Raw genomic sequence first — 144179 nt, 5'->3', positions numbered from 1 at the left:
AAAAAATAAAGAAAAAAAAAGGAAAATATTTGTATAGCCTTGGAGTAGTAAAAGTATTCCTAATTAAAAAAAAAAAACTCAAGTCATAGTGAGAAAGATATTTGAGGATTGAAATTATAAGTTTCCACGTGCCAAAGACTCCACTGTTAAGAAATAATTATAAATTGGGGGGAAAATTTGTAGCATACTTGCAAATGTTGGTACATTTAATATTCAAAATTCTTTTACAGAATTTTGAAAGAGTGAAAGTCACTCAGTCGTGTCTGACTGTTTGTGACCCCATGGACTATACAGTCTATGGAATTCTCCAGGCCAGAATACTAGAGTGGGTAGCCTTTCCCTTCTCCAAGGGATCTTCCCAACTCAGGGATCGAACCCAGGTCTCCCACACTGCAGACAGGTTCTTTATCAACTGAGCCACATAAGAATGACAAAATAGCCTAGTATTAAAAGGGTCAAAAGATGGAAGCAGAAAGCTCAGGAGTCAATCCCAAATGACTGATAAACATATGAAAATATGCCCAATTTCACTAGTCAGGAAAATGGAAATTAAATCTATAATAAGATGCCATTTGTCATCCATAAATTTGGTACAACTTTAAGAGGGATATCATCTAGTTCTGGTGAGAATGTAGGGAAATATTTCTTCCATTTATTGCTGATGGAAATAAAGTTATAGTCATATTTTGGGAAAGAAATCTGGTGGTAGTTTCTGGAATTTGAAATGCACATGTACTTTGATTTGATAATACCACTTTTTGGAATTAATTCCATAGAGAAAAAAATCTTCCAGGATGTAAACAAATGTGTACAAGGATGTTTACTGAAGCTCTGTTTACAGTGGCAAAGAACAGCAGAATGGTCAACTAAACTGTCCCAAGCATTCACTTGAATATCACCCAGTTACTCAAAGGAGGGGGTTAGCGCTGCATTGACCGACCCTAAGGGATGTCCATGCTAAGTCAGAGCAAATGAAAATCATGAAACAAGGGGCACCCCTCTATGTATTGGTATAACAAGGACACTAGTCATCTCAACGGCAGGGGCAAGGAGAGGGAGAGGAGGGAAGGAGCGAGATCGTTAACTTTTTAAAGAAAACATTGGGTCATTCTACTTGTATAATCAGTATATACTATCTTTGTGACTAAAAATGGACAAAGAAAACCGTTTACACCTTGTTTAGATAAATTTTCCTGCATCTCACCCCTGAAGGTTCTTATTCATTATATCTGGGGAAGACTTTAGGACCTGTGGTTTAAATTATCTTTCCACTGGACTTGGGTGCAGGATGAACCTTCTATTGTTCAATTGAAAGAACTGAAGCTCAGTAGAAAGACTGTGCCTTCCCAAGATCAGCTGGTGAGTGGTCAAGATAATCATAAGGACTAGTCCAGTGTTAGCTCTGCTCTTCCTAGATACTGTTCCAAAGCTGTGAGGAAGTTAACAGACTTTTCGGTTCTTTAAATTTAAAAAAAAATTCTTTTTTTACATTTTGTATTGGAAAATATGTTACATCAAAGTAGAAAAATATAATAACTCCTCAATGTGCCCATGACTCAGCTTCAACAATTATCAAATATGACCAATCTTGTTTCCTCTGTATCATCACATTTTTACTAATGGACTGTTTCATCTTTAAATACTTCAGTTTGCAACAGAATGTTGACATTCTTTTGGATGACATCCCTACGGTTTGTGGGACACCGAAATTTGGGTAGTGTCTGAGTAGTTTCTATACATAAATTAGTTTCTATATGTAAATTCTATATGTAAAGTAGTTTCTATATGAATTTTTGTAACACCACAGAGTAATGTGGAATTTGGTCACACAAAGGAAGATGATCCAACTTCAGAATACATTTTGGGTCAAGACTTAGGGTAAGAGGTGATAACAGCAGTGTAGTTCAAGTGATTTCTATGTGTCCTATACTTTGAAAAAAAAATCAAAGACTATATAAAAGTTGATTTGGTTTTAAAAAATTGGTTGAAAGACTCTGATGAAAAGCCCACCAGTGCCTCAAAGTTGACATGGTCAACAGGGCCATGCCCTTGAAGGAGGACCACATCCGTGACAGGACTGATGAGCTGTGTCTTCAGAACATGCTGATGGGAATGAAGTCCCCAGCAGGCGGGTGGAATATAAGAACTCACAGGTGTCCTCCTGATAACGATCAGTCTCTGTCCACTAACTGGGCGCCTGCTGCTGCTGCTGCTAAGTCGCTTCAGTTGTGTCTGACTCTGTGCGACCCCATAGGCGGCAGCCCACCAGGCTCCCCATCCCCGGGATTCTCCAGGCAAGAACACTGGAGTGGGTTGCCATTTCCTTCTCCAGTGCATGAAAGTGAAAAGTCAAAGTGAAGTCGCTCAGTCGTGTGCGACCCTCAGCGACCCCACGGACTGCAGCCCACCAGGCTCCTCCGTCCATGGGATTTTCCAGGCAAGAAGTACTGGAGTCGGCTGCCATTGCCTTCTCCTGTCCAAAGCTAACCAGCTATAAAGTGGCAGACTTGGAGTCTATGCCCATTCAGTCTGGCTCTCAGAGTTCCGCCCTTGGCCCCTGCCCTCCACTGCCTCTCCAAGTGACTGGCAAAGCCTACCAGCTGGGCCCAGGGGCCTCCTCCTGACAAGAAGCCGCAGTCTTAGGTATGACTCCCCCTCTGCCCTCTTTAAAACAAAAGCATGGAGCATCGTTGCTTTCCAGTGTGGTGTTGGTTTCTACTGGACTGCCAGTGAACCCTGCATGCACACATGTCCCCCCGCACTGCATTTCCTTTCCGTGCAGGCCGCCGCTGAGCCTGAGTAAAGCTCCCTGTGCTGTACGGCAGGTGCTCGCTGGTCACCTGTTCTGTGCACAGTATCAGCAGTGCACATGTGTCGACCCCAGCCTCCAAGCCCGTCCCAGCTCCATCTTCTCCCCTCGGTGTCCATTCATTTGTTCTCTGCCTCTGCGTCTCTATTTCTGTTTCGCAAAAAAAGATCATGTACATAATTTTCCAGATTCTGCATATATGCATTCATATACAATATTTCTTTTTATCTTTCTGACTTAATTAGCTCTGCGTGCCGGTTTCTAAGTCCATCTCTGTCTCTACAAATGACCCAGTTTTGTTCCTTTTTATGGTTGAGTAACACTGCAATAGCCAGGACATGGAAGCAACCTAAATGTCCGTCAACAGAGGAGTGGATAAAGACGATGTGATGCATATATACAGTGGAATATTGTTTCGTGCTCTTTTGCAGCTCCAGCCCTCTGCCAAGAGTCAGGGACCAAAAAGACCAGAATTCAGAGGCTGCTCTTTTCTCGTCCTTGGTGCTCCACTCCACGCCACAGTCTGCCACTCCGCACCTTGAGAGACCCAGAGATGCTTCTAGAGAAGGATTTGTATAAGGTCAGCAGCTTCTGGGAGTCACAGAGCAGAAGGATTTCATGGGATGCTCCAGTCTTTGAACTCTTCAAGGAGAAATTCTGAAAAGATGAGAGGTAAAGGGAGTATGTTCCGGGACCAAAGAAATTCAAAAATGCACTTTAAACATGTCCACTAAGTAATTTTCATGAGGCTGTTATGATCACCATCACTTTGAAGACATCAGAGCTCACCAAGACTAAGTAACTTCCTCAAGTTTGTCCAGAAATGAAAGGCAGACTTAGATTTTCAAACCATGTATGCATGACTCCAAAATTCACGCTCTTTCTCCCTAATGGAATGGATATTAAACATTCTGTGAGATTTCCAAATGCCCACAACAGAACCCCTCACCACCATGAGACACTTTTCCTGTGTCTTAGTTATCTGATGCCTGGCAAGTCTTCCTTTACTTGGAATAGAGACTATCACCCCTTCCATGGCTGTTAAAAAATGAAAACTTCATGCTGGAGTTGATAAACCTATTCTTGAAGGCCCATCTAGTCCTCCCTGGTGGCTCAAATGGTAAAGAATCTACCTGCAATGCAGGAGACCTAGGTTTGATCCCTGGGTCAGGAAGATCCCCTGGAGAAGGGAATGGCTGTAAGGTATAGTTCAGGCCGAGGCAGAAAGAGGAAAGATGACCTCAACAGAAGTAGGTTACCTTTATTCAGGCAAGGAGGGGCGACAGTCGGCCTAACGACCAGGCTGAGCGCGGAGAGGGGTCAGGGAGGCTCTATATTTATAGGGAGGTTTGTAGAAACGATAAGGAAAACGTTAATCAGGCGGGATGTTTGGGGTATTCTTTAGTTGAGATGGCATTTGTACTTGGGCCGGGGGTGATAAGTCTTCTGTGCAGGTGTAGGTGTTGGAAGGTTTCCGGACAGGGGGTGATAAGTCTTCTGGGCAGGAGTAGGGGGTGGAAGGTTTCTGGACAGAGGGTGATAAGTCCCAGATAGATGCAACCGGCCTGGATCATCAGGGAAGGACCTAAAGTTCTGTTTTGTTTTCTCCAAAGTTAGACGATTCAGCAAGGGCCTTTGAGACTGTTGTTTTCTTTTCTAGGACCAAAAGGCTCCTTCAATGGCTACCCACTCCAGTATTCTTGCCTGGAGATTTTCATGGATTGGGGAGCCTGGTGGGCTACAGTCCATGGGGTCACAAGAGTCGGACACAACTGAGCAACTAACACACACACACACACACACACACACACACACACAGGTCCACCTACAGTTCATTTCAGAAGTTGTCTTAGTTTCATTACAATATTTGAAAAATAAAGTTTTGAACACATGCCCAGGGACTTCCCTGATGGCTCAGATGGTAAAGCGTCTCTCTACAATGCAGGAGACCTGGGCTCCATCCTTGGGTTGGGAAGATTCCCTGGAGAAGGAAATGGCAACCCACTCGAGGACTCTTGCCTGGAAAATCCCATGGATGGAGGAGCCTGGTGCAGACTACTGTCCATGGGATCACAAAGAGTCGGGCAGGACTGAGCGGCTTTACTTTCCATGGAATTCACACCATTCACAGTTCCCTCAGGTGAGGCAGAGCTTTAGTGACTTGAGACGGCCACTGGCATAGCAGACAGCCGTCCAAAGCTCAAGCTGGGTTCAAACTGTAGCTTTGCCTCTTGCTTCTTTGTAAGTTGTTTAATCAATCAGCGTTCCAAAGTGTTTTCTAATTAGTACATTGGAAGGTAGAATGCATTATTTTCAGAGCTATAGTATAAGATGGTATCATGCGTATAAAATACTTAGCATTAGACCTAGCACAATTAACAGATGCTGGGTTTTTGTGTTGATTACATTCTCAGCATGCCATTTTTCAGATTTAGCAATTATACCCAGTGATGTGAAATATGAGAGAAAAAAATCTATGGATTGGACAGTGGAAGCAGTCATTAGCCAATTAGCTAACCTAGATGTTTGAGTTTTTTGGCTTTTGGTGGGACAAATTGAGACAGTAGCATTCACATCTATACACTATCGTGTGTAAAAGAAATGGCTAGTTGGACGCAGCTATGCAACACAGGGAGCTCTGCTCCATCCTCTGTGACCGCTGAGAGCGGTGGCAAGGTGGGGAGTGACAGGGAGGCCCACGGGGAGGGAGAGCTATGTGTATTTACTTATGGATGATTTGAGCCGTCCGTGCGGCCGAAACCAACGCAGCAGTGTAAAGTAATTGTCTTCCAATCAAATATTTTAAAAAATGTTTTTGGAGCAAAGTTTAAAAATTAAAAACTATTTTTTAATATCTAACATGTTTAATATAAAATTTCGTGTCTATTTTTGTAGATTAAAAAGATTTTTGGAGTATAGTTGATTTACAATGTTGTGTTAGTTTCAAGCGTACAGTAAAGTGATTTAGTTATATATATACACACACATATAGGAAGGATGCTGAAGCTGAAACTCCAGGACTTTGGCCACCTCATGCAAAGAGCTGACTCATTGGAAAAGACTCTGATGCTGGGAGGGATGGGGGCAGGAGGAGAAGGGGACGACAGAGGATGAGATGGCTGGATGGCATCACTGACTCGATGGACGTGAGTTTGAGTGAACTCTGGGACTTGGTGATGGACAGGGAGGCCTCGCGTGCTGCGATTAGTGGGGTTGCAAAGAGTCGGACACGACTGAACGACTGAACTGAACTGAAAGTTATAAAATAGTTTGCAGAAAAAACCCAGTCATCTTTAGATTAGTTGTTAGTGTTTAGCATTAGTGTTTCCAACACAGAGATGGGTGTAAACAATTTTCTTAAGAAGTTTATAGTCCTCTGAAGAATAAGCATGAATTTGTAAAAGGCAGTTAATAGACATGACTATCACGCAGGCAGTAGTCACTGAGAAGACTATATTTAAAAGCAACTATCATGATTATATTAGTAAAAAGCAGCATATATGATAGCTTGTACATGATATGTATGCAAGAAATATAAACATGTGGACCAGGGCTTGAAGGGAACAAATGAGCATGAAAATTATTTTGGGGTCCTGTGGCATGGATGATTTACTTCTTATTTCAGAATTTCTTTAATACAATGGATATATTTTTAAATTTCCATACAAATTAGAAAAACATGTAAGATACCGTAACAATAAGGATTGTGAAAAAAGGTCCTATTTTCCTCTTCATTATTATAACTTTGTACAGCTAAATCTCCTTTCTCCTAAAAAATTATCAAAATTCTAGACTGGATGCACTGTGTGCGTGTGATAAGTCGTGTCCGACTCTTTGTGACTTCAAGGATGGTAGCCCGCCAGGCTTCTCTGTCCATGGTATTTCCCAGGCAAGAATACGGAGTGGGTCACCATTTCCTACTCCAGGAGATCTTCCTCACCCAGAGATCAAACCCACACCTCCTGAGTCTCCTGCATTGGCAGGCGGGCTTTTCACCACCAGAGCCACTTGGGAAGCCCTCGAGGCTACAGAGTGGTTGGCAACTTGTTAGAGTGGGGCCAGGTCCGCTGTAAATGCAGCATAATGGGGAGAAACTCAGACTCGGGAAGATGACCCTCTAGGCTCAGAATCCAGTCCCAACAGTTCCTCCCCACCATGGGAACTCTCAAGTGTCAAGTGCCTCCTAGACCCTTTGGTTGCAGGTAACAGAAACTGGTTCTGGCTCATCGCGAAGCAAGCAAGAAAAATAGATTATCGAAATAGTGGGCAGCTGTCAGAACCCAAGGAAAACTTAATTCCCATACCTTGCTGAGGAGAGTAGCCAGGCAGGCCTTGCCTATCTGGGGACTTCTCTGGGACATTCTTACAGGGGTGAGTCAATTCCATTCTCTCCATCCATGTGCCTTAGCCCTCAAGACTCAGCTTCCAAAGATCTGTCTAGACTAGTGTGGGACTCACGCCCACCCCCACTGGGCTAGGGAAGAGAAGGGAACTGTGGCTGAGAGGCCCACTAAAACTATAGGCAATGGAGATGACTAGCTACGGGAAATGAGGTGTTAGCAGAAAAGTGGAAAAACCTGACAAGGGCAAGCAAAAAAAAAAAAAATTTACTATACCCTCCCTTACAGGGTTGTTTTGAGCATTAAACGATATAATGTATATAAACAACTAACACAAAAATGATTTGTAATTGAAAATGAACAACAAATGTCACCACCATTAATTATTAGTAATAAAGATAATTATTACACCCTAGAAAGGACTTTTGATAGCTTTATGAATAATTACATCTTTTCTAGAAAGAATGTATCAAAAAATCTCAGCATTACTCCTCTCCTTTAACCCAGAAATCTCACTTCCAGAAACTTATCCTAAATAAATTATAGCCACAAAAACACAATGAGATACAAAGATGTCCTGAAGCACTTATTGTTTAATAAGAGCAAAATTTTGGAAGCACCCTACATTTCCAAAGTAGAGAAATGGTTAAGTAAATTGTGGCATGTTTACATTATAAGATAGCTCATTATGTGGGCTTTAAAGGTAGGCTTAAGAATACGTCCTGTGTGTGTGTGCATGTGTGCTAAGTTGCTTCAGTCATGGTTGACTCTTTGCAACCCTGTGCACTAGAGCCTGCCACACTTCTCTGTCCACGGGATTCTCCAGGCAAGAACACTGGAGTGGCTTGCCATGCCCTCTCCAGGGGATCTTCCCAACCCAGGGATCCAACCCAGGTCTTTGTCTTCAGCATTGGCAGGTGGGTTCTTTATTTACCACTAGCACCACCTGGGAAGCCCTAAAAATACTTCTTGCTACTGCTAAGTCACTTCAGTCATGTTCGACTCTGTGCGACACCATAGACGGCAGCCCAGCAGGCTCCCCCGTCCCTGGGATTCTCCAGGCAAGAACACTGGAGTGGGTTGCCATTTCCTTCTCCAGTGCATGAAAGTGGAAAGTGAAAGTGAAGTCGCTCAGTCATGCCCAACTCTTAGCAACCCCATGGACTGCAGCCTACCAGGCTCCTCCATCCTTGGGATTTTCCAGGCACAAGTACTGGAGTGGGGTGCCATTAATGAAGCTTACTATGATACAATGTTAAGAGAAGACGGTAGTAAATAGAACTACAGACTCAATATAAATGAGTTGCATATGATTATATACCTGTATAGATATAAAAAGATGTTAATAGTACTTCAGAAGGGTAGTAGAATTAAGGCTAGTTTTAGTTTTATACTTTTTTGAGTTTCCACTTTTGACAATAATCTTGCATTACTTTTATAATTAGGAAAAAAAAAACACCCTGTTTAAAAAAAAATTTGTTGACTGTGTATTCTGTGAGCAAGCCACTGGTTAAATACAAAAAGGATATTTCATAAAATATTCTATGGTAGTGTTTGTCCTTAAAAAAAAAATCAGCCTATCCTTCAACAAGAAATTTTTTATATCTATAAGTCATGCAGTTTTTTTTCTTGTAATGAGCTTCCCCAAACTCTCCATGATTACTGTCCGAATCCATGGCTCTGGGCAAGGTTAACTGGGTTTGGGGCCATTGTCCTTCACTTTGGACTTGAAACTGTCTCAACTCTAGAGAAAACCAAATCTCTCAGCCTTTCTTCCCTCTTCCCTATGTAAATACCATCGAAAAGAATATACTCATGCGCCAGTTGTACACCCAGAAAACTGAGCAGCACGGACAGGAGAGGCGATAAGTCGCAGCGACTGTGCTCGCCAAACACCTGAGCTACTTGGACTTGTGAAGGGCACAAAACACAGGCCCAACTGAGTCTGCGCCTCTGAGGACTACCTGTGTGCCTGAGCCTGAGCGGCTTAGACCGGGGAGGTGCGTGCAGCCCAGGGCCAGCCTCAGACGATTCCCGGTGGAGCAACCAGGAGCCTGAGCTGTGTGTGCCACGAGCCGGGGCAGGCCCAGTGTGGCTGAGACACTGCGAGCACATGCCTGTGTTATTTGTTTGCAGCATCCCTCCCTCCCCACAGCGCGACTGAACAAGTGAGCCTAAAAAAAGTGCCCACCGCTGCTGGGAGCCGCCATGGGAGATCCCCCCCAGGACAAGGTCATGTGGAAGAGGACTGTTAAGCAAGGCTTCAGAACTCAAGGGGCTCCCTAGGCTTTCTCGAGCATCTACCCCAACACCAGAATCTGTCTGTTTTACTGTTTCATGACTTTCCCCATCTCCTCTGACATTAACAGGGGGCTAACCCTGACCACCTTTCTCTGGAGAAAATCAACTTAGGGCTATAGCTAATAAGTCTCCTGGACATGAGAGTAATATTTCAAATCAAACCCCCTCTGTTAGCATTCTAGCTTGCTCAGCAGGTATATCCAGACTCTTACAGCTATGCATGTGATTATTTACAGCCTCCCAACTGTGAGAGGCACGGAAAGCGTAAAACATAGAGTCTTTGAAAGAGTTAAAAGTTATTAGAGTAGTGCTAGTGCTGATGTAGGATTTCATTATTGGGCCAATGTTTGTTGCTAAGTTCCCATATCTCTTATCCACTGTGCACCTGGGAATGCATTAGTTAACATAGTGAGAATGCTAGAAAAACAAGTGTAGCCTTGGATTTAACCACATCAGACTTTTGAGCTAATTGGTTCTTTCTTGTAACTCACTGCACCTTTGCTCTGTGAAAAACATAATTCTGTTTGGCATTTTCTGAGGCTGACATAGATAAAAATATAAAGAAAAAACACTTTGAGGGAAAATAAGTTTTCTGGGTGAGCAGCCTTTATCAAAAGAGGGTCATAAAGTGTTCACAGGCCTCCAAGGCCAGAAGATACTGTACACAACACCATTTGTGGGAAAGTTATGCAGAAAAATCCTGGTTTCGATAAGGGCAAAACTGCTGGAATGTTTGGGCTGACTCTGTATGACCTTGCATCTTTCATTTCCCTCTATGTATAAGGCAAGGTATAAAAGCACCTTTTAAAAAATAAAGCTTTTGGGCCTCGCAGAAGCTTGGTCACCCCATGTTTTTTCTTCTCTCTCTCTCTCTCTCTCTCTCTCTCTCTCTCTCTCTCTCTCTCTCTCTCTCTCTCCCCTCTCCCTCTCTTTTTCAGGCTGATCCCTTGGAGCATGGGGGCTCCCTGCTTTCACTTATCTGCCCAGGTTTCTAAGACCTGAACAGGAAGACATTTTGCGTCTTCACTCCCTCAGGAGAGCGGGAGGGCACCTGTGGCCTCTGTGAACAGGGCAAACTTGTCTTGAAGTTTTATTGGTTCTCTATGTAAACCAAGTTTTATTGGTTCTCTATTTTCTTATCTTCAACTTTCTTTCCTTCTCTCTCCAAATCAGTTGCCGACGCCGTTTCTCCTTCGGGTTTCCCTGGATCCTGCGGGGGCTGGACCCCGGCGCACCACTGCCCCCCTTGCGTCAGGGCAGAAATCAGACACTGAAGAGACCAGCAAACAGAAGAAGCTAAAACAGAGGGAACCGCCTTGGAAGTGACAGGTGCAATAGATTAAAACCCTGTTGTTAGTACCAACTACATAGGAAGGGGCCTATAGATCTTGAGAAATATAAGCCGGACCAAGGAACTATCCAAAAATGAACTGACCCCACACTGCCCACAACAACACCAGAGAAAGTCCTAGATTTATCTTTACTATTTGTACGATCATTCTTTTTTTTCTTTTCTTTTTCTTCTTTTTTTTTAACTTTTTAAAATTTTTAAGTCCTCTATTACTCCTTTAATTTTCATTTTTATAACCTATTATTACTTTTCAAAAAAAGACCCTATTTTTAAAGCAAACTTCATATATATATATATTTTTAAATGATTCTTGTGACCTTGTTTTTTTTTCTTCTTCTTCTTCTTTTCTTTAATATTGTATTTTTGAAAATCCAACCTCTATGCTAGATTTTTAATCTTTGTTTTTTGGTATTTGTTATCAAGTTTATACCTTCAAAAACCCAAACTTTAGTATCCATTTTTACTTGAAAGTGAGATTACTGGCTTGACTGCTCTCACTTCCTTTGGACTCTCCTTTTTCTCCACCAGGTCCCCTCTGTCTCCTCCCTTCCCCTTCTCTTCTCTACCCAACTCTGTGAATCTCTGTGTGTTCCTGACAGTGGAAAACACTTAGGGAACTGATTACTGGCTGGATCTGTCTCTCTCCTTTTCATTCCCCTCTTTTATCCTCCTGGCCACCTGTGTCTCCTTCCTCCCTCTCCTCTTCTCTGTATAACTCTGTGAACATCTCTGAGCAGTCCAGACAGTGGAGCACACATAAGGAAGTGATTACTGGCTAGCTTGCTCTCTCCTCTTTTGATTCCACCTCATCTCATCTGAGTCACCTCTAACTCACCCCTCCCTCTTCTCTTCTCCATGTAACTCTGTGAACCTCTCCGGGTGTCCCTCAATGTGGAGAAACTTTTCATCTTTAACCTAGATGTTTTATCATCAGTGCTGTATCAGGAGGCTTAAGTCCAAATCATGAGAACATCAGAGAACTCCTGAATTCAGGGAACATTAATGATAGGAGCTCATCAAACACCTCCATACTTACAACTGAAACCAAGCACCACCCAAGGGCCAACAAGTTCCAGAGCAAGACATACCACACAAATTCTCCAGCAACACAGGAACACAGCCCTGAGCTTCAATATACAGGCAGCTCAAAACTACTCCAAAACCACTGACATCTCATAACTCATTACTGGACACTTCACTGCACTCCAGAGAGAAGAAATCCAGCTCCACTGACCAGAACACTGACACAAGCTTCCCTAACCAGGAAACCTTGACAAGCCACTGATACAACCCCACCCACAGTGAGGACACCCCATAATAAAGAGAAATCCACAAATTCCCAGAATATATAAAGGCCACCCCAAACGCAACAATATAACCAAGATGAAGAGACAGAGGAATACCCAGCCGGTAAAGGAACAGGAGAAATGCCCACCAAGCCAAACAAAGGAGGAAGAGATAGGGAATCTACCTGAGAAACAATTCCGAATATTGATAGTGAAAATGATCCAAAATCTTGAAATCAAAATGGAATCACAGATAAATAGCCTGGAGACAAGGATTGAGAAGATGCAAGAAAGGTTTAACAAGGCCCTAGAAGAAATAAAAAAGAGTCAATATATAATGAATAATGCAATAAATGAGATCAGAAACACTCTGGAGGCAACAAATAGTAGAATAACGGAGGTAGAAGATAGGATTAGCAAAATAGAAGACAGAATGGTAGAAATAAATGAATCAGAGAGGAAAAAAGAAAAATGAATTAAAAGAAATGAGGCCAATCTCAGAGACCTCCAAGACAATATGAAACGCTCCAACATTCAAATTATAAGAGTTGCAGAAGAAGAAGACAAAAAGAAAGACCATGAGAAAATACTTGAGGAGATAATAGTTGAAAACTTCCCTGAAATGGGGAAGGAAATAATCACCCAAGTCCAAGAAACCCAGAGAGTCCCAAACAGGATAAATCCAAGGCGAAACACCCCAAGACACATACTAATCAAATTAACAAAGATCAAACACAAAGAACAAATATTAAAAGCAGCAAGGGAAAAACAACAAATAATACACAAGGAAATTCTCATTAGGATAACAGCTGATCTTTCAATAGAAACTCTTCAGGCCAGGAGGGAATGGCAAGACATACTTAAAGTGATGAAAGAAAATAACCTACAGCTCAGATTACTGTACCCAGCAAGAATCTCATTCAAATACGAAGGAGAAATCAACAGCTTTACAGACAAGCAAAAGCTGAGAGAATTCAGCACCACCAAACCAGCTCTCCAACAAATGCTAAAAGATATTCTCTACACAGGAAACACAAAAAGGGCATAAAAACCCGAACCCAAAGCAATAAAGTAAATGGCAACGGGATCATACTTATCAATAATTACCTTAAACGTAAATGGGTTGAATGCCCCAACCAAAAGACAAAGACTGGCTGAATGGATACAAGAAAAAAGACCGTTATATATGTTGCCTACAAGAGACCCACCTCAAAGCAAGGGACACATACAGACTGAAAGTGAAGGGCTGGAAAAAGATACGCCATGCAAATAGAGACCAAAAGAAAGCAGGAGTAAAAATACTCATATCAGATAAAATAGACTTTAAAACAAAGGCTGTGAAAAGAGACAGAGAAGGATACTACATAATGATCAAAGGATCAATCCAAGAAGAAGATATAACAACTATAAATATATATGCACCCAACATAGGAGCACCACCATATGTAAGACAAATGCTAACAAGCATGAAAGGGGAAATTAACAATAACACAATAATAATGGGAGACTTTAATACCCCACTCACACCTATGGATAGATCAACTAAACAGAAAATTAACAAAGAAATGCAAACTTTAAATGATACAATCGACAGTTAGACCTAATTGATATCTATAGGACATTTCACCCCAAAACAATGAATTTCACCTTTTTCTCAAGTGCTCACAGAACCTCCAGGATAGATCACATCCTGGGCCATAAATCTAGCCTTGATAAATTCAAAAAGAATGAAATCATTCCAAGCATCTTTTCTGACCATAGTGCAGTAAGATTAGATCTCAATTACAGGAGAAAAACTATTAAAAATTCCAACATATGGAGGATGAACAACATGCTTCTGAATAACCAACAAGTCACAGAAGAAATCAAAATATGCATAGAAATGAATGAAAATGAAAACACAACAACCCAAAACCTGTGGGACACTATAAAAGCAGTGCTAAGGGGAAAGTTCATAGCAATACATGGCATACCTCAAGAAACAAAAAAGTCAAATAAATAACCTAACTTTACACCTAAAGCAACTAGAAAAGGAAGAAATGGAGAACCCCAGGGTTAGTAGAAGGAAAGAAATCTTTAAAATTAGGGCAGAAATAAATGCAAAAGAAACAAAAGAGACCATAGCAAAAATCAACAAAGCCAAAAGCTGGTTCTTTGAAAGGATAAATAAAATTGACAAACCATTAGCCAGACTCATCAAGAAACAAAGGGAGAAAAATCAAATCAATAAAATTAGAAATGAAAATGGAGAGATCACAACAGACAACACAGAAATACAAAGGATCATAAGAGACTACTATCAGCAATTATATGCCAATAAAACGGACAACGTGGAAGAAATGGACAAATTCTTAAAAAAGTGCAACTTTCCAAAACAGAACCAGGGAGAAATAGAAAATCTTAACAGACCCATCATAAGCATGGAAATTGAAACTGTAATCAGAAATCTTCCAGCAAACAAAAGCCCAGGTCCAGATGGCTTCACAGCTGAATTCTACCAAAAATTTAGAGAAGAGCTAACACCTATCCTGCTCAAACTCTTCCAGAAAATTGCAGACAAAAGTAAACTTCCAAACTCATTCTATGAGGCCAACATTACCCTAATACCAAAACCTGACAAAGATGCCACAAAAAAGAAAATTACAGGCCAATATCACTGATGAACATAGATGCAAAAAATCCTCAACAAAATTCTAGCAATCAGAATCCAACAACACATTAATAAGATTATGCACCATGACCAAGTGGGCTTTATCCCAGGGATGCAAAGGTTCTCCAATATCTGCAAATCAATCAATGTAATTCACCACATTAACAAATTGAGAAATAAAAGCCTTATGGTTATCTCAGACACAGAGAAAGCCTTTGAGAAAATTCAACATCCATTTATGATAAAAAAAACTCTCCAGAAAGCAGGAATAGAAGGAATATACCTCAACATAATAAAAGCTGTATATGACAAACCCACAGCAAACATTATCCTCAATGGTGAAAAATGGAAAGCATTTCCTCTAAAGTCAGGAAGAAAACAAGGGTGCCCACTTTCACCGCTACTATTCAACATAGTTCTGGAAGTTCTGGCCACAGCAATCAGAGCAGAAAAAGAAATAAAAGGAATCCAGATTGGAAAAGAAGAAGTAAAACTCTCACTGTTTGCAGATGACATGATCCTCTACATAGAAAACCCTAAAGACTCCACCACAAAATTACTAGAGCTAATCAATGAATAGAGTAAAGTTTCAGGATATAAAATCAACACACAGAAATCCCTTGCATTCCTATACACTAATAATGAGAAAGCAGAAAAAGAAATTAAGGAAATAATTCCATTCACCATTGCAACGAAAAGAATAAAATACTTAGGAATATATCTACCTAAAGAAACTAAAGACCTATATATAGAAAACTATAAAACACTGGTGAAAGAAATCAAAGAGGACACTAATAGATGGAGAAATATACCATGTTCATGGATCGGAAGAATCAATATAGTGAAAATGAGTATACTACCCAAAGCAATCTACAGATTCAATGCAATCCCTATCAAGCTACCAGCAGTATTTTTCACAGAACTAGAACAAATAATTTCAAGATTTGTATGGAAATACAAAAAGCCTCGAATAGCCAAAGCAATCTTGAGAAAGAAGAATGGAACTGGGGGAATCAACCTCCCTGACTTCAGGCTCTACTACAAAGCCACAGTCATCAAGACAGTATGGTACTGGCACAGAGACAGAAATATAGATCAATGGAACAAAATAGAAAGCCCAGAGATAAATCCATGCACCTACAGACACCTTATCTTCGACAAAGGAGGCAAGAATATACAATGGAGTAAAGACAATCTCTTTAACAAGTGGTGCTGGGAAAACTGGTCAACCACTTGTAAAAGAATGAAACTAGATCACTTTCTAACACCGCACACAAAACTAAACTCAAAATGGATTAAAGATCTAAGCGTAAGACCAGAAAGTATAAAACTCCTAGAGGAGAACATAGGCAAAACACTCTCTGACATAAATCACAGCAGGATCCTCTATGATCCACCTCCCAGAATACTGGAAATAAAAGCAAAAATAAACAAGTGGGATCTAATTAAAATTAAAAGCTTCTGCACAACAAAGAAAACTATAAGCAAGGTGAAAAGACAGCCTTTGGAATGGGAGAAGATAATAGCAAATGAAGCAACTGACAAACAACTAATCTCAAAAATGTACAAGCAACTCATGCAGCTCAATTCCAGTAAAATAATCGACCCAATCAAAAAATGGGCCAAAGAACTAAATAGACATTTCTCCAGAGAAGACATACAGATGGCTAACAAACACATGAAAAGATGCTCAATATCACTCGTTATCAGAGTAATGCAAACCAAGACCACAATGAGGTACCATTTCACACCAGTCAGAATGGCAGCGATCCAAAAGTCTACAAGCAATAAATGCTGGAGAGGGTGTGGAGAAAGGGAACCCTCCTACACTGTTGGTGGGAATGCAAACTAGTACAGCCACTAGGGAGAACAGTGTGGAGATTCCTTAAAAAACTGGAAATAGAACTGCCTTATGACCCAGCAATCCCACTGCTGGGCATACACACTGAGAAAACCAGAATTGAAAGAGACACATGTACCCCAATGTTCATCGCAGCACTGTTTATAATAGCCAGGACATGGAAGCAACCTAGATGTCCATCAGCAGACGAATGGATAAGAAAGCTGTGGTACATATACACAATGGAGTATTACTCAGCCATTAAAAAGAATACATTTGAATCCGTTCTAATGAAGTGGATGAAACTGGAGCCGATTATACAGAGTGAAGTAAGCCAGAAAGAAAAACACCAATACAGTATACTAACACATATATATGGAATTTAGAAAGATGGTAATGATAACGCTGTATGTGAGACAGCAAAAGAGACACAGTTGTATAGAACAGACTTTTGGACTCTGTGGGAGAGGGAAAGGGTGGGATGATTTGGGAGAATGGCATTGAAACATGTATGATATCATGTAAGAAATGAAGCGCCAGTCTAGGTTAAATGTAGGATACAGGATGCTTGGGGCTGGTGCACTGGGTTGACCCAGAGAGATGGTATGGGGAGGGATGTGGGAGCGGGGTTCAGGATTGGGAACATGTGTACACCTATGGTGGATTCATGTTGATGTATGGCAAAACCAATACAGCATTGTAAAGTAAAATTTAAAAAAAGAATATACTCATAAGAGCTCTTCAGCTTACATCTAAACTTCATGTCGTTTCGAAGACATTTTTGACCAAAGTGCCAAAGAAGACAACAAACAAACAAACAAAAATAGTCATATTCACAGTGTTAGTCACTCAGTCATGTCCAGCTCTTTGCAATCCTGTGGACTGGAGCCCTCCAGGCTCCTCTGTCCATGGGAGTCTCCAGGCAAGAATACTGGAGTGGGTTGCCATTTCCTTCTCTAGGGGATCTTCCTGACCCAGGTATTGAACCTGGGTCTCCATTGCTGGTGGATTCTTTACTATCTGAGCCACCAGGGAAGCCCATATACCTTAAATACACCGAAACTAATCTCATGAAACCCTTCATACTGTTTCGTGTTAGTCAGTTCAAGGAGTCCAGACTCTCAGAACATTTGCCATCTCTCTATTCTAATCTCTGTAAGGCTCCACTCTCCTTCCCATCTTTCTCCAGCTCCAAAACACCTTCCACCGAGGCTCCTGTAATGCATGGTCAACTGTCAGTAGCCTCTCCGAAACCCGCACCTCTTCTGTGAATAGCCTGCGTCCCCTTTGAGCTCCCAGCTGTCCCCTGAGGGCATTGCTTCCCTTCCAGCGCCTTTAAATGGGAAGTGACTTTTCCTCCATGGCCCTCCAACCATTGGTCAGGAGGTGGGGTACTCGTCCTTCTATTCTCTGTTGTTGCTTTCTCGCCATTCTCTCTAGTGACTCCCTAAAATTTTCTAGTTTTGAATCTCATGGAATCAGCTTGCATAACCCATGATCCTCTCTGTTGCTTTCATCTACCCATCCCAAGTGTGTTACCCCTCATTTCTCAGGGATTTTAGGTCCTGGTTTATGGACACTTGCCCTAGGACATTCACTGTTTTAACTCTTGGTGATTCCAACAAATGTGGGAAGGGTATATCTAACAGCTGGCCTCTCAGGTCCTTGAAACTATCTTTTTTCAATAATCTTTTTTCTCCATCTTCCTTCAACTACCTATTTGTGGTCATATGCAAAACCTTGTCATTACCAGTAAGGACACACTTCCACAATCATGACTTTGTATTTTCCATTCTTTAGCAGCTACTTCCTTTTCAGCTCATTTCTCGAAGATCCCAGACTCTAATATCATGGCAGCCCTGCCAGGCCCTCCAGACCCTCACCTTTGCCCTCTCCTACACCCACTTTCCGGAGAAGGCAATGGCACCCCACTCCAGTACTCTTGCCTGGAAAATCCCATGGACGGAGGAGCCTGGTGAGCTGCAGTCCATGGGGTCGCTGGGAGTCGGACACGACTGAGTGACTTCACTTTCACTTTTCACTTTCATGCATTGGAGAAGGAAATGGCAACCGACTCCACTGTTCTTGCCTGGAGAATCCCAGGGACAGGGGAGCCTGTGGGGCTGCCGTCTATGAGGTCACAGAGTCGGACACGACTGAAGCGACTTAGCAGCAGTAGCAGCAGCAGCAGCAGCAGCAACACCCACTTTGGGCTTCCCTCATAGCTCAGCTGGTAAAGAATCCGCCGGCACTGCAGGAGACCCCGGTTCAATCCCTGGGTCAGGAAGATCCCCTGGCAAAGGGACGCTGCTATCTGCTCCAGTGTTCTTGGTCTTCCCTTGTGGCTCAGCTGGTAAGGAATCTTTCTGCACTACAGGAGACCCGGGGTCAATCCCTGGGTTGGGAAGATCCCTTGGAGAAGGGAAAGGCTACCCGCTCCAGTATTCTGGCCTGGAGAATTCCAGGGACTATAGTCCATGGGGTCCCAAAGAGTCGGACACAATGGGGCGTCTTTCACTCTCACATCCGCTCTCACATCACATTGCTTCCTGCTCATAAGCATAAGTTATGATCACTCCCCGCCATCTGCCATCAATCACCTCACCCCTCTCCACACCATTTTCACACTCAACGGGCAAAACTGCAAGCCTGATGGAAGGCCACCTTCCTCCTATCCTGAGCCTAGACTTGTACAGCTGAATGCGGCTGGGAAGCCACAGGTTCACACTGAATAGTCTTATTTCAAATTCATGACCACACACCTTCAAGTGAGTTCTTGCGACTGCCAGGCGCTCATATTACCCTTGTTTCATTCACTCATCCATACATTCATGCAATACCTACTTAGATAGCTGTTTCCTAACTCCTTTCTGCTCAGCCCCACACCTCTTCCCCCTATTCCCTCTTGGGAAATGACCTTACTTCTGAGCCCGCTAAAAAAATTTAAACTCTCAGAAGAGAACTACCATCGGCTGCTTCTGCCACGAATCCCTACTTTTCATTCACGCAATGTCCATTCTCTGGGTACCACTGATGGACAAGCCACGCAGTTGTCTGGAGCCAGTCCACTCCTTGAATGTCATATTTTACTCCATTTGTCTAACTAAGCATATTGCTTCAAGAAGGTTTACATCTTTCTTCTGCGTCATTTTTTCTCCTCTACTGGATATTCCTGTCAGCATAGTTACGTGATGTATTCTTCTGATTGTAAAAAATAAAACCTTCTCTTGGTACCCATTCTCTCTTCCAGTTACTTCCCCAATTTTTTTTTTGGTTCCCTTTGAAAAAAAAATTCACTGGAAATATGGTTTACACACACTCTCCCCAGTCCCTCTCCTGAACCTTATCTAATTGGGTTTTACTGCTATGGTTTCACTGAAAGTCTTTTGTCAAGATCATGCAATCTCTGTGTTATTAAATCCAATGATCCATTTTTGCATTTCATCTTAATCTCTTAACAACTCCTGACATGATGGACATCCTGGGATGACTTTTCTTCATTTGGCTTTCAAGACAATATGCTATCTTGGTTTTCCTCTAACCTCACTGGATATTCCTATTTATTTATTGTTTCACTTTATTTTATTATTAGTTTTTAATTGAAGTATAATTGATTGACAATACTATGTTGGTTACGTGCACAAGATTGTTTTCACTCAGTCACCCATTCATGTCCCACTTTTTGCAACCACATGAACTGCAGCACACGAGGCCTCCCTGTCCACCACCAATTCCCAGAGCTTGCTCAAACTCATGTGCATTGAGTCGGTGATGCCATCCAGCCATCTCATCCTCTGTCATCCTGTTCTCCTCCTGCCCTCACTCTTTCCCAGCATCAGGGTCTTTTCCAATATGCACAAAATAGCGATTTGATATTTCTCTTGAGTTAAAAATGGTCACCACAACAAGTCTAGATACCATCTATCACCATACAGAATTATTACATTTTGACTATATTCCCCATGCTGCACATTGCTAGGACTCACTTTTTTTTTGTTCGCAACTGGCAGTTTGTACTTCTTAATCTCCCTCATCTACTTCACTCATTCTCCGCCCGTCTCCCAACTCTGGCAAACCGCCAGAGTTCCCTGCATCTATGATTCTGTTTCTGTGTTTTTATGTTTGTTCATTCGTTTAGTTTTTTAGATTTCACAAATGAGTAAAATCATACAATATTTTCTTTCTATTTCTGACTTATTCCACTTAGCATAACACCTTGTAGGTCCATCAATGCTTTCACAGATGGTGAGAATTCACTCTTTTCTGGTGGCTGGTTTATGTATATATGTGTATATATATATATATATATATATATGCCACATTTTCTTTATCCATTCATCTATTGATAGACACTTAGGTTGCTTCCATATATTGTTGTTCAGTCGCTCAGTCGTGTCCAACTCTTTGCAACCCCATGGACTGTAGCTCGCCAGGTTTCACTGTCCTTCACCATCTCCCAGAGCTTACTCAGACTCATGACCATTGAGTCGATGATGCCATCCAACCATCTCATCCATATCTTGGCTATATTGTAAATAATGCTACAATGAGCATAGGAGTGCATATATGTTTTTGGTTTAGTATTTTTATTTTCTTCAGAAAAATCCCAAAAGTGGCATTGCTGGATTATATGATAGTTCCATTTTAAAATTTTTGAGGAAGTTTCATACCATTTTCCAAAATGGCTATACCAATTTGCATTTCTACTAACAATGTTTGAGGACTCGCTTTTCCCCGCACGCTTGCCAACTCTTCTTATTTGTTGTCTCTTAGATGACAGCCATTCTGACAGGTATAGGATATCTCACTGTGGTTTTGATTTGCATTTCCTTAATGATTTGTGATTTTGAGCATTTTATCTGCTAGCCCTCTGTATTTTTTCTTTGGAAAAATATCTATTTCTTCTGCCCATTTTAAAATCAGATTGTTTGTCAAGCAACGGAAGTTCACTGTATAGCACAGAGACCTGTAATCATATCTTGTGATAACCTACAATGGAAAATAGTCTGAAAAATAATATAGGTGTGTATGTATTACTGAATCACCTTGCTAGGCACTCGAAACATTGTAAGTTAACTATACTTCCATAATATATGTGTAAAGAAAATTCAGTTTTTAAAATTTATTTATTTTTCATTGAAGGATAATTGTTTTACAGTATTGCGTTGGTTTCTACCAGCCGCCCATCAGCGTGGAATCCATGGCTGACTCATACTGACATTTGTGTTCTCACGTTGAGTTGCATGCGTTCTTTATATATCCTGGACGCTAACACTTTATCAGATATATCATCAGAAAATATTTTTTCCCACTCAGTCGGCTGCCTTTACATTTTATTGATAGTTTCCTTTACTGTGCAAAAGCTTTTTAGTTTGATATAGTCCTATTTATTTATTTTTGAGTTTGTTTTTCTTGCCTGATTGTTGAGACCAGTGTCAAACAGTGTACCGCCTATGTTTTCTACTAGGAATTTTTATGGTTTCACATCCTATGTTTAAGTCTTTGATCCATTTTGAGATTTTTAAAATATGGATGAGAAAGTAGTCCACTTTGATTCTTTTGCTTGTAGCTGTCCAGTTTCCACAATGCTACTCACCGAAGGGGTGTATTTCCCTTTTGTATATTCTTGCCTCTTTTGTCATAGATTAATTGACCATATGCTTCTCAGGTGTCTCAGCGGTAAAGAATCTGCCTGACAATGCAGGAGACCCAGGTTCGATCCTTGGGTCAGGAATATCCCCTAGAGGAGGGCATGGCCATCCACTCTGGTATTCTTGCCTGGAGAATCCCATGGACAGAGAAGCCTGGTGGGCTACAGTCCAGGGGGTGGCAAAAGAATTGGACATGATATGGCAACAGCAACAACAAGAACAAAATCCCCGATACAACGGGTTTTTCTGTGGCCAGACTATTTAGTGCGTGCTATGTGGACTTATATTTTTGCCCTGAGCTCCGCACATGTTGAGGTGGTCCTGTCCTTCAGCGGGAGGGAGACGTTTGCCCTCAGATTTCTTCCATAGAGCTGAGGTATGCTCAGGACCTGTGTGTATATGTGGGGTCCAGTCATGTGTAGGCAGCTGCCTAATCTTGGGGGAGGGGCAATGTGTTGATCATGGAACAAGATCCAGAGGGAAGTCCTTGATGAGAAGTAAAAATCATATAGGCAACATTTCTACAAGACTGATACACTCTCCATATTATTTTGCAACCTGCTTCCTTCATTTAACAACATATTTGTGACCATAGTCTCTTGGCGTGGGACAGGTTTGCTAACACCACTGACAGGGTACACCATAACTTATGTAACCACTTTCCAATGGCTGGACATTTAAATGGTTTTCTGACTTTGCGTTTTTCCTAATCTTTCTGTGATGAAGCTCCCCTGCTTTCACATCTTTGTAACAGCCAGTTATCTCCTTAGATTGCATGCTTGTGTGCATGCTCAGTCACCTCAGTTGCGTCTGATTCTTTGTGACCCCATGGACTGTAGCCCGCCAGGCTCCTCTGTCCATAGGATTCTCCAGGCTAAAATGAGTGGGTTGCCATGCCTTCCTCCAGGGGATATTCCCAAGCCGGGGATCGAAACTACGTCTCCCACATCTCTGGCACTGCAGGGGGATGTTTAAAACCACGGAACCACCTGGAGATTTCATCTCAAGAATTAAAACTGAGAATCACAAATGGCTAAAAGTTTCTTCTAGAAACATGTAAGAACCAGCTTTTTATCAAGCCTCTCTTATTTGTTAGCTACCGTCATATACAACATCTTATTTAGTACTCCCAAGAGCCCAAGCCACCCTTATTTTATAGATGGGGAAACTAAGGCTCTAAAGATGATTTATTGTAGGTGAGGCGGGGGCTGACACAGGATCTGCCCTTCCCTGTCTGCCCGCAGTGCCAGTGCTACTTTGAATCTGCCTCCAGGCCTGGACTTCTTCCACACGCCGTCTCGGGGTCTTGGCCAGGAGTGCAGCTTCCTGCTGGACTTGCCTTCTGTTTGCAGGGCTGTTGAGCTTGCCAGGCTCTCTCATCCCCTGGCCAGAGTAGTCTTCCTTGTAGCAGCCTTCACCATCAGCTCTGGAGTCTCTCTGGAGCTCAGCCCAGGCTTACAGGGTGCAGAGGGCTAGGGTCTACCCAGACCCTAGACAGCAGGGAGGGTGTCTTAAAGGACAGTCTGTCATCTAAGAGTGGTCATTCTGAAGACACTTCAAGTCACCTTTTCTGATGCATCTAGCCTGGGGATGGGAACGAAAGGGTTTATGTATCACTGCCTCAGGGCTTTCTGGGACCAGTGTGGTTCTGATATCCATGTGTGTTAGTCGCTCAGTGGTGTGTGACTCTTCGTGACCCAATGGACTGTAGCCCACCAGGCTCCTCTATCCATGGGATTCTCCAGGCAAGGATACTGGGAATGGATTGCTATTCCCTTCTCCAGGGGATCTTCCCGACACAGAGGTTGAATTTGGGTCTCCTGCGTTGCGGGTGGGTTCCTTACTGACTGAGCCACCAGGGAAACCCACTCATCACATTATATTAGTTCTTTGCTCTTAGTCACAGGATAACTTCTTGAAATGATTATGGTAGCCTGGTCTCTAGAGGAAAGGCGGGCTGTCTGGAGGGTGGCAGTGAGCTGTCCTTTCACAGGCACGACATCCACACTACTCAGCTTCGACAACTTCAGGCTGCATTTCCAGTGACCTCTCTCCCTTCCAATCTGTGGCCCCTCCCGGCTGTCTAGCCTGAACTTCCCCCCTCGGGGGCTCTGCAGGTCCATCATGAATGGATAGTGGGATGGGGTGGGGGGCTCATGGGATTGGCCCCACTTTCACAAAGAGTCCCAAACTCAGTCTTCAGGTGTGACTTCCCAATGAGGTGATATACACAGGAATGCTGACAGAACTGAAACAAAATATTCACTATCACAATGCCCTGTCTAGAGTCCACTCTGAATTAACATTCCACAAGTCCTGTGCTGGTCTTGTGAGCCAAAACACTCACAAGCGTTCCATGGTAGTAACCCTTGCTCTTTTTTGTTGCCAAAGGCATAAATATATGGAATGTACAGGTGGACAGCAAGGAGATCAAGCCCAGTAAATCCTAGAGGAAATTATCCCTGAATATTCATTGGAAGGACTGATGCTGAAGCTCCAATACTTTTGGCCACCTGATGCAAAGAGCCAACTCATTGGAAAAGACTCTGATGCTGAGAAATATTGAAGGTGGGAGGAGAAGGGGATGACAGAGGATGAGATGGTTGGATGGCATCACCGACTCAATGGACATGAGTCTGAGCAAGCTCTGGGAGATGGTGATGGACAGGGAGGCCTGGCATGCTGCAGTCCATGGGGTTGCAAAGAGTCAGACACGACTGAGCGCCTGAACAACAAAACAACACATTTAAAGCTATATAATAAAGCTGCTATAATTTAAAAATTGTTTGTATCTGTCTTACTTTTAATATGCCTAATATCGCATCTTTAATATGCCTAATATCATGATGAAAGGCAGTGAACTGGGCTTCTCTGAACCTCTGGGAGGCTCCGACTCTCTCGGAGCTTGGGGACTGTAAGGCAGGGTGGCTGTGGAAGGCTGGTGCAGACTCACCCCCCGCATTCTCTCATAGTGTCTCAGGGGTCTCTGGGACTCTGCTTACACACTGATGTCCTGGCCTTAACCCTTGGCAATGTGACACTGAGATGCGGCAGCTGCCTCAAGAAGGAGTGCACATCTGAGCGGCAGTCAGCACTCGTCTATAAAAACCCCTAAGATCCGGAGGAGACTTGACTTTACAAGATCTCCTCGAGTACTTTGGAGGGACTTAAAGGTCAAAGGTGGACTTCCCTGGTGGCTCAGACGGTAAAGCGTCTGCCTATACTGCGGGAGACCCAGGTTCAATCCCGGAGTTTGGGAGATCTCCTGGAGAAGGAAATGGCAGCCCACTCCAGTACTCTTGCCTGGAGAATCCCATGGACGGAGGAGCCTGGTGGGCTACAGTCCACGGGGTCGCAAAGACTTGGACATGACACAGTGACTTCACATTCACTTTCTTTTAACTTTTCAAAGGTCAAAGGGTCACTCAACCCAGACATATATTAGAGTGGACTCCTTCAAGGTCACCTTGAGATGGTGATGGCTGGTTTGCACACTGCTTTGGGCTGGCACTAAATTCCTGGTTTCTTAGAGAATTCACCTGGAGCTCCTCTTGCTTTCAAACCTTAGGACAGTTTTTTTTTACGGTCTTTCAAGGATCAGGGTCTTCTCTGATAGTGATGGTTTCATCCCTAAGTTGTGTTGGACTCTTTGTGACCCCGTGGACTGTAGCCCGCTTGGCTCCTCTGTCCATGGGATTTTCCAGGCGAGAACACTGGAGTGGGTGCCGTTTCCTTCTCCAGAGTCTTCCCTGCCAGCTTCTAAAAAGACAGTAGGACACTTGGGCTGGGAGACCTCTTGATAAATCTGTTCTCTATCAGAATTTCTAAAGAAGTTCCTCTTGCTGATTCAAGAGAAGAGCCAGATTCTCAATTCATAAGTTCGGGTCAGGCAGCAGACTCTGTACCTCTGAACTCTTAGCAAAAGTTGTTCAACCGGAGGAGCTTGAACTGCTGGTGACTTTAAATGTGATTGTACCTTTTTGAAAATACTTAGTGTGATATTCAAAAGAGAGCAAACCTCAGCTATCCACAGTGCGATCTTAACATAAAAAATTATGCATTTCCTGGCATGAAGTAGACAATTTTTTAATAGAGGATGAATTAATACATTGTGTAACTATGAGCAACTTTGTTAACAAGTTAACCACACAAAATTGCAAATATGTAAAAATTCTTTCATAGGTTGTGTGAACAATTTTTGATTAAAAAATGGAATTACTGAAATAGGCAAGAGGAAAAAAAAAGAAATGGTGCCTTCCTTAGCAAGCACATAGATCACTTCAGTTCAGTTCAGTTCAGTCATTCAGTCATGTCCGACTCTTTGAAACCCCATGAATCGCAGCATACCACGCCTCCCTGTCCATCACCAACTCCCAGAGTTCACTCAGACTCACATCCATCGAGTCAGTGATGCCATCCAGTCATCTCATCCTCTGTCATCCCCTTCTCCTCCTGCCCCCAATCCCTCCCAGCATCAAAGTCTTTTCCAACGAGTCAACTCTTCGCATGAGGTGGCCAAAGTACTGGAGTTTCAGCTTTAGCATCATTCCTTTCAAAGAACACCCAGGACTGATCTCCTTCAGAATGGACTGGTTGGATCTCCTCGCAGTCCAAGGGACTCTCAAGAGTCTTCTTCAACACCACAGTTCAAAAGCATCAATTCTTCGGCGCTCAGCCTTCTTCACAGTCCAACTCTCACATCCATACATGACTACCGGAAAAACCATAGCCTTGACTAGACGGACCTTAGTTGGCAAAGTAATGTCTCTGCTTTTGAATATGCTATCTAGGTTGGTCATAACTTTTCTTCCAAGGAGTAAGCGTCTTTTAATTTCATGGCTGCTGTCACCATCTGCAGGGATTTTGGAGCCCCAAAAAATAAAGTCTGACACTGTTTCCACTCTTTCCCCATCTCTTTCCCATGAAGTGATGGGACCAGATGCCATGATCTTCGTTTTCTGAATGTTGAGCTTTAAGACAACTTTTTCACTCTCCACTTTCAATTTCATTAAGAGGCTTTTTAGTTCCTCTTCACTTTCTGCCATAAGGGTGGTGTCATCTGCATATCTGAGGTGACTGATATTTCTCCCAGCAATCTTGATTCCAGGTTGTGTTTCTTCCAGTCCAGCCTTTCTCATGATATACTCTGCATAGAAGTTAAATAAGCAGGGTGACAATATACAGCCTTGACATACTCCTTTTCCTATTTGGAACCAGTCTGTTGTTCCATGTCCAGTTCTAACTGTTGCTTCCTGATCTGCATACAGGTTTCTCAAGAGGCAGGTCAGGTGGTCTGGTATTCCCATCTCTCTCAGAATTTTCCACACTTTATTGTGATCCACACAGTCAAAGGCTTTGGCATAGTAAGTAATGCAGAAATCGATGTTTTTCTGGAACTCTCTTGCTTTTTCCATGATCCAGCAGATGTTGGCAATTTGATCTCTGGTTCCTCTGCCTTTTCTAAAACCAGCTTGAACATCTGGAAGTTCTCGGTTCACGTATTGCTGAAGCCTGGCTTGGAGAATTTTGAGCATTACTTTACTAGCATGTGAGATGAGTGCAACTGTGCGGTAGTTTGAGCATTCTTTGGCATTCCCTTTCTTTGGGATTGGAATGAAAATTGACCTTTTCCAATCCTGTGGCCACTGCTGAGTTTTCCAAATTTGCTGGCCTATTGAGTGCAGCACTTTCACAGCATCATCTTTCAGTATTTGAAATAGCTCAACTGGAATGCCATCACCTCCACTAGCTTTGTTCGTAGTGATGCTTTCTAAAGGCCCACTTGACTTCACATTCCAGGATGTCTGGCTCTAGATGAGTGATCACACCATTGTGATTATCCGGGTCATGAAGCTCTTTTTTGTACAATTCTTCTGTGTATTCTTGCCACCTCTTCTTAATCTCTTCTGCTTGTGTTAGGTCCAGACCATTTCTGTCCTGTATCGAGCCCATCTTTGCATGAAATGTTCCTTGGTATCTCTAATTTTCTTGAAGAGATCTCTAGTCTCTCCCATTCTGTTGTTTTCCTCTATTGCTTTGCATTAATCATGAGTTCTAAATCCTCATTAGTGGTTTTTAATATGTTACCTGAAGTGAATGAGGTAGGTTTGTAAGGAGACATGACCTAGCCAGGGGTGAGGGATCACTTACTGAAGAATCATAGTTTCGTAACAGATCCTGGCCTTTGGCTTCAGCTCGAGGCATTAATGCTGGCTAGCTTTCTGACCTCAGGGACGATGTTGCCTTTCAACATCATCTTCCTTGTTTGTATGACAATAGAATTTACCTTTCTCATTTCCTGAATGATTAAAACTTCTCAAGTTGGTTCACAACATTCCAGAAAATGGGTAAGATTTTGACTACTTAGTATCCCTTTCCTCTATTTCAGGGTCTCCAAAATGCTAAAGTAGATCATGTTCCTTTAAGAATTTTTAAATTTTAACTTTTAAAATTAATATATATATATCTATTTATTCATCTATCTTTGGCCATGCCATGTGGCCTGCGGGATTCTAGTTCCCCAACCAAGGATCGAACCCGTGCCACCTGCACTGGAAGCAGGGAATCTCAGCCTCTGGAGGTGCTGAGGCCACAAGTGCTTCAAGTCTCGAGGCTGAGTATTTCACAAAGAAGCCGAAATTTCCATCTTTTGTTTGCCCAAATGAAGTATTTGAATATTGCTGCAGCTAGGTCAGTTTTGCATATTACCTTATTATTACTGCTTTGGATTAGCCAACTGGCTATAAGTGCCAGTGTGGGAGCTGTGGCGGGAAACTTATAAACGTGGAATCTGCTCAGTACGGGACATGTTCCCAGTCTTCCTCTGGCGCACAAAGCCACTGACTTCGTTCCTGTACACGAACAGGATCTCCAGTTTGCTCAATAAGAATCTGCAACTTGGAGCTTTATGCTAAACAGGGACAATCTGAATCAGCTGGGATTTATTGTGGGTGAGCCTATTTGTGGCCTTTAGAGAAATTTCTCCATTGTCACAGTGAGCAACTGCAGAAGGTGCTCCGCACACACGTCGACAAAGAAGCTGCAGGTAAGCAGAGCTGTTTCAGACAGCCAAACTCTTGTCTCTTCTCAACCTTTCAACTAATTAGGGTCCTATCCTAAAGAATGTGTGTTTGTTCATTCATGTTACAGTCTGTGGGATTCTCCAGGCCAGAATACTGGAGCAGGTTGCCTTTCCCTTCTTTGGGGGATCTTCCCAACCCAGGGATTGAACCCGGGTCTGCCACATTGCAGGCGGATTCTTTACCAGCTGAGCCACCAGGGAAGCCCAAGAATACTGGAGTGTGTAGCCTATCCCTTCTCCAGGGGATCTTCCCAACCCAGGAATCGAACTAGGGTCTCCTGCCTTGCAAGCGGATTCTTTACCAGCTGAGGCGCCAGGGAAGCCCGATTCTAGAGAACGTGTGTTTGTTCATTCATTTCCCCCCTGCAGACCTTGGAAGAGCACTCACCAGTGTCCCAGGGCTGAGAGCAAATTTCTCAAGGAAATTACAGGTTCCTGGAGTTAGAAAGTCCTTTGAAAATAAAGGATTTTGAGTACAAAGCCAGTGGTTTGAACTGTCAGGCTTCTGAGATCCTTTCCCTGAATTATAGACTACTCATCAACCCGCGCCTTTCCCTGCCACCCTTCAGGCACCCATAGGAATCCTGAGTAAAGATGAGAGTCTGCATGCCCCTGGTCTTCAACCCATGCTTTGAAAGTGTTACTTGCATAGCAAACATCTTCCTTTGAGTGCCGGGCCACATGGCTAAGATGAAGCTTTACTCTTTCAGGCTGCTTTCTGCCAGACCTCGCTCTGTTTATTGATATATTTGGCACTTGACCCTCAAACGCCAGCCACATTCTGGTGACGGGTCTGGCACCTGCAGCTCCCAGTCCCTTCCCGACTCCTACTCTGTCATCTTGAAGCCTGCAGCCATCTACCCAGAACTGATCTACCTCTGACAGCCTCACCTCTAACAGCCTAATTCCTCATTCCAACTCCCTATTCTATGAATATATTCCCCTGTCCATCGCCACTGCTGTTCTCTTAGCCTCATAAAGTAAATTCACCGTACACTCTGCATCTTCTCCCACTTGGTTGGACCTGTCTCCTACTTTACTTCTTTCTTTCTCTCTCCTGAAAGTAAAAGTGTTAGTTTTGCTCAGCTGTGTCCAACTCTTTGCGACCCCGTGGACGGTAGCCGGCCAAGCTCCTCTGTCCATGTAGATTCTCCGGGCAAGCATGCTGGCGTGGGTTGCCTTTCCTTTCTCTGCTCCAGGAAACCATCCCAGCCCAGGGCTTGAACCCGGATCTCCTGCATTGCAGGTGGGTTCTTTACCATCCAAGGCATCAGGGAAACCCCTTCTCTCACCTAGATCCCACAAATTCAGTTGAGTGTCATCATCTCATTCTCAAATATTTACTTTGCCACTTATCTTTTTTGCTGGTCTAAGCCTGGAAAATCTAACCCTGGTTTGTTTCAATCTGTCTCTTCTGCCTCTAGTCTCTGGGTGCTGAGCTCACCTGTGTGGATAATTACCCCTTCCAGTGAGGGTTTTCATCTGAACCTGGTCTTAAGCAATGGTGGGGAATCCCTGTGTGTATTCCCAGTCTGTATTTTCACTAACGAACACCAGAAGCCATTCAAATCCTATTTTCCCTTGCTTGAATTTGAAGATCTTCTCATTTTCCCGCAAGTATATATATATATATACACACACACACATATATACACACACACACTTACACATACTTACACACACACATACCATCTATCACTTAGCAAAACACATCACATACATTTTGTGATGACATAATCCTCAAAACAGCCTACAAAGGAGTTATTATTGTGCCTATTTTATAGACAAAGACAGTGAAGCTCAGAGACATTCAAGTAACGTGACTGCCTACTCCAGCGATTGCGTTCTTGGCCATTCCGTTTCCGTTTGTCTTGTTTCGGCTATACGCACGTATGGGCTTCCCTGGTGGCCCAGACAGTGGAGTTTGCTTGCAGTACAGGAGGCCTGGGTTTGATCCCTGGGTCGGGAAGATCCCCTGGAGAAGGGAATGACTACCCCCTCCAGTATTTCTTGCCTGGAGAATTCCATGGACAGAGGAGCTCCTGTCCATGGGGTCACAAAGAGTCAGACACAACTTAGCAACTAACACTTTCACTTTTTTCCCCCACACACATGCAAGGCTTCTCAGGGGGCACTAGTGGTAAAGAATCTGCCTGCCACTGCAGGAGATACAAGAGATATGGGTTTGATCTCTGGGTTGGGAAGATCTCCTGGAGAAGGAAATAGCAACCTGCTCCAGTATTCTTGCCTGGAAAACTCCAAGGACAGAGGAGCCCGGCAGGCTGCAGTCCATGGGGTCACAAAGAGTTGGACGTGACTGAACACACATACACAGGATGTTGGATTTTTCAGGATTGTCAAGATTTAAAAAAATTTGCTGCCTCTCCTATAAGCCATCAAAATTGCTTGGAATTTCTTGTATTTGTTAATTTTTAGAAAATATGGTTACTCTTGTATAATGTCTTTAAGTATTCTATATTCCTTGATCGAGTACATGTAATATACATATATAATATAATTATATATGCAGTCAGATGTTTGTGTGCATGAGACTGAAGAGTGTTCCTAAGTGGATCTTACTTATATACTACGTTGTTTCAGTAAATTTTCTTATGTTTACATTCTTATAGGTGTCTGCTATTATCTCCTTGGTATGAGTTCCTAGAAGTGGAATTATTGAATACAAGGTTTTCTCTGTTTTCAAGGTTGCTAACATACAGTTCCAGTTTCTGGATTTTGCCAGTTGGTACTTGGGCACAATCTTGGGTACGATACTGTACCTGGAGCAATGCGTGGCTGTCCTTGGGGACTTCTTGCTCTTCCGGGATACCTGTCTCAGATCTCCAGGTGTTCTTGTTGGTGTGTTTCTTTCCTCAGAGTGTCTTCCTCAGGGAAGGGGCTTGGGTGCTACGTAAGATGTTTGTGCTTCGTGAACCCCAGCAACTTCAGATTTTGTATGAGTCCTTGGAAGAGAGCATCCCTGAGTCCTTGAAGGTAAGGGAGTAGGGGGAGATGGGGGCAGAGAGGACTAAGGTGTGACGACAGACTCGGGCTCAGGACTTTCCAGGGCAGATGGAGGCGCAAGTCCAAGATTCCTCCTGCCTGGGACTAACTTAACACCCATGTCCAATCACCTCCTTTACTTCCCTGGGGATTCTTCAGTATCTTTTAATAAACCTTTTTATTTTGTATCGGGGTATAGCTGATTAGCGATGTCGTGGCAGTTTCAGGCGAACAGCACAGGGACTCAGCCATACATGCACAATATCGTTTTAAAATCGATTTTTGCTCATTTATCTGCACTGGGTCTTAGCTGCGGCATGCAGGGTCTAGCTCCCTGACCAGGGGTCGAGCCTGCTCCCCGCCACGCTGGGAGCTCAGGGTCTGAGCCACTAGATCACCAGGAAATACCCTACAATATCTTTTGAATCGATTCTGCTGCTATGTGTAGTGGGCTTCCTTAACTGTCCCAAGCTATTGGTCACCTGCAACTTGGTAACCAGAGTATCTATCTGACACGCATGTGATCATATCACTCCCTTGCTTTAAAATGCTAGTGGTGGCTCATGTCCAAAGCATTAAAGCCCATACTCCTTAACTGGATATACAAACGTTTATCAAAAATGTCTCTTCATTTCCCAACAGGGAAGATGTACTATGTGTTACGATCACTGACCCCTCACAGTTCAGCAGGTGGGATCAAATCTCAACACCTTCAAGCCTCCAATCACGCTCCTTCTCCTAACGGAAACTGCTTGTCTTCCTCTTCTCTTTACTTCACCAGGTTCATTTATTTTTCATGGTCCAATTTATGTATTTATTTATTTTTAAAAAATACAGAATTTTATTTAGAAACGGTTTAAAAATAGAAAAAAACCCTGTCAAGAAAGACCAGGTGGGAAATGGGTTCCCAACAAAATGGAATTTTAGGGCAACAAAAGTCTAAAAGGCCACAAAAGAGAAATAGCACCACTGTTGTTTGAACAATGGCTAGTTACTTGCATTTTTTGGCATTGTTAATCACTGAATCTGGGTTTTCCTCTGAATTCCACACAGAGCATGCACTACACAACCATTTTATCATAAAATACCTGCTTGCTACACACATTTCAGGACAAGCTACCACCAGAAACAAATCAATACACGTATATCAGGAGCCGAACAGTCTCAACAGTGGTGACACACACATCGCAGAATTCTGCCAAACAAAGGAACTGAGTCGGCTGTGAGCAAAGCAAATGAGGGGGTTAAGGAATGAAATATTTTAGATATTAATAATTAATTCAGACATGGTACTCTATTTTCTGCAAAAGAAAATTAACGTTTAGCCACACGCTAACATTTTTATCTCCGAAGAGATTGGCGCACTGGCAAAGCATTCCGGTAACAGTGGAGGGCTGTGGGCAGCGGCACCGAAAGCGCCCAGCCTCGCAGATCCCAAGGAGTGGTGGCCGTCACGGATCACTCCCTTTGCCAGAGGTCCAGAAAGAACTTGCAGTATGACCGCCTGCCTGCTGGACTTCCGCTCTAAGCAGCAAAGTTTAAGGAGCCAAAGAGGAGTCCCCAGGGGGCAAGGGGAGGAGAGAAGAGGAACATGATAAATGTAAACGTAAAAGTCAGTAAAACAGGACACAGCCCCCATTCAAATCGCAGAGATGCGGGCAAGTCCCCAAAAGTAGTTGTTAGGTTTAAAAACTGGACACACCTCATTTCGAAAAAAAAAAAAATCACCATGCACAGTACACAGAATTATCAGGGATAACTAGAAAAATCACCAGAGAAATGCTCAATGAAAATCAAGCTCTTTGACTCAGACGTCTCAGGCCTGAAACACACCGTCTATTCATCCAGGCAACAATGCCTCTTGCTTCTTAGCAGGCATGCTGTGGGTCAAGGACATCAAAATGGCTTACAAAGTAACTTTCAAATTTTGCTTTTGGGCCAACATCTGGGCTTATGAGGATCAAGCAGTCCTGCGAAGGCTGGGAACAGCAGGTCCCAAAGGCTCCAGGTTCCAGCCCTTCCTTCCCAGACACAATGTCAAACACACATCTTATATTTTGAAATATGGAAGCATCTTTTAAATACTCGTAAGGCATTTATTTATTAAAACGTTCTCTGCCAAGATTTCACATTAACTTAAAATTCAAATCAGTCTTTACATTTGTCTGCTGAGGCCTCCACCCTCTCCAGCTCTCAGTGCTACCGGCATCCACAACGTGAGCCCCATGGTCAGCCTCTTTGTCCCCTGGGTGAACCACCTAGATGTTAATACTGCTCTGCTACGAGGTAACCGCTCCTAACTCAAACTGACTGGAAAAGGAGTGAACACTCCCTTTTATTATTCTTAGAGGACTCACTGGTTTCTTTTCATAAGCAAAAGTACCTCTTCTAAAAGTGCACTTTGCAGAAGTATCATGGTCCAATTTAAATGTTAGTTTTTCTGTAAGTCTCCCACCACTTCTGGACGGGTAGTGACTTTGCCTTTTTGCGACCCCACCTGACCATGTGCACAGACCAATCAGAACACGTGTTTTTTTAAGACAGACTGTGTATTTCTTTGCCCTTGTAGACTTAACTTGAAGGCAGCGGCTACATCGTATCCACCTTTGAATTCTCCATATTTGACACAAATTTAGTATATAATAGACAGATGCTGAATCAATGGTGTGGTATTAATGTTTAAAACAGGAAAAATATCAATAGTATGGATTTTTCAAAAAATGAATGAATACATGTTAGAGAAGCCAGTTCATTTGTTGTTCACTTGGATTTGGGGGGATCCTTCCTGCACCGTTCTGCAGTATGTCTTTAGACGAATAGCCCAACGTGCCATCCTGGAAACACCAGTCCTGCCGTTTCAAGTCCTTTTAAAAGACGTTTATTTGTTTCTGTGGCTGCCCCGGGCCTGAGTTGCAGTGCATGGGATCTCTTGCCGCAGCGTGTGAGCCCTTAACTGAACCATGTGGGGTCCAGTTCCCTGACCAGGGATCGAACCTGGGTCCCCTGCACTGGGGGCCGGGGGTCATAGCCCCTGGACCATGAGGGAAGTCCCCCATCAAGTCCTTCTAACTCCTGCTTTTACTTCCGTGCCACCGGCAAGACCCTGTCTCAAAGAGAAACTTCATCCTCTCCTGCTTTGTTTCTGCTTTGTAGGTGTATGGCACCCTTTTCCACATTAGAAATAAAAACCCATTCAACCTGGAGGTGCTGGTGGACGCCTGGCCAGAGTATCAGACGGTCATCATACGGCCTCAGAAGGAGGTGAGGCCCCTGGTTCCTGAGGGCCAGGCCGCTCACCCTCAGGATGGGGACGAGGGGCTGCAGCCAGGGGCCGGCAGGGGCTGGGGGAGGATCTTGACACGCCTGATGCACGCAGATTTGGGAAGGGTTGCTTGGAGGAGAGGGCAGGATGGCGAGACGTAGCGCGGGAGTGGACCTCAGAGCCAATAGTCCGGGACCTGGAAGTTGCTCTAGAATTCCACTCAGTCAGCTCTCTCCTGTCGAGACTCCGATGAGAGGCATCCTCCTCATCCTAGATGCCTGCGGTTGCAAACGGTCAGGAAGTGTTCTGCTTTCCTTATGACTCGATAACCGCAACCCGACAGTACTTTGAGCAGTGCTGAGTGTGGGGTCTAAGACCGCTGCTTTCCTAACACAGAAGAAGTTGACAAAAATGACGATGTCAGAGGGTTGTGAAACAGTAGAGGCCAGGTTTGTTTCATAAGAGCGTCTTCATCTTTCAGGGGAGTGTGAGTCGCGAATCCCATCCTTCCCAGAGCAGCGATACCTTAACACCCCCCTTATCCATACAGGAGTGCTAAACGCAGCATCGCCTGCAGCGGCCCCCGGGGGCGAGCCGGGCTCCCCTGTCCATGGGATTCTCCAGGCCAGAATGCTGGAGTGGGGTGCACTGCCCTCCTCCAGGGGATCTTCCCAACCCAGGGACTGAACCCGCATCTCTTACGTCTCCTGCACCGGCAGGCGGGTTCTTTGCCACTAGCGCCGCCTGGGAATTCACTTTCAGAATTAGCCGAGGCGTCACCTTCTCACAGACCAGGAGCCTGGACCCCAGCCCTGTTCTGTGTGCCTCCCTCCACCCTGCAAGCCCCCATTCTTTGGGGCCTTGAACACCCCCTCTTTCTGCTGCGCTTTCCATCTCAGACGCTGGGACTGCTCGCCCGGCGCCCCAAGGGCAGCTGACTCCAGGGCACCACCAGGAAGGAGCCCCTTCCAGTGGCTTCTTCTACAGGGGAGTCCACGGAAATGTCTGCACCTCTCTCACACAACAGCACCAAAGCCCATCCAGCAAATTAGTCTCTAGCACTCGGGACACAGGCAGAGCATTTTGTGGACGACATCACTGTGTAAATGTGATTGGTATTTGTTACGTCAGGAGATGAAGGATGACCTGGATCATTACACCAACACTTACCACATCTTCACCAAAGCTCCTGACAAGTTAGAGGAAGTCCTAGCGTGCCCGCAGGTCATCAACTGGGAACAAGCCTTCCAGATCCAAGGTGACTGGTCTAAATTAAAGCCAAAGATGTCTCATTTAATTCATAGTAGATATGAAAGGGGGTGAAATGATGCTTGCTTTTCTCCTCTCCACAGGTTGTCAAGAGAGCTTGGGTGAGGCATTACAGAAAGTTGCAGCTTCAAAATCAGCACAGGTGGATTATCTGAGAACCATGCTTTTTGTGTTTGAAAAACCAACACTCGAAGCATCGAGCGGTGACAAGATGGATTTGATGAAGTTATTAAAAACTCCCAAAGTGCTTGAAGATAAAAGGTGAGATTTTTACCTTCTGCTTCTGAAATTTCTGATAGAATAGTTCAGTTGCACTATGGGCCGGACTTGTAAATGTAGGATCTGAGGCTAAATAATCATGGCGTTCAGAGCTTCGCAGGTGAGAAAGGGAACTGTGTTAGGTAATGTCTGCTGAGCTTGGGCAGGAACTTCGTTAGAGCAGGTTCTTTTCAACTTCCTTAGATCTCACAAGAGTGCTCCCAGAAGAATATTGGACATCATGGTGGAATTGAAAAACTTTTACTGAAACTATTCATTTTTTGACACACACACGGAAAAATACTTCATACTATGCAAACTCCGTGTGTGTGTGTGTGTGTGTGTGTGTGTGTGTGTGTGTAGCTGCCAAGTTGTACTTGACTCTTTTGCAACCCCAATGGACTGTAGCCTGCCAGGCTCCTCTGTCCACTGGTTTCCCAGGAAAGAAAATTAGAGTGGGTTGCCATTTCCTTCTCCAAAGGATCTTCCCAACCCAGGGATCAAACCTGCATCTCCTGCATTGCAAAGTTCTTTACCACCGATCCACCAGGGAAGCCCTATGCAAAGGATACAAATATGCAAAGTAAAAAGTGAAGGCTTGCCCACTTGGATTTCTGTCCGTGGGTAGATACTCTTAGCATTGCTTTTAGAACTCTGCATGTGAGAGTCGTCTTGTTCGTTTTTTCTCTACACCAGATGCATGACTACACTGCCATTCACCCTTTTCACCCAGCAATGTGTTACACACATCTTTCACGTAAGCTCATACAGGCACCCTTCATTTATTTTGACAGCTGCATAGATTACCACAAGAGGGAGATGTGCAATTCTGTGTGCCCATATTTACACACTTGATTTCTCTCCAGTTCTTCCTGATAACAAAAATTCTGCAATAAATGTCTTCACAAATAGATCATCACACAAGTTGTATAAGTATTACTGAAAACTGAACTCCTAGAATTGAAGTGCCTCGGTAAAACCATACATGCATTAAATGGAAGATTTTACCAAATTGGTTGGTGCGCGTGATGTATGAACATATGATAGCATAGCATATTAAAAAACCCATCCTTCAGTAGGGACATGGGTAGATTTCCTATGGTACAGTCCAAACGCTGGAATAATGTACAGCCGTTGACAAGAATGCAGCAGCCCTCTGTGAACTAAGAAGGAAACAATTCCAAAAATATATTCTGAAGCAACAGCAACAACAAAAACATATTCTTAGTAAAGCAACAACATCAGCAACAACTAAGATGGGCAGAATCGTGTAGACAGTGTGTCCTCACAGCAGAGCGCCTCTAGAGTTCCAAACAACGCCTCTGGAAAGTTACACAAATGTATCACACCACTAGTTGCCTCTGGGGAAGGCGACTGTGTGATAAGGAATCAGAGAAAAAGGAGACAATTATTTCCCACTGACATCCATTTATGCTTAACAATTGTATCACTACATCAAAAAATAAATAAAATCTAAATATACACTAAACACATAGAATCGATTTAGCCAGGGGAGTCAATAATATTTGAACCCTGCTCTGGCTCAACTGTGTTCCCGTGAGAATCATAAAAGAAATGTTTGCATGCAGAAAAATGGTAGATAGGGATTAAATAATACTTGACATTATGACTGGACATCTGGAATGAAGTGCCTGTCCTAAGGTGGTTCTTTATTTCCTCTAAACCCAATATATATTTGGATGTCTTGCCCCTCTGGGTTTAACTGTAGCACAGGAGGAAGTCATGTGAGGATGCTGGAGATCTTTGAGGAAGTAGCACCAGAGTCAGTTTGAGGATGACAGAGAGAAAGCCTCACCCATGTGTGGGCAGTTGAGAGCCCTCGTGACCCCACCCAGTGGAAAATGTGACGTGACTTTGAAACTGACAAGTCCTGGAAACCCTTCCCCCTTGAGAAGGGGTCAAACTTCTTTGAGATCTTCCTTCTGCGCCAGCCACTCCTTCCCGCAGAAGATGTTATTCTGATTTTGCAGATGAGAAAACGCAGTCTCGGGTAACTTGTCCAATAATAGAATCAGGGCTGAAATCCTGATTATTACCACACACACAAAAATCCAATATCCGTTTTTCCTATGTTGCTGCTCCTGAAACTGCATTTTTGCACTTCCCTAGTGGTATGTGCTGATGGGTTTTGGGACACATGAAGCCATAAGATCAACATGGCTCTCGTCTCCCTATGATGCACATTTTGTTGAACTATCTGTTGGAAGAAACATTATCTTGTGCATTTAGATATTTTGTGAAGTATAATTTGAAATCTAAATTTTTAAATGGAAGTTAGTTGATTTACATCATATTGGTTTCAGGTGTACAGTATAGAAGAGGCTCCATAATTCTTTAGGCTAAATTTCATTTAAAAGTCATCTCAGCATAATGAATATGTTTCCTTGCACTGTATACCCTTGTAGCCTATCCCTTTTATACATCGTAGCTTGCACCTCTCAATCCTGCATTTTTTATGCAAGAAGCTTTAAAGAAAATTCAGCCACATGGAAGGTTGCACGGCTAATAGTCCTTGTTCTTTTAGGAACATATACTGTTACTCTCCTTTGTTGGGGTGTTTGGTTGGGCTTTTTGAGATATGCTATACTATATCTAGCCGACTCTCTGCTATTAAATGTATCATAAAGGACTGAGGATTTTCTCACTTTCAATTATTTGGGAACATTTTTAAGCAGGCATATAAATAGTTGTGTGTGTGTGTGTGTGTGTGTGTGTGTGTGTGTGTGTGAAGGGTACACCTATTTCTTCCTCTGGGCTGTGGATCCTTAAGGAAAGGGAAGTGTCGTGTTTCCTGCTATCCTGATGCTTTCTAAATGTTGGCTGAATAAATGCACATTTTTTTCTTGGCAGGAAAGAAACCTTTCAGAGCATCTTCTTGGATGTCTCGCATGCAAAGCTCGTGAATGAGCACTGGGAGTTGGGAAAAAATGAGAAGAGCTTGAAATATATTGAGCGCTGTCTCCAGAATTTTGCGGGATTTGGTATTCTGAGTGCAGAAGGGAACCCCATCTCTTGGTTTCTGACAGAACAGTCCTGTGAGATAAGAATGGGTTACACTTTCCCCAAATACCGAGGCCAAGGCCACATGTGGCAAATGGGTTGCCACAGCATAGCATATTTTTTTTCCAAAAAAATGCCATTTTATATCCACGTGGCAGAAGATAAAGAAAAAACTCAACAGGTATTGCTCAGTTTTGGGTTCAGGAATGCTCTTTGTGGCTGGCACCAGTGGAAATGCACCCCAAAGAAATATTGATGGTGCTACTGTCCATTTCCAGTGTTCCTTATCAGGGGAGAAAAAGCATCAGTGCAAACAAATGTAGTCTACACGAGCAGCAAAAACCATCCACTTATCTGGGGCTCAGGCACTGCCCAGGCCACACTTCTGTAATAGTTTTCTCTTCTTTCTCTTGTATTCCAAAACATTAGAAGCTTGGCTCCTTGCTGTCATGCTTTTCCTTTACGGTGAGAAATGTCTCAGAGTTGAAATTACCCAGTGTCAATCCTTAGTGCTAACATTTCCCATTTTCTTCTTTGAAGAAGGCTTCTTTCAGGGAAGAATTTTGCTTTTTCATGCTTCTAATTTGAGAATAAAATGTCTCCTTTGAAAGTCTCTTCTCTGGTGTTCTTCTCTTCTTCCTACAAAGGTTCCCAAAGGATCTCTCAAAACGCTTCCGCATCACTGCTGTTGGTCTTGGGTGCCCTCAAAAGTCCTTTGAGGCACTATACTGAATTAAATTATGTGGCCATCAGTGAAAGTTTGGTTTTCTGACGAGCTTTTTATCACAGAAACTTGGTTCAGTTGAGTTGTATAGTCTAACTTCATATTTTCAGTAAGATTTTAGATCTATGCTGTATCAGTTTCCTACTGTTGTTGTAACAAATCACCACAAATTTAGTGACTGATGATCCAGTGACGTGATCTACCGTATGATCCACCAGTCCCACTCCTGGACATATATCCCGAGAGAACAAAAATTTAAAAGATACGCATGCATCCCAGTGTTCACTGCAGCACTATTCACAGCAGCCAAGACACGGGAGCTGCCCAAATGTCCATCAGCAGAGGAGTGGATGAAGACGATGCGGTGAGAATGCGCGCCAGCGCACTGCTCAGCCATGGAAAGGAAAACAATGCCGTTAGCAACAAACTGGGTGGATCTGAAGGCTGTCACACTGACTGAAGTAAGTCAGACACAGGAAAACAAATACCACATGATGTATGTATATGTGGTAAATCCTAAAAAGGGATACAAATGAACTTATCTAGCAAACAAATAGAGTCACAGATACAGAAAGCAAACGTATAGTCACCAGGGGATAAGGGAGGAGAAAGAGAAATTGGGAGATTGGGGCTGACATAACACACGCCTATATATCAAGTAGATGGCTAGTAAGGATCTACTGTAGAGCCAGGGAGCTCTACTTGACACTTTGTGATGGCCTGCACGGAAAAAGAATCTAAGGAGAGTGGATATACGTAAACATATAACAGAGTCACCTTGCTGTACACCTGAAACTAACCCCAAATTGTAAACCATGTAAATCAACTATACTGCAATAAAAACTATTTTTAAAACTTAGTGACTTAAAGCAACCATTATTACCTTATGTTTCTGGTAGTCAGAAACTTAAAATGGGTCTTGAAAGTGAAAGTGTGAAAACATTAGTTGCTCAGTCGTGTCCAACTCTTTGTGACCCCATGGACTGTAGCCCTCCAGGTTCCACTGTCCATAGAATCCTCCAGGCCGGAATACTGGAGTGGGTGGCCATTTCCTTCTCTGGGGATCTTCCTGACCCAGGGATCAAACCCAATCTCCTTCATTGCAGGAGGAGTCTTTGTTTTCTGAGCTACCAGGGAAGCCCTAAATGGGTCTTATGGGATAAAAATAAAAGCGTTGGCAAAGCCAGCTTCTGGAGTCTTTAGGGGAGAATCTATGTCCTTGCCTTTTGAGCCTGAAGAAGTTTCCCACATCCCTAGGCTTGTGATCCTACCTCACTTTACTTTTTCTCCGTACTTCCATCATCTTTACATAGTCTCCTCTTATGTATTCTAATCTCCTTCTGTGTCCATCTTACAAGGACGCTTGTCATTGCCCTTGCAGGGTATTTGGTCCTATCCAAGAAGTCCATAAGACATTTGGTCCATGCCAAATGCTGGGAGAAATATTAATAACCTCAAATATGCAGATGACACCACCCTTATGGCAGAAAGTGAAGAAGAACTAAAGAGCCTCTTGATGAAAGTGAAAGAGGAGAGTGAAAAAGTTGGCTTAAAGCTCAACATTCAGAAAACGAAGATCATGACATCCAGTCCCATCACTTCATGGCAAATAGACGGGCAAACAGTGCAAACAGTGGCTGACTTTATTTTTTGAGGCTCCAAAATCACTGCAGATGATGACTGCAGCCGTAAGATTAAAAGACACTTACTCCTTGAAAGAAAAGTTATGACCAACCTAGACAGCATATTAAAAAGCAGAGACATTACTTTGTCAACAAAGGGCCGTCTCATCAAGGTTATGGTTTTTCCAGTAGTCGTGTGTGGATGTGAGAGTTGGACTATAAAGAAAGCTAGGCATGGAAGAATTGATGCTTTTGAACTGTGGTGTTGGAGAAGACTCTTCAGAACCCCTTGGACTGCAAGGAGATCCAACCAGTCCATTGTAAAGGAGATCAGTCCTGGGTGTCCCCTGGAAGGACTGATGGTGAAGCTGAAACTCCAATACTTTGGCCACCTGATGCGAAGAGCTGACTCATTGGAAAAGACCCTGATGCTGGGAAAGATTGAAGGTGGGAGGAGAAGGGGATGACGGAGGATGAGATGGTTGGATGGCATTAGTGACTCAACAGACATGAGTTTGAGTAAACTCTGGGAGTTGGTGATGAACAGGGAAGCCTGGCATGCTGTAGTCCATGGGGTCGCAAAGAGCTGGCTGAGTGGCTGAACGGAACTGCAGATCAAGGAAGCTGGAAGAAAACTCAAGGAGCTGTGGGGACTGCAGACACATTTATTCTCCCCAGGAAGCAGCAGCAACAGCAGCGGCAGCGAGTCTTCAAAGACTGCTACTGCTGCTGCTAAGTCACTTCAGTCATGTCTGACTCTGTGCGACCCCATAGACAGCAGCCCATCAAGCTCCCCTGTCCCTGGGATTCTCCAGGCAAGAACAATGGAGTGGGTTGCCATTTCCTTCTCCAGTGCATGAAAGTGAAAAGCGAAAAGTGAAAGTGAAGTCGCTCAGTCATGTCTGACTCTTAGCGACCCCATGGATTGCAGCCCTCCAGGCTCCTCCATCCATGGGACTTTCCAGGCAAGAGCACTGGAGTGGGTGCCATTGCCTTCTCTGCTTCAAAGACTACTGATACACTAAGGCAGACAAGAGTGGCCTGTGGCCTGGTGCCCCCAGGGTGAGCAGTATCGCTGCTCACAGAGCATAGACACGCAGTGTGAGGCCGTGAGACAGTGGGCCAGGAGGGCCTGACTGACTTCACTTCTCCACGACAGTTTGTCTTTAATTAATGTTATCCCGTTTCGTATCGAAGGTGAAACAATTCCATTTGCCCCTTTTGTGCTATTGTTAAAGCATCATCTCCTGCGTTTACTGTAATTGCCGCACAGTTATTATGTTCTTACTGTTCAGTCTCTGAGTCGTGTCCGACCCTTTGGTGACCTCGTGGACTGTAGCCTGCTGGCTTCTCTGTTCACGTGACTCTCCAGGCAAGAGCACTGGAGTGGGTTGCCATTCCTACTCCAAGGGCTCTGCCCGACTCAGGAATCAAACCTGTGTCTTCTGCTTTGTCAGGTGGGTTCTTTTGCCTCTGAGTCACGAAGGAAGCCCCGAACAGTTACTATATTTGAATTTAAAACAGTCGATTGTTTGTAAAGAATTTAAGAAAAGAAAGAAACATAGCTTTAAACCACTTATATTGTCAATAGTCTCTCTAACTGCAGTTCCAAAATATCTTTGAATTTAATTTCCTTTTGGTTTACAGACCATTTTTTTCTTGTAGGGCAGATACGCCTTGTTTATCTGAAACTTTTTTTTTTTGTTTGTGTTTTGCAAGGATATTTCATTTGATATGAAATTTCAGGCTTTCAGCATTTTTAAAATGTCATTTTATTGTGCTAGGGAAGAACGTTTGTATTCTGCAAGTTAACCACTAAAGGGATGTTGCATGTAAGCTTGAATTATATATAATGGCCCATCTCTGGGAACCCTGCCTCCAAGATAAGGAGTGTTAAATTAAAATACCTTTGTTTAGCTCACAGGAAACATCCCGGACTAGGCCCACCTGTGAGTGGCTGCAGGAAGGAAGGAACACATCCCTTCTGAGTCTGATTGGAACCAGGAAATGGTTGACTTGACTCCCTTCCCTTTTAGCATGAAAACAGCCTGAATCCTAACTCAGGAAAGAGGATTCTTCGGGGCCTGAGTCCATCATCTTTCTGGTCTGCTGGCTTTCTGAATAAAGTCATTCTTCCTTGTCCCAACAACTTGTTTCTCGATTTGTTGGCATACAGTGCTAATGAAGGAGGAAACAGAACAGGCCTCCATCCTGAAAGCAGGACTCCATCCTGGGCCGGACTGTGGACTGTGAGTTATACACCCAGGATCTATGGAAACAACATACCAACTGGAAAACCAGGCGCCAGGAAGGAAGAGCCCCAGGGCTGGTACCTAGACTGTCCATCGCCTAAAAGAATACCCTAATGATCTGTGTGACCAAATAGAATCATACATTCTATTATGCTTATTGGGGTATGACCACAGGTCTATTGATAACTGTCCAGTGTTAACTCCCTAGGCTTAAGGTACACCGGTTAACTGATTGTATCTTTCTTTTCCTTTGTTCGGACTAGTTTCAGGGAGTTTGGGGAGGTGGGTTTGGGCATGTACACTTAGGGTATATAAGGTTTTCGCAGAAACCGGTCGGGGTCCCTGGCTAGGAGGAGACTCTGCCTCGGGCCCGCTGCTGTAATAGACCGCACTCCACTCGGCATCGTCCTGAGCGAGCGTTCCCGGAACTCACGGCTACAAGACGGCAAGCAGTGCGAGCTTGCATTAGGTAACACACCCTGCGGAGCCAACCAGGGGCCTTGCTGCCTGTGGCCAGACGCCCCGGCCCCCTCGCCACCCTGGGAGGTTTCTGGGTGAGACTCTAAGCAGCTGCGGATGCCGGTTGTTGCTTCACAGTTCCCCAAGGTGGCACTGGCTGACCCAGCGCTTGGCAGTTGGAGGAAGGAATCAACATAGGGGAGAGGACAAACGGCCTGCAGTGGGGTAGGCCGCCCCAGTGTGCGCCCCCCGAAGCTTTATTTCCTCTCTGTAGGGGCTTTTTCTCCAGAATGAGTCAGTGTTTCGTATTTGAGGAGGCGTGCCCCGGGGGGAAGAGGAAAGAGCTGCTGAACTTTACCCTGTTTGTGAACCAGTCTCTGTTTTCGTTTTTTTCTCTGAGGCTAGCATTTGTGTGCCATTTGTGTTTTGTGGTCTTGAATTTGGCTTTAAAAGAGGGGAATGTTTCCCTACCCGTGAAGAAGATTCCCCCGGGCACACTTTGGGTAAGCGATCTAATGAGGGCCATGAACCCCTGACTGAAAGGGGGATATTTTATTGTAACAAAGCACGGCCGCAGCATGTGTTAGGGTCTCCAAGAGGGGTTTTAGGTGGGGTCAGCACGGGGCCCTGTTACCACGTACTGTCCACCTGGCCGTGTTAACTACATAGTTTGTGCTCTCCGGTGTGGTTGGTATATGTAAAACCACAAGACCAGACTCGAAGATGTATCTAGGATTTTCTGTTTGTCCTTTAAGGGTTTCCGTCTCTTTTTGTTTGGTGCTGTTGCTCCAGGGCTTCTTGGGTGGCTCAGGGGTGAGGAATCCGGCTGCCAGCGCAGGAGGTGCAGGTTCAGTGCCTGGTTTGGGAAGATGCTCTGGAGGAGGCATGGCAACCCGCTCCAGTGTTCTTGCCCCTGGAGAATCCCATGGGCAGAGGAGCATGGCCGGCTACAGTTCATGGGGCTGCAAGAGACTCAGACGCGACTTAATGACTAAGCAACAGGAATTTTTTCTCCATTTACAGCCAAATCAATTTTGTGATATTCAAAACTTTTACTGATGTCAAATGGAGGAAAGGAACAGGGGGGGAAAAGCTCCTCCCGTCCAAGAGTGGCATACTCCCAGGGAAAAGAGAAAGGTTCCACTTGATTCTTAAAATCACCGAAAGCCCCCATCCTAGAATTCCGCCCGGTTGCTTGGTGCCAAAGCAAAAGTGTATCCTTTTAATGGTTAGAAAGGACCAATGGCTATTTACAGCCTTACAGAGCTTCCCCTGCGGCTCTCTTGTGAAGAAGCAAGGAAGAATGAGACCCTTTATGTGCAAGCCTGTGGGCTGTTACATCAGGGAAAGAGAGAAAACGAAGGGAATGAGACTGAGGATACGGAGCTTCAAACCTTAACTCCTGCGGCTGAACTAGATGTCTCAGCCACTCCTGCTGCTCCACTAATACACCCACCTCTTCCACCACCTTCCCTTCCTGCCCTGCCCCAGTTCCTGACACCAGGGCTAGGGACTTCCCCTCCTTCTATGGATCACTTAGAAAATCCTGTGTTAGTTTCTGGGGCACAGGACTTGGCCTGGCATTGCCATCTAAGACCCAACAGGGCAGCCAGCTTGGGCAAAAAGCCACCCCTAGGGCAGGACTGTCTCTATGGCTATCTCAGGCATGCGTGCTGCATCACTTTAGTTGGGTCTGGCTCTCTGCAGCCACACGGACCATAGCCTACCAGGCTCCTTCGACCACAGGATTCTCCAGGCAAGAATACTGGAGTGGGGTGCCATTTCCTTCTCCAAGGGCTGTGATCTTATCAGTTCAGTCGGTCAGTCGTGTCCAACTCTTTGTGACACCGTGGACTGCAGCACGCTGGGCTTCCCTGTCCATCAGCAACCCCAAGAGCTTACTCAAACTCATGTCCATTGAGTCGGTGATGCAATCCAACCATATTATCCTCTGTCGTCACCTTCTCCTGCCTTCAATCTCTCCCAGCATCAGGGTCTTTTCCAATGAGTCAGCTCTTCACATCAGGTGGCCAAAGTACTGGAATTTCAGCTTCAACGTCAGTCCTTCCAATGAACACTCAGGACTGATATCCTTTAGGATGGACTGGTTGCAACTCCTTGCAGCCCAGGGGACTCTTGAGAGTCTTCTCCAACACCACAGTTCAAAAACATCAATTCTTCGGTACTCAGCTTTCTTTATAGTCCAACTCTCACATCCATACATGACTACTGAAAAACCATAGCTTTGACTAGACAGACCTTTGTCAGTAAAGTAATGTCTCTGCTTTTTCATATGCTATCTAGGTTGGTCCACACAGTCGAAGGCTTTGGCACAGTCAATAAAGCTGAAGTAGATGATTTTCTGGAACTCTCTTGCTTTTTCCATGATCCAGCGGATGTTGGCAATTTGATCTCTGGTTCCTCTGCCTTTTCTAAAACCAGCTTGAACATCAGGGTGTTCACGGTTCACGTATTGCTGAAGCCTGGCTTGGAGAATTTTGAGCTTTACTTTACTAGCATGTGAGATGAGTGCAATTGTGCGGTAGTTTGAGCATTCTTTGGCATTGCCTTTCTTTGGGATTGCAATGAAAACTGACCTTTTCCAGTCCTGTGGCCACTGCTGAGTTTTCCAAATTTGCTGGCACATTGAGTGCAGCACTTTCACAGCATCATCTTTCAGGATTTGAAATAGCTCAACTGGAATTCCATTACCTCTACTAGCTTTGTTTTTAGTGATGCTTTCTAAGGCCCCCTTGACTTCACATTCCAGGATGTCTGGCTCTAGGTGAGTGATCACACCATCGTGATTATCTGGGTCATGAAGACCTTTTTTGTACAGTTCTTCTGTGTATTCTTGCCACCTCTTCTTAATATCTTCTGCTTCTGTTAGGTCCATACCATTTCTGTCCTTTATCGAGCCTATATTTGTATGAAATATTCCCTTGGTATCTCTAATTTTCTTGAAGAGATCTCTAGTCTTTCCCATTCTGTTGTTTTCCTCTATTTCTTTGCATTGATAGCTGAGGAAAGCTTTCATATCTCTCTTTGCTATTCTTTGGAACTCTGCATTCAGATGCTTATATCTTTCCTTTTCTCCTTTGCTTTTCACTTCTCTTGTTTTCACAGCTATTTGTAAGGCCTCCCCAGACAGCCATTTTGCTTTCTTGCATTTCTTTTCCATGGGGATGGTCTTGATCCCTGTCTCCTGTACAGTGTCACAAACCTCTGTCCATAGTTCATCAGGCACTCTGTCTATCAGATCTAGTCCCTTAAATCTATTTCTCACTTCCACTGTATAATCATAAGGTATTTGATTTAGGTCATACCTGAATGGTCTCATGGTTTTCCCCACTTTCTTCAATTTAAGTCTGTATTTGGTAATAAGGAGTTCATGAACTGAGCCACAGTCAGCTCCCAGTCTTGTTTTTGCTGACTGTATAGAGCTTCTCCATCTTTGGCAGCAAAGAATATAATCAATCTGATTTCGGTGTTGACCATCTGGTAATGTCTTCTCTTGTGTTGTTGGAAGAAGCTGTTTGCTATGACCAGTGCATTCTTTTCACAAAACTCTATTAGCCTTTTCCCTGTTTCATTCCATACTCCAAGGACAAATTTGCCTGTTACTCCAGGTATTTCTTGTGGAAATTTTTGAAAGAGATGGGAATACCAGACCACCTGACCTGCCTCTTGAGAAACCTGTATGCAGATCAGGAAGCAACAGTTAGAACTGGACATGGAACAACAGACTGGTTCCAAATAGGAAAAGGAGTACATCAAGGCTGTATATTGTCACACTGCTTATTCAACTTATATGCAGAGTACATCATGAGAAACGCTGGGCTGGAAGAAGCACAAGCTGGAATCAAGATTGCTGGGAGAAGTATCAATCACCTCAGATATGCAGATGACACCACCCTTATGGCAGAAAGTGAAGAGGAACTAAAAAGCCTCTTGATGAAAGTGAAAGTGGAGAGTGAAAAAGTTGGCTTAAAGCTCAATATTCAGAAAATTAATCATGGCATCCGGTCCCATCACTTCATGGGAAATAGATAGGGGAACAGTGGAAACAGTGACAGACTTTATTTTCTTGTGCTCCAAAATCACTGCAGATGGTGACTGCAGCCATGAAATTAAAAGACACTTGCTCCTCGGAAGAAAAGCTATGACCAACCTAGTTCAGTTCAGTTCAGTCACTCAGTCCAGTCCGACTCCTTGCGACCCCATAAATCACAGCACACCAGGCCTCCCTGTCCATCACCAAGTCTTGGAGTTCACTCAAACTCATGTCCATCGAGTCGGTGATGCCATCCAGCCATCTCATCCTCTGTCATCCCCTTCTCCTCCTGCCCCCAATCCCTCCCAGCATCAGGGTCTTTTCCAATGAGTCAACACTTCGCATGAGGTGGCCAAAGTACTGGAGTTTCAGCTTTAGCATCAGTTCTTCCAATGAACACCTCAGACTGATCTCCTTTACAATGGACTGGTTGGATCTCCTCGCAGTCCAAGGGACTCTCAAGAGTCTTCTCCAAAACCACACTTCAAAAGCATCAATTCTTCGGCGCTCAGCTTTCTTCACAGTCCAACTCTCACATCCATACATGACTACTGGAAAAACCGTAGCCTTGATTAGACAGAACTTTTTTGGCAAAGTAATGTCTCTGCTTTTCAATATGCTATCTAGGTTGGTCATAACTTTCCTTCCAAGTAGTAAGCGTCTTTTAATTTCATGGCTGCACTCACCATCTGCAGTGATTTTGGAGCCAACTTTTTCACTCTCCTGTTTCACTTTCAACGTGGTGGAGAGCTCTGACAAAACGTGGTCCACTGGAGAAGGCAATGGAAACTCACTTCAGTATTCTTGTCAACCCCGTGAATGTTATACGGGAGACTGAATGCAAATGGCCAGCCTGCTGAGTTTCTCAGGCATCTGTAAGTGGTGAGATCACAGCCATCCTTATAGGGAGGATCCTCGACACCTTGGCAGTTAATGCTTGGCAGTAATCACGGCTGTTGAAAAGGGAAACCAAAGCTAAAGAGTTTGAACAATATTGAAGAAATTCAGCAAAACAATGAAGACCTCTCTGAAATTTTAGAACGGATTTGTTAAGACTACAGGGCTTCCCTGGTGGCTCAGACAGTAAAGAATCTGCCTGCCAATGCAGGAGACACAGGTTTGATCCCTGGGTCAGGAAGATCCCCTGGAGAAAGAAGTGGCAACCCACTCCAATATTCTTACCTGGAGACGCCCGTGGACAGAGGATCCTGGTGGGCTACAGCCCACGGGTCGTAGAGAGTCAGACACGACTGAGTGACTGAGACACACAGATGCCATACTAATGCAGACCCAGAAGCCCCTGAAAATATTAGAACGGAAATCTGATCTTTTTTTGAGCAAAATACCTCGATCAGGAGAAAGTTGCAAAGATTAGGTATTACATTTAGAATGAACACTTCTCAATTGGTTGGTGTTGCTTATAAAGTGTTCAACAGGGAACACAGCAGAAGAAAGATGCAAGGCAAAATGCCGCTCTCCTGGGGGCAGCATTGAACATCTGAAAGGCAAGCAACCTGGAGACAGGCAAGGCACTATTGAGGAAGGAGTAATGCCCTTACGGCAAGAAAGACAACACGAATAAATGATTGCTCCAGGCCAAGACATAAGAAGAAAAATGAGAAAAGATGAGAGCCTCTTACATGGTAGAGATGATCATGGTGAGGAAGGTCAAGGCCCGGGGCTCCCTTGGACTTGAGGTACCTAATTCCCCATAGGAGCCCAGGATAAAATGGTGTGGGATGAACTGGTGAACTTTCTTGCGATAGAGCTCGTCCTAAAGTTTTTCACCAAGACAGCTTGGTGTCAGAGTCACACCAGACTGCACTTTAAGCCTCTACAGATGGTGCTCATGAGAACCCCAGAAAAGGAGACAGTCTTCCCCGCTTCACCAACCACACTCCCTCCTGAGTCTGTGAAAAGATAGCCACTAATATTTGTGGACATTTTTTTCAGTGTGGGTGAAAGCATATCCCACTTGGACAGAAAGTCTCTGAAGTGGATGCCTGGGTCCTGAACAAACCGGAAGCTGAACGCGAGCATAGTATCGCCATTGACATCTCCTTGTGGACACTTGAGACCAGCGAGTACCATCACTGATGCCCCAGGACACAGAGACCTTATCAAAACTGTGATCATGGGCCATCTGAGACTGATGCTGCTGGCCTGATTGCTGCCGCTGCCGGTGAATTTGAAGGAGGTGTCTCCGAGAATGGACAGACCCTTGGGCATGGCCTTCTGGCTTCCACTCTCAGTGTGATACGTCCCGTTGCTGGACGTAATGACAGACCCCACTGAACCACTTTACAGCCAGGACAGATGAGGACTTCGTTAAGAAAGTCAGCACCTGCATGAAGAAAATTGACTCCAACCGTGACACAGTAGCATCCGTGCAATTTCTGGCTAGAACAGTGACAACATGATGGAACCAAGTGCTAACATGCCTTGTTTCAAGAGTTGGAAAGTCATCCCTAGAGATGGTAACACTGGTGGGACAAAGTGCTAAAGGGTTTTATCAGATTCAAACAGCTGTAGATTAAAAAAGAGAGGATTTTTACTGCTGACTGAAGATTCTAAGAAATATTCGTCTCTCCATTTGGCAGGAAACAGCCAGAGCGGTCTTAATCCTTTTCCCCACAAGTCTGTGGAATGGACCTTGACAGCGGAGAAACCTACCAGGGAAGAATCTTTGTATTCTATTACAAGCTAATCACTAAAGCAGTACTACATTTGAGCTTAAACTGTATCTCTGCGAATGAGAGATGGGGCATTACATATGATTTGCATAATTCCCTATTATCCCTGCCTCCCAGATAATGAGCTGCGAGCTGAAATGTGTTTGTGAAGCTCACAGGAAGCATTGTGACCACATCCACCTGGGAATGACTGTCCGTTCAGGTCAGTCGCTCAGTCGTGCCTGCCTCTTTGCGCCCCATGAATCGCAGCACGCCAGGCCTCCCTGTCCATCACCAACTCCCAGAGTTCAGTCAGACTCGCGTCCATCAAGTCAGTGACGCCATCCAGCCATCTCATGCTCTGTCGTCCCCTTCTCCTCCTGCCCCCAATCCCTCCCGGCATCAGAGTCTTTTCCAGTGAGTCAACTCTTCGCATGAGGTGGCCAAAGTACTGGAGTTTCAGCTTTAGCATCATTCCTTCCAAAGAAATCCCAGGGCTGATCTCCTTTAGAATGGACTGGTTGGATCTCCTCGCAGTCCAAGGGACTCTCAAGACTCTTCTCCAAAACCACACTTCAAAAGCATCAATTCTTCTACACTCAGCCTTCTTCACAGTCCAACTCTCACATCCATACATGACCACTGGAAAAACCATAGCCTTGACTAGACGGACCTTAGTCGGCAAAGTAATGTCTCTGCTTTTGAATATGCTATCTAGGTTGGTCATAACTTTTCTTCCAAGGAGTAAGCGTCTTTTAATTTCATGGCTGAGTCACCATCTGCAGGGATTTTGGAGCCCCCCAAAATAAAGTCTGACACTTTCCACTCTTTCCCCATCTATCTCCCATGAAGTGATGGGACCAGATGCCATGATCTTCGTTTTCTGAATGTTGAGCTTTAAGCCAACTTTTTCACTCTCCTCTTTCACTTTCATCAAGAGGCTTTTAGTTCCTCTTCACTTTCTGCCATAAGGGTGGTGTCATCTGCATATCTGAGGTGATTGATATTTCTCCCGGCAATCTTGATTCCAGCTTGTGTTTCTTCCAGTCCAGCGTTTCTCATGATGTACTCTGCATAGAAGTTAAATAAGCAGGGTGACAATATACAGCCTTGACATACTCCTTTTCCTATTTGGAACCAGTCTGTTGTTCCATGTCCAGTTCTAACTGTTGCTTCCTGACCTGAATACAGATTTATCAAGAGGCAGGTCAGGTGGTCTGTATTCCCATCTCTTTCAGAATTATCCACACGTTATTGTGATCCACACAGTCAAAGGCTTTGGCATAGTCAATAAAGCAGAAATAGATGTTTTTCTGGAACTGTCTTGCTTTTTCCATGATCCAGCGGATGTTGGCAATTTGATCTCTGGTTCCTCTGCCTTTTGTAAAACCAGCTTGAACATCTGGAAGTTCACGGTTCATGTATTGCTGAAGCCTGGCTTGGAGAATTTTGAGCATTACTTTACTAGCATGTGAGATGAGTGCAATTGTGTGGTAGTTTGAGCATTCTTTGGCATTGCCTTTCTTTGGGATTGGAATGAAAACTGACCTTTTCCAGTCCTGTGGCCACTGCTGAGTTTTCCAAATTTGCTGGCACATTGAGTGCAGCACTTTCACAGCATCATCTTTCAGGATTTGAAATAGCTCAACTGGAATTCCATCACCTCCACTAGCTTTGTTCGTAGTGATGCTTTCTAAGGCCCACTTGACTTCACATTCCAGGATGTCTGGCTCTAGATGAGTGATCACACCATAGTGATTATCCGGGTCGTGAAGCTCTTTTTTGTATAGTTCTTCTGTGTATTCTTGCCACCTCTTCTTAATCTCTTCTGCTTCTGTTACATCCATACCATTTCTGTCCTTTATCAAGCCCATCTTTGAATGAAATGTTCCCTTGGTATCTCTAATTTTCTTGAAGAGATCTCTAGTCTTTCCCATTCTGTTTATTTCCTCTATTTCTTTGCACTGATCGCTGAAGAAGGCTTTCTTATCTCTTCTTGCTATTCTTTGGAACTCTGCATTCAGATGCTTATATCTTTCCTTTTCTCCTTTGCTTTTCACTTCTCTTCTTTTCACAACTATTTCTAAGGCCTCCCCAGAGAGCCATTTTGCTTTTTGCATTTCTTTTCCATGGGGATGGTCTTGATCCCTGTCTCCTGTACAATGTCACAAACCTCATTCCATAGTTCATCAGGCACTCTATCTATCAGATCTAGTCCCTTAAATCTATGTCTAACTTCCACTGTATAATCAAAAGGGATTTGATTTAGGTCATACCTGAATGGTCTAGTGGTTTTCCCTACTTTCTTCAGTTTGAGTCTGAATTTGGTAATAAGGAGTCCATGATCTGAGCCACAGTCTGTGGGGGTACTTTCTAGGCCCTTTATTCTTTCCAAGTAAGTAATTTCTTAGGTTTAAAAAAAGAGCTCTGATTCTCTACATCAAGTTCAAACAGTCGCCGTCTCTTGCTTTTGTGGCAGGTATTCATGAAAATGGAGGGAGCGCTGCAGGTGTTGCCTGTAGAGACCCTGCCTCTGGGATCTCACAGTTCAGAGTTTCTGAGGACTGGGAGAACTGCAAGGACCTGCGGGATCAGAAAGCAGCTCAGGCCTCTGGAAAAAAATGAGCCTCAGCGGGGCACTCTGCCAAACACGGGACCTGGGAGGAGGGACTCCCCACATGCAGCTGCCGAGGCGCAGCTTGGTGTGCGGGTTCAGTTAAGCATCTCAGCTCAGCAGGCTGGGGATCAGACCAATAGGCACACTTCTCAAGACCACAGTACCCAGAAGATACGTGTCATCTCTGGAATGGTCTTCTGCCTCTTGTTTTTGGGGGAGATCTCCGCAGAGACTTAGGGGGAAGACAGTGTCACAGGTGAGAGCCAAGGAGGGTCACTGCTCTGGGAGGCCTCGGCCCCTGTCTCCTCACTGAAGCAGATAAACCAAAATGCTGCTGCTGGAAGTGAATAAGAATTTCTGAGTGCTGAGAGTGATGCCAAGCGAAAAGGTAGTGGTTCCCTTTGAGAAATCTGTATCAGGCTTGTACTATGTACGGGGTAGTGTCCTGATTCTGTAAGAACTTTTCGGATAAGGACGGGCTTTTGTTCTGAATTGATACATAAATGTGGCATGATTTGGGAGCTTCCTGTTAATAGCTGGCATGCCAGAAAAGGTAACAGCTTCTGGGAAGAAGTGTGTGGGTTTGGGTGATATTTATGCAACAGTTTGTAGACATACTATGCAAACATGGTCTTATTCAATTCCCTAGTAATGTTATATGGTAGTCAGCTTTTTTTTCCCCCTTTGGGTAAATGATGGCCAGGGAAATTAAGTGCCCTTCTTAAAAGTTTCCAAAAGATGAGGTAGACTGTAGTCAACAGACTACAATCCAGATGAGATTAATGTTAATTTACAACCATAAAAAAATAAATGTAATTTTAAAAATCTCAGTTACAATGCTCCTATATAATTGGGTGTTTCCTTCTAAATTTTTATTGTCTGTGATTTATGTAAATATGCGCACAAAAAGGCCTCTAGTTATTTTTCCAGTGTCATGTCCATCCTTTCCATGTTCATCTTGAAGACTCTCTCAAATGGCAACATAGAACCTTCAGGTTAAAATGGGTTTTAGAGTAGCAAAATAATGATAGATTATATTTACATGAATTATATTTTTAGCGGGACACTGAGATTGTGTCCTGTACATCACTGTGAGTTAATATTATATTGCTTTCAAACTTTTTCAGAGTATTTTTCTTCATTTGAGCTGTTTTCTTTGGATAAATTCCAAGGACTGGAGCGGACATGTCAAAGGTTCCAAACAGTGCTTCACAGGACTTTGGCTATTGTCAAGGCTGGCAACCCCCTAAAATGAATGTCCTCAGTTTTAGTCAACTGCATTTATTGAACAGTACACTTGTGTTCATTTTGTGTGTGCGTGTGTGCATATATGCAAGTGCAAAAAGTCCCAGATGTACTTGTCAAGACTTTAGTATTCTATCCCCAGTAATCTGGCATCAAATTCAACTTTTCTTATTCTCATGCAATCTTTTTGTGAAATGCTCCTAGCTAATGTCTGAATGGGCTTCCCAGGTGGCACTAATGGTAAAGAGCCCGCTTGCTACTGCAGGAGACACAAGAGACAGGCGTTCAGTCCGTGGGTCGGACCCCCTGGAGGAGGGGCATGGCAGCCCACTCCAGTCTTCTTGCTGAGAGAATCACATGGACAGAGGAGTCCTTAAGAGTTGCAAGAGCCGGACAGGCTGAAGCAGCTTAGCACACACGCGGTGTCTGATTAACGTTTAGGAATGATGCACTTCTGCTCTCTTGATATTCTCCAAAGCATGGCAGGGGCACTTCTCTTCTGGTCTGAGCTTTTTTTTCCAAGAAACATCTGGTAGGAACACCCGAGCCCAGAATGTAGTTGGTTCTTCTGCTGACACCTGTGGAATGAAAGAACGAGTCTCTTCCCTTGGTGAGCAGAGTGACTAAAGGGATGATTGTGTTAATGCAAGCATATCATACATTAAATCAATAAACACTGAGTTCCTACCGTGTGCCCGATGGTGTAATAAGCATTGAGAATAATAGAATAATTGACTTAAGGCCCTGCCTAGAGGGTTGATAATCCAGAGGGCAAACTGTGATGTTCTGTAACAAGTCGTGATTGAAATGTGTACATAATCTTGGGGGAGTACAGGAAAGAGAGCGATCTGTTCCATTTGGATTGAGAAACTAACAGGAGTCAATAGAGAGAAAAGGGAAATTTGAGTAAGACTGAAATGGGAACAAAAGCTGGATTTTGAAGGTCTTCTGGAATTAGGGCCTAAATAAAATAAAGACAGTCCAGAGCTGTTAAATCAGATACTGAATTAAAGAAATATTCTGTGGTCCTGTGTGGAAAAGAAGGGCAACAGAGGAGACTACCACACTTCACCTTGTAGTAAAGAAAACATATATTTACAGGACTTAAGTGATTCCTACCAGCCTCAGTGACTGCCCACAGCAGCTACATCAAGATGCAAAGGCCACTTCAGAAAATTAAGCTAGAATGGATTAAAGGCTTAAATGTATCACGAAATCATAAAATTCCTAGAAGAAAACATGAGGGGGAAACCTTGACCGTGGTCTTGGCAATGATTTCTTTTGGATATGACAACAAAAGCTCAAGTATTGAAAGCAGAAAGTAAACATGTGGGGCTGTATCAAACTAAGAAGTTTCTCCACAGCAAAAGAATCAACAAAATGAACAGGCTATGGAGTAGGAGAAAGTATGTGCAAGCCATTAAGGGGTTAACATCCCCCGTCCCCGGGGACAGACAGGCTGAAGGTAGACCCAGGGGACGGAGACGCTCTTCCAGCCCAGCTACTACCTTATATCTTGAGTTACTGTGCCACGTCCAACTTTGTGCAACCTGCCAGCCTCCTCTGTCTGTGGAATTTTCCTGCAGAAATACTGGAGTGGGTTGCTATTTCCTCCTCCAAAGGATCTTCCTGACCCAGGGATCAAACCAACATCGCCTGAGTCTCCTGCATTAGCAGGTGGGTTCTTTATCACTGAGCCACCTGGGAATCCCTGAGGTTAGCTGCAAAATGCCCACTGCTTTAATTCTGCTCTCCGGGTTTTCCGCTGGGAAATATTGAGGGCAGAAGGAGAAGGAGGCAGCAGAGGATGAGATGGTTGGATGGCATCACCGACTCAATGGGCATGAGTTTGAGCAAACTCCAAGAGATGGTGATGAACAGGGAAACCTGGTGTACTGCAGTCCATTGGGTCACAAAGAGTCGGTCCCGACTGAGCAACTGAACAGCAACAACCAGGCTTTCCACAGGAATCTCTCCAAGGTGCTGTGCTTAGTCCCTCAGTCGTGTCCAGCTCTTTGTGACCCCATGGACTGTGGCCTGCCAGGCATCTCTGTCTATGGGGATTCTCCAGGCAAGAATACTAGAGTGGGTAGCCTATCCCTTCTCCAGGGGATCTTCCCAACCCAGGAATCAAACTGTGGTCGCCTATATTGCAGGCAGATTCTTTATCAGCTGAGCTACCAGAGAATCTCTGTGGTCCACCCTAAGTGGAAACATAAAGGGAAGGGAATTCTGGGAAATGTAGTTCAGCCTAGCTGAGGTGACACCTCATTTGTTGAATACATTAAGTTCTCAATAAATATTAACACTCATTGGGTGATTGAATAAGTGAATGACTGCATAGGTGAATAAATCAATACTTAGGTTTCCTGGCTAGTCACAAAAGTCTATTTAAATTATAATGAAATGATACCAAAATACCATTAAAGAAAAAATCAAAGCCAGACTTTGGTAAGGAGAGATTTTATTTGAAAGGATTATTTCAAGAGAGAAAAGGAGTGCTGAAATAGGGTATTATTTCGACAGAAGAACTCTTAGATGGTAAGATCTACAAACATCTGAAAGGTGAGGCAGAAAAGGGTTATTTCATGGAAAGGAGTCAGCAAAATTTCATGGAAGATCATTCTGATGCCAGCGTCGGCTTGGGTAAGGGTGGATCACGGTGCAGAGGACAGTGTACAGGAGAGAAGACGGATGAATGATTTGTCAAGCCAATCACCTTTGTTAAGCCGTTAGAACACTTTGTTCAGCAGGGATAAACCATCCACCTAACCATGTAGGAAGGGAGAGTAAACAGAGTCAGAAAGAATCCAGTTCTTATGCCCTTTTAATGGGGTTGTTTGGCTTTTTGTTTGAAGGTTTTTTTACGTTGACTTGTATGAGCTGTTGAAGATGGGCAGTTTGAAGGATTAGCACCTGGCCTTGTCACAGATAACGTGAGGGTCATGGTGAGTCTTAAGCCCAACAGGAGAAGGGCAGCTCCTTGCAGGAAGACACTCAGAAGCATGAAGGGAGTGGCGGGCTTTTTGTTCTGTTTTGTTTTTTAACCGTTGCTGTTTCTCAGGAAACAGGCGTCTTTGTGTGTCTTCCGGCACTTCTCACTCCTTGTCTGTCGATCCTCCCTTAGATTAAGGGACCTGCCAAGATGTTCCACTTACACGGCCCACAACTGCTGCAGATGTTAGAGAAATCCTTGAGGAAGAGTCTCCCTGAGTCCTTAAAGGTGAGAGTGGAACGTTCTTAAGGGGAAAGGGGGTAGGGACAGCTTGAGGGAAGGTGGGAAAGAGAACAAGGACTCCCTGAGCACCGACTCTGTGCCAAGCTCACCCACCTGGCTGCTCGTTTGGATTACATCACCTGTCTGCAAGGCAGCTATATCATGTCTGTAGAACCAAAGAGGAAAGGGAGGCTCGGTCATGTGACCTGACCAAGACCGTGCCAGTAGTGAGTGGCAGTGCTGTGGTTTGAACCCATCGTGATCTTTGTTGTGTGGTGATGCCAAAGCTTTCCCTTATGCCCTTTCAACTCACGTTATGTAACTCTGGAACTTTTTTTCTTCCAGAATTGCCAAAGTCAATGATTATCCTTAGCAAACAATCAAGTGCCCGATGAAAAGCTATCCATTATGTTTCTTCTTTGTAATTAATAATCTGTCAAATTCTGTTTTTTGTCAAACCCCAAGGATTATGTTTAACTTCGAATGAGACAGAAATTATGTTGAAGGAATTATCTTGTGCCATAGAGAAGTGGAAGTGTTTTTCTTGCAATAATATATATTACAAAGGGAGTAGGCTATTACTAGAGATAAAGATGCCACTGCCTTATGATAAAGGAATCAATTCACCAAGAAGATATAAGAAAACCTGAAATGTATGCACCTAGCAACCGAGGCTCTAAGTCCACGAGACAAAAACGGATAAAGCTGAAAGAAGAATCAGGGAAACACACAGGTATAGAGAGTTCAACACTTCTCTCTCAGTAATTTGTAGAATAGGCAGAAAACCTATAAATACATATAGGAACTTATTGTATATGACATACTATGAACCAACTTGAATAAAATGACATTTATAGAATACTTCCCATAACCATGCAGGAGACCTGGGTTTGATCCCTGAGTTGGGAAGATCTCCTGGAGAAGGAAACGGCAATCCACTCCAGTACTATTGCCTGGAAAATCCCATGGACGGAGGAGCCTGGTAGGCTACAGGCCATGGGGTCACACAGAGTTGGACACAACTGAGCGACTTCACTTCACTTTACTCCCACAACCATGGCAGGGTACATACTATTTTCAAGCGTACATGGAATGTTTAGCAAAATAGACCATGTTTCGAAAACTTTTAGAAGAATTGAAATATAGCAAGTATGTTCTTGAGCAATATAGAATTAAACTCAAAAAACAAACAAACAAACAAACAAAAAATCCCTGAAAGATATCTGGAAAATACTTGAATTTCTAAAAGTATACGACACACTTCTAAATAAGTCAGATTTAAAATTACAAGGAAAGTTAGGAAACATTTTAGTTGAATGAAAATAAAAATACAACGTATGAAAAGCTTTGGGATGCAACTAGAGCAGTTGATAACTGAGAAACAGATAGCATTAAGTGCTGATACTAAAAAAGAATAACAGTCGAGGGACTTCTCTGGCAGTCCAGTAGTTAAGACTTGGCACTTCCAGTGAAAATAATTTTCAATACTAAGTCCATAAGTTTTACTTTGTATATTCTGTGAAAAGCATGAATTACCGAAGGTCGCTGAAGAAGAAATATGCAACCTGAACTGCCCTGTATCTATTGGAGAAATTGATTTTGTAGTTTCAAACCTTCCAACAAAGAAAATTCCACGCTCACATATTGTCAGTGGCAATTTCTACCACACACATAAGGAAAAAATATCACTTCCACAAAAACCCTTGCAGAATAGAGCAGAGGAGAAAACACTTCCCAAATCATTTTATGAGTCCAGAATTACCCTGATACCAAAAAGAAAACTATAGAACAATATTCTTTGTGAACAGAGATATCCATTAACAAAATAATATCAAGTCAAATCCATCAGCATATCAGAAGGATAATACATCATAACCAAGGGAAGTTCATCTTGGAAAGGCAAGGCAGATTCAGCATTCAAAAATCAAGCAGTTCAATTCACTGTTATCAACAGGCTAGAGAAAAGCATAGATCTTCTCTCAATAGATGCGGAAAAATGTTTGACAGAATGTAATATTTCTGATAAAAATAAAACTCTCAGCAAACTAGAAATAGGAGGGAACTTCTTCAACCTGATAAAAAAAAAGGTTGTTTTTCCTGTACTGGAAAAATCTATACCTGGATCACAATAAACTGTGGAAAATTCTGAAAGAGATGGGAATACAAGACCACCTGACCTGCCTCTTGAGAAATCTGTATGCAGGTCAGGAAGCAGCAGTTAAAACTGGACATGGAACAACAGACTGGTTCCAAATAGGAAAAGGAGTACGTCAAGGCTGTATATTGTCCCCCTGCTTATTTAATTTCTATGCAGAGTACATCATGAGAAATGCTGGAAGAAACACAAGCTGGAATCCAGATTGCCAGGAGAAATATCAATAACTTCAGATATGCAGATGACACCACCCTTATGGCAGAAAGTGAAGAGGAACTAAAAAGCCTCTTGATGAAAGTGAAAGAGGAGAGTGAAAAAGTTGGCCTAAAGCTCAACATTCAGAACATGAAGATCATGGCATCCGGTCCCATCACTTCATGGGAAATAGATGAGCAAACAGTGCAAACAGTGTCAGACTTTATTTTGGGGGGCTCCAAAATCCCTGCAGATGGTGACTGCAGCCATGAAATTAAAAGACGCTTACTCCTTGGAAGAAAAGTTAGGACCAACCTAGATAATATATTCAAAAGCAGAGACATTACTTTGCCGACTAAGGTCTGTCTAGTCAAGGCTATGGTTTTTCCAGTGGTCATGTATGGATGTGAGAGTTGGACTGTGGAGAAGGCTGAGCGCTGAAGAATTGATGCTTTTGAACTGTGGTGTTGGAGAAGACTCTTGAGAGTCCCTTGGACTGCAAGGAGATCCAACCAGTCCATTCTAAAGGAGATCAGTCCTGGGTGTTCTTTGGAAGGAATGATGCTAAAGCTGAAACTCCAGTACTTTGGCCACCTCATGCAAAGAGTTGACTCATTGGAAAAGACTCTGTTGCTGGGAGGGATTGGGGGCAGGAGGAGAAGGGGACGACAGAGGATGAGATGGCTGGATGGCATCACTGACTCGATGGACATGAGTCTGAGTGAACTCTGGGAGTTGGTGATGGACAGGGAGGCCTGGCGTGCTGTGGTTCATGGGGTCGCAAAGAGTCAGAGACAACTAAAGACCGAACTGAACTGATACTGATCATAATGATGGGAAACCTGAAAGGAATAGCATCATATTATATCCTTTATTATATTATATTATAATAATCCATCATATTATATCTTTTTTTGGCTGGGGGGTTGTGGGGAGCTTCCCTTGTGGCTCAGCTGGTAAAGAATCCACCTGCAATGCGGGAGACCTGGGTTCCATCCCTGGGTTGGGAAGATCCTCTGGAGAAGGCAACGGCTCCCCACACCAGTGTTCTGGCCTGGATAACCCCATGGACTCTATAGTCCATGGGGTGGCAAAGCGCTGAATGCAACTTCTACTTGGTGCCCTGACACCTTGTTTAGGGGTCATGTGTAGGCTGGGCCACGGGCGCTTAGTGTAGCCCAGAGGCACGCTACACTGAGGGGTAGGGTAGGGAGCTCTTGAGAGGAACAAGTTCAGGAGTCAGAAGACTTTGATCCCACAAATTCATTGTTTTCTGGGTAACACTGCAAAAATCTCAGTGCTCTTGCATGTAAAATCAGTAAAACCAGAAAGTAAATACTCTTGGCAGACACTCCTCAACCTTGAACAGGGTTGTGTGTGTGTGAGTCACTCAGTCATGTCTGACTCTGAGACCATGGACTGTAGCCTGTCCATGGGATTTTGCAGGCAAGAATACTGGGGTGGGTTGCCATTTCCTTCTCCAAGGAATCTTCCCGACCCAGGGATCAAAGCCAGGTCTCCCACTTTGCAGGCAGATGTTTCACCATCTGAAACACCAGGAAAGCCCTAAGCAGGGTTATCATTACCTTGCAGAGATGTTTGGAGGGTTAAATAAGATATGATAAAATTAATAGCCAATGCTTCTTAAACACTTACCAAATATCAGGAACTACACCACGTATTCCACATAACCTTGAAAGTATTTTTTTAGGAAGAGGAGGAACTAAATCAGTTAGGTGCCTGAGTTATTTTTATCTTAAGTGTCTACTTTGAAAATTTTTCCAAGTTAAATCGTTTTCTTTTATGTTCTATGTCTGGGGTTTGAATTGTTATTTACTTTTTGTGTTAAGTGGATCCCAACTTTTTGGAGAAAATCCTCGGCATGACTAGCCTTAGCCCAACTCTACTGTAAGGCAAAGTAACTCTCAATATGAGATCCTTAGTTTTAATGAGGTTCTTTTCCTCTCTACTCACCTGATTCTTTGATGACATAGATTTTCCCCCATAAGCAGAAATCTAGGATATTTGTAAAATTTATTCTAGTTACAAATGTATGACCTAAAACTCATTGACTAGTTGCTAATAAGTTTCAGGTGAGAGAAAAATCTGGGTATCACAGCCTGAAAGACTGCCCACCTATCTCCCAAGCAGAGGAAACTAAGTGGGTTTTAATCTCACCTTTCAGCTTCAGTCCCTTTCATTTGTAGTGGCCGCCTGAGTCACTATTTCCGGTTAAATGACACGATCATGGGCACAGAAATTTGTATATAAATGCCACTGGTTCCAAACGTCATGTGGAAAAACATGTATTTTATTTTCCTTAAAACTGCACTTAATTTCTATATTGAGCTAAATTTCTGCTAATGGCAGAAATTTAATTTATAAAAACTCAGTAAACTCAAAGTTCAAAAAGCAAAGTCTAAGTTTGCCTCCTCCTCTTTCGCCTTAGTCTGACATTAACATTTCATGCCAAGAGCAGGGAAGCACAGGGTGAGAGGTGGTCCTTTGTCATTGAAATAGTCCCCATTCCGTCCTCTGGCCCTGGTCTTTGGCATTCTTCCACGCCTTCTGTAAGGCATCTTGTTTCAATGCATCTAGGTCCTAAGGTGCACCCTGGTGTGGATTGCTGTTTTTCCTCTCCCCACAACCACGTGGGTCATTCCAGGTTGGACAATCTCTTTCTCAGCCTCTTCAATGTTTTGAAGGCACCAATGTTTGAACAGGTGGTTGCAAAGATTTAAAAAATTGTGTAATAAGTTGCCCTTGGATGTTGGCCACCAAAGCTTGTGTTGTTAACACTATGCTGTCTCTGCTTTTTACATAGATGGGAATTCATTTAACCTTTATGGAAGGTGATTCAGAGATGTGGCAAGAACAATAAAATATTTAAACAACAGTTGATGTTTGACCCAGAAATTCCCCTTCTAGAATTTGTAATATCAGACATATTTGCAAAGATTTATGCAAAAGCAATGTTCACTGAAAAATAAACTGTTACAAATTAGAAAACGTTGAAATGGCCAGCAATAAGACGTAGTAAGACTGAAGTAGTCTTTCCATATAATGGATATTACGCCACCATTAAAAATGATTATATAGATTTGTGTTTCTTGAGGTGGAAATATGCTCATAGTATAGTGTGTGCGTGTACGTGTGTGGGGGAACATATGTTAAATTAATATGTATTAGGTAATGAATTTCATGTTTAAGAGCTGTGTGCGCGTGTGTTAGCCACTCAGCCGTGTCCGACTCTTTGTGACCTCGTGGACTGTAGCCCACCAGGCTTCTCTGTCCATGGAATTTTCTGGGCAAGAATACTGGAGTTGGTTGCCATTCTCTTCTCCAGGGGATTTTCCCGACCCAGGGATTGAACCCGGGTCTCTTGCATCACAGGCAGTTTCTTTAGTTTCCCTGACTGAGCTATCAGGGAACCCTGAAATCTATGTGTGTGTGTAAATAAATGGAATAAAATGGAAAGATATAACACTAAGTTCTACAGTGTGTTAGTAGATTATTTTAATTTATTCATTTTATTTATCTGGATTTTAAAATATACTAATATTTTTTATCTTCCCTGGTGGCTCAGACAGTAAAGAATCTGCCTTCAAGGCAGGAGATCTGGGTTCGATCCCTGGGTTGGTAAGATGCCCTGGGGAAGGAAATGGCAACCCACTCCAGTATTCTTGCCTGGAGAATCCTGCGGCCAGAGGGGCCTGGCGGGCTACAGTCCATGGGTCACAACAGTTGGACACAAGTGAGCGACTTACACACACAATATAATGTTCTCATTTTTTGACCCCAAAGTCTATTTCCATTTGGAGTCATAAAGTAGAACCTGAAGACCGAAATAAAGGCCCTATTAGGTACTTAACCTGGTTTCCTAGAAATAAGCCTTGTCCTAATCAAATACGGTGCTTCACCACCCCTTCCTGATAAGCTGACCCTCTCACTTTCTCGGGATACGGCAGGTTTACGGGACCGTCTTCCACATGAACCAGGGAAACCCATTCAATCTAAAGGCTCTGGTGGACAAGTGGCCTGATTTTAAGACTGTGGTTATCCGCCCTCACGAGCAGGTAAGGGGCCAGGGGCAGAGTGAACGTGCATCTGTGTTTGTATTCACTGTGTGCCCACTGCGTGCCTGGCAGTGTGGTAGACCCTGTGGATAGAGAAGCGAAATGCAGTGACCGTGTATATGCCCTTGTGCTCAAGAACCTCAGAGTCTGGAGGGAAACAGACAAGCAAAGCAAAGACAGTGAGGTGTGCCAAGGTACAGTGAATACCCGGGATTCCGGAGTAGCGCTGGCCAAGAGACAGTTGACTGTCGATGTCAGGACGTGGGGCAAGGGCCAGAGAGCGTTCACGGAAGACGTTTTGCCAAAAGGGAATTTTGAAGAATAGTAGGTTTTTGACAGGTTGACAAGAACAGAGGTTGCATTCTAAGCAGAGAAAGGAACACCCCAACATGTGTGAAGGTAAATATGATAATGTTGTGTGCGAAGCTGCTTCAGTCATGTCCGACTCTCTGCGACCCCTTGGACAGCAGCCCACCAGGCTCCTCTGTCCATGGGATTCTCCAGGCAAGAACGCTGGAGTGGGTTGCCATTTCCTTCTCTGATGATAACGTTAGGGAAATAAAAAAAAAACAAATTATGATCTTGTATTTGTGAATATATTTTCGGTACTGGACTTTTAAAAATCACTCAAACTAAGTTGTTAATCTGTCTCAAATATAAATATGTTATAAGCATATTGAAAATAAAGTATAAAAATTCCCACATGCAAAAATAAGTAACCGTATAGTATCATTTGATGAATTATTTGAAAGTAAAACTTAAATGTATAGTGATTTTTTTAAGTACCAAATTAAACAGAATACAAAAGTAAAGATACTTTCTTTACTAAAATCTAAAAAGGGAATAATACTCACTTTTTAATGCAATCTTTAAAAAACAGATTGTTGGTGGTACTAATGGGAAAGACATTTCTGGGCAACAATTTCCAGCTATTCTGCCCTTGTTGGGTAGTTGTTCTTTGATTTCTTCCTTCAGCTTCAAAATAATCTCATCATCTTTTATTTGTTAATTTTGAGACAATCTTTTTTAGCAAATTTTGTGTTTTAGCTTTTTTGGAAATATGAATTATTTTTTAAACAGTGCATTGCAGTTTACATTTTTAAGGCATCCTGGGTCTCCATTCTGCACAGCTTTATCACATGTGAGAATTCTAATGCAACCTTACCTGTGTCCGTTTCAATATTGTCCTCATAATCCGTTTGTTCTGAGACTCTTTGAAACAGAGTAACATTTACTCTTGCAATGAAAGATTGTCTTTAACTAAATTTCGTTCTTTCTCCTGAGGATTGTAGAATCACTGAAGAATACATTCTAAACTGGTAAGTGTTTGGTTGATTTGAAATTGTTATGCAACAGAAAAATACCTTCATCAAGTTTTTCTTACTCGTAAGTGGAATCATTCATTAAATCCCTGACTTAGTCGTATGGTGAAAATGATTCAGAAATGATGATAGCACACCAAGAACAGCAATGTATAGTTTGTAAAATAGCACTGTATCATGAAATACCACACAAGTATTCCAATCATTGGGTATCATCAGTTTGATTTATTTATATTACCCAACCACACAGGAGATGGCAGATGACTTTGATCATTACACCAATACCTACCAAATCTATTCTAAGGATCTCAACAACTGTCAAGAGTCCCTTACCACTTCAGATGTCATCAACTGGAAACAGCATTTGCAGATCCAAAGTACGTAAGGGATCTGGGATCTACCCACTGAGGGGACTGCTCATATCTACACCTGGAGCATCTCTTTATCCTGAGTACGTCCCCTACGATCAGTATTTCCTACTAGACCCCAGACACTCAGCTTGACGGTCACTCCCTGTGTCAGCTAACACCATCTCTTCAGTGGAGTTGAATTCAAACATTGCAAACTATAGGGCTCTTTTAAGAAAATGTGAGTAACGTAAGTTCTTGTTAGATGAGGATTCCTGATATATTTTGCAGACATACTGAAGATCCCTTAGGGTAATTGGGTATGAGAGCAGAGCTCCCCCTCTGGCCTTCTTGTTGAGTTCCTAAACGGTGTCCAACTCTGCAATCTCAGGGCCTGCAGCCCGCCAGGCTCCTCTGTCCATGAGATTTTCCAGGCAAGAATACTGGAGCGGGTTGCATTTCCTTCTCCAGGGGATCCTCCTGACCCAGGGATCTAACCTGCGGCTCCTGTACTGGCAGGTGGATTCTTTGCCACTGAGCCACAATTGGAATGACAAGTCCTTGTGCCGTACAGCATGTCCCCAGTCACAGGAAAACCTGTCACTGTTGGAATCAGACTCCCTTGGGTGACATCCCTGTTCTGCCTACTATTTGCTTCGTGGTCTTGAGCAAGTAGTGTAATGTATCTACTATTCAGCCCCCTCACGCATAAACAATGAAGATAATAGAAGTACCTGAAACTTGCGGCCGGGCTTCCCAGGGGGCACAGTGGTAAAGAATCCGCCTGCCGATGCGGGAGACGTGGGTTCGATCCCTGGGTTGGGAAGATCCCCCTGGAGGAGGCAACCCACTCCAGTATTCTTGCCTGGAGAATCCCATGGACAGGGGAGCCTGGCGGGCTGTGGTCCATATGGCTGCAAAGAGCTGCACATGACTGAGCATGTACACAATACATAAGGTTAATGTAAGGACTAAGTGTGGTATTAGACCAATACCAGGGCATGTCATCCGTTTACATGCAAGGTTAGCTACTGTGTGTGTTTTTTTAATTTATTTTGGCTGTGCTGGGTCTTTGTTGCTGCCCACAGGCTTTCTCTAGTTGCAGCAAGTAGGGGCTGCTCTTCATGGTGCTGCGTGGGCTTCCATTGCCGTGGCTCATCTTGCTGTGGACCACAGGTTCTAAGAGAGTGGGCTTCAGAAGCTGCAGCACACAGGCTTAGTCCCTCCGAGGCATCTGCCCGGATCAGGGACTGAACCCATGACCTCTGCATTGGTAGGCACATTTTTAACCACTGGACTACCAAGGAAGCCCAGGTTTGGCTATGATTTTTTAAATGCCACATGTCCTTGATTCCACAGTATTTCTAGTGTTATCTCTGTATTGGGTAAGTGCAAACAGGTTGAGGCAGTGATGTGGCCAAGGTCACACGGTCACTTGCAACACCAGAATCAAAGTTGCTGACTTTCAATCCTGGACGTGTCTGTTGGGAAGCTTCCGGAAGCACCTACAAGGGCACTTACTTCTCCCCTAACTACTCTCTAGGTTCACAGTCCAGTCTGAATGAGGTGATACAGAGTCTTGCAGCCACTAAATTTGTTAAGGTCGAGCACACGCAGTGCATTCTCTATGTGACGCCTGAGACAGCGAGGAAACTTCTTCCTTCCCTGCTAGAGACAAAGAACTTACCTGTTGGATACGGCGCACCCAAAGCCATGTAAGTTTGAAAAAGACGCTCTTTCACTGTTGCAGCAGCCTCCTGACTTCTCTCCCTGCAGTCACTCTTGGCTCCCCGCAATGCATTTCCAGAGTGATGCTTTTACAGTGGAACGTGGATCACATCCATTCACCTGTCGAAAAGCCGTTGAGGTTCCTCAGCTTGCTGTTGCTGTTCAGTTGCTAAATCATGTCTGACTTTTTCCAACTCCACAGACTACAGCATGCCAGGCTTCCCTGTCCTTCACCATCTCCAGGAGTTTGCTCAAACTCATGTCCATTGATGCTATCTAACCATTTCATCCTCTGTCGACCCCTTCTCCCCTTGCCCTCAATCTTTCCCATCATCAGAGTCTTTTCCAATGAGTCAGTGAGTCAGCTCCTCACATTAAGTGGTCAAAGTATTGGAGTTTCAGCATCAGTCCTACCAATGAATATTCAGGAGTGATTTCCTTTAGGATGGACTGGTTGGGATCTCCTTGCAATCTAAGGGGCTCTCAAGAGTGTTCTGCAACACCACAGTTCAAAAGCATTAATTCTTTGGCACTCAGCTTTCTTTACAGTCCAACTCTCACATCCATATATGACTACTGGAAAACCATAGCCTTGACTAGATGGACTTTTGTGAGGAAAGTGGTATCTCTGTTTTTTAATATGCTTTCTAGGTTTGTCATAGCTTTTCCTCCAATGAGAAATATTTTTTTTTGCGTGGCTGCAGTTACCATTTGTAGTGATTTTGGGGCCCATGAAAATAAAATCAAAGTCAAACTCCTTTATGAACTTCCAAGGTCTTATGAGACCTGGAACTCATCACCTCTTGGACTTTATCCTGTCGCTCTTGCTTACTGCCACCAGCAGCTCTGACCCGCTCTATGCAGCTTGATCTCACACACCCACACCTGGCTTTGGACCATTGCGTTTGCACCTTGTCTTCCCTCTGATCTCCATATACTTGCCTCTTTATTGTCATTCATACCCTCAAATGCCATTTCTTCAGAGATGCCCAGTCCTATGGTCCTCTGTGTGTTAAAATGACTGGAAAAGCTTTACTCACAGTATCATACATCACTGCCCACGGAGTTCTCCAGGCAAGAATACTGGAGTGGGTTGCCATTTCCTTCTCTAGCGGATCATGTTATATCGGAACTCTTTGCTATGGCCCATCTGTTTTGGCTGGTTCTGCACAGCATGGTTCATAGGTTCATTGAGTTACATAAGCCCCTTCGCCATGACAAGGCTGTGATTCATGAAGGGGTGTAGGGGCAGCAGAGGATGAGATGGTTAGACAGCATCGCTGACTTAATGGGCTTGAATTTGACTAAACTCCAGGAGACAGTGGAGGACAGAGGAGCCTGGCATGCTACAGTCCGTGGAGGCACGAAGGCGTTGGACATGACTTGGCAACTGAGCAACAACCCCATGGTACACCTGAAAACACCTCCACATCTACAGTCTCACTTGATTCTGTTGTCCACCCCAGAGGTACACAAGATAGGAGATATTATCCCTATTTTCCTGACAGAAACAAGCTTGGATGATGAAATAGCTTGCTCGGGTCACGTGGGTAGTTAAGGGTGTGATGCGCTTGAGTACAGATGCCCTAGTCCCCCGTCTAGAGACCCTTTCCACAGCCCCTTCACAGCCTGAAGATGACTTCAAGCTCAGTCTTTTGTGCCTCAGGGGCTGTCTGCACTCCACATGACTCCCTTTCTCTGCGCTTCAGTTCCCATAGTGGCCAAGGACCCTCTGACAGCAACATTCTATGATTCCATGATCCCTAAGCTCTGGTTTTACACACAGTTGCTAGCGTGAGCTTTGGAGCACTCATCTATTTTCTGTTTACCTAGTTTTATTATCGGTAAAACGGTGTCTTATCAATTCCCTGATTAAATACTGAGTCACTGCTTTGCCGACAGCAACCATACTTAACTTTTAGATACTTCTTACTGGAGTAACAGGCAAATTTGGCCTTGGAGCATGGAATGAAGCAGGGAAAAGGCTAATAGAGTTTTGCCAAGAGAACACAGTGGTCATAACAAACACTCTCTTCCAACAACACAAGAGAAGACTCTGCACATGGACATCACCAGTTGGTCAACACCAAAATCAGACTGATTATATTCTTTGCAGCCAAAGATGGAGAAGCTCTATACAGTCAACAAAAACAAGACTGGGAGCTGACTGTGGATCAGATCATGAACTCCTTATTGCCAAATTCAGACTGAAATTGAAGAAAGTAGGGAAAACCGCTAGACCATTCAGGTATGACCTAAATCAAGCCCCTTATGATTATACAGTGGAAGTGAGAAATAGATTTAAGGGCCTAGATCTGACAGATAGAGTGCCTGATGAACTATGGAATGAGGTTCGTGACATTGTACAGGAGACAGGGATCAAGGCCATCCCCATGGAAAAGAAATCCAAAAAAGCAAAATGGCTGTCTGGGGAGGCCTTAGAAATAGCTGTGAAAAGAAGAGAAATGAAAGGCAAAGGAGCAAAGGAAAGATATAAGCATCTGAATGCAGAGTTCCAAAGAATAGCAAAGAGATAAGAAAGCCTTCCTCAGCGATCAATGCAAAGAAATAGAGGAAAACAACAGAATGGGAAAGACTACAGATCCCTTCAAGAAAATTAGAGATACCAAGGGAACGTTTCACGCAGAGATGGGCTTGATAAAGGACAGAAATGATATGGACGTAACAGAAGCAGAAGCTATTAAGAAGAGGTGGCAAGAATACACAGAAGAACTGTACAAAAAAGAGCTTCATGACCCAGATGACCCACGATGGTGTGATCACTCACCTACAGTCAGACATCCTGGAAAGTGAAGTCAAGTGGGCCTTAGAAAGCATCACTACGAACAAAGCTAGTGGAGGTGATGGAATTCTAGTAGAGCTATTTCAGATCCTGAAAGATGATGCTGTGAAAGTGCTGCACTCAATATGCCAGCAAGTTTGGAAAACTCAGCAGTGGCCAAGGACTGGAAAAGGTCAGTTTTCATTGCAATCCCAAAGAAAGGCAATGCCAAAGAATGCTCAAACTACCACACAATTGCACTCATCTCACATGCTAGTAAAGTAATGCTCAAAATTCTCCAAGCCAGGCTTCAGCAATACGTGAACCATGAACTTCCAGATGTTCAAGCTGGTTTTAGAAAAGGCAGAGGAACCAGAGATCAAATTGCCAACATCTGCTGGATCATGGAAAAGCAAGAGAGTTCCAGAAAAACATCTATTACTGCTTTATTGACTATGCCAAAGCCTTTGACTATGTGGATCACAAGAAACTGTGGAAAATTCTGAAAGAGATGGGAATACCTGAACACCTGACCTGCCTCTTGAGAAACCTGTATGCAAGTCAGGAAGCAGCAGTTAGAACTGGACATGGAACAATAGACTGGTTCCAAATAGGAAAAAGAGTACGTCAAGGCTGTATATTGTCACCCTGCTTATTTAACTTATACACAGAGTACATCATGAGAAACACTGGACTGGAAGAAGCACATGCTGGAATCAAGATTGCCAGGAGAAATATCAGTCATCTCAGATATGCAGATGACACTACCCTTATGGCAGAAAGTGAAGAGGAACTAAAAAGCCTCTTGATGAAAGTGAAAGAGGAGAGTGAAAAAGTTGACTTAAAGCTCAACATTCAGAAAACGAAGATCATGGCATCTGGTGCCATCACTTCATGGCAGACAGATGGGGAAAGAGTGGAAACAGTGTCAGACTTTATTTTGGGGGGCTCCAAAATTCCTGCAGATGGTGATTGCAGCCATGAAATTAAAAGACGCTTACTACTTGAAAGGAAAGTTATGACCAACCTAGACAGTATATTGAAAAACAGAGACATTACTTTGCCAGCAAAGTCCATCTAGTCAAGGCTATGGTTTTCCCTGTGGTCATGTATGGATGTAAGAGTTGGACTGTGAAGAAGGCTGAGTGTAGAAGAATTGATGCTTTTGAACTGTGGTGTTGGAGAAGACTCTTGAGAGTCCCTTGGACTGCAAGGAGATCCAACCAGTCCATTCTGAAGATCAGCCCTGGGATTTCTTTGGAAGGACTGATGCTAAAGCTGAAACTCCAGCATTTTGGCCACCTCATGCGAAGAGTCGACTCATTGGAAAAGACTTTGATGCTTGGAGGGATTGGGGGCAGGAGGAGAAGGGGACGACAGAAGATGAGATGGCTGGATGGCATCACAGACTCGATGGACATGAGTTTGAGTGAACTCTGGGAGTTGGTGATGGACAGGGAGGCCTGGCGTGCTGTGATTCATGGGGTCACAAAGAGTCGGACACAACTGAGGGCTTGAACTGAACTGAACTGACTGCGGGTAGGCACAAGTCCCGGGTCCTTATGGTGTAATTGCTCTTATATACGTTTTTGGGAAGGTACGATTGATAGACTCACTTTATAAAGAAAGGAGACAGTATGTTGCCTGTTTGAAATCACACAGCTTTTGAATTACGAATCTGGGTAGCCTCTTTCCAGAATCTGTGCCTTTCCCTGCGCTCTCAAATGCATCATCTGAAGACCATTTAGGGGCAAACAATATGTGTAATACTTCACAGTATGTGTGACTTAACGGGTTTTGTTTTTTGTTTTTTCCTTCTTCTCAATAGTAACGAGGAGATGTTTAAGCTCTCCTCCATGGATCCTACCCATGCCGCTTTGGTGAATAAATTCTGGCATTTTGGTGGCAACGAGAGGAGCCAGAGGTTCATCGAGCGCTGTATCCGGACCTTCCCCACCTTCTGCCTGCTGGGGCCCGAGGGGACCCCCGCCTCCTGGTCCCTGATGGACCAGACGGGAGAGATCCGGATGGGGGCCACGCTGCCCGAGTACCGTGGCTGCGGGCTCATCTCCCACATGCTGGCTGTCCACACCCGGGCTCTGGACCAGCTTGGCATCCCCGCGTATAACCACACAGACAAAGCCAACAAGATCATTCAGAGAATCAGCCACAACCTGCATCACATCGCCATCCCCTGTGGGTGGAACCAGTGGAACTGTGAGCCGCTGTGAAGCGGACCTCCCCTCAAGGTGCTGGGTGGGCTGGACACGTGGCCAGAGAGGCAGAGGCCTAGGCGGGAAGGAAGAATGAAGCGTCATCAGCGGGGAAGCAGCGTGGGCTGTTTGGGGTGGGAGAGTGGTGAACGGTCAACAGGACCCCAGAGTCCCTGCTCACTGCTCCCCCACGGGCTTCCCTTTGGGTCCTGCACAGCTTCCTGCTGCCTCCACATTCCAAGCCTGCACCCACCACACTGTTCTGTGCTTGTATGAGTTCAACGTTTTTTTCTTTTTAAGACCCCATGTGTAAAGAGGGAGGTGATATATGTATGATTATGGCTGATTTGTGCTATTGTATGGCAGAAACCAACGTTGTAAGGCAATTTTCCTCCAATTAAGAAATAAATTTAAAAAATAAAGTTAATGCTTTGAAGAAACGTTAAAAAAATGTCTAAGTGATACCATCTGGCAGTATTCCTGTTTCTGTCTGGCTTATTTTACAGGTTCGTAAGTTTCTCGTAACATATACGGCTAGTGAGGAAAGTGCCCGCAATCAATAAAGGGCGAATCAGCTCCCTGCTCCAGCGGGGCACTACAGTTCCCAGCACTGTCGAATGTATCTCCATTTAGAGGGTATACGGGGCTTCCCCGGGGGCTCAGTGGTGAAGAACCCGCCTGCCAACCCCTGGGTCGGGAAGATCCCCTGGAGGGGAAACGGCAGCCCACTCCAGTATTCTTGCCTGGAGAATGCCATGGACGGAGGAGCCTGGCGGGCTACAGTCCAGGGGGTCGCAAAGACTCGGACACAACTGAGCAACTAAGCACAGCAGAGCACAAACCTTCAAACAACAAAATGCTCTAATGAATTAGTGAAACACAGGTATGATTATCCGAGAAGAAAGATCCTGGGGATGTATCAGTGGTAGAAAAAAACTCTCCAAGCCGATACATTGAGGAAGAAGCACTTCCTCATTTCAGGAAGATGAACGGAAAGTGCTGATCTAAGACAGGGTTTCTATATCACGTCTGTGATCATCATCACACCACTGGAATTTCCTGAGTACTGAGAACGTAAAACAGCACAGACTCTATAGTCATAAGTTACATTAACTGCTTGCTTTGAAGGACATTTTCACTGAATGCAGAATTTTTTCAGTGTGTTTCCCGGAGGCTTTTTCATGTTGTCAATGCCGTGCTCTCTTAACTTTGTAGCGATAAGAAGCCAGCTACAATTCTTGCCATTCCCTCAATGAAATATGCCTTTTGTGTTTCTGACTGCTTTGTCCTCTTACTTTTAAATTGTATGTATTTATTTTACTGTAGTTGAAAAATAGTATGAGATCTTAACAAATATTTCAGTGTATGGGACTGTGTTGTTATCTGTGAACACAGTATCGTACAGCGGGCCTCTAGAACTTTTTCATCCTACGCAGTGGATACTTTATACTCAATGAGAAGCAGCTCATCCTGTTTCCCTCTCCTCCTAACTACCACTCTACTTTTTGTTTCCATGAGCAGCATTACTCTAGATACCTCATGTAAGTGGAGTCATGTCCTTCTGGGACTAGCTTATTTCACTCAGCGTAAAGTCCTCAAGTTTCATCCACCTTGTCATATATTGCTGCATTTCCTCCTTTTTTGAGGCTGACTAATGTTCCACTGTAGGTATGTACAACACTTTCTTTATCCATCATTCTGACATTTAGGTTGCTTCCCTATCTTGGCTATTGTCAATAATGTTGTAACGAACATCGGAGTGAGGACGGCTATTCCAGCCCTTGAGCTCAGCTCTGCTGTCTGTGTGCTCAGAAGCAGAATTGCTGGATCATGCGACAGCTCTAGTGTTATGTTTTTGAGAGACTGCTGTATTGCTTTTCATAGTGTCTGTGCCGTTTTGCATTCCTACCAACAGCACGCAAGTGGCTGGATTTCCCTCCATCCCTGGGAACACGTCTTAGTTTCGCTTTTGGGAAAAGCCGGAATTTGAGGGTTTTGGTATGCCTGTTTGGCCTTATGCTGTGGGGTGGTGTGGCAGGGACAGCTCAAACCATGGGTGGGGGGTGTGCACCAGCTCAGACCAGCGCCTTGTTCTCAGTGGTTCCAAACACAGGGCTCTTTCCTCTTGATTCTCAGACTCAGGCAAGCTGCAAAGTCGGACCCCTGGCTCTGTGGTCCAGCTCTCTTCTCTCCCCAGGGACAAGCTGGGACCTGGGGTCTTCCTCCCAGCCTGACGTGCTGTGCTGCCCGGTTGGGAGGTGATGGCATGAAGGTGCCATGGTGCCGGGGGCCAGCGCGAGGAGCTCCGCCCATGGCAAAGGTCATGAGGAAGGAGGCTTGGCATATGCAAAGGCGTGATCAAGCCTCAGGAACCCCCTGTTCCCGAGCATCTACCCCAAAGCCAGAGTCTGTTTTATGCTCTCACCTACACCTCTGACTTTACGGGGGCTCTCCCCCATAACCGTTTCTCTCGGAGGAGTAAACGTGCAGCTCCAAGGCAATAAAAATTCTTGGGCGTGACAAGAGTGTTTCAGCTTACAGACTCCTCTGAAGGTTATCTAGCCCACCTGTATAGGTTCGTCCGGCCACATGTGATTGTCTACAGCCTCCCAATATGAGAGGCACGAGATGTTTTAGACATACTAAAGGCAAATTCGTTTGGGGAGTTGGAAATTATTAGTATAGTGGGTTGGTTAGGAATTATATTGGTGAAGGGTTTTTCATTTGTTGTGCCAATAATTGCTGCTAATTCCCTGCTCTGGGTGGGACAAGGGTGTCTCAGGTCAAACCTCTCTGCTGACAGACTAGCTTGTGTGACAGGATTATCCATACTCCTGCCACTATGCACATGATTGTTCACTACCTCACAACCATAAACAGCACAGAGAGTTTTGGAGTATTTTGAGAGTCTTAATTAGCATAGGGCTTTTCTCATTGTTGAGTCAATGATTGCCGCCAGGCCTCCATAACCTTAGGCACCTGGGAATATATTAATCAATGTATTTGGACTATGGAAAAGGAAATATAGTAGTTTTTAAGGTTAGCAATACTAGACTTTTTGAGTTAATGAATTTTCTCTTTTGTAATAGATCACTGTACTTTGTTATAAATCACTGTGTCCTTGCTATGTAAAAATGTAACTTTATCACTATCTTAAGACTAAATACATCTTAAGGGGAACATTGGTGAAAGGATTTTCATTTGTTGGGCTGATGTTTGCTGCTAAATCTCCATGTTCCCTGCCCTTATAATGAATATAACTAGCATATAGGAGAAATAAGTATTAACCTTTAAGATTAATCATGTTAACCTTGGGTTAAATAAATTCCTTTCTTGATTGTAACTCACTACACCCTCACCCTATAGGAATGTAACTTTATTTGGAGGGTGGTGCCTGGTTTAAGAAAAAATACGCTTGGAAAAAACAAGTTTTTTGGTTATCAGAAAGAAAGGATCATAAAATGTCAGCAGGTCTCAAGGCCAGAAGATGATGTAATATCCCTAAGACCTTTTTTTTTATACATTTATGTGAAGCACTTGATTTTGATAAAGGTCAGGACTGCTGATCCCCATGTGACTCTGTATTCATCCCTATGTGTAACAAAAGGTATATAAGCAAACCCCAAAATAAAGAAATCGGATCAGTTTTCGGAAAGACTGATTCCCCCATGTCGCTTCTTTCTTGCTCCCCGTTTTTCTGGCTGAATTCCCATCTGGAGCATGGATGCTGTTCCACGTAAACCAAGTTATTCAGCCTCTTTTTCTCCACTAATTTTCCTACTACACTATCCGTTTCCAATCTCTCTATATATCTGTAATTAAATATGTATATTTTTCCAAGGACGCCGATGCCGACCCCCTCCCCACCTTCGAATTCCCTGGATCCAGCAGGGCTGGACCCTGGCACCATGTGTCTCCCCATTGGCTATAATATGCTGGTCTCATCCTCCCCTGGTGTGCAGGGCCCTGTCAACTGGCCTCTGTTTTTCGCACAAGGGGGGACTGAGCTGTTTATTAGCTTTGAGTTGGTGTGTCTAGGTTTGGAGAGTGTTTTATAAATAAGTGCATTTGTATTGTATCATTTTTATTAGATTCCATGTACAAGCAATAAAATTGTGCTTGTCTGTCTCTGTCTGGCTGACTCCACTTACCATGATAATCTCTAGGTCCATTCATGTTGCCGCGAATGGTATTATTTCATTCCTTTTATGGCTGAGTGATACTCCATATATATGTGCTCCACATTATATGCATATGTATGTATATACATACTCCACATTATATGTATGTATGTATGTATATACATACACTCCACATTATATGTAAGTGTGTGTATATATGTATATATATATATATATATATACCCATTCCACGTCTTTTTCATTTCATCTGTCAGTGGACATTTAGGTTGATTCTATGTCCTGGATATTGTATATAGTGCTGCTATGAACACTGAGGTGAACGTATCCTTCTGAATTAGAGGTTTTGTTTTGACCAAGAGTGGGATTGCAGGACCATATGGTCCCTCCATTAGTTTTTTTAAGGAACCTCCATACCATCCTCCATGGTGTCTGCACCAATTTACATTCCCACCAAAACGTAGGAGGGCTCCTTTTTCTCCACATTCTCTCCAACAGTTGTTATTTGTAGACTTTTTGATGACGGCCATTCTGAGACAAAAGCGCTTCAACAGCCTTTAACCTTGGAGGAAGAGTAATGAATAATTTAGTAAACTTCAACCCTAGGATACCAGATGGAGCAATAATATTCTAGGAAGGCAGAGGTAACCATGTGTAAACTTATGCTGTGCTGGTCTATGGACTGAAGGAGCATACAAGCTTTTCCAACTTTCTAGACGTTAATCACCCTTGTCCCTGCTCCTCTGATCAGAGTGACTCCTTCCTTCCATAAAGAAACTGTTCACTAACTTGTAAACAAGGATAAGAGTGACAAGGACAAGGACCCAGACAATGTCAAACATCCTTCCTTAGCTGTTTCACCCAGTGGACTATCTTCTCCATGAACCGACTTTCCTTTCTGAGGATGGCAGGACAAGTGTTCGTGTGGGATCCAGGGCACTTTGGAGTGAAAGGCGCTGGGCTGAAATTCTATCTAACTCAGCCACACTGACCCTTAGTTTCCTTTTTGATAAAAGTGAAACTCAGGCCCAAGTTGAACCATTGTGGGGATGTTTAACTGTAGCCTCAGAATGGACAAGGAAGAGAACACAGCTCATCCTAAGAAAAGGAGGATCCTACAGCTTTAGGATTCTTGCAAATTATCTGCTCTGCATTGTGGGAGTCCAGCCCCAGTGGATCCAGGGTAGTTCAAAGTGGGGACAGCGTCAATGTCTGAGGAATTAATTGTTTAATTAAAGATATGGAGGGAGATTAGAAATAAATAGTGTAGTAGGAAAATAAGTGGAGAAAAGAGGCTGAATAACTTGGTTTACGCAGAAAACCAATAAAACTCCGAGACAAGGAGTTTGCACCACCTACGTAGGCCACAGGCGCCTTCCCGGTCTCCCGAAGGCGTGGGGACACAGAGTGCCCCTCCCCCCCGTTCAGATCTTAGAAGCCCAGGCAAAATTAGTAGGCTTGGCGAGCCTCCGCGCTCCAGATGGGAATTCAGCAGAAAAGAAGAGAACAAGAAAAGACCACACGGGGGAAACCAGTCTTTCCAGGAACTGGTCCGTTTCTTTATTTTCCAGGTCGGCTTTTATACTTTTAGTTGTACATAGAGATAAATGTAAGAAACAGTGTCACACAGGGTCAGCTGCTCCGACCCTTATCTAAAGACAGTGTTCTCAGCATATCTTTGTTCTTACAAGGTTCTTACATTTGTTTACAATATCTTCTGGTCTGAAGACCGATTAACATTTTATGGCCCCATATTTCTTTCTATTGATAAAGGTTTAGTCAATCAGAAAACTTGTTTCCCCTTAAGATCTACTTAGTCTTAAGATAGTGATAAAGTTACATTCTTACATAGGAAGGACACAATGATTTATAAGAAAGAAAGAAGAGTAAAGTGATCTATAACAAAGAGAAAATTCATCAACTCAAAAGTCTAGTATTGCTAACATCAAAACTATGATTTTTTTTTTCTACATTCCAATTACATCGATTAACATGCTCCCAGGTGCCTAAGGATATGGAGGCCTGGCAGCAATCATTAACTCAGCAATGAAACCCTTCACCAACTTTATTTTTATCTTTAGAAAAACCCTATACTAACTAAGAGTTTCAAAATACTCCAAACTCTCTGTGCTGTTTATGGTTGAGAGGTTGTAAACAATCATGTACATAGTAGCAAGAATGTGGATAATTCTGTCACACAAGCTAGTCTGCCAGCAGAGAGGTTTTGGGGCTGAAACATCCTTTTCATGCCCAGGAGAGTCATTAACTGGAGTCCTAAGTTAACTCCTTTTCAGAGAGAGGTGGTGGGGGATAGCCCCCTGTATAATGTCAGAAGAATAGGTGAAAAGCACAGTGCAGGAAGGCAGGCAGACTCTGGTTTTGGGGCAGATGCACGAGCAGATCCAGCGAGGCTCCCTTAAGGCCCGACTTGCCTTTGCCTGTCCAGCCCCTTAACCTCATGACCTTTGCCATGGGCGGAACTCCTTGTGCTGGCTCCCAGCACTGCATATATGTAAAAAGAGAGATAAATTATGCAAATCCCACTGGAGCCCTATCTTTCCTAATATCCTACTCATTGCAGGTACTTGAGAATGTGAAGTGCTTTCCTGGTGGTTCCGTGGTAAATAAGCCACCTGCCAGTGCAGGAGATGCAGGTTTGATCCCTGGGTGGGGAAGATCCCCTGACAAAGGGAATGGCAACCCATTCCAGTTTCTTGCCTGGACAGAAGAGCCTGGCAGGCTACATTCCATGGGGTTGCAAAAGAGTTGGACATGAGTTAGCAACTAAACAGCAGGAACAACAGAGACCGGGAAGGGGAGGAGGGTGGTACTGTCTACCAAGTGTGACCAGAGGTCTGGCCTATTGGTTTCATGCAGCTTGGATTTCAGAGTAGCCACAGGGCCTGTGGGCAAACAGCAGCCTGGTGTTTCACAAAGAGGAGCTCACATGCACACTGGCAGCCTCCCAACCTCTCAGACCCGTTTCTGCAACACGAGACCCAGACAGCAAGGGCTGGGTGTCACAAACACCAGCTCCTACTGGTTTACCTTAGTGCAAGGTCCACATCGCAAGCCTCCACTTAGCAGTCTCTGCAGAAAACATCCCTAAAGGCACTCAGCAAGACACCACCAAACTGACTGCATCTAAGAGAAATTTCATCATCTACAGAGTGCTCCTCTTCAGGTGTTCCTGCAAAGCTTGTGTGAAGACAGCATTCCAGGTAAGTACCCGTTCCAAAAAAAGAAAAGGATAATCATTGCTCTGTGACATCTTCTCCACTTACGTAAGACAAATCAAAGTGCTCATATTGTCTTATGCTCAGAATACGATGATAAATATAAGGAAAAGGAATAGCTTCAACTTAAGAAAAGTGTATCTGGCACCTATTCTGGAAAACGAAACTTGTTAGGCACCATGAAAAAAATCTTGCATTTTCCAGATCTGAACTAATAAAGGAATGAGGAAAGATCTGGGCATTTCCCGGAAGTGTGTGGGTAAATGGAGCCCTTAATATGTGAAGACAACACTCTCAGCATCACCCTGTTTAATCCTTCTGGTCATATTTTAAGATAGGCAGCATTTTGTCTCCTTGAATGATAAGAAAGTTGTACTTCATGTCAGAGAGGAAATGAGCAGATGAGTAAGGACAAGAATACAGAACAGATCTGCTGTGATGAACTTGCTTTAAAGAATTCACTTATACTGCTACTACCACAATCCATTCTTTTGCGTTCTCTGTTGAATTTATGCCTGCGTATGTGATGTCTGAGCTGCTTTATGGCCTACATTTTCTCATTTTATTTTAACTGTCTCTGGCCTGTCCCTATGTGTGAAGAATGAGGTGACTATCGTGGAGGTGTGTCAGTTTACATTTCCTTTCTCAGTGGCTGCACACTGCACTTTTGTTCAGTCCTTGCTCATGATCATGTAGCTTAATCAGTTTCTGCTGAGAGCATTTTTTCTTCCTTTTGAATTGTTTTCTTTGGCTTAATTTCTTCTTCTGGGAATAACTACATCAAAGGTTCGGATTTCACTCCCCAGGACACTGCCTGTTACCCAGTTCTGCTGCTCACGGTGAGCGTGTACAAAGCCCTGTAGTCTGTCCGGATTCCTGTCTTGGTTGCTTTCAGTCTACTTGATTTATAAATCTTGGGCTCAGTTGTTTTCAGTCTACCCACCAAGCATGGTTGTTGGTTCCTATGTGCATCCTTGAAGGATGGTTCTAAAGTCTATGCTTTTCAGGAAATATGGTGATATCACACCCCACAGCTAGTTTAAAAACTTTATTGAAGTATAGTTGATTTATAATGTGTTAATTTCTGCTGTACAGCAAAATTATCCAGTTATACATATTGAATACATATATATTTTTATATATTCCTTTTCACATTCCTCTCCACTATAGTTTATCACAGGATGTTGAGTATAGTGCCCTGTGCTGTACGGTAGAACTTTGTTTTTGACCCTGACATCCTGTATGTAATAGCTCACATCTGCTAACCCCACACTCCCAATCCTTCTCTTCCCGACCGCCATCCCCCCTTGACAACCGCAGGTCAGTTCTCCACGTATGTGAGTCTGTTTCTGATGCACACGTATCTTCCCTCGTGTCACATTCTAGATTTCACTTCCGGGTGATATCGCATGCTGTTTATCTTTCTCTTTTTGACTTTCTTAGCATGATAGTTTCTAGATCCGTCCATGTTGCGGCAAATGGTATTATTTCGTTCTGTTTTATGACTGAATGCTATTCCACTATATATATATATATGCGTGCGCATGTGTGTACATATATCATATCCTATCTTCCTTCCATTCATCTCTCGATGGACGTTCAGGGTGTCTTCATGTCTTGGCTGGTATAAACAGCGCTGCTGTGAACAGAGGTGCACGCATCTTCCTGAGTTATAATTCTGACTATATGCCCACAAGTGGGATTGCTGGATCAAAGGGCAACCCTATTTCCAGTTTTTTGAGGAATCTCCATACTGTTTTCCATAGTGACTACATCTATTTACACTCCTACCAACAGTGGAGGAGGGTTCGTGTTTCTCTATACCCCCTCCCACAGTTACTGTTCGTAGACTTTTTAATGAGGGCTATTCTGACCTCACCCTGCAGGGGTCATTTTCTACTCGGGTAACCTCCTTGTGAGCTGCCTTGAGATGAAAGGGAAGATTAGCCTTCAGGAAGGCCATTCTTCCTACAGCCCCAAGATCTTCAAATAGGACTTCTCTGGCGGCTCAGTGGAAAAGATTCTGCCTGCCAATGAAGGCGAAACGGGTGTTACCCCTGTTCCTGGAAGATCCCACGTGCCATGGAGCAACCAAGCCTGTGACCGCCGCTATTGAGCCTGTGCTGTGGAGCTCACGCGCCCAGAAACCATGCTCCGCCACAGGAGACGCCACTGCGGGGAGAAGCCCGCGCACTGCGGGCAGAAACTTGCGCACTGCAGTGAGAAACTCGCGCACCTCAGTGAGAAACCCGCGCACTGCAGGGAGAAACTCGTGCACTGCAACTTGAGAACAGCCCCGGCTCGCTGCAACTAGAGGAAAGCCTGAACAGCAACGAAGACCCAGTAAAACCAAAATTAAATAGATAAAATAAATAAATTTTTAAAAAATCCTCCAATACACAAGGGTCTGGACTTTTCTTCAAGACATACCTTGGTACAAAGCAACTGGAAACCTTTCCCATGTCCAGCATATATTACCTACTCAATACATATATGTTGATTGGATTAATCAACCTCTATGTCTCTGGAAGGCGGAGTTACTAAACAGGTGAGTACAGCTTTTCTTGCATCAAATCATCCTCATCACCCACTTACTGAGGGCATGTTATGTGCCAGATGACAGAGGATGAGATGGTTGGATGGCATCAACGACTCAATGGACGTGAGTTTGAGTAAACTCTGAGAGCTGGTGGTGGACAGGGAGGCCTGGCGTGCTGCGGTCCATGGGGTTGCAAAGAGTCAGACACAACTGAGCAACTGAACTGAACTGAGTGGAAGAAACGTAACAGACAGGATAATAAATAAGATGAGGTTCCTGCCCAGAGGAGAATACAGTCTGGAAAAGTAAACTCTAGCCCAGAGTAACAAGTTTTGTAATGCAGGTATGCAAAAGCACTTACCAGAGCAGAGAAAAGGGAGTGATTGTTCTGTCTGAAGTAAGAAATAAACAGGGATCACCGTCCAGTAGAAATTATCACAACATTGTAAATCAACAATACGCCAACAAAAAATTTTAGAAAACAAATACAATGTGAATGAATGAGCCAGTTCTTTGACACATAGATCAAAATAGACATTTCATTTTTAGGAATTGAAAATGGGACTATGTATTTGCATGGTTTTTCTATATCAATATGCATATATTGGTTTATAACTAGAGCTGATTAGACTATACAGTGTATACACATGAGAAATAAAAGAGATACTGAAGAGGGCTCTGGCAATCAGCATAGAACTTGCTACTCTTGCTCCTGAATCTCCTCCAGCTCCTCTCACTCATGGCTATTTCCCGGTTGTCTCTCTAGGCTTAGGTGTCTTGCACAATGTTCCTGTTGCAAGGCGCCCAGATGCTGCAGATGCTGGAGAAATCCTTGAGGAAGAGCCTTCCTGTGTCCTTAAAGGTGAGAATGGCAAATTCTTGGGGCGTTTTCCCCTTGAGGAGTGAGGCCTAGGAAGTTCCTGTGAATGAAGAAGAGAGACTAGTGTTGGCTGAGTGCCTATTCTGTGCCAGGCCTTAGAGCATGTTTCCTCTGGTTTAGTGTGCATAACCTCTCTGGAAGATATTCGCTGTTATGCCCACATCACTGCTGTGAAGATGGAGGCTTGGTGAAGTGACTTGCCTGGTACCCCAGATAGTGAGCTGTAGTGCTATGGTGTGAACATAGGAATGCCTGAGACCTAACATGGCTTTTTTCTCCAAGTTGAATCAAAAAGTGTTCCCTTGCTCCTTTTCAAGAAACATTCCATAATAGCACTGGGAATTTGCCCAGAGCTGTCCTACAAAATTAGCTAAGACTGAGACTGTATGTTAATTTTTAACTTTTTCTCCCTAAAGGAACAGTTGGCAGATCACGAGCCTCCTTTGAAATTACCAATGAATCAATTTCTATTTGACTTGAATTTCCAAGTTTCTCTGAACATACTGCACATCAGACTATTCTGATAGCAAGGCTGACACTGAGGATCTCTGTTCACCTAGTACAATTGATCAGAAATGTTAGGATTAAATAGGGAATACTCATAAACGCCCCCTCCCAGAACTGTTCCGTAGCAGCTCTACTGATTGGCTGAGGTCCTCGCCTGTGCTTTTCTTTAGCAATGAAAGGGATGGTATCCGTTCCAGTGGAATTTAAATGCAACCATGTGTCTGTGGGGGGTTTGAGCAAACTCTGGGCCATCGTGAAGGACAGGGAGGTCTGCCGTGCTGTGGTCCATGGGGTTGCAAAGAGTCAGACACGACTGAGTGACTGCCCAACAGCAACAACGTGTGTGTGTGTGTGTGTGTAACAATCGTTTTTCCCTGAGATAGTTTTTGTTTTTAGGTCGAATTAGAAACTCGATTTCTACTGTTTTGTCAGACACTCCTACAAGATGCATACAGTTGAGATTAGGTAAATGCATTTTTCACCCCCTGACTCTCTAATAGATTTTGCTGCTTCTTCTTTCAGTATAAAGGTGGAAAATGTTAGCAGTATTTTATTTCTAGATTATATGGCTTCATTTATTAGAAATAGACTAACGGGGGTACTCCCTAGTGGTCCAGTGGTTCAGACACCACACTCCAAGGCAGGGGGGCCAGTTCCGATCCCTGGCCAGGGAACTGGATCGCACGTGCCAAGCAAAAGGGGCACAGCCAGCAACTAGAGACTGGCATGCTGCAACTCAGACCTGGGGCAGCCACAGAAATATTGAAAAAGAGAGAAATAGACTAATGAAACAACTCACCCTGTCTTTAAATTACTGCCTGAAAATGACTCCAGATCAACTAATTTAAAACTAAAAAACCACCCCCTTCAGTGGATCCAACTAAATACGAATCTGTTACCTAGTTTTAGAGAACTTCTTTCACTTAATAAATCCTCAAGATCCAGGCAAACTCTCAGAGAAACAGTCAGTTTTTCTTAGAGATGACATCAGTTATACATTTTAAGAACATTTGCTTAAGATATTTTTTATGGTGAGTAGCTATTTTTTAATATTCTTCAGCCTAAAACTTTCTCCTCAAGTTAAGTGGACTCCAAACATTTCGAGAAAATTGTTGGTGGGTCCTAAGGGCCCTTATTTGGAGCATCTCTGTGTTAAGAAAAGGTGGTCCTCTTGGGTCCCCAGCTTTCATGAAGAAATAGCATTTGTTTTATATTAGAGATACACATTTTACCCTAGTTCAAATCTACAGTAGTTACTTGCCAGGTACTTTTAATGGAACTATAACCTGGAACTCAATACTTGAGTCTCAGTTCAGATAATGTCCATATGTCATCCTAAGTGTTGGATATTCAGTACATTTTATTGTGTGTGTCAACTCCAGTTGAGTCCGTTTAAAGTAGTTGCCTGACTCACTATGTTCTGAGTTTGATAGAAAAAAGGTTTTAATTAATTCAGCCAGAGGAATAAGAAAGAGTAACAGATACACATATTTTCAGATCTTGTAATGAATCATATATTAATATAAAATGGTTTTACAGACTTCCCAGGTGGTGCTAGTGGTAAAAAATCCTGCTGCTAATGCAGGAGATGCAAGAGACGCAGGTTCGATCCCTGAGTTGGGAAGATCCTCTAGGGTAGGAAGTGACAACCCACTCCAGTATTCTTGCCTGGAGAATCCCATGGACAGAGGAGCCTGGTGGGCTGCAGTCCATGGGGCTGCAGAGAGTCAGACATGACTGAGCCACTAAGCACAGCACATAAAATAGTGTCACAGCCCCCAAATGCCGAGGTGTAAAAACACCTGTATTTTGTCAGACCCCACTCAATGTCCATTCATGGCTGAAAACAATAAATTTGGGTAAGATCAGTCAACGTAGACTTTGCTCCTCTTTCTGCATGATCTAACATCAATAGTTCACGTGAAGTGGAGAGTGGTAGGAGGGAAAGATGTTGAAAAGTCTTTGCTCATCATTAACCACGGTAGAAGTCGTTCAACTGGATAACTTTTTTTTTTTTTTTTCACCTTTGGTCTCTGGCAGTTTCCATGCTGGTATCTGCAGAGGTTTCATGTCCATAAGTCACGAGGCCCATGGTAGAATTTATTCACTGCTGCATTCCCCAACCCCCAAGCAACTAGAGTGTTTAAGATCCATGGATGCCCTCATGCATTCTCTCCTTGCTTTTCCCTCTCTCTCAATAGCCTGTGCAACACAGTGGGGTTGAGATTCCAAGACTGGACTCAGGCCACCGGATTCCACAGTCCACTCTCTTGAGCATTTTGCTGTAGCCTTTGCTTATTGGTGGGAGAAAATTGCCTTTCCAAGGGGTTATGAAGACATGTGAAAGAGTTTTAAACATGTCCATAACCTTTCAACTAGCAATTACCTTCTGAATAATGTAAGGAAATAGCAGGTGCCCATGCAAAGATATCTGTGCAGGCATGCTCTTTGAAGAACTATCTGTTAAAATGAAAATTTGAAACCAGCTGAAATGACCTTTAACAGGCAAAGGTACAAATGAACTGTGGTATTGATTCCGTATAATGGAATCCTCTGGAGCAATTAGAACATAATTTAAAATTTTTTATATTTATGAACATAGAAGTACTTCCATGATTTATTCAGTGGGGGAAAAGATCATGTATCTGATCATTTTATGCTTGTAAAACTGTGTATGTCCATGAAGTTCTCTGGTGGCTCAGATGGTAAAGAATCCACCTGCATTGTGGGAGACCTGGATTTGATCCTTGGGTTGGCAAGATCCCCTGGAGGAGGGCATGGAAACCCACTCCACTATTCTTGCCTGGAGAATCCCATGGACAGAGGAGCCTGGTGGGTGGCAAAGAGTCAAACAGGAGGTGTCAAGAGTCAATGAGGTGGCAAAGAGCTAAACACGACTGAGTGACTAAGCATAGCACATGGGTATGACTAGAAGACAGTCTGGGAAAGGATAACAATAAATCCTTTAAACAAACAAACAAAAAATAAGAGTGACGCTCTTAAGATCACTAACTTCATTTTCCCAAATATTTTGCCATATGCACGTATGGTGTATACTTGTTGTTGTTCCATTGCTCAGTCGTGTCCGACTCTTTGGGTGCCCGTGGACTGTAGCACACCGGGCTTCCCTGTACTTCACTATCTCCCAGAGATTGCTCAAACTCACCTCCACTGAGTCAGTGATGTCATCCAACCATCTCACCCTCTATTGACCCCTTCTCCTCCTGCCCTCAATCTTTCCCAGCATCAGGGTCTTTTTCAACGAGTAGCTCTTCACATCAGGTGGCCAAAGTATTGGAGCTCCAGCTTTAGCATCAGTCCTTCCAATGAATATTTGGGGTTGATTTCCTTTAGGATTGACTGGTTTGATCTTCTTGCTGGTCAAGTGACTCTCAAGAGTCTTCTCCAGCACCACACTTTGAAAGCATCAGTTCTTTGGTGCTCAACCTTCTTTGTGGTCCAACTCTCACAACCATACATGACTATTGGAGAAACCATAGCTTTGACTAGACAGACCTTTGTCAGCAAAGTGATGTTTTTACTTTTTAATATGCTGTCTACGTATGTCATAGCTTTTCTTCCAAGGAACGATCTTTTAAGTTTATGGCTGCAGCCACCATCCACAGTGATTTCAGAGCCCAAGAAAAGAAAATCTGCCACCGCTTTCATTGTTTCCCCATCTATTTGCTATGAAGTGATGGGACCAGATGCCATGATCTTCGTTTTTTGAGTGCTGGGTTTTAAAACAGCATTTTCATTCTCCTCTTTCACTTTCATCAAGAGGCTCTTTAGTTCTTTTTCACTTTCTGCCATAAGGATGGTGTCATCTGCATATCTGAGATTATTGATACTTCTGGAAATATTGATTCCAGCTTGTGCTTTATCCAGCCTGGCATTTCGCATGATGTACCCTGCATATGAGCTAAATAAGCAGGGCAACAATACACAGCCTTGATGTACTCCTTTCTCAATTTGGAACAAGTCTGTTGTTCCATGTCCGGCTCTAACTGTTGCTTCTTGATCTGCATACAGGTTTCTCAGGAGGCAGGTAAGGTGGTCTGCTATTCCCATCTCTCAAAGAATTTTCCAGTTTGTTGTGATCCACATAGTCAAAGGCTTTAGTGTAATCAATGAAGCAGAATTAGATGTTTTTCTGCAATTCTTTTGCTTCTTCTATGATCCAATAGATGTTGGCAATTTGATTTTTATTAGATGGGAAGAAAAATTTCTCATTTCACTTTAAAAAAGAAAAAGGTTTCATGTGGAGATTTTTGACATAGATGCCCTATTTGTCTTTTTTCCACTATAAAATTTCATGATTCATAGAAATAAGCCTTGTCCTGATCAAAGAAAGTGCTTTGCCTTCCCTTCCTGGTAAGCTCACCCCCTCACTTTCTCTGCACACTGCAGGTTTACGGGACTGTCGTGCACATGAACCATGGAAACCCATTCAACCTAAAGGCCCTGGTGGACAAGTGGCCTGATTTTAGGACAGTGGTTGTCCGCCCTCAGGAGCAGGTAAGGGGCCAAGGGCAGAATGAATGTCTTATGTATATCTTTGCTGTGTGCCTAGCATGTGCCTGGCAGTGTGGTGAACACTGGAGATACAGAGATGAAACGCAGTGATAGTGAACAGGTTCCTCTCCTCAAGAACCTCAGAGTCTGGAGGGAAACATAGATAGATAAATAAATCATAATTTAGCATAAAGTGTACAAGAACAGAAAATGTACAGCATACAAAGAAATCACTGGTGAAAACTGATGAGCTATGGAGGTTGAAGATGGAAGTTACAGAATCAGGTGGGAGACACCTCTGAATGGATGTTTCATCGGAACTGGATTTGGTTGATAAATACATCTTTGTTAGGTCAAAAAAGAATGTAGAACATTCTAACCAGAGAAAGTGGCAAGGACAAAAATAGGAAGGTATAAAACAAGACAAGTGATAATAAAAGCAAACTTAGAATTTCTGTATGCATTCTGGAAAAATATTAAAAAGTAGTAATATAAATAGTTCATATATTTCAAAGACAAAACATTCTAAGTTCATTAAAAATATCCAGTAAAATTATAGCTTTATAAATACATAAATATACTTTTCCTGAAAATAATGTTATTTAAAAACTGGAAAAAAAACATAGTTAATGAATAAGTTTATATTGATAAAAACTGAACTAAAATAAAATTATTTAATCTTTTATCTTCAATGGGATATTAAGAAACAAAATTTGTTAATGGTGTAATTGCTGAGTTGTGAATGTATTTTTGTGAAACATATTCCAAACATTTTTTAAATTCTATAATTCTGCACTAGCTGTTATGTTTTTCTGTGACTTTTTCTTCCAAATAATCTCACCCTTTTTTAAAATAATTTGACAGGATTTTTCTACATAAGTGATTTCATTGTTTTTCTGTAATTACAGTTTATTCAACTAGTGTAATATTGTAAGTAAGCATTTCTAATAGGTTTTCATCTTCTTTGTCCTAATTAAGTATAGATAGAAATTTCAACCCAGAATTATCAATATCGAGATTTAATATTGTCATCCTCTAGTTGGTATAATCAATAAGTATTTGAAATAAGAAAAAATTATTCTTGCAACAGAAACTTTTCCTTGTCAATTGTTTTTATCCCTGTTGAGGAAATGAAAATATAGAAAAGTGGTTTCTAGATAGTTGTGCCTTTGTTTGAGTGGAAATTTTGACACAATGTATATAAGATTCTTCAGTTTTTCATCATAAGTTGAATACATGAATAGTTTATAGCTTATACCTCATAGCTTAAATGATTTAGAAAAATTTGTAATGCACAAATACAGACAACAATATTTTAGTACTTAAAAATACCACAGTTTAGTAGATTTTAGGGAAATAGTATTAAAATTATGAAAAATAAGAAATTTATTTTGTCCCCCATTTCTTTATGATAACAGGACATGAACGATGACCTTGATCACTACACTAATACTTACCACGTTTACTCTGAAGATCTTAAGAATTGTAAGGAATTCCTTGACTTACCAGAAGTCATCAACTGGAAACAGCATTTGCAGATCCAAAGTAAGTAACAGGAATGGGCTCACATCTCCATCCTAGCAATTTCTTCTTGTCATCTGTCCTTTCTCCAAGCTCCAGACCCTCAGCCTACTGTCAACACTTTTGTTGTTGTTCAACTACAGCTGTACATGTAAAGGGGAAGAAACACCCTCCAAGCTTGTATGGGCTTCTATAGAGGACTGTACATCGTCCCCGGATAGCCAAGGATTTGTGCCACACTTTGCTGACATAAGCCGAATGTCTTAGGATGGTTGGGTATCAGAGCAGAGCTTGCCCCAGGGACTTTCCTGTGGCTCAGCCAGGAAAGAATCCGCCTGCAATGCAGGAGACCTGGATTCAATCCCTGGGTTGAGAAGATACCTTGGAGAAGGGAACAGCTACCCACTCCAGTATTGTGGCCTGGAGAATCTATACAGTCCATGGGGTCACAAAGAGTCAGACATGACTGAGTGACTTTCGCTTCACTTGCAGACATAACCAGGGTGCCTTAGGATGGTTGGGTATCAGAGCAGAGCTTGCCCCAGAGACTTCCGTTCTTAGCTCACCTCTCAGGTCACAGAGAACAGGTGTCGTGGTTATGAGCATCCTCTCCAGAGTCAGACCACCTAGCATGGCATCTGCCTGTGACTTTGCTACGTGATCCTAGCCAGAGACATTATCTGAGATCATGATTTATGTATATAGAATTGAGAATAATCAGTTCAGTTCAGTTGCTGAGTTGTGTCCGACTCTTTGTGACCCCATAGACTGCAGCATGCTAGGCCTCCTTGCCCATCACCAACTCCCAGAGCTTGCTCAAACTCATGTCCACTGAGCCAATGATGCCATTCAACTATCTTATCCTCTGCCGTCCCCTTCTCTTCCCACCTTCAATCTTGCCCAACATCAGGGTTTTTTTCAAACAAGTCAGTTCTTCACATCAGGTGGCCAAAGTACTGGAGTTTCAGCTTCAGCATCAGTCCTTCCAATGAAGGACCCAAAACACAGAAGTGTTGAAAAGATTCAATGAAATCTTGACCAGGAATTGCTGAGTACAATGCCCGGATGTTTCAGTTCATTTCCCTGCAGGTGGGCTGGGCTTGGCAAGGCGGTTGTTCTGTTGGTCTCCTCTGGGTTTACATATGCAACTGCAGTCAGCTGATGGTTGGGCCATGGGCTGGTTTCTCTGGCATGGCCTCACGTATGTCTGAACGATGGTCTGACTGTCAGAGCTGGCTACTTGTGGTCATACCACTATAGGCGCACACGTCCTCAGTGAGCTAGCCTAGGCCTATTCATGCGGTGTTGATCTCAGTTCAGTTCAGTTCAGCTCAGTCTCTCAGTTGTGTCCGGCTCTTTGCGACCCCATGAATCGCAGCATGCTAGGCCTCCCTGTCCATCACCAACTCCCGGAGTTCACTCAGACTCACTTCCATCAAGTTGGTGATGCCATCCAGCCATCTCATCCTCTGTGGTCCCCTTCTCCTCCTTCCCCAAATGCAAAGAGATGGTGAGCCACACTGCGCAAGCATTTTTGAGCCCCTCCCTGCATCAATATACCCTTTCCCAATTGGTGAAATCCAGTCATATGGTCAAGGTCAGACGCAGTGCAGGAGGGGGACTATTCCAGGGAACGGACACAAGGACATGTGGGCAAAGTGAGGACCATTCCTGCAACCATCTCTGCAATCATCTACCATACTGGAAACACAGTAAGTCCTCCATAGATGGTGGCAACTATAATGATGATAGCTCACCTTCTTCGGTCACCAGAACCACATGGTTATGTAGCCCAGGAAACTTAGGTCTTGGTATGACCATGACTGAATTCCTAGACATGTTTTCAATTTTGTAAAACAAGGAAAATTGTACAGATCTTGACTACATAACCCCAGTCATACAGGAGCAACACCAAAGCGTGAGGGGCTCAGACCTGTCCAACTCTCTGTGACCCTATGGACTGCAGATTTTCAGGCTCCTCTGTCAGGGGAATTCTCTAGGCAAGAATACTGAAGTGGGTTGCCATCCCTTTCTCCAGGGGATCTTCCCAACCCTGGGATTGAATCCGGGTCTCTGGCATTGCAGGCGGATTCTTTACTGGCTGAGCCACCAGGGAAGCAGCCCCAAGCCCATCCCCAAAGTTCTCTGTCTATAAACCCTCAGATACTCCTACTCCACCGGAGAGCTTTTCCTTAGAATGGACTTAAATCATGGCATGTCTCCTTATAATCCCATCTAGGTACACAGTCCAGCCTGAATGAAGTAATACAAAATCTTGCAGCCACGAAATCCTTCAAAGTCAAGCGATCAAAAAACATTCTCTATATGGCATCTGAGACAATAAAGGAACTGACTCCATCCCTGCTGGGTGTAAAGAACTTACCAGTCAGAGATGGTAAACCCAAGGCCATGTGAGTTTGATAATAGCTACTCTGCACCACTTACACCTCTCATTACGCAAGTAGCCTCCAGCCTTCTCTGCCTGCTTTTACCCTGGCTCCCCACAATCCATCTTCTTCAAAGCAGCCAGAATAAGCTTTTTAAAAAATGTAATACAAGCCGTGTCTCTCTCCTGCTTAAAATAGGCCACCAGGTCGTCTCCTGTGGAGCGAGTCAGGCAGGCCTATGCTGCCCTCTCTCACCTGTCTTGCCCTTCTAACTCACTCAGTCCAGCAGCATCAGCCTCTTTCTCATCCTCCATCCTCACAAGCTCAGCCACAGTCCAGGACTCTTTGCCCTCTCTCCTCCACCTCCTCTGTCTCTCAGGATAATAGAGGTGGGGACAGATGCAAACCTCTAAACTCACAGACTGTGCTTTTCTCTTGGAACACCCACAGAGACCCAGAAATGTTTAAGCTCTCGTCTGCAGATCCTAGCCACGCGGCTTTGGTGAACAGATTCTGGCTTTTCGGCGGCAACGAGAGGAGCCTGAGGTTCATCGAGCGCTGTATCCGGAACTTCCCCACCTTCTGCCTGCTAGGGCCCGAGGGGACCCCTGTGTCCTGGTCCCTGATGGACCAGACGGGAGAGATGCGGATGGCAGGCACCCTGCCTGAGTACCGGGCCCAGGGGCTTGTCACCCATGCCATCTACCAGCAGGCCCAGTGTCTGCTCAAGCAGGGCTTCCCCGTGTACTCTCACGTGGACCCCAAGAACCAGATCATGCAGAAGATAAGTCAGGGCTTCAACCACGTGCCCATGCCCTGCGACTGGAACCAGTGGAACTGTGAGCCTCTGTGAGCGGCCCTGAGCGGGAGCCGGCGTGGGGAGGCCTGAGGACGCGACGGGGGACTGGGCGGTGGAGAGGAGAATAAACTGCGGCTGCGATCACCATGAAGGCGTGTGGCTGTGATCCCTGTGAAGGCGTGTGGCTGCCATCACTGTGAAGGCGTGTGGCTGCCATCACTGTGAAGGCGTGTGGCTGCCATCACTGTGAAGGCGTGTGGCTGCGATCCCTGTGAAGGCGTGTGGCTGCCGTCACTGTGAAGGCGTGTGGCTGCGGACACTGTGAAGGCGTGTGGCTGTGATCACCGTGAAGGCGTGTGGCTGCGGTCACTGTGAAGGCGTGTGGCTGCGGTCACTGTGAAGGCGTGTGGCTGCCATCACTGTGAAGGCGTGTGGCTGCGATCCCTGTGAAGGCGTGTGGCTGCCATCACTGTGAAGGCGTGTGGCTGCCATCACTGTGAAGGCGTGTGGCTGTGATCCCTGTGAAGGCGTGTGGCTGCGGTCACTGTGAAGGCGTGTGGCTGTGATCCCTGTGAAGGCGTGTGGCTGCGATCACCGTGAAGGCGTGTGGCTGTGATCCCTGTGAAGGCGTGTGGCTGCGGACACTGTGAAGGCGTGTGGCTGTGATCCCTGTGAAGGCGTGTGGCTGCGGACACTGTGAAGGCGTGTGGCTGCGGACACTGTGAAGGCGTGTGGCTGCGGTCACTGTGAAGGCGTGTGGCTGTGATCACTGTGAAGGCGTGTGGCTGTGATCACCGTGAAGGCGTGTGGCTGCGGACACTGTGAAGGCGTGTGGCTGCGATCCCTGTGAAGGCGTGTGGCTGTGGTCACTGTGAAGGCGTGTGGCTGCGGACACTGTGAAGGCATGTGTGCTTGGGGTCCCGGGGAGCCGGTGTGAATGGCCAAGAGGCCCAGTTCTGGCCCTGCACTCAGGTCGTGCCACGCTTGCCTCAGAGGTCTCCGCACGAGCAGCGGCCAGTCCTCCCGTGGTGGGTGCACACATTCTGCTCCCCACACTCCCGGCACCCCTACCAGGCTGGCTCATCAGCCACATGTTGCCCTGAACAGATTCCCCTGGGACTCTTGGGGTGGCAGTGGGGAGAGCCTCACTGCTTTGTCCAGGGAAGGATAATACCTCCTGGCCTTTATGACCTAGTCCTGAGTTTCTGTGGCTTTTCCCTTAGTGAAGAGCAAGTAGACTACTCATTAGGTCTGCAGCGGTTACCTCTCTTCTTTCTGCTTCACAGCTACATTAAACATGTTACACGCAAGGATATATGAGACATTACGCTAAACACCATATGCGTGATATAGCAGGGAGCCTTACTAAGAAAAAGACGTATCTGTTAGCCTGCCCACTCCCTATGGTCACTCCAGAGAAAATGATTCAATGTTGTTTCTGAAAGCTGAGCTTCTTAAAGCCACCAGAAGCCCTCAGACAATAAAGAGATGCTGTGCTGTGTTTAATTGTACAAACTGAAGCTCAGTGGCTCGTGACAGGGACAGCGTGAGTGAGTTTAGGGAGAGGACAGTGGGCACAGCCAGACCCAGCGAGGCGGGGATCTATTGAGGATGCAGCTGAGGGCAGGGTGGCACAGCACATGTTTCTGCTGGTCCTCATGACCTTGGCACCTCCCTTCAGGATGCCCAGCTCTGTGTGGGCCAGACCATTGTCTCATGGGAGAGTCTGGTTGCTGGTGTGCCGAGCTGTTCCATCTGGTCGGGACGGGCTCGGGGGAGAGCTTCCTGCCCCGGTCCTGCAACAGCCTGAGCACCAGAGCCGGCAGCAAGTAGCACCTGCACGAGGGTGATCACCTGGTCAAGAACCTGCTTCTGCTGGTCCATCTAAGCTTGAAATTCGGCTCTGCAATTGGAGGTTAGGGCCTCTACTCACACACATGCACACATATCAGTACATGCATACACACACACACGCATGCTCAGCACTCTTTTTGCTCCCAGCTCTGAAGCAGCAGCAGTTGGGTGTTTGTGGTCTTTTGTGTCCTTTTGTCCATAATTTGCCTCAACTGTGTGCGCACATACTTATTTTAGTCACTTAAAGTGTGGCCCCCAAAACAGCGTCAGTGGCTTATTTGAGAATTCTTAGACTCCATCCAAGACTCCTCTAAAAGATAAAGTCTAATGAAGTCTGTCTCCTCTTTTTGTGGTTATATGAGAAAACACCCTTGTACCTGTAAGATACACGACATATTTAAATATTAAAGGGTGAAGTCTGAAAATGTTGCAAACGTTAATAATGTGGCTCTAGGTAAAGAGTACCTGGTGTTCATTTTACAATTCTTCAACTTTAATAAGTTTGAAATTCTTCCAACATATAATTTTTAAAGCATTATTAAGCATTAGAAGCTTTCAGATTATCCTTTGATAAGAATAATCTATAATACTCATCAACTTGCTTTAGACTCATTTCTATTAATTTTCTTTCTGTAATTTTCTGTGTATTATTGTGGGTTCAGTTCAGTTCAGTTCAGTTACTCAGTCGTGTCCGACTCTTTGTGACCCCATGAATCGCAGCACGCCAGGCCTCCCTGTCCATCACCAACCACCGGAGTTCACTCAGACTCACGTCCATCGAGTCCATGATGCCATCCAGCCATCTCATCCTCTGTTGTCCCCTTCTCCTCCTGCCCCCAATCCCTCCCAGCATCAGAGTCTTTTTCCAATGAGTCAACTCTTCACATGAGGTGGCCAAAGTACTGGAGTTTCAGCTTTAGCATCAGTCCTTCCAAAGAAATCCCAGGGTTGATCTCCTTCAGAATGGACTGGTTGGATTTCCTTGCAGTCCAAGGGACTCTCAAGAGTCTTCTCCAACACCACAGTTCAAAAGCATCAATTCTTCAGCGCTCAGCCTTCTTCACAGTCCAACTCTCACATCCATACATGACCACTGGAAAACCATAGCCTTGACTAGATGGACCTTAGTCGGCAAAGTAATGTCTCTGCTTTTGAATATATTATCTAGGTCGGTTATAACTTTTCTTCCAAGGAGTAAGCGTCTTTTAATTTCATGGCTGCAGTCACCATCCGCAGTGATTTTGGAGCCCAGAAAAATAAAGTCTGACACTGTTTCCACTGTTTCCCCATCTATTTCCCATGAAGTGATGGGACCAGATGCCATGATCTTCGTTTTCTGAATGTTGAGCTTTAAGCCAACTTTTTCACTCTCCACTTTCACTTTCATCAAGAGGCTTTTAGTTCCTCTTCACTTTCTGCCATAAGGGTGGTGTCATCAGTATATCTGAGGTTATTGATATTTCTCCCAGCAATCTTGATTCCAGCTTGTGTTTCTTCAGATGAATGCATTTCTGTATTTTATAAGCATTAGTCTTCTTTTCACACTCAGATTATAACTTTGGCCAGGGGTTTCCCTTATAGGTCAACTGCTGTGTTCATTTGACATGATCTTATTAATTTTTAAGTATTTTCTTGCTTTCCAGCATGAAAATCTCTAACACTAAAAATAATTTAAAAATTAGTTAAGTCTTATGAAGAACCTGCTTTTCCCCAAAATGGAATCAGCTGCTTTTCCATGTTCCAGTGTTAAAATTGTATTTGAACCCAGAATCTTTACAGATGTATAGATTAGCATCTGTAGAATCTGAAGAGATACAGCACACATCCTACTGACTTGCTTTAAGGACAAATTAAAGAATTCAGATAAACTACCGAACGTAGTGTCTGATTCTTTGTAAATACTCAACAAATTTTTATCACTGTTGTTACAATTTCACTGGAAACATTCAGGAAACCCTTGAAGCAAGTATGTCCATCAAGATAGGAGACGTGCACAGATGTTGCTAGCCTGCACGCTAGGGCCCAGGATCTGCAACGAGAAGCCACCACGAGGAGCAGGCCCTGCACCGCAGCTGCAGAGCAGCCTCCCGCGCGCCACCACTGGAAAAAAGTCCAGGCACATCAGCAAAGACCCAGAGCAGCCAAAAGATGAATAAACAAATCTGTAAACTATACATATAAAAAATAAAATAAAATATACTTATATACTTAGTGCAGTGAACACAGATAAAGTAATTAGCAGTTTCTGGCTGTTTTAGAACGTCTATTTAGCATTCAAGTTACTTACAAGCGTCTCTTTATAGTTGATTTGATTGGATAAAAATTCAAACAAGAGCTCCATCATTTTTTTTTCTCTTTTTGTCATCATATATGTGTTGAAAAAAATTGGGTTGTTTGTCTTGTAGATTTTCCCATATTCTGAATTTAATTTGTTTTTCCAAAGCCTACATGTTGTTTAACCTGTTCTCTACCACCTGAATTTTCTGTAAACTTGCAGTTAGATCAAGAGTCTTGGTCAGGTTCAGGTTTAATTCTACAGCAAGAACATCTCATAATTGTGTTCTTGCACTTTCTACTGCATCACATTAGGGTGAATGTTAAGTGTGTTTGTTTCTCTTTTCTGATGATCAGATGGATGTGGGTCCAGATACTGTCAGACTTTTCCAACCATTATAATGCTCCCCAATAGCTATTCCTCAGTATTCAAGTATGGCTATGAGAGTTGGACCATAAGGAAGGCTGAGCACCAAAGAATTGATGCTTTTGAATTGTGGTGCTAGAGAAGACTCTTGAGAGTCCCTTGGACTGGCAGGAGATCAAACCAGTCAATCCTAAAGGAAATCAACCCTGAATATTCATTTAGAAGGACTGATGCTGAAGCTCCAATACTTTGGCCACCTGATGGGAAGAGCCAACTCTTTGGAAGAGACCTTGATGCTGGGAGAGATTGAGGGCAGGAAGAGAAGGGGATGACAGAGGATGAGATGGTTGGATGTCACCACTGACTCAATGGACATGAGTTTGAGCAAGCTCGGGTGATGCTGAAGGACTGGGAACCTGGCGTGTTGCAGTCCATGGGATTGCAAACAGTCAGACACGACTGAGCAGCTGAACAACAGCAACGGTCTTGTGAAGCACCCCAGAGCGTGAAGGAGGTGTTGGCACGCGTGAGCATAAAGATTGCACCACACTGAGGACTGACCTTCTGTCATGTGACCCTTGGCCAGGGACCTGAACTCTTACTTCCAGTGAATGATCACTGGTGGTTCAAGGAATTCCTGGAAATTCTCCAGAGGGTTGGAATAGACTTCACTGATGTTGCATTCTGTGAAGGTTAGAAAGAGAAAAAGAAATCCATTGATAAGGTTTTGGGGAAAAAATGTTGGGGAACCTGTGGGAAGTCATTCTTTTCACAAAAAACGAAACTGTGGACCAAGTATGCCTCCTGCCATATCCGCAAAGGACACTGTGGCCACCAGCCACACCAGCCATGCCACACCTCCCACCATCAAAGGTGAGTCCCAGGGAGACTCAGGATGGAGACAGGATTCCCAGCCCCACAGTCACCCCCACATGGTGCACCCCAAGAGGACTCAGGGTGTGAAAGCAAGGATGCCGGCCCAGATCTGGAGGCACATGTCAAAGCAATGATTTCGGTGAAGCTAGACTTTTGCATCTCTCCATACGTAGGACAGTGCTGGGTGGGGGATGGGGAGGAGGACATGCGCTAGACGTCCGGGCTTGGCACACACGGACCACTGTATCTAACAGGCACATATGCCTGAAGGGCTGGTGCTGAAGCTCACGCTCCAATGCTTTGGCCCCCTGACGCGAAGAGCGGACTCATTGGAAAAGACTCTGATGCTGGGGAAGATGGAAGGCAGGAGGAGAAGGGGGCGACAGAGGATGAGATGACTGGATGGCATTACTGACTCAATGGACGTGAGTTTGAGCAAGTTCTGGGAGTCGGTGACGGACAGGGAGGCCTGGCGTGCTGCAGTCCATGGGATCACAAAGAGTCAGACACGACTGAGTGACTGAACTGATATATAACAGGTAAATAGCAAGGTGCTATCATTTGGCATAGGGAACTATACCCAACATCTTGTAATAAGCTATAACGGAGGAGAATCTGAAAAGAATATACAGAGGGGGCTGAATCACTTTCTGTACGATTGAAACTACTACAGCACTGTGAATTAAGCATCCGTCAAGTTTTCAAGAAAGCACTAAATTCATTAGCTGGGCCTCTGATTTTCTCTAATTAATAGTAATCTTCCAACAGGCTCACCGCCTGGTTTTTGTTCCAGACTCCCATACATCCTGGCTCTTTACTCCCTCTTCAGAGCAGTCCCTTAGAGCTCTCCAAGACGCTGTCTCCTGGGCTTAAAATCCTCAGAAAAATCTGATGAATAAAACATAATTCTCAGCTTCTAAGTTGTGCATTTTTTTTCAGTCAAAATGAGTTGGCCTCAATAGATTAACAAAACAGATACCTACCTGTCCCTGAAGCTGGGCGAAGAGCGAGTGGAAATTTGATCATCTGTTTGCCAACATCATCAATCCCAAAGGATCCATGTAGGACACAGGGAAAATGGTACTCAGAGACTGCAGCTGCCCAAGAAAGTGATAGATAAGCAATGCAAAGAAATAAGGTTTTGCTTTTTTTTTTTTAAATTACTTCTTCTGGCCATCTTTTTTCCTGAGATATAATCACACATAATGACCCAGTCCATTCTTCCTCAGGGGCTTGAGTTTCCTCTACCCCAGCCTCACTAAAGGAGGAGTCAAAATCTCCAAGTGATTGAGTAACTTGGAGTCCTGAATTTGAGGGCGTAAGTCATACCCCCTGCGTAGAGAACTTGAGAGCTCAAAGATCGTAGAGATCATCCAGCTCGAATGAACTGGAGGCCCTAGGAAGCAAATGGCTTCCACGATCAAGCACAGCTGGGTAATGGCCAGTCAGGAGTAAAGCCACGGTTCTCTGGCTCCCAGTACTCAATCCAGTAAAACCCAGATACAGTGGAGAGGAGGCGGGCCAATGAGAGAAAACCGATGGAGGCCAGCTTCCTTCCTGATGGCAAGTCTAGTGCTGGGAAACCTTGTTCTTTGTTGTCCAGCCACTAAGTCATGTCCAGCTCTTTGCAACCCCATGGGCTGCTGCACCCCAGGCCCTTCTGTCCTCCACTGTCTCCCAGAATTTGCTCAAATTCATGTCAGTTGAGCCAGTGATGCTGCCTAACCATCTCATCCTGTGCCACCCTCTTCTCCTCTTGCCTTCAATGTTTTCCAACATGAAGGTCTCTTCCAAAGAGTTGGCTCTTCCCATCAGGTGGCCAAAAATATTGGAGCTTCAGCTTTAGCATCAGTCCTTCCAATGAATATTCAGGACTGATCTCCTTTAGGATTGACTTAATTTGATCTCCTTGCATCTTCTCCAACACCACCGCTTGAAAGCATCAATTCTTTGGCACTTAGCCTACTTTATGGTCCAACTCTCACAACCGTACATGATTACTGGCAAAACCATAGCTTTGACTAGATGGATCTTTGTCAGGAAAGTGATGTCTCTGCCTTTTAATATGCTGTCTAGGTTTGACGTAGCTTTTCCTCCAAGGAGCAATAGTCTAAATTTCATGGCTACAGTCACTGTCCGCGGTGAGTTTGGAGCTCCGAAAAGAAAATCTGTCACTGCTCCCACCTTTGCCCATCTATTTGCCATGAAGTGATGGGACTGGATGCCATGATCTTAGTTTTGCTATGTTGAGTTTAGAGCCAGCTTTTTCACTCTCCTCTTTCACCCTCATCAAGAGACTCTTCAGTCCCTCTTTGCTCTCTGCCATTACAGTGCTGCCCTCTGCATATCTGAGGCTGTTGATGTTTCTTCCCTCAGTCTTCATTCCAAACTGTGCTTCATCCAGCCAGGCATTTCACGTGATGTACTCTGCTTAGAAGTTAAATAAACAGGGTGGCAAGATGCAGCCTTGTCATACTCTTTTCCCAATTTTGAACCAGTCAGTTGTGCCGCATCTGGTTCTTACTGCAGGGCACCATATATGAATATTATTATTGAAACCTTATTGATGAAGACACTGAGGTTCAGAGTGGCTACGTTCACACACACACACAGAGGTTTCATTATTATATTCAAACCCCAACGTGCTGAATTCCAAAGCCCACATTCTGTCCACTATCCTTTCTTATGAAAGTACAATGAAAGTACGCAGCACACACATATTTTGATGATAAATTAGCATTTCCAATGAATGCTAGGAGTTTATAGAGATGTCTCAGTAACTCTCTTGGTCACAGGGCATAATTTCATAACATAATTTCATGAACAGATACTAAGGGGCTGATTACTAAATGATTAGCCCTAGGTTACAATGACAAGTCCACATGAAGGAGATTTCCTTCCAAATGGCCTTCACACTAAGTAGACTATGTTTTAAATTTAAAGTTACTCCACACCCCCAATCTTCTTGCCTGTTCATACTGTTCATGGAGTTCTCAAGGCAAGAGCACTGCAGCAGTTTGCCATCCTCTTCTCTAGTAAAGTGAAAGTGTTAGGTGTTAGTCATGCCCTACTCTTTGTGACCCCGTGGACTATAGCCCTATAGTCTCCTCTGCCCATGGGATTTCCCAGGCAAGAACCCTGGAGTGGGTTGCCGTTCCTTTCTCCAGGGGCTTGTCCTAACCCAGAGATTGAATCTGCGTCTCTTATATCTCCTGCATTGGCACGTGGGTTCTTTACCATCCGAGCCAGCGGGTAGTTTAGGAAGCATTACTATGAACAAAGCTAGTGGAGGTGATGGAATTCTAGCTGTTATTTCAAATACTGAAAGATGGTGCTGCTAAAATGTTGCACTCAATATGCCAGCAAATTTGGAAGACTCAGCAGTGGCCACAAGACTGGAAAAGGTCAGTTTTCATTCCAATCCCAAAGAAAGGCAATACCAAAGAATGCTCAAACTACCGTACAATTGCACTCATCTCACATGCTAGCAAAGTAATACTCAAAATTCTCCAAGCTAGGCTTCAACAGGGTGTGAACTGAGAACTTCCAGATGCACAATCTGGATCTACAAAAGGCAGAAGAACCAGATATCAAATTTCCAACGTCCATTGGATCAAAGGAAAAACAAGGACATTCCAGAAAAACATCTACTTCTGCTTCATTGACTGCACTAAAGCCTTTGACTGTGTGGATCACAACAAAGTATGGACAATTCGTAAAGAGATGGGAATACCAGAGCACCTGATCTGCCTTCTGAGGAACCTGTATACAGGTCAGGAAACAACAGTTAGAACTGGACATGGAACAATGGACTAGTTCCAAATTGGGAAAGGAATACGTCAAGCCTGTATCATGTCCCACTGCTTATTTAACTTACATGCAGAGTACATCATGTGAAATACCAGGCTGGATGAAGCACAGGCTGAAATCAAAATTACCAGGAGAAATATCAACAGCCTCAGATATGCAGATAATACCACCCTAATGGCAAAAAGCAAAGGGGAACTAAAGAGCCTCCTGACGAGGGTGAAAGCAGAGTGAACCTGGCTGGCTTAAAACTCAACGTTCAAAAATATAAAATGAAACTTCCGGTGTTTCATGACTAATTGGAATCTATAGATGAGTTTGGGGGAAATAGTGATATAGCAGTAATGACTCCAGTGATTCTTTCTCTCCCTCCATACATCATGGATAGTTTCAATCGCTGTGTCTTTAGCTTCTCTTCCTTTGCAACGTCTCATTTACTGTTAATCATGTCCAGTGTATTTTTCATTTTAGATATAGCTTTTCAAGGCTTCATATGCATCTCCCATTCTCCTCCTCATTATAATCACATGTTCCTCTATCTCTTACACATGTGGAGTAAAATGATAACTATTTAACATTCTTGTTTGCAGGTTCTAACATGTCTGCATTTACTTACTTACAAAGAGAAAACTTATTGGCAAGAATCATTACAATAAGGGGCTTCCCTGATGGCTCAGATAGTAAAAATCTTCCTGCAATGCTGGAGACCCAGGTGCAGTCCCTGGATCAGGAAGATCCCTCAGAAAAGGAAACAGATACCCATTCCAGCATTCTTGCCTGGAGAATTCCATGAACAGAGGAGCCTGGAAGGTTACAGTCCATGTGGTTGCAAAGTCAGACACAACTGAGCAACACACACACACACATGCACACACACACATATACACACACATGCACACACACATATATACACACACATGCACACACACATATACACACACATATACACACACATGCACACACACACACATTACAAGAAGAAGAAAAGCACTCTTGCAACAGAAAACATCTCACCATATGTTTGCAGGTGTCTCCTCTGTGTCTGACTGTTCTGGTGTGTGTTTCTCTGGTTTCCTGATCCTTTACATACTCACCATTTATTGGATGGCAGACAATTTGAATCACAGGCTGTTAGTTGCTAGGTTCTGTCACACGTATTTACAATGCTGTCTCTTGTCCTGGTGCCTGGTGAAGTTATTGGAATCAACTGGATAATGTCAAGGCTTGCATTTAACCAGAGTTAGGGTGACTCTAGAATGAGGCAAGGCTGAATTTCATCCCCTGCTAAGCCTGAGCATCTTACCTGATGCCCTACGTTATGAGATATTTTCATGTCAACTCATAAGAACACAAGTATTCCCAGCCTTGTGGGACCTAGGGGAAATTGCCCACCTACTCTTTTCCGGCCACCTTTCCCTAGGTTAAAGCCTAAGGGAGTTTCCCCTCCACAGATCAGTACTGAGCCAGAGTCTAGAAGGCTGATTTCCCCAAGAATTCTCCAGATATCCCTCCCTGTGTCTGTCCGTCCATCTGTCTCTCTCTGAAGCTCCGCCCGGGTCTCCCCAGCCTCCAGTCTCTGTAAGCACAGCTGGGTGAGAGCCTGTGTTCTGGTCAGTTCTATTTCCGTGAGCTGCAGCCTTCACACAGTGAGTTGATTCAATCCTAAGGCTCACGTTTTCTGTTTCCCTTTTCTGAGGGATCATATTTCTATGGTGCCTGATGTCCAGCATATGAAAACTGTTTCATTTACTTTGTTGAGTTTTGTCATAGCCTGGGGAGGGAAGGTACGTAGTCACATCCTGTTTCTCTGTCTTGGCCAGAAGCAGATGTATATTCGCTGTTTGAAAACCACATTTTATCCAATTCTGGCCTGGAGGATGGTAGTCACGTATGGCAGGTTTTAAGAGAACATCTACCCAAAATACCTCTTCAGTGCCTTCATGAGAAAGGAGCTTCCTACAGAGGCCACTTCTCCAAAGCTGAGAAATGTAAACAACCTTGTTGTTCAGCCGTGTCTGACTCTGCGACCCCACGGACTGTGGCACACCAGGCCTCCCTGTCCTTCACCATCTGCTGGTGCTTGCTCAAACTCATGTCCATTGAGTCAGTGATGCCATCCAATCACCTCATCCTCTGTCGTCCCCTTCTCTTCATGCCTTCAATGTTTCCCAGGTCAGGGTCTTTTCCAGTGAGTCAGTTCTTCACATCTGGTGGCCAAAGTATTGGAGTTTCAGCTTCAGCATCAGTCCTTCCAACGAATGTTCAGGACTGATTTCTTTTAGGATTGACTGGTTGGATCTCCTTGCAGCCCAAGGGACTCTCAAGAGTTTTCTCTGGTGCCACAGTTCAAAAGTATCAATTCTTTGGCACTCAGCCTTCTTTATGGTCCAAATCTCACACCCATGCATGACTACTGGAAAAATCATAGCTTTGACTAGATGGACCTTTGTCAGCAAAGTAATGTCTCTGCTTTTGAAAATGCTGTCTAGGTTGGTCATAGCTTTTCTTCCAAGGAGCAAGCACCTTTTAATTTCATGGTGCTGTCACCATCTGCAGTGATTTTGGAGCCCTGAAAACTAAAGTCTGTCACTGTTTCCAATGTTTTCCCATCTATTTGCCATGAAGTGATGGGACTGGATACCATGATCTTAGTTTTTTGAATGTTGACTTTTAAGCCAACTTTTTCACTCTCCTTTTCACTTTCATCAAGAGGCTCTGTAGTTCTTCTTCACTTTCTGCCATAAGGGTGGTTTCATCTGCATATCTGAGGTTATTGATATTTCTCCTGGCAATTTTGATTCCAGCGTGTGCTTCACCCAGCCTGGCATTTTGTGTGATACATAAAAATACAAGTATTAAGTTAGACAAGGTGAGGCACTGGAGGAATATGTTTCAGATGAAGGAAGAAGATAAAACCCAGAAAAAGAACTGAGTGACATGGAGATAGGCAATCTACCCTAAAAAAGACTTCAGTGTAGTGACCGTAAAGATGATCAAGGAACTCGGAAGGAGAGTGGGCACACAAAAGCAGAAGTTGGAAATGTTTAACAAAGAGTTTAAAAATGTAACAACCAAACAGAGATGAGGAATACAATAACTGCAATGAAAAATACACTAGAAGGAATCAGTGGTAGAGTAAATGACGCAAAGGAGCAGACCAGTCAGTGGGAATCACTGCCACTGAATAGAAAAAAGAATGAGAAGGAGCAACCCAATGTCCTTAAAGATAAAAAGGTATTTTATGGAAACAAGATTGTCCAGCCTTAGGTGGGTTTATTTGGATATTCTTTTAACATGCTGATTACCATACTGTTTGAGGTAGGTGGTAAAGAAATGGGCAGGATGCCCCAAGATTTATGCCCGTGCCTGTCCAGAGACTTCGGGTTTCCAGACCCTGAGAGTCTTTGCCCAGTTGTCATTTGTCACGACAACTGTCATGTAACCCTCAATTGTCATGTAACTTTCTCAAATTGCAGCGTTTCCTGTCTAGAGTAAGCAATAACACTATAGCAAGGACTTCTGCGAGGAAGCGTTAACAGAATGCAAGTGAAAGCGCTTTATGACTGCTGCATGTTATATACTTAGAGATGATTGGTTTAGGATACCTAAGTCTCGTACCCTGGGTAATGTGGTAAAAACATGAGATTAGGGGTCAGGAATGTGTCTGAATTACAAGTAAGATTCAGCCACTCAGTGGATGATACTGGGCAAATCTCATCAACACTGTTGAATTTTGTTTCTTATTTTTTTTAATGCAGATAAAAATACATGCATCTGTAAAAACAGATATGAAAAGGATTGTGGAAATACAAGTTAAAGAACTGGCTCAAGATTCCAGATGGAGGCCAGTAATCATTTGCCTAAGCTTCATTATGTGATTAAATTAACACTGCTTGGAGTAAGAGAAAAAGTAATCTGTTGACATTCCAGATGTGTTGAGGATTTCCTGTAAGCTGGAGAAGGAGAAGGACCAAGACCAGGCTGAAATGAAAGTCTAAGAAACGGCCCCCTGTAACACATGTGTGAAATGTCAGCCAGAAGAACACATAGGGCAGAATCAGCCCCCAGCCAGCAAACTGGAATAACCCTAACCCAGGCTTGTTATTGTTCAGAGCTAGATTATGTAAACTTGGCTGGTTGACCTTTGGTTCCATCCTGATTTTTTGCTGACTAGTTTGCAAATGTGAGTGTTACTCAAGCAGAAGGCATTTGAGGGGCCGGAGAAGGTAAAGGAGGGCCTTTGGGTACTGGAAGCAACAGAGAACTATGACCTTTGCAAGAGGGGAGGGCCTCACACAAAAAGGGCAAATGATTCCACAGTCTGTAACATTCCACTCCCATCCCCCAAAATACCAGGGATGTGGAGTAAATTGTGAATAGGAACTCTCACACTCAAACATAAAAAGAAAACCAGCAATGACCAAAGAATTGACAAGGAAAGAGGCATAAAACTCAGCCTGTGGGTGAATTCACAGCTGCCGAAACAGACACTGGGCAGGTAGGAGATTTTAGGAAAGTATAGTTGTTGGTGTATTATATTCATAGAAGGGACCAACCTCTAGTCAACCTCTAATTTTGGAAATTAAGTACTGGAACTTTGAATAGAAATCTCAGTAGATGTTCCGAGTAGCAAAGTGGACACAGCTGATAGATAATTAGAAAGGTAAGAAGTTCCGGTAGATGGTGTATGTCAGAACATCACATAGAACGGACGCTGGATGGAAAATAGGAAAGAAAACGTAGGAAAACTGAACAACATCGACAAGTCTGGACACTCATCTAAGTGGCATTCCAAAAAAATGAGAGCAGAGAGTGGTATTACGAAAACAGCGTAAAAGGGAGAAGACAAAGGAGCGTCAGAAGATGCAGCGGCTGCTGCTGAGTCGTGTCCGACTCTGTGCGACCCCATAGACAGCAGCCCGCCAGGCTCCCCCGTCCCTGGGATTCTCCAGGCAAGAACACTGGAGTGGGTTGCCATTTCCTTCTCCAATGCATGAAAGTGAAAAGTGAAAGTGAAGTCGCTCAGTCGTGTCCTACTCTTCGAGACCCCATGGACTGCAGCCCACCAGGCTCCTCCGCCCATGGGACTTTCCAGGCAAGAGTACTGGAGGGGGTGCCTTCGCCTTCTCCGGAAGATGCGGCTGATTTTCCAAAAATGAGGAATGGCTTAAGACTGAAATAACTCACTTAAAACTGAGTGTGAAAAGAACTCCTCCGATATATCACTGTGAAATTTCTCAGCACCAGAGGGGAAGACAAGATCCTACAAGGTTTTGGAGAGAGGGGATAACCTGGTTATGATGAGAAAAATAAGAATCTTCCTGACTTCAGACTTCTCATTAACAACCCTAGACAGTTAGTAAACAGAGAAATGATACCATGGAGATTCTCCGAAAAGGTCTTAAATCCACCATCATAAAGACAGGGAAAACAGGCTCTAATTAGAAGATCAAATTAAAGAAATAGTTGGACATGCAAAAACTTAAGATATTTAATACACAGATTCTCTCTCTTAAAAGGTGTTATTAATGTGTGATGTGTGTGTCAGTACTTCATTCATTTTATTGCTGAATGTTATTCAATAATGTCTCATCCTGTATGGGTCTGATCCCTTCATTGGCAGCTCCATGTCAGGAAATAGCTCCATCAGTACTAAATCCCAATATTTTACAACCTGACTGAGGTAAATGTTGAAAAGCTGGAGCTATCTATACTACCATCTGAGCTGTCTTCAATAGGAGCAGGCTACATTTCCTCATCAATTACATGACCAATCCCTGCCTGAGCTATAAAGCATGTGATTCTGGGAAAAAAATCTGAGAATGACCTCCTTGGAGCCTCTCTGGAAGGGATTCTATGGGTATTTCTGATGACCAGTTCCTCTGGAAGGCTCCATGGACTAATATTCAAATAATAAGAATTAGAAAAGCATCAAAAGTCTTAAAATTCACTTTTTAGGGAGCGTCTGAAAGTAGATGGTTCACAAAATTGCCTCAAAACAAACAAAACCCAAACCAGAAATCTACATTAATTAGTCAGCTTCCACCAAAAACCATTGAACCAAGTTCTCCCAGATTGTCGCCAACTACTAATAGTTCTATTCTGTTTATAACATTTTGTCCTTTGTTGCTTAGATTGTAGTATTCTTTTTTCTAGGTTAAGGTTATGCAATTCTAATTCACAAAATGTTTCCCTTGCCTTGTGCTAAGTCACTTTAGTTGTATCCAACTCTTTGTGACCCCATGGACTGTGGCCCACCAGGCTCCTCTATCCATGGGATTCTGCAGGCAAGAATATTGGGGTGGGTTGCCATTTCCTTCTCCAGGGGATCTTCCCCACCCAGGGTTGAACCCACATCTCTCACGTCCCCTGCATTGGCAGGCGAGTTCACCACTAACTCCATGTGTGGGCTACGCTTAACTACAAATAATAACTTGGTTAGGTTTTAAAAACAATCCCATCCTGACTCTATAAATTACTTCTTCCAAGTCATTGCTGGTTCAGTGAACTTAAAGAATTTCTGCACTTGATAGCTCCTAAAAAAAAGAATCCATAAATAATGGACATATATTTAACTGATGAACATTCAGACGTACAAGCTGGCTTTAGAAAAGGCAAAGGAACCGGAGATTAAATTGCCAACATCTGCTGGATCATCAAAAAAGCAAGAGAGTTCCAGAAAAATATCTATTTCTGCTTTATTGACTATGCCAAAGCCTTTGACTGTGTGGATCACAATAAACTGTGGAAAATTCTGAAAGAGATAGGAGTACAAGACAATCGGACCTGCCTCTTGAGAAACCTATATGCAGGTCAGGAAGCAACAGTTAGAACTGGACATGGAACAACAGACTGGTTCCAAATAAGAAAAGGAGTACGTCAAGGCTGTATGTTGTCACCCTGCTTATTTAACTTATATACAGAGTACATCATGAGAAATGCTGGGCTGGAAGAAGCACAAGCTGGAATCAAGATTGCCAGGAGAAATATCAATAACCTCAGATATGCAGATGACACCACCCTTATGGCAGAAAGTGAAGAGAAACTCAAAAGCCTCTTGATGAAAGTGAAAGTGGAGAGTGAAAAAGTTGGCTTCAAGCTCAACACTCAGAAAACGAAGATCACGGCATCCTGTCCCATCACTTCATGGGAAATAGATGGGGAAACAGGGGAAACAGTGTCAGACTTTATATTTGGGGGCTCCAAAATCACTGCAGATGGTGATTGCAGCCATGAAATTAAAAGATGCTTACTCCTTGGAAGGAAAGTTATGACCAACCTAGATAGCATATTCAAAACCAGAGACATTACTTTGCCTACAAAGGTCCATCTAGTCAAGGCTATGGTTTTTCCAGTGGTCATGTATGGATGTGAGAGTTGGACTGTGAAGAAAGCTGAGCACCAAAGAATCGAGGCTTTTCAACTGTGATGTTGGAGAAGACTCTTGAGGGTCCCTTGGACTGCAAGGAGATCCAACCAGTCCATCCCAAAGGAGATCAGTCCTGGGTGTTCATTGGAAGGACTGATGCTGAGGCTGAAACTCCAGTACTTTGGCCCCCTCATGCGAAGAGTTGACTTGTTGGAAAAGACCCTGATGCTGGGAGGGATTGGGGGCAGGAGGAGAAGGGGGCGACAGAGGATGAGATGGCTGGATGGCATCACCAACTTGATGGACATGAGTCTGAGTGAACTCTGGGAGTTGGTGATGGACAGGGAGGCCTGGCGTGCTGAGGTTCATGGGGTTGCAAAGAGTTGGACACAACTGAGCGACTGAACTGAACTAAATTTAACAAGAATATTCTGATCAACAGCTAGATTTTAGGAATGTTAGAAAGACACTGTTAATAAACATTCATGGAATATTTTCTGGAACAATTTTTTTTTTTACTGCACCCCATAGCGTGTGGAATTGTAGCTCCCCAACCAGCGATGGAATCCGTGCCCCTTGAATTGGAAGAGTGAAGTCTTAACCAATGGACCACCAGGAAAGTCCCTGGAACAATACTTTTGGTAAGTCATGTTGATAAGACTTGATTAAATTTGTTCAAGATTATAAAAATATTATCTTTCAGCCTAATCATTTCAATCACTCCATCCTCAGCCAGACTAGCCCTTTGTCACTATTGAGAGTCATTTCCTGTCTAGTAATGTGTGTGCATGCTAAGTCGCTTCAGTCGTGTCCAACTCTTTGTGACCCTATAGACTGTAGCCCGCCAGCCTCCTCTGTCCATGGGATTTCAAATTTCTTAGACATAGAATAAAAAGGATGGTGCTAAACTGTGTTACACTGATTTTACCAATAATGACGCTTCTTTGGGGGGACAATACTACAAAAAGTAAATATCCTTGTGCTATGAAGACAAATATACACATATTCCTGAGGATCGGGAACTGTTTTTTGTGACATAACCCAGACATGGAGAACCTACCGAGTTAGTCATTTTAACCACACCTCACAAGAGGCTCCTGGGTTCTTATCCTATGGGGGAATCAGGTTCTTCTCTAAGTCAGGACTTTGGGAATCTTAGACCATGCCCGTGTATTTCTTCCCTAACTCCCTCAGTGGACTATAGGTCTTTTCTAGAGTCTGGAACTGTCAAGTATACCTGGAGTTACGCCTGCTAGCTAATGGGACACCTCTAGCCTTAGGTTGTCGTAAAGAACACACTTCATTCTATGCGACCGTGTCAAATTAGTTTATGTTTTTTAGCCTAGAGTTTGAATTTTATTTGACTGACTGGTAAAGAGTCTGTGCCATTGAATATTCAGGACTGATTTCCTTTAAGATGGACTGGTTGGATCTCCTTGCAGTCCAAGGGACTCTCAAGAGTCTTCTTCAACACCACAGTTCAGAAGCATCAATTCTTTGGCACTCAGCTTCTTTATGGTCCAACTCTCACAGGACTAACACCAAAAATGAGCTGGAGCCATCTATATGTAAGATAAATAAAATGTTTCAATGTTTTTACAGCAGATTTCAATGCTTCTACAGCAAGAAACTGTTTCTTTTCCCAAGTTAGATCACTGATAAGTGAAAGTCACTCTGTTGTGTCTAACTCTTTGCAACCCCATGGACTATGCTGTCCATGGAATTCTCCAGGCCAGAATACTGGAGTGGGGAGCCTTTCCTTTCTCTAGAGGGTCTTCCCAACCCAGGGATTGAACCCAGGTCTCCTGCATTGCAGGCAGATTCTTTACCAGCTGAGCCACCAGGGAAGCACTATCCCTGATAACATAAAAGTAACTTGCCTCCATGCTTTATCTCTGTTTGCAAGATATATTATGTGTGTTAAGCTATCTGACTGCTGATAATTTTTTTAAATTTCTTTATGTGGTTTTGGTTTTTTTAAAAAAAATGTTTATTTGCTTATTTGGTCCTGCTGGGCCCTAGTTGCAACACGAGGGATCTTGGCTGCCTTATTCAGCGTCTTCGTTGCAGTGTGCTGTCTCTCCAGCTGTGTGGGCTTAGTTCCCTAACCTGGGATTGAACCTGCTTCCCCTGCTTTGCAAGGTGGATTCTTAACCTCTGGACTCCGAGGGAAATCCCTTGATAATGTTTAAACATGAATTTGTTTTCCTTGAATACCAGGAATCCCAAGTGAAGGCAAAACCTTATCTAACCCAGTACATGAGCATCTTCACTTATATATAATGAGCTAGTTACGAAGAGCCACCTTGAGTCAACATAAACGAGAGCTTTGGTGGGGATGTTTATAACAAAAACTCGCACTGTGCAGGACTGTTAAGGACGGAGTAGTATATCACCTCCCCCTGACATTCTTCTCTTCAGCGCCTCACATTAGAATGATCGCATCCAAAGGGACTGGATCTATAACCACAGGGAAAAAAGGCTTTCACTCAATATTTTGAGAGACACATTTACCCAGGCAGCTTACACGGTATATGTGCGTAATTTTGTTTTGTTCTCGTTCATTTAAGAGACATTAATATACATATCTTGTATTTCTCAGGTACTTCCCTAAGCAGCTCACAAATGTTAGCCTGTTTAACGTAACAAACCAGAAACCTATAAGCGTAGGCAGTGTTATTGATCTCACCTATAGATAAGGAAACAGAGGCAAAGAGGTGTTAGCTGCTTTGGTCATAGAGACATGACTGGTAAACAGTAGGGTTACAAATGCTGAGTTCCAGCCAGACTCCCGGATTTGCAGAAACAGCAGCACATGTGACCCAGAAGGAGGGCCCAGAGGCCCAGGCGAGGCTGCACCAGCTCCCTGAACCATCTCCCTTCTTTTTTAAGGAGGAAGGGTCAACACTGACAGCTCCAGCTTAGCTGTTTCTGTAGAAAAACTACCACAACCCACTTTGCAGCTCCTGGCTGGGGGTGCCAGGAGACGAGCATTTCACGTTCTGGAAAAGGCTGCTGCTTCTCATTGGCTCCTCGGGACTCTTCTCTGTGGAGACAGCTTTCCAGGTGAGGACTCACCTCAGCAGAGAGAATTGCTGCTCTCTGATACTCACCTCCTCCCTTTTCTTCCCACAAGAGGGTAGGAAAAATCAGATGCTCTTGTCGGTTTTAGACAGGAAGTGCCGAGCTTCTTGATTGATATTTATGCCAAAGGGGAGGGAGCCTATTTGATTTGGAAATAATGCATTGCCTCTACTGTGTATATGATAGACGTACTGTGGGGAAAAAAAGAAAACGACTTCTTGGAAGGGCGAAGCCAGCTTTCCGTTCTGAGCAGATGAATAGAACGGAGGGGGTTTGGGAGTTGGCGGGTGAGTGGAGAGGTAGTAACACATGCAGGAAGGATGCTGAGCCAGGCAGCATTCACCTAACACACCCACAGTGTTGAGACATGACGCAGACGTGGTTCTGTTTACTCTTTTAGGAAACATTCTACAGGAGGTAGCTTGTTCCTTAGATAAAGGTTAACCAAGAAAGCAAAGTAGTCGCTTCAAAGTCAGAGAGGAAATATGCAGAAGCACAGAGACTAGAATGCACGCTCGTTAATTCAGATCCTGTGAAAGAGAAAGTTAACGTAAAATATTTTATCAATAATGTTATGGCCATAAAATGGCTTTTTTAGTTTTTTTTAAAGTTGAAATATAACTGCTTTACAACGTTGAGTTGCTTCCTGCTGTACAACAAAGCGAATCAGCTATCTGCAACATATATCCCTTCCCTGGGCTTCCCTGGTGGCTCAGATGGTAAAGAATCTGCCTACAGTTAGGAGTCCTGGGTTCAATCCCTGGGTCGGGAAGATGCCCTGGAGGAGGAAATGGCAACCCACTCCAGTACTCTTGCCTGGAGAATTCCTTGGACAGAGGAGCCTGGGGGGCTGCAGTCTACCGGGTCGCAAACAGTGGGACACTGAGCCATGTTCACTCACTCATGAGGTCCCCTCCCTCGTGAGGCTCCCCGCCCACCCCATGGCCCCCATAAGTCATCAGCACTGAGCTGAGCTCCCTGTTACACAGCAGCTTCCAGCTAGCCATCTAGTTCACACATGGGTGAGTGTGCATGTCAGTGCCACTCTCTCGGTTTGCATTAAGCAGCTTTTCACGTCTTGTTTTCCCTTCTAAGTTTCTCTTTCTACCTCCGTCCAGTTCTCATATTATGTTGCATATTGACTGTGTCTAAGCAGAGATTTACACGGTGTAATCAAGGATCAGGTACTGTTTTGTGTTCCACATTTTCTCCTTTGATTTTAGGATTCTCCCGTGCGTGGCATAGTTATTATGTCAATGGCTCCTAGAATCGTAGCGTACTGAGATCATCGTTTACGTAATCTTCTCCTAGTGCTAGACATCAAGGACGTGCCCTGTTTGTTTCTATTTGTTAGTGTTTTATTTAACTAGAGTTTGCTTTCTTTGTTTAAATTGTTCAACATTTTGCAAATATTTCCAGTCACGATGGCTGGCTCTGAAGTGCTTATTATTTTTTTGTGTTTTGGCTTTGACCTTTGCCAAAGCTAAAAGCTCATGATGACTGGGCAGTATTCTAGAGCCTCTTCAGTTTTCAATCTACTCATTAACAAGGCAACATGTTTTGCTGTTGCTGGTGAGGATGGTGGTACTTTCCGCTGTGTGTATGTGTGCCTGCCTAACAGAACAGCCTCATATTAAATGGCTTGCAGTATTGTAACAATGTTCAGTTCTGTTCAGTTCAGTTGCTCAGTCGTGTCCGACTCTTTGCGACCCCATGAACTGCAGCACTCCAGGCCTCCCTGTCCATCACCAACTCCTGGAGTTCACTCAGGCTCACATCCATCGAATGGGGACACCATCCAGCCATCTCATCCTCTGTCATCCCCTTCTCCTCCTGCCCCCAGTCCCTGCCAGCATCAGGGTCTTTTCCAGTGAGTTAACTCTTCGCATGAGGTGGCCAAAGTACTGGAGTTTCAGCTTCAGCATCAGTCCCTCCAGTGAACACCCAGGACTGATCTCCTTTAGGATGGACTGGTGGGATCTCCTTGCAGTCCAAGGGGTTCTGAAGAGTCTTCTCCAACACCACAGTTCAAAAGCATCAATTCTTCAGCGCTCAGTTTTCTTCACAGTCCAACTCTCACATCCATACATGACCACAGGAAAAACCATAGCCTTGACTAGACAGACCTTAGTCAGCAAAGTAATGTCTCTGCTTTTCAGTATGCTATCTAGGTTGGTCATAACTTTCCTTCCAAGGAGTAAGCGTCTTTTAATTTCATGGCTGCAATCACCATCTGCAGTGATTTTGGAGCCCCCCAAAATAAAGTCTGACACTGTTTCCACTGTTTCCCCATCTATCTGCCATGAAGTGATGAGACCAGATGCCGTGATCTTCGTTTTCTGAATGTTGAGCTTGAAGCCAACTTTTTCACTCTTCTCTTTCACTTTCATCAAGAGGCTCTTTAGTTCTTCTTCACTTTCTGCCATAAGGGAGGTGTCATCTGCATATCTGAGGCTATTGATATTTCTCCGGGCAATCTTGATTCCAGCTTGTGCTTCTTCCAGCCCAGCGTTTCTCATGATGTACTCTGCATAGAAGTTAAATAAGCAGGGTGACAACATACAGCCTTGACGTACTCCTTTTCCTATTTGGAGTCAGTCTGTTGTTCCATGTGCAGTTCTAACTGTTGCTTCCTGACTTGCATATAGGTTTCTTAAGAGGCAATGTTACAACCCTAGAAATTTGGCATCAAACTCATTTTGTCTCTTACAGGAGGCTTTCAGACAAAAAGTCACATTTGCCTCCTGGAACGCTGGACTTCTCCTTGGTGCTGGGAAGGATTGAAGGCAAAAGGAGAAGGCAGCAGAGGAGGAGATGGTTAGATAGCATCACTGACTCAATGCAGATGAATTTGAGCAAACTCTGGGAGATAGTGGAGGACAGAAGAGCCTGGTGTGTTGCAGTCCATGGGGTCTCAAAGGGTTGGACACCACCTAGTGACTGAGCAACAACAAACCCTGGGGTCAGGAAGACGATATAAATGCCTGGAGACATCTTTGTTTCTCACAGCTGAGAGTGGAAGTGTTACTATTGAGAGCTAGTTAATAGAGTCTAGTGATGTTATTATACGTTCTGTGATGCATAGAATTGCCTCCCCCAACAAAGACTTATCTAGCCTGAAATATAAGTAGTGCTAAATTTAGGGAACCCTGCTCTAAACTGAGCAAGAAGTTTTGAAAAAGAACATGAATTGCCAGGACTGTCAGTGATGAGTGAGGGAACACTACTGTAGATCCCACAGACATTTAATGGATGAGAAAACATAGACGACTTTGTGCAATAAATCCTACAGCTTAGATGAAATGGAAAAAAATTCCTCTAATGACTTAAATAAATAACCAGATGTGTCTGACTCTGTAACTGCATGGACTGTAGCCTGCCAGGCTCCTCTGTCCATGGGATTCTCCAGGCAAGAATCCTGGAGTGGGTTGCCATTCCCTTCTCCAGAGGATCTTTCTGACCCATGGGTCAAACCTGGGTCTCCTGCATTGCAAGCAGATTCTTCACTGTCTGAGCCACCAGAGAAGACCCTACTAAATAACCAGAAGTTCCCTCAAAAATCAGAAAAGCCATATATTTACAAAGGAAATTGAATTTGTAGTTAAAACATTTCCACAGAGAAATTTAATTGTAAATAAAAATATTTCCAAATCCAGATGGCTGCACTGTGGAAATAAACAAATGCTTGATGAAGAAACACCAATTCTCTTAAGAAAATAGAGGAGGAGGAAACTCTTTCCCAATTTGTATTTTCTGAACATAAATGTTATATCAAAACAGATAAAAACTTTACTAGAAAATAAGAATATAGATCAACATAGATCAATCATTCACAAACATAGGTGCAAAAATCCTTTAAAATAATATAAAATTGATCCAACAATATATAAAAATAATACCTTATGAATAATAGATTTATATCAAAAAATATTATCATTTAGCATTCAAAAATAATAATTGAAATTCAACATGTCAACAAGAAAAAAATCACATAATTATCCCAATAGATGTATTAAGAATGGCTGACAAATATCAACATTGATTTATGATTTTTAAGAAAACCTCTTAAAGAGCAACTTTTTCAACATGACAAAGGTGATCAATGAAAAATTAACAGTTAAACTTAAGTAATAAAATAAATACTTTTCCCCAATATCAAGAAGAATGCTCATATAGCACCTCCTATAAAATATTTTCCTGCAAGTTCTAAGCAGTACAATAAGAAAAGAAAAGGAACAAAACACATACAGATGGAAGAAATAAAATTATCTTCATTTGCAAAAAAATTTGATCACATATCTAGAAAATTTTAATTGCAAAAATACGCAACTACTGAGGGCAATTGTGGGAAAGATTAGTTTTCATTCCAAAGAAGGGCGATGCCAAAGAATGCTCAAACTGCCAAAGACTGTACAATCGCACTCATTTCACATGCTAGAAGGTAATGCTCAAAATCCTTCAAGCTAGTCTTCAGCAGTACATGAACCCAGAGTTTCCAGATGTACAGCTGGGTTTAGGAAAGGCAGAGGAACCAGTATCAAATTGCCAACATTGGTAGGATCATAGAGAAAGCAAGGCAATTCCAGAACATCTACTTCTGCTTCATCGATTACGCTAAAGTCTTTGATTGTATGGATCAAAACAAACTGTGGAAAATACTTACAGAAATGGGAGTATCAGACCACCTTACTTACCTCCTGAGAAACCTGTGTGAGAGTCAAGAAGCAACAGTTAGAACCAGACAGGGAACCAACGACTGGTTCAGAATTGGAAAAGGAGTACGTCAAGGCTGTATATTGTCACCTTGCTCAGTTAACTTCTGTGCAGAGTAGATTGTGCAAAATGCCAGGCTGGATGAATCACAAGCTGGAATCAAGATTGCTGGGAGAAATATCAATAACCTCAGATAGGCAGATGGTATCAATTTAATGCATGAAAGCAAAGAGAGACTAAAGAGTTATTGAATGAGGGTGAAAGAGGAGAGTGAAAAAGCTGGCTTAAAACTCAGCATTTAAAAAATGAAGATCATGGCATCTGGTCCATCACTTCATGGTGTGAAGAAGGGGAAAAAGCAGAACATTGACAGATTCTCTTTTCTTGGGCTCCCAAATCACTGCACATGGTGACTGCAGCCATGGAATTAAAAGACACTTGCTCCTTAGAAGGAAAGCTATAACAAACTCGACAGCATATTAAAAAAGCAAAGACATTTCTTTGCCAACAAATGTCCATAGAGTCAAAACTATGGTTTTCCCTGTAGTCATGTATGGATGTGAGAGTTGGACCATAAAAGAAAGCTGAGCACCACAGAACTGATGCTTTCGAACTGTGGTACTGAAAAAGACTCTTGAGTCCCTTGGACTGCAAGATCCAACCAGTCCATCCTAAAGAAAATCAACCCTGAATATTCATTGAAGGACTGATGCTGAAGCTCCAGTACTTTGGCCACCTAATGGGAAGAGTTGACTCACTGGAAAAGACCCTGATGCTGGGAAAGATTGAAGGTGGGAGGAGAAGGGGATGGCAGAGGATGAGATGGTTGGATGGCATCACTGACTCAATGGACATGGGTTTGGGTAAACTCCGGGAGATAGTGAAGGACAGGGGAGCCTGGCACTGCAGTCTATGTGGTAACAAAGAGTGGGACACAACTTAGCCATTGAACGACAAAACTAAAGGTGATAAGTTAACTCAATAAGGTCACACTACACAAAGCCAATATAGAAAAATTGCACTTCTATAAACAAGCAACAAATTTTTTAAAACTTCAAAATATCACTTAATTTAGTTATATGTTTATTTATGTGCTAAGTCACTTTAGTTGTGTCCAACTCTTTGCGACCCCATGGACTGTAGCCCCCCAGATTTCTCTGTCCACGGGATTTTCCAGGCAAGAATACTGGAGTCAGTTGCCATTTCCTCCGCCAGGGCATCTTCCCGACCCAGGGATCTGATTGGTGTCTCTTAGTTCTCCTGAATTGGCAGGTGGGTTCTTTACCACTAGCGCCACCTGGGAAGTGTTGTATTTATTTATAATGACATCCAAAGGAGGGAATGAATGGGGATAAGTTCAACAGAAGATAGCCAAAAACTAAAATACTTTGCTAAAAAATTTAAAGAAGACTTACAATAATGAAGAGATACATCACATTCATAGACTAAAATATTCAATATTTTTCAGATATTACTTCTTATATAACTAAACTACAGATTCACTGCAATCTCAACATAAATGTCAGAAAATTTTTTAATAAAAATTCACAAGATTATTACAAAATTTAAACAGAAATGCAAAAAACCTAAGCAAAAAGCATCTAAAAAAGTTGGTGGACCCACACTATCAGATTTCAAGGCTTAGTATAAAGCCACAGTACTCAAAAACAGTAGTAAAAAAAAAATCATAAGAATAGATATATAGAGCAATTAAACTAATAGAAACTTGAGAGATGCATGCATACATAGAAACTCAATTGCTTTTCAATAATTGCATCGAAGCAGCTCAAAAGAGAAAGGACAGTCCTTGCAATAACTAGAAATTAAATAACCAGTTTCTGCTCCAGGAGACAGTGAAGGACAGGGAAGCCTGGCGTGCTGCAGTCCATAGGTTTCCAAAGAGTTGCCACAAGAGTTAGTAACTGATCAACAACAAATCTACCCTGCAGGAAAGAATATCGACTCTTACGTCATACCACTTGCAAAAAGTTAACTTGAAATTTTCGTAGACCCAAATATAGGGACTGAACCTATAAGACTTCTGAAAGAAAATATAAGAGGAGAAATTCACAATTGTAGAACAGCAAGACACGGAAACGATCTAGATACCTCTCCCTCTCGCAAGGCAGTTACTCTAGGCAAATGTATCCTCCCTGTTACCTTCTAAAACTCAGGTAAAGCTGTGTGGATCTTTTCCTGTTGGTTCGGCATCTTCTCATTCCTCGATATTTCTTGGTCCTCACTAGACTAAGGTACCTGCCAAGATGCTCCACTTACAAGGCCCACAGATGCTGCAGATGCTAGAAAAAGCCTTGAGGAAGAGCATCCCTGAATCCTTAAAGGTGAGCTTGGGACTTTCTTAGGGAAGCAGAGGGCTGCATTCTTAGGGAACCAAAGAGGTCCGGAAGAGAATAAGCTCTTAGCGAGTGCTCTTTCTGTGGTAAGAACTCACTCCCACCACATCTCACGTAGTTCACACCGTCTCTTGGCAAGGGAAGTGTATTACACTCATGTCCTGGAAGAGGGAAGCGTTCTCAGTTATATGATTTGCCCAATAATTTTAAGTTACAAAAACACTACCCTCTGAAGACTTAAAAATATTTCCTTGAATTCTCTTTCAAAGATTGATCTAAATACATACTCATTTTTAAACATCTGTGCCTGAGGTGAAGTTAACCACCATGTATCTTCTTGGAATATTTAACAGGTCAAATCTTATTTCTTTGAAATCCAAGTGTGCATGGAAGAGATTTAGAAACAATTATCTACTATTCATTACTTTAAGGCAATGGTATTTGTTACAGAATGGCTGGATTTATGCAGATTTATTTATATTTTCACTTTTAACATGCAGAGGATTGATGAAAGGAGGAAAATGCTTTTTCTTTCATTTTTTTCTTTTTCTTTTTTGTCTGAATGACTTGTCAGATCTCAGTTCCCTAACTAGAGATTGAATCCAGGTCCTCAACAGAGAAAGCATATGAGTCCTAACTATGGACCACCAGGGAATTCCCTGAACTGCTTTTAAGAGCTGCTTTCACATCTAAAGATAGAAGTTTAATCACAGAACCGCTGCCAGCACCAGCGGCAGCCAGTGGGGCCTCAAGGCCAGAACAGCGGCAGTGTGGTCGTCAATGGCAACGGAAAGCACGTCCAGCCCTCACTTCACCGCAGCTGCTGGACTTATCTGTGGACCCATGTCAGCCTCGAAACTCCCGTAGGAGGGGCAGTCAGTCTTCTCCCTGTATTGTGGAAGACGGATCTGAGGCCAGGAAAACTTAATAACTTTCCCCCCGGTTACTCCTGGGGCCAGAAATATAATCCATTTATTCCGTTTCAACTCTCCAGAGCCTGAAAGTGAACGTGAAGTCGCTCTGTCGTGTCCGACTCTTTGCAACGCCACCGACTGTAGCCCACCAGGCTCCTCTGCCCATGGGATTTTCCAGGCAATAGTCCTGGAGTGGATTGCCATTTCCTTCTCCAGGGGATCTTCCCAACCCAGGGATTGAACCCGGGTCTCCCGCATTGTAGACAGACGCTTTACCATCTGAGCCACCAGGGAAGTCCCAGAGCCTACCTGTATGTTTTGAGCAAAACAGGCCCTCAACTTCAGATCCTATTAAAAGAATGAACTGAATCTCCATACATCACTGCTTGGAATGTGAGACGGTACAGCCCCTCTTAAAAACCATTTGTAAGTGTCTAACCAATCGTGCAACCAGCGCGCAGCCAGCGACGACAACTTTGAGCATTTGCCCTAGAGAAATGCATGTTTATGCTCACACAGAACTATGTACCCTAATGTCTATAACAATCTGATCCATGATAGTCAAAAGCTGGAAACAACTCACATGTCCTCCCATAGCTGAGTGGCTAAATGAGCTGCGGTACATCCATACTATGCTGCTGCTGCTGCTGCTAAGTCGCTTCAGTCGTGTCTGACTCTGTGCGACCCCATAGACAGCAGCCCACCAGGCTCCCCCATCCCTGGGATTCTCTAGGCAAGAACACTGGAGTGGGTTGCCATTTCCTTCTCCAGTGCATGAAAGTGAAAAGTCAAAGTGAAGTCACTCAGTCGTGTCCGACTCGTCACAACCCCATGGAATGCAGCCTACCAGGCTCCTCCGTCCATGGGATTTTCCAGGCAAGAGTACTATGGGATACTATTAAATGATAAAGAAGAAGTGACCTAGGGATACCTGCAACAATTTGGATGAATCCTCAGAAAACTATTGAAGAAGGCAATGGCACCCCACTTCAGTACTCCGGCCTGGAAAATCCCATGGACAGAGGAGCCTGGTGGGCATGGGGTCACAAAGATTCAGACATGACTGAAGGGATTTAGCATGTACACACATACGTGAACAGATGTAAATCTGTTAAAGATCTTATTAAATTCTATAATGGGAGAGTTCATGATTTCTGTTCATAAATTCCATTGGTTTGCATATCTTCTATATGAATATTTTTAAAAGATATTTATTGGGGGAAAACTTAGAATCTCACCAGTGGTCTGCTGAAGTTCTTACTAGGTACCTTCCAATTAAAAATTCCATTATGTCACAAAAATAAACCTTGTCCTATGCAAATGGCAACCCACTCCAGTGTTCTTGCCTGGAGAATCCCAGGGACGGGGGAGCCTGGTGGGCTGTCGTCTCTGGGGTCGCACAGAGTCGGACACGACTGAAGTGACTCAGCAGCAGCAGCAGCACTCAAACACTGCTTTGCCGTCTCTTCCTAATAAGATCATCCTCTCACTTTCTTGTAATACTGCAGGTTTATGGGACCACCTTCCACATAAACCAGGGAAACCCATTCAAGCTAAAGGCTCTGGTCGACAAGTGGCCTGATTTTAATACAGTGGTTATCCGCCCTCAGGAGCAGGTAAGGGGCCAGATGTGGAATGAATAGGTATTTATGTCCATATTCGCTATGTACTTTCCATGCACTTGGCAATATGGTAGACCCTGGGAATAGAGAAATAAACCAAGGTGACATAGTCAGCATGTCCTTATCTTCAAGAAGTCCACAGCTTGGAGGAGATCACAGGTGAATCCGTGGGGAAATGGCAGCATGGTGTGAAACGGCTCGTTGCCCAGTCGTGTCCGACTCTTTGCGACCTTGTGGACTGTAGCCTGTCAGGCTCCTCTGTCCATGGGATTCTCCAGGCAAGAATACTGGAGTGGGCTGCCATTGCCTTCTCCAGGGGATCTTCCCAACCCAGGGATTGAAGCCATGTCTCCTGCATTGCAGGTGGATTCCTTACTGTCTAAACCACTAGGGCCCCGTGGTGTGAAATGGGCAGAATCAAAACACAAATGGCATCCCGCTACTGCTTAGGACCAAACGCTTTGGCATTTCTTGCATCCAGTTTGTGGGAGTAGAGGCAACCAGTGGGAGGCGGTACTAATGTAGAGTTATGCTGATGGTGTAGACAAGAGCTTGATCTTTTGTGAAAGGCTTCAAAGAAGCATCTCCCAGGCTGGATTTCTACATGTAACAAATCAAGCCCATTTTAAACTCTTAACCTAAGGGGGAAAAAATATTTCACACCTTGTAAAAACACCACTTTTGAAACCACACCGTCGCATTCATGCTAACTCACAACTTCTCATTGTGATGGTCCCTTCCCGTTGCGATGTTGCACCGTGTTATCACCTACGGTCATCAGTCAAGCAAATAAAACCAGGCAGGGGGGAGAAAAGCATGTGGTAGAGGCTGCAGGGAGGGGAATGATTCTTAGAAATTTTACCGAGATTGGATGTTGAATATAAATAGGATTTTTTTACATGGTGGCAGAGCAGAACTTCATTCAAAGCAGTTGCAAGAGATAAAGTCTGAAACAAGAGTGAATTAAGGAAAATTAAGGAGCAAATTACGCAGTTGGAATTGTTGGTTACATATTGTATGATAATTTTTTAATTGGTGAAATTGAATAGTTGAGTTTATTTAATAGTTAAGTTTATTCAAAAATAAAATGTAGAATTATATTTTAAAATATCAGGTAAAATTGTAATATAAATGTATTATCATTTAATATAACTTCTATAGAAGTGAAATGGGTAATAAACATTCAAGAAACCAAATTAAATAACAATGTAAAATGAAGACTTTTAATTATTGATAGAAATCTGAGCTGCTTTCAGAAATACAGTGTTAAAAATAAGACTTTTCCAACTTGAAGAGCGATCATCGACATATAAGATTCTGTCAGATCTAAAGCGTTGCAGATTTGATACACACGTACAGTACCATGATTCCCTCCATAACTTGAGCTAACACTCCCTCCTGTCTCATAATTACCATTCTATTTTTTAGTGAAATCATTCAAAACCTGCTCTCTCAGCAACCTTCAAGTACAGTTAACCCTTGAAGAACACGGGTTGGAACTGTGCAAGTCCACTTAAATATTTTTTCCGCCAATAATTACATGCTTCAGTACTCTGCCGTCTGACGATGTTTGAATCTGTGGATGCAGAACAGCAGACGCAAAGGCTGACTGTGAAGCTCTGTGCAGATTTTCAGCTGTGCGGAGAGCTGCTGTCCCTAACTCCTGCACTGGTCAATGCCCAACTGCATATAAAACAGCATTAACTATAGTCCTCATTCTGTGCCTTTTATCCTCAGAACTCACTTGTCTTATAACTGGAAGTTTGTACCCTGTGACCAACATCTCCCCACTGCCCCCTCCTGGGCGTCCCCAGCCTCTAGGAGCCACTGTTCAACTCTGTTTCCATGATTCAGTGTTTTCAAATCCCACACATAAAAGACATCACACACACTCGTCTTCCTCTGTCTGCCTTATGTCATGCAGCACAGTGCATGCAAGGTCTACCCCCGCGTCACGAGCGGCAGGATTTGCGTCTTTCTCCGGGCTGACTGATATCCCACCGTACAGACGAGCCGCGTGGTCTCTGTCCATTCATCCGTGTCTCCATGTCGTGTCTCTTCCAGGTCCTGTTTCCATTTCCTCTGGATGCACACCCAGAATGGGATTCCAAGTTCCTAGGACAGTTCTGTTTTAAATTTGGGGGAAAACCAGCATACCATTTCTATAGTGGCTAAACCAATTTACACTCCCACCAACAGTGCATGAGAGTTCCTTTTTCTCCAAACTGCCGCCCCCCCGCCCCAATGCTTGTTATCTCTTGTCTTTTTGATGATAACCATTCTGCTGTGTCGGAGAAGGCAATGGCACCCCACTCCAGTACTCTTGCCTGGAAAATCCAATGGATGGAGGAGCCTGGTGGGCTGCAGTCCATGGGGTCGCAGAGAGCTGGACACGACAGAGCGACTTCACTTTCCCTTTTCACTTTCATGCATTGGAGAAGGAAATGGCAACCCACTCCAGTGTTCTTGCCTGGAGAATCCCAGGGACGGGGGAGCCTGGTGGGCTGCCGTCTATGGGGTTGCACAGAGTCAGACACGACTGAAGTGACTCAGCAGCAGCAGCAGCATTCTGCTATGTATGTGGTCTTGACTTGCATTTACCTGCTAATTAGTGATATAGAGCACTTTTTCATGTATCTGCTGGCCGTTTGTATATCTTCTTTGGAAAAATGTCTATTCAATTCCTCTGCCTATTTTAAGAGGATTATTTGGAACTGTTCTGAGAACTGTTCCCATTTTGGCATTTCTTATAAGGCATGCCTTTTGGTGATGAATTTCTTCAGTTTTTATTTGTTAGTGAAAGTCTGTCTTGTCTCTGAAGAACAAATTTGATGGGTAAAGTATTTTTGGTTGACAGTTTCTTTCTTTCCACACTTTAAATATATTGCCCTATTTTCTCCTGGCTTGCGAGGTCTCTGAGAAACCGACTAATAAATAGCCGCCTTAAGGGATTTTCAACAATATTATTCTAATGTATCTAAGTGAGGTCCTCTTTAAGTTGTCTGGTGACCTATTAGCTTCTCAAACTTGTATATCCAAATTTCTTCCAAGAATTGGGAAGTTCTCAGTCGTTATTTCTTTAAATAAACTTTCTTCCCTCTCTCCCTCTTTTCTACTTCTGGAAATTAATAAATTCACAAATTGGTTCTTTTGAGGTATCCTATAGATAAAGGGTTTCATGAAATTAATTTAGGTGTATTCAAGACATATGGACTTCCCTGGTGGCTCAGCTGGTAAAGAATCCACCTGCAATGCAGGAGACCTGGGTTCGATCCCTGGGTTGGGAAGATCCCCTGGAGAAGGGAAAGGCTACTGACTTCAGTAGTCTGGCCTGGAGAACTCCTTGGACTCGATAGTCCACGGGGTGGCAAAGAGTCAGACACGAGTGAATGGCTTTCGCTTCGCTCTCGTAGGTCACACAGGCTTTCCTCGCTGTTTTTTATTCTTCTTCTTTTTGCTCTTCCAGTTGGATAATTTCACCTGGTCTGACTCTGATTCTCTCTTCTGTTTGGTTTACTTTGTTGCTGAAATGCTCTATTGAATTCTTCAGTATACTCCTACTATTCTTCACTTCCAAAATTTTTCTTTGGTTCTTTTTTATGTTTTCCATCTCTGAACGTCTCGTTTGGTTCTTGTATTGTTGTCCTGATACTGTTAAATTATTTTCCTGTGTTCTCTTATAGCTCTCTGAGCATCTTTTGAAAAATTATTTTGAATTCTTTGTTAGGAAATTCCTGGGTATCCATTGCTTTGGAGCCAATTGCTGGGGTTTACTGTATTCTTTTGGTGGTTTCAAATTTCCCTGATTTTTTCAGTTCAGTTGCTCAGTTGTGTCCAACTCTTTGTGACCCCCATGGACTGAAGCACACCAGGCCTCCCTGTCCATCACCAATTCCTGGAGCTTGCTCAAACTCATGTCCATCGAGTCAGTGATGCCATCCAACCATCTCATCCTCTGCCATCCCCTTCTCCTCCCACCTTTTATCTTTCCCAGCACCAGGGTCTTTTCCAAGGAGTCAATTCTTCACATCGGGTTCTTTATGAGCCCTATATCCTTGCATAGGTGCCTGAACTTTTGAAGAAACAATCTTCCATATGTTATGGACTGACTTTGGTAAGGGGACATTTTCTTGTGGGTAGGAGCTTCCCTGGTGGCTCAGATGGTAAAAAATCTGCCTGCAATGCAGGAGACTCGAGTTCCATCCCCTGGAGAAGGGAATGGCTACCCAGTCCAGTATTCTTGCCTGGGAAATCTCATGGACAGAAGAGATCTGGCTGTAGTCCACGGAGTCGCAAAGAGTCGGACATGACTGAGTGACTTTCTGGGGCTCTCCAGCGTGTGCTGCGGCCCCAGGTCTAGTGGCGCAGGGCACTGAGTGCAGGGGCTGTGGGGGCACTGTCTCCAGGGCTGGGGATGATGGCTTTTCCACTCAGGCTACTGGGATCCACGCTGACAACTGTGTGATCCTTAATGAGCATTTCGGGGGGTCAAAGGTGGCTTCAAGGCTTTCGGGGTCTTCAGTGACGCCTCCAAGGCCAGTGGCTACAGGCCAGGGCAGGTGTGGTGGTGGCTGCCGTCGGTGGTGTGTTCAGACACAGCTGTGGGGGCCAGCGGCAGACTCTTGGGTAGTGGCTGGGCCATTTGCAAACAGGCACGCAATGGTGGGAGCCCCGGCAGGCAGCAGGGCCAGGACCAGCTCAGGCGCACTGGCAGCTGTGGGGGCCTAGCTGTTGGCACTCAATACAGTGTCTACGGGTCTTGCCACGAGGGCGCAGCAATTGGAGACTGGGGACAGAGGCATGCAGGCGGGCAGCTGGGGGGGGGGGCAGCTGCAGGTCAGTGCAGGGGTGCAGGCCTGATGCAGGCCCACAGACAGCCGTGGGGACCCTCGCTATCGGTGGACTCTCTCGTGACTGCAGTCCGTCTCTCACTCTCAAATTGCAGTGGAGGCCAGTGACAGTCACCTGCTGAGTGGCACGCAAGCACACAGCTGCAGGGGCCAGCCCCCAGCGTGTGCTCGGTGGCAGATGTCGGCTTGCATTGGTGCAGCTGCAGAGCTGCCTGTGGGTTCAGTGACCTGGTTCCGGTAGGAGCTGGTTGGGGAAGGTGGGAGAAGGGTCTCGGGTGGCTGACACAGAGCATGTGAATACTGGTGGCGCAAAATTTGATGATGTCTGCAGGTGGTCCAAAGCTGACTGCTGATTTCTGCAGGGGCAAAAACTGCTGGATTTTCCTGTAGAGCAAGTCAGGGTGAGCTGTGACTCACCCCCATCACATGGCTGCTACTGGTAGCCCTGCATTTCTCTCTTGTTTCTAACCACCTCTATTTATCTCAGTTTGGCCAGTCTGGGTGGGATGAAACTGGAGTGGGACCTTGGTGTGGTGCTCTAGAAGGCTGGGGAAGCTGCTCCTTCATCCTCTGCTCCCTCTCTTAGTGAGAGAGAGAGCTCTTTCTAGCTGGCGAGTTCCCTCTTGGCACTGGGCAATGCTGGCTTGGTGAATGGGATGATGCAGGTGAAATGCGACTGTCTTTCTTCTCTTTGGAGGCAGCTAGTCTCAATTTTTTAATTCTCCTGTGTTGCTGGACTCCAGGGCTCTCTCATAGCCTTTTGTGTGTGTGTGGGGGGCGGGGGGTAGCAGGCAAAATTGATCTAATTATTGATCTGTCTAATTTTTGATCCTTGTGAGGGACAGAGTCTGGGGTCTCCTATACCAACATTTTTGGTGGCATTACTCTTAAAAATACAGTTTGATCAGAAGTAACCCTTGCTGAATAGGAAGTGCAGTTGTGTGGCATATTTTCCAGCTATAGGGGAAAAAGCTTTCTGATTCTGCACGAGGTAAAGGAAGTTTCTCCTCTTATCTATTCCTTTATCCTCCTGTGTCAGTTTTAATAATTTCACTAGATATACTTAAATGAGTATGCTTGTTTACTGATGGGATTGTTGTTGGTTTTACAACAGCATGATTTTTGTATTTTGGCCGTTCTGTGCAGCATGTGGGATCTTAGTTCCCCGACCAGGGATGGAACGCTTGTCCCCCAGCCCAACCCGTGCTTCCTGCGGTGGAAACATGGAGTCTTAACCAGACCACCAGGGAAGCCTTTGAATATTTTGTAAAGAAAGCAAGTCGATTTCATCATCTTTTTCTTGGTTTCACAATGTATGGAAGAATCGTGTGACCTGTTGCCTGTCTCTGTTTCAATAAAGACATGTTCATAGCCCACATAATCTAAACATCTTTGCCCTAAAGCAGGGTGTGTTCTTTTGGCCAAATATTTTGCTTCTCAATTGTTATTTTACTGAACTGGTAGAACTGGGTAAATCGCAGTCCCAAGTCTGGCCATAGCTGCTAGCTTGGGTTTTGCTGTTTATTGACCACACTTATGGAAGTGGATTGGGCAACACACAAGCCTCAGGGTTCTCGAGAGCAGTGGGAAACAGCAAGATTCAGCGGTCAGTCGCTTTTCAAGCTTCTTCATGTGTGTCATGGAGGGGTGGAAAGTAATTTTAAACAGATTATTTTTGTTAGGTTTGAAAATTTAGAGCAATAACTGAGTTGGAAGTAATTTTGTTCAGGACATTTTTCATTATTAATTGAATAAGGGAGTTCTTAACTTGATTTCATAATGTAAATAATCCTTCAATAAAATCAATACAACAAAAAAATGCTAATAATTTAGTATTTTTAAAATATCATAATAGAACACTGAGAACTAGTATGGCAATCAGTACACAGATGCATTTTGGTTGATTCTACTTTCCTGACCCAAACAGGAGATGACAGATGACCTTGATCACTACACCAATACTTATCAAGTCTACTCCAAGGACCCAAAGAAATGTCAGGAATTCCTTGGCTCACCAGAAGTCATCAACTGGAAGCAACATCTGCAGATTCAAAGTAAGTGGCCAGGATGTGGGCGGGCTGCCGGACTCTCCCGTGTCGGATCTGCAGGGTCCCTTTTCCTCTGGAGTGGCACCTCTGTATCCCCTATAGCAGGCTTCCTGGGGGCTCAGAAGGTAAAGAATCTGCCTGCAATGCAGGAGACCTGGGTGTGATCATTGGATCAGGAAGATCCCCTGGAGCAGGAAATGGCAACCCACTCCAGTGTTCTTCCTGGACAGTTCCAGGGACAGAGGAGTCTAGTGGGCTACAGTCCCTGGGGTCCCAAGAGTCTGACACACTGAGTGACTGACACTCACACACTCTCTCTCTCACACACACACACACATGCCCTCTAGATCTCTACTGCAATCCCAGACACTCAGCCGGCCGTGCCATCAGCACCTCCATAGCTGCCAGTTCACAGAGCTCTTGGGGAGCTTCCCGGGTGGAGACCGGAAGCCATGCCCCTATGAGCGCACGGCAGGGAGAGGCTAAGAAAGGGCCAGGCCACGCCAGACTGGCGGGCGGCAAGATAATGAGCAGGAGAACTCACCTCCAGGCTTGTCCTGGGAGACTGCAGGACGAGGGGATCCCCTCATCTGCCTGCCAAAATCTTAAAAAAAAGTATATAGTGGCCTTATCTGGGTTTAGTCACGTGCCCAGTCCAGATATGTGAACACCACATTTCTGTCTCAAGGCTGTGTCCTTGGAGCAGTTTCTGGAAGGCAAGTGGAACACCCCTTCCAAGGACAGGGGAGAGAGGGGGAAGCCTCCAGTTGCCTCCAGAGTTAAGGGCGACCGACGTGTCTTCTTGATGACCTCCTCCAACAATAGTGAATTAGAACTTAAAGACTGCCAGGTATGGGGTTTACACAGGAAATCATGAGCAATAGAATTTCTTAATAGTTAAAAGTTCACGGCTACCTGATTCTACTCATTGGAATTAAGACCTGAAGCTGGGAAAGACTGAAGGCAAAAGAAGACAGTGGCAGAGGATGAAATAGTTAGAAAGCACCACCAACTCAATGGACATGGATGTGATCAAACTCTGGCAGATAGTGGAGGACAGAGGAGCCTGGCGTGCTACAGCCCACGGGTCGTAAAGAGTCAGACACGACAGCGACTGAACAACAGCAAAAATTCATGGTTTATTCCAGGATCGATGATACGGGAGCAGAACTCCCGTCTGCCTCACCTCCACGGAGTCTATCTCACCCTTACTACAGAGGAGAAATTTAGTGGGCACAAATATGTTTGGGAATTCCCTGGCAGTCAGTGGTTAGGACTCTGCTCTCACTGCCAGGGACCCAGGTTTGATCCCTGGTGAGGGAATTAAGATCCCACAAGCCTTATAGTGTAGCCAAAAAAATAAAAAAATGTGTTCTCTGGAGTCAGACTAGCTAAAGTTGTGACCTTGTTAGGCCTGTTAGTAGTTGTGTGGTCTAAGACAAGGAACAACAGCTCTGTGGATCAGTCTTCTGATGAGTAAAAATAGCAATTATAATAGTACCCAAAACATAGGGGTATGTTTTAAAGATTAAGTGAGCTCTTGAATAAGAAATGCTTGGCCCCAAGCCTGGTTTTATCAGTCGGGTTTTGAAACCACCTCAAAACAGTGACCGTAAAACACAATTGTTTATTAGCTCCCATGTTGTGGGTCAGCAGTTTGTACGAGACTCGGCTGGATGCTTCTTCCGCTGGTCTCTGCTGGGGTCACCCATGAGACTGCAGTCAGCTGGGGGTTGTCCGTGAGCTGGCAGGACTAAGCTAGCCACAATCTGGAGGCCGGCTGTTGACGCTGGCTTCATCTGTCCTGGCTGCTGGCTGTGCCGTGCAGTGGTCTGGGTGACGTATGTACAGCAGTCACCCAAGGTTCTTAAGAGCAGAGAGAAAAGGCCAACTCCATCCACAGTCACTTTCCAAGCTTCTTCCTCGTCACATTTGCTATCGCTCCCTTGGCCCAAACAAGTTTCACAGTCAATCCCAGAAGTCAGGCCAGCAGAAAAAAGTCCAGATAGCGAAGAAAAACCTGGGACCATTATAGCAGCAACTTACAGCATAGAATTGTTAAATAAATTCAACAAGTGTTGGTGATTATCTTTACCTCATCGCCTTTGATGAGCATAACTGTGCTGTGATGTGTTCAGCAATTGTAGTGTCAGCCCGATTTTTATTTTTTTAATTGGAGTTCAGTGGCTTTATACTGCTGTGTCAGTTTCTGCTGCACAGCAAAGTGAATGGGCCATATGTATGCACACGCATCAGCGCTTCTTTGGATTTCCTTGCCGTTTAGATCAGCACAGAGCACCGCGTACCTCGCTGCGCGCTGTGGTAGGCCCTCGTTAGTCATCTCGTAGTACTGCATATGCGGCATCCCCATCTCCCAATTCACCCCGTCCTCCACTTTGACCCTTTGGAATCTATATGTCTGTTCTCTATGTCTGTGTCTCTATTTCAACTTTGCAAATGTATTTCTTTTAAATGTGAGAGTGACTTACTATTATCCCATAGACGTCTTTTCATGATGGAACGTGAGCTTTAATCATTCGAAACCCACAAACCTTGCAGTCACTGGATGGCTTTTTCCTGACGTTTAAATGAACAATGATATCTCATACGGTTCTTCATTTCCTCCATCTAGGCTCACAGTCCAGCTTGGATGACGTGATAAAAAATCTTGCAGCTACTAAATCGGGCAAGGTCAAGCAAACACAGTGCTTTCTCTATATGACCTCTGAGGCCGGAAAGAAACTGGCTACTTCTCTGCTGGAGGCAAAAAGTGTATCAGTCAACGGTGGTAAACACAAACCCAGGTAAGTCTGACAGAATCTGCTCTGGGGAATTCCCTGGCGGTCCAGCGGTTAGGACTCCGCACTTTCACTGCCGGCCAAGGTTTAGTCCGTCTGGTCTGAGAAGTAGTTAAGATCACGCCCACAAGCCACATGGCAGGATAAAACAAAACCGAACCGAAAACGTCGTATCTGTTACCGCTGAAGTAGCCAGCGCATTAGTCTCTTAGGACAGTCACGAAAATGCACAATAGACTGGGGTGGATTCGAACAGCAGAAAGCTATCCTTCTGGTTGTGGAGGCCAGGATCCCAAGTCCAGGAGCTGGCAAGCCTGTGTTCCCTTCAAAGCCCCTAGGAGAGAATTCATCCTTGCTTCCTCCACATTCTGGTGGCTCTGGGCATGTCACTTTGATACTGACCAGGGTGCTTGGCCTTCTCCAAGCAACAGACATAGATTAGAAGCCTGACTAGAAATTCAAGCAGAGCTGCACTGATGCCCCTGCTGCCGCAGGTGGGGGTGAAGACAAGCAACGGTTTCCCCTTGCTTGCTGAGGCTGGGGGGCTGGCTCCTTACATGGGGTGAGGGGAGCAGTGTGTCCAGGGGTCCGATGGGCAGCTCGAGCTCAAAAGACTCGACCGCCCAGTGGTTTTCAGGGAAGGAGCTTAAGGCGGCGTGAGCAGGAGGGCTGCAGAGGGCACGGTCACCTTGTGCGCGGCTCTCTGGTTGCCGCCGCGAAAAGTTACAAGCAAAATCAGCCTCCTGGTTTTGACCAGGCTGGGGTCTATGTTCCTGCGGTCAGAAGCGCTCATCTGGAGGGGGTCTGCTTCCTGTAAAGACGGCTTGGGAATGTGCATCAGGCCTTTATCTGTATGTCGCTTCCCTGATTCGGCTCTGTGGCCAGTCTCTAGTCTAAACTGTTAATAGTTTCTAAGTCAACAGCTGTTCTGTTTCTATAGCTACAGATCCTAATCATTAACTCTTAAAAAAATTTTTTTAATTTTTAAAATTATGGCAGTGTGATGACATGTCTACAGGGGACTTGGAAAGTACAGGAGAAAGTTACCTATTGTTCCACTACATACTACAAGTGGTTTTTTAAAGTAGATAAACTAAGATTTTTAGTTGGAGTTTCAACATCAAACTCTCAAAAATTAATAAATGAATAGACACAAAATTAGAAGGATATAGTAGACATGAAAATCACTATAAACCATTTCAACATAATTAAGATTTATACAACTTTCACACAGCAGCAGGGTACAAATTCTATTCAAGTTCCCATAGACTGTAAATGAGGAGACAGTGGGATACATAACGAGGTGAAAAAGTTTCATGGTCTAAAGGTATTGAAATCACACGGGGCCTGTTCTCTTCTCACTGTGAAATTATGTTCAAAATCAACATCAAAAGAAATTTGAAAATAACCCACATGTTTTCAAATGCAATGGGACATTTACTGAGAGAGATCTTTGACTTAGCCATTGAAAGCCTCAAGAAGGTTAAAAGACTGAAAAAACAGAGGGTGATTGCAGAGAAGAAAGCATTTAAATGAGAAATTAATATCAGTGTAAGAAATTAACATCAAGGATAATTTAAACCCCATGCAGTTAGAAGTAAAATGTCCACTTTTATATGATGAGTGTGTCTAAGAAACCATGACGAGGAAAGCTGGGAAATATTAGTGAAAGAATAAGAAGGGAATCTATCAGGATTCACTGCATGCAGCTGAAGCTACTCAGTGCAACTAAGCACAATGTAGAATCTTGAATAAGGCGTGAAAATAAATAATAGACACTAGCATAAAATTTTATAAAATTTGAGTAAAATCTATACTTCAATAATACTGTATTACATGTTAATCTCCTGTTGGTTTTTACAACATAATACCTATTTATATTTTCATAATTGAATTAGAAGTTTCTAGCCTCATTCAAAAGTTTTTAATAACCAAAGATAAGCTTTCTAGATTTTTAGCAATAATACTAGATGCCAGAATATATGAAACTATGTCAAAATTTTGAGTGAATATGAATTAGAAATCTAACATGCTATTCATACCTAGTCAAACAAATGGAACCAAAAACATCAAATATTTAAGCAAAATTTCATGTTTTCTAAAATACGTATATCATGCTTAATATATATATGTATATATAGTATACAGAAGCTTTTCTACCGCACGCGATAAAGGCTAGAGAAGGACCAACAAAGAAGGAGATGGAGAAGCTGGAGACCATCAGCTGAACGAAATGGGATCACTGACTATGAAACAGAAGAAAGGGAAACAAACTGGATAGAGGTGAAACACCGCATAGGCCAGCTGTTTCTAAACATGGCAGCTCGTTACAGTCACATCTGGAGCTCTGGGCAGATTTGCGTTGTCCAAGAAATTCCAAGATAATTCTGATATGCGGCTGGATTTTAAAAAGTGATTCCAAGTTTTTCTACTAAGTGGTAGTTTTAGTGATAGAGAAGCCTGTTAGTTTCTGTTGACCGATCGTGACGCAGTGGTAAAATGAACACTAGCCACGTAATCACAGTAGTGAAAGATGTTTATCAGTTTTCACAAGTAATAGCCAGACTGAAAGTAAAAGATAATTACACTGGCAAGCCATAAGGGAAGCACGATTAATCTACCAGGACAGAATAACTGTGTACAATTTCGGGGGTTAAGTAGAGTGACGTAAGTGGAAGTGAACACAGCCGCATGTTTGCATGCATCCAGCCAATCTGTGTCTTTTTGTTGCTGCATTTAATCTATTTACAGTTAATGCGATTATTGACATGTAGGACCCTATTGTCATTTGCTTAATTGTTTAGGTCTCTTCCTTCTCTTGGGCTTCCTGCCTAGAGAAGCTCCTTTAGCATCTGCTGTGAAGCTGTTTTGCTGGTGCTGAATTCTCTTAACTTTTGCTTGTCTGGAAAGCTTTTGATTTCTCCGTGAAATCTGAATGAGAGTCTGAATGAGTGAAATCTGAATGTTGGGTAGCATACTCTTGGTTGTAGGCTATTCCTATTCATCAATTTACATATATCATGCCATTCCCTTCTGGCTTGCAGAGTTTCTGTTGAGAAATCAGCTTATAACCTTATGGGAGTTCCCTTGTGTGTTATTTGTCATTCTTTTCTCTTGTTGCTTTTAATACTTTATCTTTGTCTGGAATTTTTGTCAGCAGTTTGAGTACTATGTGTCTCAGTGTGTTCCTCCTTGGATTTAGCCTGCCTGAGGCTCAGTGCTTTCTGGACGTGGCTGACTATTCCTTTTCCCATATTAGAGGAGTTGTCAGCTATTATCTCTTCAAATATTTCCCCAGGTCCTTTATCTCTCTCTCTCTTCTCTTTCCAGGACCTCTATAATGCAAATGTTGGTGTGTTTAGTGCTGTCCCAGGGGACTCAGGCTATCTTAAGTTTTTCTTTCCACTCTTTTTCCTGTATTCCATTTTACAGCAGTGATCCCACCATTCTGTCTCCCAGGCTGCTTACCTGCTCTCCTGCCCCAGTTATTCTGCTCTTGATTTCTCCCAGGGTACTGCTCCTCTCTGTCTGTGCTTTAGTTCGTCTAGGTCTCTTGTAAACACTTCTTGCATCTTCTCCTTCCCTTTCCCAAGAACGTGGGTCATCTGCACTATCATTATTCTGAATTATTTTTCTGCAAGGCTGCCTATCTGCACTTCATTTAGTTATTTTCCTGGGGTTTTATCTTGTTCTTTCATCCGAGAGAGAATTCTCCCCCGTTTCACGCTGATTGACTCTCTGTGGTTGTGGCTTTGTTCTGGTGGCTGCAGGACTGACTTATCACTTCTCCCACACGCCCTCTGGTGGATGAGGCTGATGGGAGGTGGAAAAACCTAGATCTTCTGGCTCTCAGGAAAACTTCAGTCCAACTCTCAGCTGATGGGTGGGGCTGTGTGTCCTCCCTATTCGCTGTTCAGCCTGGGATGAGCCAGTCCTGGGGTCGACAGGCTCCTGCTGCAGTCCAAGCACTAAGCGGTGTCCAGCTATCTGCCACCCCATGGACTTCAGCACCCCAGGCTCCCCTTTCCTCATTATCTCCCAGAATTTGGTTAATTCATGTCCGAGTGATGCCATCCAACCATCTCAGCCCTCTGTTGGCCCTTTCTCCTCCTGCCCTCAATATTTCCCGGCATCAGGGTATTTTCCAGCGAGTTGGCTCTTAACATCAAGTGGCCAAAGTATTGGAGCTTCAGCTTCAGTATCACTCCTTCCAATGAATAGTCAGGATTGATGTCCTTTAGAATTGACTGTTTTGATCTCTTTGCTGTCCAAGGGAGTCATTTCCAGCACCACAGCTCAAAAGCATCAACTCTTCAATACTCAGCCTTCTTTATGGTCTAACTCTCACATCTGTACGTGACTACTGGAAAAACCATAGCTTTGATTATAGGCATCACTTTGTTGGCAAAGTGATGTCTTTGCTTTTTAATATGCTGTCTAGGTTGATCATAGCTTTTCTTCCAAGGAACAAGCGTCTTTTAATTTCATGGCTGCAGTCACCGTCTGCAGTGATTTTAGAGCCCAAGAAAACAAAGTCAATCACTTTTTCCACTTTTCCCACATCTATTTGCCATGAAGTGATGGGACCAGATGCCATAATCTTAGTTTTTTTAATGTTGAGCTTTAACCCAGCTTTTTCACTCTCCTCTTTCACGTTCATCAAGAGGCTCTTCAGTTCCTCTTCGCTTTCTGCCGTTGAGGTGGTGTCATCTGTATATCTGAAGTTGTTGATATTTCTCCTGTCACTCTTGATTCCAGCTTGTGCTTCATCCAGCCTGGCATTCCACATGATGTACTCTACATATAACTTAAATAAGCAGGGTGAAAATATATAGTCTTGACATACTCTTATTCCAACTTTGAACCAGTCTATTATTCCATGTTTGGTTCTAACTGTTCCTTCTTGACCTGCATACAGGTTTCTCAGGAGGCAAGTAAGGTGATCTGGTATTCAGACCTCTTTAAGAATTTTCCAGAGTTTGTTGTGATCCACACAGTCAAAAGCTTTAGTGTAGTCAATGAAGCAGATATATATGTTTTTCTGGAATTCTCTTGCTTTTTCTATGATCCAACAGATGTTGACCATTTGATTTCTGGTTCCTCTGCCTTGTCTCAATCCTGATTGTACATCTGGAAGTTCTTGGTTCACTTACTGTTAGAGCCTAGCTTGAAGGATTTTGAACATTACCTTGCTGGCATGTGAAATGAGTGCAATTCTGTGATAGTTTGAGCATTCTTTGGCATTGCCTTTCTTTGGGATTGGAATGAAAGCTGACCTTTTCCAGTCCTGTGGCCACTGCTGAGTTTTCCAAATGTGCTGTCATATTGAGTGCAGCCCTTTCTCAGCATCATCTTTTAGGATATTAGATAACTCAGTTGGAATTCCGTCACTTCCACTTGCTTTGTTCATAGTAATGCTTCCTAAGGCCCACTTGACTTTATACTCCAAGACGTCTGGCTCTAGATGAGCGGTCACACCTTTGTGTGGGTCATGAAGACCATTTTTGTATAATTCTGTGTATTCTTGCCAACTTTTGTTAATCTCTTCTGCTCCTGTCAGGTTCTTACAGTTTCTGTCCTTTATTGTGCCCATCTTTGCTTGAAATGTTTCCTTTGGATCTCCAATTTTATTGAAGAGATACCTAGTCTTTCCCATTCTATGATTTTCCTCTATTTCTTTGCATTGATCACTGAGGAAGGTTTTCTTGTCTCTCCTTGCTATTCTTTGGAACTCTGCATTCAGGTGGGTATATTTTTCCTTTTCTCTTTTGCCTTTTGCTTCTCTTCTTTTCTCAGCTATTTGTAAGGCCTCCTTGGATGACCATTTTGGTTTTTTCCATTTCTCTTTCTTGGGGATGGTTTTGATCACTGCCTCCTATACAGTGTTACAAACCTCCGTCCATAGTTCTTCAGGCACTCTGTCTATCAGATCTAATCCCTTGAATCTGTTTACCACTTCCACTGTATAATCATAAGGGATTTAATTTATTTCATACCTAAATGGCCTACTGGTCTTCCCCACTTTCTTAAATTTAAGTCTGAATTTTGCAATAAGGAGTTCATGATCTGAGCCACAGTCAGCTCCTGGTCTTGTTTTTGCTGACTGTATAGAGCTTCTCCATCTTTGGCTGCAAAGTATATAATCTGTGTGATTTTGGTGTTGACTGTCTGGTGATGTCCATGTGTAGAGTCTTCTCTTGTGTTGTTGGAAGAGGGTGTTTGCTGTGACCAGTGCGTTCTCTTGGCAAAACTCTGTTAGCCTTTGGCCTGCTTCATTCTGTACTCCAAGGCCGAACTTGCCTATTACTCCAGGTAGCTCTTGACTTCCTACTTTTGCATTCCAGTCTCCTATAAAGAAAAGGACATCTTTTTTGGGTGTTAATTCTAGAAGGTTTTGTAGGTCTTCACAGAACCATTCAGCTTCAGTTTCTTCAGCATGGGCAGCCTATTTTTGGTGGGTTTCAGCGTTCTCTTGTCAATGGCGTTCAAAAGCTAGCTGCGATTTTGGTGCTCTTGCGGTAGGAGATGAGTGCTTGTCCTTCTATTCCTCCATCGTGATTTGATCTCTCCATTAACTCTTTTAAAAAAAAAGGTTTTATTAATTATTTGTTTTGGCTGTGCTGGGTCACTGTTGCTGGGCAGGTTTTCTCTCAGTGCGGTGACCAGTGCGGACGACCAGTACTCTGTCGTCATAGTACACAGGCTTCTGTTTGTGCAGAGCGTGGCTCTAGGGTGTGTGGACTCAGTAGCTGCCCATGAGCTCTAGAGTGTGGATTCCGTTCTTGTGGCACAAAGCCTTCACTGTTCCATGTACATGGGCGCTTCCAGGCCAGGGACCAAAACCCGTATCTCCCGCACCGGCAGGTGGATTCTCTACCCCTGAGCCCCCAGGGGAGCCCCCTCAGCCATGAACCCTTGAGATAGTCTTTTGAGATTCTGGGGAAGCCTGGGGGGCTAAAGTAAAAGCCTTGACTTCAAAGGACAGGGACATAAGGCTTGTACACCATTTCAATGTTATGGCTCTTCTTTCCTTTAATTCCCAATAGCCACCCAAAGATGCTGACACTCTCAACCCTGGATCCTGCCCATGCTGTCTTGGTGAACAAGCTCTGGTATTTCGGTGGCAATGAAAGGAGCCGGAGGTTTATCGAGCGCTGTATCCAGACCTTCCCCAGCTCGTGCCTGCTGGGGCCCGAGGGGACTCCTGTGTCCTGGATGCTGATGGACCAGACGGGAGAGCTGCGGATGGCAGGCACTCTGCCTGAGTACCGGGCCCAGGGGCTCATCTCCTACCTCTCTTGTGTCCACGTCCAGACTCTGGACAAGCTTGGCTTCCCCTTGTATTCCCACGTAGACAAGGCCAATCACATCATGCAAAGAGTATGCTCCAACATGCAGAGTATCCTCCTGCCCTGCAGCTGGAACCAGTGGAACTATGTGCCTCTGTAAAGCAGCCCTGAACACAGAGAGCATTGAATGAATGCAGAATGTGGCTGGAGGAGCCGACAGAGAGAGAGAACCCAGTGTAATGAAGGGTGGTGAGGTGGCCTGAGCTCTGAGGGAGCAGCGATGGGTGGTGAACAGAACAGACTCAGTCTCTGTGCTCAAACATGTCCCAGAATTTCCTTGTTTCCTCGGTAGGAAACAGACCAGGCACCCAGCTGTTCGGTACCTGGATGCTTTCGGCACCCTTCTCGTGATTCATACTTAGTCGCATGCTTTTCTATATTGGTCTTCCTGGGACTCCTAGCTCATTAACTCTTTCCAGTTTGCCAGAAGTGGTGTAATATTTTGCGGGGTTTATGATGATTTCCCCCCCTCTGGCTTTCTCTGACTTTTTAATTGGCTGGAGAGTGACCTGTCCTTTAAGTAGATCTTTGAAAACCTTCCTCTCTCAAGTCATTTCTTAAGCCTTATATTATAAGCACATGAAATATGTCATACAAATACACCACACATTCCCTGTCTGTCTATAAAGGTGTTGCTATTGTTTAGTCACTAAGTCGTATCTGACTCTTTTGTGACCCCATGGACTGAAGCCCTCCAGGTAGCTCTGTTCATGGGATTTCCCAGCAAGGATACTGGATTGGGTTACCATTGCCTTCTCCAGGGGATCTTCCCAACCCAGGGATCAAACCTGAGTCTCCTGCATTGAAAGTGGATTCTTTACCACTGAGCCACCAGAGAAGCCATTTACACACACACACACACACACACACACACACACACACACACACACACATACAATGCAGTATAGAGAATTTAAAAAGAAAGATTGACTGGTATCAGTATCCTTTTTTGCAACATCTATTGAATCTGTGCAGACCCCTGTGTCCTTGTCTTTTGAAGTAAAATGCTAACTCAAGAGTTAACGATTGGAAAATGTGAGGATTTAGAAACAAAGAGTAACTGTTGGGTTAGGGAATGGGTAACAATTTAGAATAAAATTCTGCCACATAACAGAATCACTGAACTCACAGTTCCCTGAAAGGTATAGACAAAGGCATGACGCACATTCCTAAGCAGTTTTTACAGGAAGAAGACCCCGTCCAAATGAAAACCACTGACTGTAAGAACAAAGATCCTACACTGGTTGAAACGAGAAGGTTGATGATGCTTGAAACTTCACTCTGATGCCAACTGATCCAAGAACTGTCCATGCTGACCACACCCTGCTCCCTGAACACTATAAACCCCCTCTCTACCCTGTCCAGCGTGGGCCACATGGTCTCCAAGGCAGTAGCCCACTCTGGCATCCTTTGTCTGGTCAAACAACGGAAGCTACTTGTTTCTGCTTCACTCAGAACTCTGCATGTTGCTGTTCGGCACTGGGGAGCAGAGGCTGAGTTTCAGCAACACTGTGCCAGAAAAGAGATACTAACATTGTTTCTGTCAAGACCTTCCTGCTGGTCATGTGATTAAGAGTCCACCTTCCAATGCAGAGGCCATGGGTTTGATGCCTGGTCAGGGAACTGTGATCCCACATGCTAAGAGGCAGCTAAGCCTTCATGCTACAGTTAGAGAAAGCCTGCATGCCCCCACCGAAGAGTCCAGACATCAGGAAGAGCCCACACATTACGAAGGAGACCCAACTCAGCCAAGAAAAAATTGTTCCTGTCGACTGAAATATCAATAAAAATGCACAAGGTGAAAGCTGTGGGTTTCAGATTTATCGTAGGATTTGCTGAGGACTAGCCTGTGAGACAGCCCCTCAGATAACTCTGAGGAATTCCTCCAAAGAGGTAAGGGGGTTGGGGTGGGGGAAATGATACAGATGAACTTATTTACAAAAGAGAAACAGACTCACAGGCTTAGAGAAAGAATTTATGGTTACTGTGGGGAGGCAGGGGGAGAAGCATAGGGAATTTGGGATTGACAGGTACACACTGCTATATTTAAAATGGATAACCAACAAGGCCCTACTGTACAACATAGGTGGAGAAGGTGATGGCACCCCACTTCAGGACTCTTGCCTGGAAAATCCCGTGGGCGGAGGAGCCTGGTGGACTGCAGTCCATGGGGTCGACAAGAGTGGAACACAACTGAGCGACTTCACTTTCATTGCAGAAGGAAATGGCAACCCACTCCAGTGTTCTTGCCTGGAGAATCCCAGGGATGGCGGAGCCTGGTGGGCTGCCGTCTATGGGGTCGCACAGAGTCGGACACAACTGAAGCAGCTTAGCAGCAGCAGCAGCAGTACAACATAGGGAACTCTGCTTAATGTTATGTAACACTCTAAATGGGAAAAGAATTTGATAAAAAAGAGATACATGTGTATGTCTAACTGAATCATTTTGTTGTACAGCTGAAACTAACATAATCAGTTCAGTTCAGTTACTCAGTCGTGTCTGACTCTTTGTGACCCCATGGACTGCAGCACGCCAGGCCTCCCTGTCCATCACCAACTCCCGCAGCCTACCCAAAGGCTAGGATCTACTGCAAGGAGATCCAACCATCTCATCCTCTGTCATCCCCTTCTCCTCCTGCCCTCAATCTTTCCCAGCATCAGGGTCTTTTCAAATGAGTCAGTTCTTCGCATCAGGTGGCCAAAGTATTGGAGTTTCAGCTTCAGTATCAGTACTCCAATGAATATTCAGGACTGACCTCCTTTAGGATGGACTGGTTGGATCTCCTTGCAGTCCAATCAATTATACTCCAAAATAAAATAAAAAGTTAAAAAAAAAAAAAAACCTAAAAGGTAAAGCGGGAGGTCAGCATGTATGTGATTTTAGAGCAGGGGCGCTTGCAACCAAGCACGCTTCTAGGTAGATCACTGTTAGGCATGATGAACAGATACCTCGGTGAATGATTCTAGTGATTTTATGAGTATGGAAAGATGCAAGAATTGGGGTTCATAGAATTTTTCCCTGAAAATGTCTAACTCTCTGAAGACCTGTTCTGCCAGCTTTCCCAGAGCATGAGTGCCTCATTCTTGATCTCCACCCTGAAATCTTTTCAAGGGGTGTGTTTAGGATCAGCAACTACAGTGGCTAATGACCATCCTTTAGAACCAGATAGCAAGTGACAGTTTTTAGTTGACATTTCTGAAAGCTGAGCTTTCTTAATCCCCCTCCTCCAGTCCACATGTAATAAAGAGATTCTCTGTTTGGCTGTGGAAGCTTAATCTATGTGGTCCATGAAAGCAATATAGGGAGAGGAGAGGGTGGGTGCACCTGGACCAGAGAGAGGGGCTCGGTTTACCAGGGACAGAAGTCGGGGAGGCTCTGTGTAGGGAGGAGACTGGGCTCTCTCTTGGCAGCAGTACATTATTTCAAGATATTTGAATCCTCTGTAACATGACTAAGGGTCTTGCGGGAGTCTCATTGGTGAGGCCACCAGACAATTCACCTCTGAGTCTCTCTGGGAACACTGTCCTAACACTGCCAGAGGAAGAGTGCCTACTTGAAGGGAAAAAGAAGGAAAG

General features: G+C 43.9%; 4 protein-coding genes across 7 annotated transcripts; all 4 read left to right on the top strand.

Moving 5' to 3' along the window:
• The first annotated feature begins 32225 nt into the window (after window positions 1–32225).
• On the top strand, window positions 32226–40728 carry GLYATL2 (glycine-N-acyltransferase like 2). The gene is made up of 5 exons (XM_004016498.6): window positions 32226–32303; window positions 35466–35573; window positions 36706–36832; window positions 36927–37104; window positions 39973–40728. Exons 1-5 carry the CDS (start codon window positions 32226–32228, stop codon window positions 40376–40378), a joined length of 897 nt encoding a protein of 298 aa, XP_004016547.1. The 3' UTR covers window positions 40379–40728.
• A 13891-nt stretch (window positions 40729–54619) lies between these two features.
• Window positions 54620–77457, top strand: LOC101108949 (glycine N-phenylacetyltransferase). Of its 4 annotated transcripts, XM_060400153.1 has the most exons (7): window positions 54620–54778; window positions 57354–57444; window positions 58895–58990; window positions 65303–65410; window positions 66983–67109; window positions 68623–68794; window positions 73418–77457. In XM_060400153.1, exons 3-7 carry the CDS (start codon window positions 58913–58915, stop codon window positions 73818–73820), a joined length of 888 nt encoding a protein of 295 aa, XP_060256136.1. In that variant the 5' UTR covers window positions 54620–54778; window positions 57354–57444; window positions 58895–58912; the 3' UTR covers window positions 73821–77457. The 4 variants fall into 4 exon arrangements, with proteins under 4 accessions (XP_060256136.1, XP_027835612.1, XP_042089520.1 ...); XM_027979811.3 differs by lacking the exon at window positions 57354–57444; XM_042233586.2 differs by lacking the exon at window positions 57354–57444 and having other exon boundaries at window positions 54620–54910.
• Window positions 77458–81054: 3597 nt separating this feature from the next.
• On the top strand, window positions 81055–94476 carry GLYAT (glycine-N-acyltransferase). Its single transcript, XM_004016495.6, has 6 exons — window positions 81055–81162; window positions 84483–84578; window positions 89514–89621; window positions 91037–91163; window positions 93379–93550; window positions 93977–94476. Exons 2-6 carry the CDS (start codon window positions 84501–84503, stop codon window positions 94377–94379), a joined length of 888 nt encoding a protein of 295 aa, XP_004016544.2. The 5' UTR covers window positions 81055–81162; window positions 84483–84500; the 3' UTR covers window positions 94380–94476.
• A 19285-nt stretch (window positions 94477–113761) lies between these two features.
• Window positions 113762–143879, top strand: LOC101108419 (glycine N-acyltransferase-like). Its single transcript, XM_004016494.6, has 6 exons — window positions 113762–113938; window positions 120916–121011; window positions 123446–123553; window positions 130337–130463; window positions 133090–133261; window positions 140302–143879. The coding sequence occupies exons 2-6, from the start codon at window positions 120934–120936 to the stop codon at window positions 140702–140704; spliced, it is 888 nt and encodes a 295-aa protein (XP_004016543.2). The 5' UTR covers window positions 113762–113938; window positions 120916–120933; the 3' UTR covers window positions 140705–143879.
• The last annotated feature ends 300 nt before the right edge of the window (window positions 143880–144179 follow it).

The sequence above is a fragment of the Ovis aries genome, chromosome 15 (genome assembly GCF_016772045.2).
Source record: "Ovis aries strain OAR_USU_Benz2616 breed Rambouillet chromosome 15, ARS-UI_Ramb_v3.0, whole genome shotgun sequence".
Classification (NCBI taxonomy): domain Eukaryota; kingdom Metazoa; phylum Chordata; class Mammalia; order Artiodactyla; family Bovidae; genus Ovis; species Ovis aries.
Note: the sequence above shows the minus strand (reverse complement) of the source record. Positions and strands in the feature narration are given on the sequence as shown.

What these genes read in the sequence shown, in the direction of transcription:
- GLYATL2 (XM_004016498.6), top strand. Translation starts at nt 32,226, where the DNA reads ATGTTTGTGCTTCGTGAACCCCAGCAACTTCAGATTTTGTATGAGTCC. An exon ending in TCATACGGCCTCAGAAGGAG is followed by an intron (nt 35,574 to 36,705) that starts GTGAGGCCCCTG and finishes TTGTTACGTCAG; the next exon opens with GAGATGAAGGATGACCTGGA. An exon ending in AAAGTGCTTGAAGATAAAAG is followed by an intron (nt 37,105 to 39,972) that starts GTGAGATTTTTA and finishes TTTTCTTGGCAG; the next exon opens with GAAAGAAACCTTTCAGAGCA.
- GLYAT (XM_004016495.6), top strand. Translation starts at nt 84,501, where the DNA reads ATGTTCCTGTTGCAAGGCGCCCAGATGCTGCAGATGCTGGAGAAATCC. An exon ending in GCCTTCCTGTGTCCTTAAAG is followed by an intron (nt 84,579 to 89,513) that starts GTGAGAATGGCA and finishes TGCACACTGCAG; the next exon opens with GTTTACGGGACTGTCGTGCA. An exon ending in ACAGCATTTGCAGATCCAAA is followed by an intron (nt 91,164 to 93,378) that starts GTAAGTAACAGG and finishes AATCCCATCTAG; the next exon opens with GTACACAGTCCAGCCTGAAT.
- LOC101108419 (XM_004016494.6), top strand. Translation starts at nt 120,934, where the DNA reads ATGCTCCACTTACAAGGCCCACAGATGCTGCAGATGCTAGAAAAAGCC. An exon ending in GCATCCCTGAATCCTTAAAG is followed by an intron (nt 121,012 to 123,445) that starts GTGAGCTTGGGA and finishes GTAATACTGCAG; the next exon opens with GTTTATGGGACCACCTTCCA. An exon ending in GGTGGTAAACACAAACCCAG is followed by an intron (nt 133,262 to 140,301) that starts GTAAGTCTGACA and finishes AATTCCCAATAG; the next exon opens with CCACCCAAAGATGCTGACAC.
- LOC101108949 (XM_042233586.2), top strand. An exon ending in TTATCCGCCCTCACGAGCAG is followed by an intron (nt 65,411 to 66,982) that starts GTAAGGGGCCAG and finishes CCAACCACACAG; the next exon opens with GAGATGGCAGATGACTTTGA. An exon ending in ACAGCATTTGCAGATCCAAA is followed by an intron (nt 67,110 to 68,622) that starts GTACGTAAGGGA and finishes ACTACTCTCTAG; the next exon opens with GTTCACAGTCCAGTCTGAAT.